The 144179-nt window shown below is 42.8% G+C and overlaps 5 protein-coding genes and 1 non-coding gene across 11 annotated transcripts in view; 5 read left to right on the top strand and 1 right to left on the bottom strand.

The window, feature by feature from the left end:
• The window catches only part of taok3a (TAO kinase 3a), a 92704-nt gene extending 86437 nt beyond the window's left edge, over positions 1-6267 (top strand). For 4 of the 6 annotated variants that reach the window (XM_036980179.1, XM_036980176.1, XM_036980177.1 and 1 more), the window contains 5 exons: positions 352-555; positions 1542-1781; positions 2195-2407; positions 2890-3072; positions 4756-6267. In XM_036980179.1, the coding sequence (XP_036836074.1) occupies positions 352-555; positions 1542-1781; positions 2195-2407; positions 2890-3072; positions 4756-4917 (1002 nt within the window). In that variant the 3' untranslated portion in view covers positions 4918-6267. The remainder of the gene's footprint in view (positions 1-351; positions 556-1541; positions 1782-2194; positions 2408-2889; positions 3073-4755) is intronic. The other 2 variants (XM_036980181.1, XM_036980180.1) reach the window with 1 other exon arrangement.
• A 6747-nt stretch (positions 6268-13014) lies between these two features.
• Positions 13015-19557, top strand: LOC110526021 (V-set and immunoglobulin domain-containing protein 10). The gene is made up of 9 exons (XM_021606599.2): positions 13015-13381; positions 13563-13865; positions 14409-14714; positions 15021-15160; positions 15286-15436; positions 16352-16636; positions 18402-18515; positions 18742-18903; positions 19151-19557. The coding sequence occupies exons 1-9, from the start codon at positions 13300-13302 to the stop codon at positions 19228-19230; spliced, it is 1623 nt and encodes a 540-aa protein (XP_021462274.2). The 5' UTR covers positions 13015-13299; the 3' UTR covers positions 19231-19557.
• Positions 19558-20547: 990 nt separating this feature from the next.
• Positions 20548-28219, top strand: wsb2 (WD repeat and SOCS box containing 2). Its single transcript, XM_021606595.2, has 9 exons — positions 20548-20876; positions 23003-23171; positions 23352-23563; positions 23669-23800; positions 23948-24051; positions 24203-24399; positions 24499-24588; positions 24674-24790; positions 26931-28219. The coding sequence occupies exons 1-9, from the start codon at positions 20837-20839 to the stop codon at positions 27139-27141; spliced, it is 1272 nt and encodes a 423-aa protein (XP_021462270.2). The 5' UTR covers positions 20548-20836; the 3' UTR covers positions 27142-28219.
• A 366-nt stretch (positions 28220-28585) lies between these two features.
• LOC110526020 lies at positions 28586-39091 on the bottom strand. Its single transcript, XR_005052115.1, has 5 exons — positions 38805-39091; positions 38268-38388; positions 38060-38141; positions 28749-28803; positions 28586-28606 (listed from the first exon to the last, which is right to left on the bottom strand). It is a non-coding gene; the product is annotated as an uncharacterized LOC110526020 (transcript).
• Positions 39092-50728: 11637 nt separating this feature from the next.
• On the top strand, positions 50729-51642 carry LOC110526019 (glycine-rich RNA-binding protein 1). Its single transcript, XM_021606597.2, has one exon. It carries the CDS (start codon positions 50813-50815, stop codon positions 51284-51286), a length of 474 nt encoding a protein of 157 aa, XP_021462272.2. The 5' UTR covers positions 50729-50812; the 3' UTR covers positions 51287-51642.
• Positions 51643-52068: 426 nt separating this feature from the next.
• LOC118965027 (kinase suppressor of Ras 2-like) lies at positions 52069-125311 on the top strand. The gene is made up of 7 exons (XM_036981751.1): positions 52069-54126; positions 62206-62346; positions 63489-63639; positions 77095-77130; positions 77505-78048; positions 124736-124908; positions 125301-125311. Exons 1-7 carry the CDS (start codon positions 53950-53952, stop codon positions 125309-125311), a joined length of 1233 nt encoding a protein of 410 aa, XP_036837646.1. The 5' UTR covers positions 52069-53949.
• The last annotated feature ends 18868 nt before the right edge of the window (positions 125312-144179 follow it).

The following is a 144179-nucleotide window of genomic DNA, read 5'->3' as shown; positions in this document are numbered from 1 at the left end:
AAACCCACAGCAGTTCTGCATGGAAGAGTGGGTGAAAATTCCTCCACAGCGACATGAGAGACTGATCAACAACTACAGAAAGAGTTTGGTTGGAGTCGTTGCAGCTAAAGGTGGCACAATTTATTGAGTGTAAGGGGCAATTACTTTTTCACACAGGGGCATTGGGTGTTATTAATAAATGAAATAAGTATGGCATTGTTGTGTTATTTGTTCACTCAGGTTCCCTTTATCTAATAATACGTTTTGGTTGAAGATCTGATAACATTCAGCATCAAAAAATATGAAAAGGTTGAGAAAATTGTGTATATATATTTATTAACCTTAATCTGTCGTCAATCTCCATCCCTTCAGGAGATGAACGAAGACCACCACACCCCTAAGAAGGAGAAGCAGGAGCGTTTGTCGAAGCACAAGGAGAACTTGCAGCACAGCCAGGCTGAGGAGGAGGCCCATCTCCTCGGCCAACAGAGAGTCTTCTACGACAGGAACTGCAGAGGCTTCAAACGCAAAGTCATGATCAAGAGGCATGAGTTTGAACAGGAGCAGATACGAGAGGTACAGTGTATAGATGTACAGAGAGATATTTCAATTGAGAGGCGAGGAGGAGTGAATGACGTGTGGAGAATCAGTGGGATGTGTGTTTTTTTTGGATGTACACACACTTTAGTCTGTAGTGATGTGCAGTGAACACTATTTAATCCAATAGGGATATGAATGTCACATGTCCAACTCCAACTGATTATCGATAACATTCACATGGTCAATGTTGTAACATGAAAAGCAATGTTCTTGCCAAATCGTAGACTTCTTTGACCAATACCAGTATTCCAATTGGTTTGTGAAAAACACAGAGAATGGGTTTTGCATCTTGTGGAAAGCAGATTAGAAAGTATAAGCAAGGCAACAATGCAGTAATCTCCTAATCTGCTCTGTAAATCAGGAGGGGGGGGAGTAGGACAATATTAGGAGGTCTGAGACCTTATATGGGCGTCCACCCGAAACCTAGGGGCACATTGGATGATACCCTAAAGCTAGCCTGGTCCAAGATCTGCTTGTACTGTCTTGTCCACTCAGCACAAACAGCCCTGGGACCAGGCTACCAAAACCCAGCCAGCTCTGAAACTGCTCCTCTCATATGCTTGAAGGATAGGAATAAGGGACATTTTTTAGGAGTATTTGGATATAGTGTCTGTGTGTTATTGCCAATTGTATGGTGGCACTGTTGTGCCTGAGATGTTATTTACCTAGTGACATTGCCATAGCATAGTAGAACAACAGGAACCTTGAAAAAGCAGAAAACAAATGCACAAAGAATTGAAGTGTAGTCTTGTGTCTGCAATGTCCATAAGTGCAACACCACGTGACACTGATGCTCCAGTCCTTTCTCATACAAAAGCAAAGTTTGTGTCATGGATGACCATTATAATTCCCATCTCTTCCTCCCTCTCCTCTCCTCCCCTTCCCACTTTCTCTCTCCATTTATCCCTCCCTATCTCTCCATATCTCTCGCTCCCTCCCCCTCTCTCTCCCACTCTGATCAGGAGCTGAACAAGAAGAAGACCCAGAAGGAGATGGAGCATGCCATGCTGATCAGACACGATGAATCGACCCAGGAGCTGGAGCATCGTCAGCTGAAGACCCTTCAGAAGCTCCGCATGGACCTGATCCGCCTTCAGCACCAGACAGAACTGGAGAACCAGATAGAGTACAACAACCGCCGCGAGAGAGAGCTCCACCGCAAACACGTCCTGGAGCTACGGCAGCAGCCCAAGAACCTCAAGGTGCGGGTGAGGCCAGGAACAGATTGCAAATGCAACCCTGGGAATGTGATGGCTACATTGGTAGCTACATTAGGTGTTATCCAGGATCAGGCTCTGATCTAACCAGGTAGCAGATTATACAGAGCAAGACACAGTGAAATAGCAGACCATTAACCTCAAGGTGAGGGTTAGGGGTGTGCAGCCAGTGCACTCAGTCCTGGAAAAGGGGAAATCCTAACTGTTGGCTACAAAAGACTTAAATGTAACAAACCATTGCACTCATCAGAATTTGAACCATATTACGACAGGCAAAGAACATACAGTAGAAACGGAATGTAATGGGTCAACAGGATCCCTCAAATCCATCTGTGTGTGTGCTTGTGTTTAACACTCTCCTCATTCACCTCACCTGTTCCAATCTCCATCTCCACCAGGCCATGGAGCTGCAGATTAAGAAGCAGTTCCAGGACACGTGTAAGGTCCAGACCAAGCAGTACAAGGCCCTGAGACACCACCAGATGGAGGTTACGCCCAAGAGCGAGCACAAGACGGTGCTCAAGGCCCTGAAGGAGGAGCAGACCAGGAAACTGGCCATCCTAGCTGAGCAGTACGAACAGAGCATCAACGAGATGATGGCATCGCAGGCGGTGAGTCGGCACAAAATGGAGAACGGGTGTTTTGATGACCGAGTTGTGATTACTAACCAATTTTTTTTTGTAACTAAGAAAGTTAATATTTGATCATTTCCTTTGACAATCTCAAAGAACTAATTCATATAAATGTCACAGATCTTATTAATTAATATCTGACATTAAGAATAGTTCCATATGGGAATGAAATAATCTTAGGCCCCAAGGCATAGGAGATTTAGGTCGTTGTAGGAGTTTGTAACCCTCTTTGCTTCTCTTATTCCCATCACTCGTCCGGTCTCTTCTTCTATTTCCTTTTCTCCTCACTTCTTCCTCTCTTTTCTCTTCACTGCCCCTCTCCCTTCATCTCTTTCACCACTCTTATTCTATTCTCTCTCCCACCCTCTTTCCTCCCCCTCCCCTCCCCCTGTCTTTTCTCTCACTCTCTCTTTATTCCCCCTTTCCTCTGTTGGGGTCTTCTCTTTATTTCTCCCCGTCAGCTGCGTCTGGACGAGGCCCAGGAAGCCGAGTGCCAGGCTCTGAGGCAGCAGCTGCAGCAGGAGATGGAGCTGCTGAATGCCTACCAGAGTAAGATCAAGATGCAGACCGAGGCCCAGCACGACAGAGAGCAGCAGAAGCTGGAGCAGAAGGTTTCGCTGCGCAGAGCCCACCTCGAACAAAAGGTAGAGGTGTCGAGTGACAGACTGATATGGAGAGAGAGACAGACCTATACGTACAGGGACACACACATACACACACAGAGCCCACCTCGAACAAAAGGTAGAGGTGTCGAGGGGGAAGTGACAGACTGATATGGAGAGAGAGACAGACCTATACGGACGGGGACACGCATGCATGCATACACACATACACACACACACACACACACACACACACACACACACACAGAGCCCACCTAGAACAAAAGGTTGAGGGGTAGGGAGGAGCAAAAACAGACACAGATACCCAGACAGATGCGCAGAACGCAGACAGACACAGATATACACACACATACTCACACTCATGCAGGCAGAGCCTTTGCGGAGCACAATGTGCTGGAAGCAGAATCAACATGCACCCACAGAGACAGACTTCACTTTCATTTGACACACATTTCACTCTACTAATTTGTAACTGAGGCCCAAAAAATGTGTCATGCACTTAGTTTTGGTTGCAAAAATCCTATCATGTTAGTGTTGTATTATTCTTACAACATGCTCTATATTTGAATCCTACCCAGTGTGTTAAAAATGAATAATTGATTTATGATATTAGATTATGTAATATGGTCCTCCATAACAATAAGACTTTACTTACTATTATATTAATTGAGTCATTGAGTCATGCCCTCCTTTCTGTGTTCTTCAGTCTGGTGTCACAACACCTTCTCTTTCACCTCTTCTCCCCAGTCAATACTTCTTCTGTACACCGCTGTTGACAATTTACATCTGAACAGTGGATGCTGATGGCCTGGCATTGCATACATTCAAATCACTGTAGGCCACTTTATCAGTCAGAATAGATTTTTTAAAATTTATTCTTGAATAATATGTTTTTCCAAGGCAATGATGTCATCGCTATATCGCTCCTTGATAACAAAGGAACATGCAGCCCTGATCCAGTTTCTGTTGCCCAGGCAGTAGCCTACAGTAGTATCATTACAGTATTATGCAACCAGTGGTGGTGTGGCGCCATCTGGTGACTATCTGTTGCCCTGCAGGCTTTCTGGATCAGGCGACGTCATTGTTAACCCTGTATCAGGGTTGTATTCATCAGGACACGCAACTGAAGAGGTTTTAAATTGTTCTGCAATGGAAAACAAAAATGCGCATTTCTTATTGGACCAGTTCAGGTGGTCCCTCCCTGTTTCAGTTTGTCTTTTTCCATCTGGATCCTAATGAACACACCCCAGACTCATACGCTTCCAGAGAAGTGCTTACTGCTGATTTCGATCCACTGTCTAGATAGGGTGTCTCAGGGGCCAGATGTAATCTGTATCTAGAGGCTTTATGGAATGGAATCAATCTGTACCAAACGCTAAAAATGAAAGATGAACAGCTAATATTTATTGATTTTAAGATGCAGACAATGGCTGTAATGGATTGATTGACAGTAAATTGTGTCTGGCTCTACTCATGGCTAGTGCAGGCATATTTCTGTCTGTAGTTAGTTGACGGAGTGGTTACAGAATTATGCTGAATTTCAAATCAACGCTGACCCAAAAATCTAAGCTAAGCAAAAAACTGAAAAAGCCTGCACACACACTACAGTGGCACTTGCAGGTCGAACTCTGCAATACTCATACCTTACTGGTTCTAAATGCTCTTGCTTCCACTAGTTTAATTAACTAAGTTGTGTTTTTTTAGATTGAAGAGGAGCTGGCTTCCCTTCAGAAGGAGCGTACAGAGAGGATCAAGCACCTGCTGGATCGCCAGGAGAGAGAGATCGACACGTTCGACATGGAGAGCCTCCGACTGGGCTTTGGTAATCTGGGGGCCCTGGACCCCCCCAAGGATGACTACAGATGACTAGGTCAGCCCTGGTGACCTCGTCTTCGTCGTCTGGTGTGACGACCCTCCTGTTCCTCCTCAGCCTCGTGACCTGGTCTGGTTTTGGTTGGACCGGGCAGTTAGGGTCTTTAGCTACTGATTCCCACACACACAGCTACACACATAAATGTGTGTACACACACACACACCAGCCACATACAAACCAGCCCAGTGCCTGCGCTGGTCAATAGCCAACGGGCCCCCCTCTCTCGTGGTGTCCGTCACAAGATGACAAAAAAATGCTGGATAACTTCCGAGGTTGTCTTTGTTTTAAAGAATAACATTACATTGTCACGGTGTTCCTGTTTCTTGTGCAATGATGACACTTTTAGTGTAACTGAAAGTGGAAACCAGAGGGAGAGAATAAGAGGACAATAGGAGTGAATAGTATTGTGTTGCTCAATGATCATGCATTAGAGGTTAATAATTTGTTCAAGCTGTGCAAAAACCTAAAGCCGAAAAACTAAAAACAAACTGGTCCTCCTTCTGCAGCCTTATTGTCTTCTTGTCCCTGCTTCCAGTTCCTTCAACTCTTTTTGCTTTTTATATTCATCAGGAAATTTTTATGGAAAATTTAAAGCAATTTGATAGGTTGAGAACATGTTTAAAGTCATAGTCTACGTAATGGTACAGTAAATAAATGTGAATCCTCCTTTGGAGAGAATTTGATTATTCACTTGACATGAGACACTGAAGAGGGAGACTTGCAATGCACCCTGATACCACTGTATCATACTGATTCTCTGCACTGGCAGGTAATGTGAATACCACATGGTTGAGTCATGACACACTATTCCCTATGTAGTGCAGTACTTTTGGGGCTCTGGTTAGTGCACGATATAGGATATAAAATAGTGCACTATGTAGGGAATAGGGTGTCATTCCAGACACAGACACATGTGAATCCCTACTCCCAGGTAGCACAAAGGGCTTTGTCGGGGCTTGGGGAGGGACATGTATTTTGTGTATAGAAGGATTTTTTTTGGAGAGCTTTTACTTATTTTCGTATTGTACTATTTTAACTGTTACTCAAATCGATTTAAAATAATAATAATGACATTTTTCTCCTTCCTCTTCGTTCAGTATTTGAAAGTTGAATCAATCGGGCAATGGGTTTCTTGCTCTGACATTTCCAACTGAAATGAATCCTTATTTTTGCTGTAACCTCCACACTCTACAAGCTGTGTATTTTCTTATAAACCAGATGAGTAAAATAAATGCTTTATTATTGCATGCACTTTAATTTAGTTTTTCAGGATTAAGAGAGAGCATGAGTCTGTCATCCAAGCTTTTAATTATATTTGTAAATAAAGTGCTCATCACACAAAGGTTTGACCTCATTGGATGTTTATTTTATTTTAATATTTTCCTTATCCGCACATGGTAAAGAGACTCCTCACACTGCAATCTATGCTTCCATGTGGTTTATTACTATGGGTGTTTAATAGATGATCATTTATTAGATCCAACTGGTTACAGTAAAGTATATGTTTAATGGATAAACAGCACCTCAATGCTCAAAGTGCAAGGCAGTAAATATGTATTTTTTTTTTCACATATACTGCCAGCTGACATTGATTGTTCTTTTACAGATACAGGTCAGCTTGGCCACATTCAAGGTTCACTACTGAATGCATTTTCTATTTTCGGAATTGTTCCATGGCTTGTGCAGGCTCAGGTTTAATTTTCAGGGGCACTTTGGCACGTTCTCATATGAATTATCTGCAGCACCATTGCCAGTGTCTACAAAAAGGAGAACTGATTCTATAGGGAGTAACTATTTCAAACTGTAAACACACTAGTAAATGAGAATGATTACAGAGAATAGAACACGACTCTAGATTGAGTTGTTTTATTGTGACTGATCATGGGGATAGTGAGATGAATTTTCAATGGGTCATAATGAGAAAATATAGGTCATTGCTCACTGTACACAATGGTAAAGTAAGCGAGTGGCACAAACAAACTAGGCTTAATTGTTGGGGTTTCTGTAGTTTAGCTACATAATGTGAATCCCACGATACTCACAAGTCAATTTATATTGCAGCCAATTTCAGGATACTCATGTATCTCACAAGTCTGTTTATTTTTCCAGACAGTTGTTCATGGAGTTTAGGGACATAGTCATCCTATTCTGGATGATAGCAGGTCCCAGCTACGGGAGTTCCCAGTCCGTATGTCTGTCAAAAGACTTGGATCTTGATCTTTCCAGGGTTGTCTCCGGAGAGGTTGGTGAGGACCGGCTCGGTGCAGAAGAGGCAGCCTGACTGCTCATAGACCAGACATACCTGTGTAGACATGGAGGACAGATGGACAGGACCAGAGATGTGACATGGTCAATGATGTATAGAGGGTGTTGGTATACTCTAAAAGGATTATGGAAGGAGTAAGTTACCCCCTTACCATTTCAAAGCAGTTATTTTCCTGAAAGAGGAAATGCAAGGACTGATTCCGGGGAGCTGCACACTGGATTTGGTTGCACAAAAATAACACAAGGTGGCAGACAGAGGCCTGACTTTTTCTTCAGTGGAGTTTATCTGAGGTTGGCATTCAATGTTATGGTGCATTACCGCCTCCTACTGTACTGGAGTGTGGGCCTGAGAGGGAGGAACTAAATCCTACCTGCCAGCCCTGTTTCTCTTAAATATATATTTGGGACTGTATCTAATGATGTTCTACTCATTATGCTCTTTAAACTCAATTTCTGTATCCCCTTCTCCCTTATACTGGATCTCATTCTCTCTTTCCCGCTCATATCCACACTGTATCAGTGCATGCTCCACTTTCTCTGTTTCCTGCCAGAAATCATACATTCCTGTTGGATGCTTTCCTATCATATTTAATGTCATATTCAACCGGCTGTGTCCCACACTTAGTCTTGTAAAGATGGCCTCCTCTCTTCTGTCTCTTCCTGCCGTCCTCCCCTACCCAACATTCCTCGGACTGGATGCCTGTCCTGGCTTAGTGTCTCTGTTCCACTTCTGCTGCCATCTCTGCATCACCACTGTCCATATCAGTCCTTTTGGCTCTGCCTTGCTCAATTGAGACTTCAACATCCATCTCCCCACTACTAAGACAGAGGCCGGACTGTCATATGGATTGCCTTTGTGCCAATCACATTACGTTTAGCTCTACAGTTAGAACCTTTGGCCAATCACAAGTGCTATCAATCTCTCTCACTTCACTTCAACAGCGCACTGCTTGACCCAAATTTGCCATTCTAGATTTTTAGATTTATGTCCCCACTCTTGCTTGAGTTGTCACGTTTTGCTGATAGGCTAGGGATAATGGCACTTTGTTCTTATAACGTATGTTTTTTTTTTATGACCAGATTGTAGTATTATTATTTTTTTATGACCAGATTGTAGTATTATTTTTTTTTTATGACCAGATTGTAGTATTATTTTTTGGGGGGAAAATCCCAGAGAGGGCGGAAGGTCCTATTTCAAACAATTATTGGTCATTGTCAGGAACGCCTATAATTATTCTCAGTAGTAGTTGTCTATCAGCCAGTCAATTAACTTGAGTAACCCTGCCTCATTGATCAGTGCGGTGTGTACCGGTGTCCCCCACTGAGGCAGTGTTGCCAACTCCTCAGTAAGGAAAGTAGCTATTGGCTGTCCTAAAAGTCGCTGAATGACATCATCACCTGATTTGCATAATTGGCCATATGCATGTAATTGTGATGGTCGCTGAAGGAGAGAGGAATAAATAAAAAAAAGTGAGTAAAAAAACACCCTAAATATGTTTATAACTACAAATTAATTAACTTCTGTCGATTCTTGTTTTGTTTATGTCACAATTCCAACCCTCCTCCTTTATCCGGGCTAGTGACCAAAAAGAGACACTCTGGTGGAGTTACTTAATTGTTTTTCTTTTTTTTCTTCTTAATTTGGTTTGGTTTTTAACCTTATGGTCCACAGTCCACAGTAAAACATGAACATTTTTAACCATAACATTTTTGACATTTTTTAGTATGCAATCTACATTAACAATCTAAATGGACCAAAAAGAGAGAATAGAAAAAACTGTCAATGGCAATGTGAGAAAATTATGGTAACTAGTCTGGCCCTAAATCAGGTTTAAATAAATGTTAATGTAAACCAGGGTGGGATCAGCCAGTGGCGGCTTCCCGCATGCGCAATTAATTTGCAGTTTGGGCTCAGAGGGGTGAACATCTCCTGCTCTGACTGCAGCTGGGAGGGACTGCTGCGCAAGGCCTGTGAGTGCTTTGGGACAGGGGTGGGGAAAACTATGTCATCGCTTTAGAAGCTTCTGATAGTCTAATTGACATCATTTGAGTCAATTGAGGTGTACCTTGTGGATGTATTTCAAGGCCTACCTTCAAACGCAGGGCCAAAATTCACCCAACTTATTGTGGGATGCTTGTGGAAGGCTACCCAAAACGTTTGACCCAAGTTAAACGATTTAAAGGCAATGCTACCGAAATACTAATCGAGTGCATGTTAACTTCTGACCCACTGGGAATGTGGTGAAAGAAATAAAAGCCGAAATAAATAATTCTCTCTACTATTATTCTGACATTTCACATTCTTCAAAAAGGGGTGATCCTAAGACAGGGGATTTTCAAAAGGATTAAACTATTTTTTGGGTCTTCCTCTGACACCGCCTAGTATATAGGTCCTGGATGTCAGAAAGCTTGGCCCCAGTGATGTACTGGGTCGTACTCACTACCCTCTGTGGCGCCTTATGGTCGGATGCAGAGCAGTTGCCATAACCAGGCGGTGATTCAACAGGTCAGGATGCTCTCGATGGTGCAGCCGTATAACTTTTTGAGGATCTGGGGACACATGCCAAATATTTTCAGTTTCCTGAGGGGGAAAAGGTGTTGTCATGCATCTTCACAACTGCCTTGGTGTGTTTGGACCATGATAGTTTGTTGGTGATGTGGACACTCTCGACCCGCTCCACTTCAGCCCCGTCAATGTTAATAGGGGCCTGTTTGTCCCTCATTTTCCTATTGTCCACGATTGTCTTGCTCACATTGAGGGAGAGGATGTTGTCCTGGCACCACACTGCCAGGTCTCTGACCTCCTCCCTATAGGCTGTCTCATCGTTGTTGGTGATCAGGCCTACCACTGTTGTGTCGTCAGCAAACTTAATAATGGTGTTGGAGTCGTGCTTGGCAACTGCGGGTTGGTGAACAAGGAGTACAGGAGGGGACTAAGTATGCTCCCCTGAGGATCCCCAGTGTTGAGGATCAGCCTGGCAGATGTGTTGTTGCCTACCCTTACCATCTGGTTGCGGCCCGTCAGGAAGTCCAGGATCCAGTTGCAGAGGGAGGTGTTTTAGTCCCAGTGTCATTAGCTTAGTGATGAGCCTTGTGGGTACTATGATGTTGAACGCTGAGCTGTAGTCAATGAACAGCATTCTCAGATAGGTGTTCCTTTTGTCCCGGGTGCATGCTCAGTCCCCTCCTGTACTCCCTGTTCACCCACGACTGCATGGCCAGGCATGACTCCAACACCATCATTAAGTTTGCAGACGACACAACAGTGGTAGGCCTGATCACCGACAACGACGAGACAGCCTATAGGGAAGAGGTCAGAGACCTGGCCGGGTGGTGCCAGAATAACAACCTATCCCTCAACGTAACCAAGACTAAGGAGATGATTGTGGACTACAGGAAAAGGAGCATCGAGCACACCCCCATTCTCATCGACGGGGCTGTAGTGGGTCAGGTTGAGAGCTTCAAGTTCCTTGGTGTCCACATCAACAACAAACTAGAATGGTCCAAACACACCAAGACAGTAATGAAGAGGGCACGACAAAGCCTATTCCCTCAGGAAACTAAAAAGATTTGGCATGGGTCCTGAGATCCTCAAAAGGTTCTACAGCTGCAACATCGCTCTGACCGGTTGCATCACTGCCTGGTATGGCAATTGCTCGGCTTCCGACCGCAAGGCACTACAGAGGGTAGTGCGTAGGGCCCAGTACATCGCTGGGCCAAAGCTGCCTGCCATCCAAGACCTCTACACCAGGCAGTGTCGGAGGAAGGCCCTAAAAATTGTCAAAGACCCCAGCCACCCCAGTCATAGACTGTTCTCTCTACTACTGCATGGCAAGCGGTACCGGAGTGCCAAGTCTCGGACAAAAAGGCTTCTCAACATTTTTACCCCCAAGCCATAAGACTCCTGAACCGGTAACCAAACGGTTCTCCGGACTATTTCCATTGTGTGCCCCCCCCCCCTCTTTTACGTTGCTGCTACTCTCTGTTTATTATATGCATAGTCACTTTAACTATACATGTACATACTACCTCAATTGGCCCGACCAACCAGTGCTCCCGCACATTGGCTAACCGGACTATCTGCATTGTGTTCCACCACCCACATACCCCTCTCTTTACGCTACTGCTACTCTCTGTTCATCATATATGCATAGTCACTTTAACCATACCCACATGTACATACTACCTCAATAAGCCTGACTACCCGGTGTCTGTATATAGCCTTGCTACTGTTATTTTCAAATTTATTTTTACTGTTTTATTTCTTGACTTTCCTACACACACAAACACATACCTTTTTTTCGCACTATTGGTTAGGGCCTGTAAGTAAGCATTTCACTGTAAGGTCTACACCTGTTGTATTCGACGCACGTTACAAATAAACTTTGATTTGATTCCAGTGTTTAATTGCTATATTGTAATTACTTTGCCACCATGGCCTATTTATTGCCTGCCTTACCTCCCTTAATTAGCTTACCTCATTTGCACACAATGTATATAGACAAAAATGTTTCTACTGTATTATTGACTGTATGTTTGTTTATGCCATGTGTAACTCTGTTGTTGTATGTGTCGAACTGCTTTGCTTTATCTTGGCCAGGTCGCAGTTGTAAATGAGAACTTGTTCTCAACTAGCCTACCTGGTTAAATAAAGGTGAAAAATATATATATATATAAAATGCCCCTATGCACAAAAGGAGATCCATACAGAAATGGTTTGTTGAGATCGGTGTGGAAAAACTTGACTGGCCTGCACAGAGCCCTGACCTCAACTCCATCAAACACCTTTGGGAAGAATTGGAATGCCAACTGTGAGCGAGGCCTAATCACCCAACATCAGTGCCCAACCTCACTAATGCTCTTGTGTGGAAGCAAGTCTCTGCAGCAATGTTCCAACATCTAATGGAAAGCCTTCCCAGAATAGTGGAGGCTGTTATAGCAGCAAAGGGTGTACCAACTCCATATTAATGCCCATGATTGTGGAATGAGATATTCGACGAGCAGGTGTCCACATACTTTTGGTCATGTAGTGTAACTGTTAAGTTGTTTTTTAACAAAAATGTAACGTTAGCCGTTAATGCCCTAGTTGTATATTTTCGGTGAAAATCACTACAATACATGTGCTTTAGCTGTCACCCTGGTCTGATATTGGCTACACTAGATACTTCCCTACTGCCGCACGCGAATAAGGTGTCCTGTGTTGTCGGCTTGCAGCGTATACTCTCTTATGGAGCAGTGTTGACTCTTATGGTGAAATCCAGATAGTTATGCCTACTACCATCTGTGTAGGCTGCTATCCTACTTGAAATAAAATCAAGTGAGATGGAACAAATTGGAGATGGTGATCAAATCCAGATGGTGACCAATACTTATTGTTATTTCGCCCTCGCTCTTCGATATAATCACTTTACAAGTTTTAATAAGTGCTAGATAACTAGCTTTAGCCAGATAACAAGCACTATGCGGCAATCGCGCCGCCATGAATTTCTGGATGCTAAAATTCTAATAGTTCACCTAATTTCAGTTTGTGACAAAACAAGCAGTCATTGTGTATATATTCATTTTACCATCTTAACAGGTGAGAAATATATTTTCCATAACCTAAAATATAGTAAGTTGGCGTACAAAGCCGAAAGTAAAAGATGCCAAAACGAAACAAAAGTTCGGGAAGCATAGAAATACAGCACATAGAACACATAATTGTTAGACTTGTTGTCAATGAGAATGACATATCTATAACTCTGTCTATGTGAATTTGGTCTGGTCGCACAAAAGGTTACATATTGCAACTGGGTAGGGCTTATCCGGACAACTGACTGAACCGTTTTGTCTCCATACTCGACTCAGCTACGCGACATGCGTCATCCATTTGGGCACTAGGCGTGTCCATAATGCCTCTCCCGGAGTAAACAGCCAGGTAGTCAAATAGGTTAAAATGTGTAGCATGTGGCGGTTCCATGGAAAAGAGACATGTTAAATGATGGCCTATGTATCTATTATTTACTCTAAGCAGTCTCATGTAAACTACGTGTCGAGTTGTCTTGTGTCATAGCACGTACAACAGGTAGTCAGGTAAACTGCTGACATTGGCAACCAAGCTTTTGTTTAACATGAAATCGGGCTATACAGCAGGAATAATCATGAAGGCATTCTCAGTTGCAATTTTTCTTCTTCTGTTCATGGATCAGACAGGTGAGTGTCCACTTGTGACATGTTTATGAATAGACTATGTAACCCAAAAGGTGGACTTAGCCTAATAAGTGATACAGTGAAATTAGTTTATATTAGGTCAATGTTTTGATCTATGTGGTGCTCACTTCTACTATTTGATCATCGTCTCATCTCTTGCTTATTGTTTTTATGAAATTTGCAGCAAATGGACGCTCAGATAAAACTACTGTAATTAAAACTCTGGGGGCGAATATTCTACTTCCGTGTTGGAACACTGCTATGAACGTGACTCCCTCCTTCACGCGATGGATGCAGAATGGACAGGTTATCATTGGCCGAAATCATTCCATAATTCTAACTCCTTCAAGTGAAGGGCACCTGACGATAATGTACAATCAAAGCTTGTACATCAATGGACTAGCTTTATCAGATGAGGGGATATATCTTTGTGATTCCTTACCCCATGACAACAACACTCAAACTAGTCTGACATTGCAAATAGTCTGTAAGTATATGTTTCCTAACGTAACAGTGTTTGTGTTAGTGTCATTCTTGTATAATGACTTGTATAATGACATTACATTGCCAAACGTATGTAGACACACCTTCAAATGAGTGGATTCGGCTATTTCAGCCTCACCCTTTGCTGACAGGTGTATAGAATCTAGTATTTTGGTCTATTGCTCCTGGCTCCAAATTCCTTGAAACTGGTTCTTCCGGAATATTTGCTGCAGTGGCTAGTTTTGTGGATAACCGTTACTGTAGTAGTATGTCCATGTATCCTGTAGCCATTTGAATGAGCGTGATAAGAGGGTATTTGCGGGTGATCTTAAATACTGTACCTTGAAGAGCGTTGAAATGTCTGATATTAACCAATAAGGACTGAGAAGAATCTCTAAAGAGAATGCCTCGTGTGTATGTTGTGCTATCGTGTGTATGTTGCTCAATAATGAAGCACTGTAACAATGCTTGTTTGGGGATAATGTGAACACTGTATTCAAGTGGAATGTGTATGCCTACTAAACAACCTTATGTTGACCTCTATCAGATGGTCCTGGCAATGGCATCACAGACATCCACCCAGCCACAACCCTTTCCAATGGAACCCTCATCGTCCACAGGGGTTCCACGGTGTTGTTCAACTGCTCCAGCTGGTCCTATCCCTCCCAGCGTCTGTCCTGGGGGTTTCAGGGTGTGGTGTCCAGAAACGACTCCCTGACAGCGGGCAGTGGGTCCTGGCTGAACTTCAGGATAGAGGACATCCAACCCACAGCTCAGGGGAACTACATATGTAGAGCCCAGAACTCAGTTTCCCAGAAGGAAGTTGGCTGGAGCAAAGAGCTGCTTGTATACTGTAGGTGGCTATAAGGGTAATAGACTCACTTGGCTCTGATACTGGGATCTGTCTTCTGTGATTGCCATGGGCTTAGTGATAATAAAATGAAATAAAATCTCAATGTCATTACTGTTTTGTTTATCTGCAGATGCCACTGGCTGGTACCTGGTACCAAATGGTGCCCTAATTGATTAGATTAACCAAAATAATAAATCTAATTATCATAAAAATCTAAATGGTACCTGGTTTGTTATTACTGTGTAATTACTCAAATACCAAATAAATTCTACACGGTAAAATTAACTGCTTCCATTTCTCCTCTAGATTCCCCAGAGAAGCACCCGGAGTGTCAGTGGAAGATTGGGAAGGACCCGTCCCATGTCCAGTTTAACTGCAGCTGGTTTGGAGGCTACCCCTCTCCCACATTACTCTGGGGGGAGAAACATCAAGTGCCATCGAGCCAGGTGTTTATTTGTGTGTTTATTTTGGTGGACAATTTAAAAACACAATTTAATGGGATACAATGCATTTGAAATCATTGATGGTAACACAAAAGTGTAACAACTTATTTCCATTGTGGTCCTCTTAGGTGGCTGGACAGCTGATGGAGTCGGAGGTGACAGACCGTCTAGTGGTAAATCTGAACAGGTCGTTGTTGTTCGAGGGGCAGACGCTGAAGTGTGATGGGCATCATCCTATGATTAGTACAGAAGACGAGAAGTTCTGCTCCTTCACGCTCAGTAAGAGGCACCCTGCAAACTAGTCAACATCTGCTATGATTAATGTTTACTTTTCAGATTTATGGTTTCTGTATTGCAAATACTGTAGAAAGACGCCCTGAAACGTATCAATGTTTAGTTCAGTTCAGTTCAACTCTTTTTTTATTTCAGCTTATAAACAACTGTATGGTTTCTGCAACTGTACAAAGCTCAGAATGTTAGCCAGGTATGAAACCATTCAGTGGCACACAGCAAGTGTGTTTTTGCAATTCAAGAAAGGCGTGCCGAGGGATATTTTGAAGCGTTATCTTAGCACCATGAAAGTTTACTCAAACAATGAAAAAGTGCCAAAGAATCTCTTACTCAGCCACACCTCTCCAGTGTGTGTGTGTGCATCCTTATATCTAATATAAATGTTTTTAAAAAAATGTTATCCGTTATTTTAACGGTTAAGTTGACTGAGAACACATTCTCATTTACAGCAACAACCTGGGGAATAGTTACAGGGGAGAGGAGATGAATGAGCCAATTGTAAACTGTGGATGATTAGGTATGAGGGCCAGATTGGTAATAAAGCCAGGATTAACACCCCTACTCTTACGATAAGTGCCATGGGATCTTCAGTGACCACAGAGAGTCAGGACACCTGTTTAACATCCCATCTGAAAGGCAGCACCCTACACAGGGTAATGTCCCCAATCACTGCCCTTGGGATATTTTCTTTAGACCAGAGGAAAGAGTGCCTCCTACTGGCCCTCCAACACTACTTCCAGCAGCATCTGGTCTCCCATCTAGGGACTGACCAGGACCAACCCTGCTTAACTTCAGAAGCAAGCCAGCAGTGGGATGCAGGGTGGTATGCTTCTGGCTCAATTGTAATTATGTGTAATTATATCCCTGGCCCAGTCTAACACCATGTTTCTTCTCATCTCCCAGAGTCTCCTTATCCTGAAGGGGAACCACTGGTCACAGCTCTCGAAGGCACCAACATCACATTAACCTGTAAAGAGTCCAGCTCCCTGCCTCCAGCCCTCACCACCTGGCAGAGGACAGCACAGCAGGAGGACGTGGTACCCAGCCCCAAGTATGTCCTGTCACGACAGGGCCCCACCTTCACCCTCACCATAGTCAACATCACCAAGCAGGACGAGGGCTTCTACTTCTGCAGGAGCGAGAACCCACTGATGGTCCGCGAGCTGGAGATCTATTTAACAGTTAAAAGTGAGTTAAGACTGAGTTGAGTGTCGGTGCGTCTGTGTGTGTGCATGCGCCTAATTTTCCTTCCTGTAAGAAAATTGTGGGACTATGGGAAATTGTATAGAAAACTTATCTAGAGATTGATTATGGCCCTAGTGATAGTTTGTTTATAATCATAAAGGCCAGGTGTGGGGGATCTTTATCAGAACAAAACCATTTGTGAACATACTTAGTGCATCACTGCCTGGTATGGCAACGGCTTGGCCTCTGACCAAAGACTCCAGCCACCCTAGTCATAGACTGTTCTCTGCTACCGCACTGCAAGCGGTACCGGAGCACCAAGTCTAGGTCCAAGAGGCTTGAAACTGCTGCTCCAGTTTCAACTGTTCAATCATTCTGCCTGCGGCTATGGAACCCTGACCTGTTCATTGGACGTGCTACCTGTCCCAGACCTGCTGTTTTCAACTCTCTAGAGACAGCAGGAGTGGTAGAGATGGTAGAGATACTCTGAAAGATCGGCTATGAAAAGCCAACTGACATTTACTCCTGAGGTGCTGACCTGTTGCACCCTCGACAACCACTGTAATTATTATTATTTGACCATGCTGGTCATTTATGAACATTTGAACATCTTGACCATGTTCTGTTATAATCTCCACCCGGTACAGCCAGAAGAGGACTGGCCACCCCTCATAGCCTGGTTCCTCTCTAGGTTTCTTCCTAGGTTCTGGCCTTTCTAGGGAGCTTTTCCTAGCCACTGTGCTTCTACACCTGCATTGCTTGCTGTTTGGGGTTTTAGGCTGGGTTTCTGTACAGCACTTTGCGATATCAGCTGATGTAAGAAGCTTTATGAATAAATTATATTTGATTCTAAACAGCTTCTACCCCCAAGCCATAAAACTCCTGAACATCTATTAAAATGGCTACCCAGACTATTTGCACTGTCTCCCGCCCCCCCTCCACTCCCCTCTCCCCTCTCCACACTGCCACTCTCTGTTGTCATCTTTGCATAGTCACTTTAATAACTCTACCTACATGTACATACTACCTCAACTAACCGGTGCCCCCGCACATTGAATCTGTGCCGGCACCCCCCTGTATGTATGTGTGTGTGTGTGTATATATATATATATATATATATAATTAATATATATATATATATATATATATATATATATATATATATATATATATATATATATATATATATATATATATATATAATTAATATATATATATATAATTAATATATATATATATAATTAATATATATATATATATATATATATATATATAATTAATATATATATATATATATATTAATATAATATAATAATATAATATAATATATATATATATATATATATATATATATATATATATATAATATATATATTATATATATATATTTTTTTTTTTACTGCTGCTCCTTAATTACTTGTTACTTTTATCTCTTATCCATATATTTTGTTTAAGCTGCACTGTTGGTTAGGGGCTCGTCAGTAAGCATTTCACTGTAAGGTCTACTACACCTGTTGTATTCTGCGCATGTGACTAGTAACATTTGATTTGTAATAGAGGTATAGACACAGAAGACCATACTTATGAACAAAACCTTACAAAGGCAGGTGCAGAAAGGTAGCAAGGCAACACCTTCTTTGGAATGTTGATAAACCTGTTGCCTCTCCTTGTGAGAGATTCTTGTACATTCATGTCCCTTTAGCAACATGTAAGCATGCCTAATGAGAGACGAAAACACGTCTAATCTAGTTTTTCTTTTCTTTCTCAGCCTCATCTCAATACACTGGAGCAATCATTGGGATATTCCTAGCCATTTTGATCGTAGGATCTGGGATTGTTATCGCTAAAACAGTATATTCCAGCCGTGACCGAATTTGCCTGGGTAAAACCTTTTCTTCCCCATGAATTGCATTGTCCCTTTTCTTACAAGAGCTTTTAAGTTAGCTCATCTGTCTTTGTTTATTATTGTGTCATTTCATGAAAGGTGAAAGAAAAAGATCCATCAACCTGACCTTAAAGATAAGATATACTTTGATGACGACTGACTGGGAAAGTTACTGACTTGCTCAAATATATACTTAAATACTAACAGCCAAATTTGATTACAGGTAATGGATTTGAGCGAATGGAGGAGGACAGGGAAGATGTGTTGAGCCTGGTAGAGTCCGATGAAGAGGTGTTTCCTGAAGCAGTACCCAGACTGCCACCTCTATCTCTGACTAACGGACACAACACTACTACACTTGTACAAATACATCAAATCTCATCCAGTAAGACATGATTCTAGCTGCTCCCTGCTTGTAGAAGGGGGGATTGCCCACTTGGGTACTAGCTGCATATATTTGTTTTGAAAAGGTGTAGGCCTATTCTATATTACATTATGAAGGCATGTGATTGTAATGTTGTAATTGCATGTATCTGTAATATACAGTGGATAGAACTAACTATTCTGTTTCGTATTGACCTCATGCTGTATATGCAGCTCAAACCCAAATCTGTAACCCATCTCTTTTTCAGATGACCATGAAGATGAAGAAATTGTTGAACATCCATTACAGCTAGAACATACAGATATGGAAGAACTTGTCACATTTTAGGTGTTGGAAGATTGATATTCTTTAAAACATTACATAAAAACAAAGAGAACATTTTACTACCTATGAAACTGTGAAAAAATGTGTAATTATTGGTGGTTGGCTTTCACAGTAGCCGATGTATGGGTCAGCTTTTTATCATCCATTTCACTTTTTTGGCTGATGAATTAATAATTAACAGGGTTATTTAAATGAATTGTTGCCATTCGTCTCAAATGACATTTTTCACAATAATGTAACATTTCATAACATTTTGTATCACTCAAACACAAAATAAACCTGAATAAAATAAAGCATAGGCAGGGTGAGTTGCACCCCTATTTGCCCTCAGCACAGCCTCAATTCGTTGGAGCATGGACAAAAAAAAAAGGGTGTTGAAAGCATTCCACAGGGATGCTGGCCCATGTTGATGTCAATGCTTCAGTTGTTTCAAGTTGGCTGGATATCCTTTGGGTGGTGGACCATTCCTGATACACACGGGAAACTGTTGAGTGTGAAAAATCCAGAAGCGTTGCAGTTCTTTAAACACTCAAACTGACTGGCACCTACAACCATGCCCCATTCAAAGGCACTTAAATGTTTTGTCTTGCCCGTTCATCCTCTGAACGGCACACACACACAAACCATGTCTCAAGTCTTAAAACTCCTTATTTAACCTGTCTCCTCCACTTCATTGTCACTGATTAAAGGGGATTTAACAAGTGACATCTATAAGGGATCATAGTTTTCACCTGGATTCACCTGGTCAGTCTATTTCAGGGATACTCAACTCTTACCCTACGAGGTCCGGAGCCTGCTGGTTTTCTGTTCTACCTGATAATGAATTGCACACACCTGTTGTCCCAGGTCTAAATCAATCCCTGATTAGAGGGGAACAATGAAAAAATTAAGAGGAGCTGGCTTCGAGATCCAGAGTTAAGTTTGAGCGGTCTATTTCATGGAAAGAGCAGGTGTTCCTAACGTTTTGTACACTGTTTTGCTCTCTCTTTTTATTAATGAACAACGTATACAATTTACAAGTTGTAATGAGCAGGGGTGCAACTTTAGTTTAAGAAGTGGTGGGAACATAATTATTTTTTGTATCCAGTTGGATAAACACTCCAAACAGCCTACCCGACGTCCCGAGGCGTCCGCATGGTCCTAAAGTCCACGTTGCCCTATTTTGTATGACATTACAATGATAAAACTGGTGGGGACAAAAATGCAATTTCAAAATGTGGGGCGGACATGTCCCTGTGAATGAGTATGCTTATCAATAGATCAAACAAGCCCATGACGAGTCGATGTTACTTAATAGAAAACAAAGGCACGTGTGGCAAGGTAGCCAATCATATCGCATTGGAGGGATGGAATTTTACTGTACAGGAAATCAGATGAATTCTTCTTTGACTTACATTTCTCTACCGAAATCTTAAAAAAACACTATTTGGCTATATCACGTCATTTAGCGTTCCGAATATACAGTATGCGCTCTATTTTTCTCTCGGAATATGGCATTTTAACATGGGATTATTGACTAGACGTCATTGTTAGATAATCAGGAAGTATAGACAGTAACCCGATCAAGAATGTGATAACCTGCTTCCGTCAACATCTAAAATTTGCAAAAATGTGTTCATTGAAAGACAACATTCGGCGCATACGGCCAGGTACGTTCCATTTTATTTATAGGACTATAATAAAACAATATACAGGTAACTGCCAAAATAAAGGAAACACTTGAGTAAATTAGGGTTCTGGCGGCTCTGTTATGGTGTGGGGTGCATTTTGCTGGCATGGTTTAGGTCCACTGAGGGCAAGGTAAACGCCAATAAACACAGCCATACTGAGTGATCACCTTCAAACTATGATTAATCATTTCTATCCTGGTGGGAGTGGTTTCTTCCAGGATGACAATGACCCCATTCAAAGGGCACAAGTGGTGGTCAATTAATGATTTGATGAGCATGAAAACGATGCAAAACTAGATTCAGCTGCGGGACGATTTTCTCTTTGAGCGGATGGCCAGGAGACGGACATAATTACCAATAGTTTGTAGACTGCAAATTGACCGCAAGAAGCCCACACAGATATAACGTTTAACTAAAACAATAATTTCAAACGTTGCTTTCATGTGTATATGATCACATATATCTCTGTATTATGGGTGGGAATACTTTGGAACAGATTTCCAAAATTAAAATCACTTGGAGCTGATTTGCTGGTCTCTACCAATAGAGTTCCAGACACTTGTAGAATCTATACCAAGACTGTTCTGGCGGCTCGTAGGGACCCAACACCCTGTTAACACACCTTATGTTTTTGTTTCCTTTATAGCTTTCAGAAACAGTCAATCCCATGTAGAAGTTGGGAGAAAGGAAAGGGAAAAATTGCCAACTGAACAGCTGGTGCACTAACAAATATACTCAGCAAAAAACGAAACATCCTCTCACTGTCAACTGCATTTATTTTTAGCAAACTGAACATGTGTAAATATTTGTATGAACATAACAAGATTCAACAACTGAGACATAAACTGAACAAGTTCCACAGACATGTGACTAACAGAAATTGAATAATGTGTCCCTGAACAAAGGGGGGTAAAAATCAAAAGTAACAGTCAGTATCTGGTGTGGCCACCAGCTGCATTAAGTACTGCAGTGCATCTCCTCCTCATGGACTGCACCAGATTTGCCAGTTCTTGCTGTGAGATGTTACCCCACTCCTCCACCAAGGCACCTGCAAGTTCCTGGAAATTTCTGGGGGAAATGGCCCTAGCCCTCACCCTCCGATCCAACAGGTCCCAGACGTGCTCAATGGGATTGAGTTCCGAGCTCTTCGCTGGCCATGGCAGAACACTGACATTCCTGTCTTGCAGGAAATCACGCACAGAACGAGCAGTATGGCTGGTGGCATTGTCATGCTGGAGGGTCATGTCAGGATGAGCCCTCAAGAAAGATACCACATGAGGGAGGGGGATGTCTTCCCTGTAACGCACAGCGTTTGACAACAAACTCAGTCTGATGATGCTGTGACACACCTTCCCAGACCATGACGGACCCTCCACCTCCAAGCGTTGTTGACGGTGATGTCTGGTGAGGACCTGCCTTTACAGGCCTTACAACAGGCATACAAGCCCTCAGTCCAGCCCCTCTCAGCCTATTGCGGACAGTCTGAGCACTGATGGAGGGATTGTGCGTTCCTGGTGTAACTCGGGCAGTTGTTGCCATCCTGTACCTGTCCCGCAGGTGTGATGTTCGGATGTACCGATCCTGTGCAGGTGTTGTTACACGTGCGATCGATTGTCCGTCCTGTAGCGCTGTCTTAGGCGTCTCACAGTACAGACAATGCAATTTATTGCCGTGGCCACATCTGCAGTCCTCGTGCAGCATGCAGCATGCCTAAGGCACGTTCACGCAGATGAGCAGGGACCCTGGGCATCTTTCTTTTGGTGTTTTTCAGAGTCAGTGAAAGGCCTCTTTAGTGTCCTAAGTTTTCATAACTGTGACCTTAATTTCCTACCGTCTAAGCTGTTAGTGTCTTAATGACCGTCCATCAGATGCATGTTAATGAATTGTTTATGGTTCATTGAAGCATGGGAAACGTGTTTAAACCCTTTACAATGAAGATCTGTGAAGCTATTTGGATTTTTACGAATTATCTTTGAAAGACAGGGTCCTGAAAAATGGGCTTTTCTTTTTTTGCTGAGTTCATGTGGAATATTCACTCAAATGCACTGTATTGTGGTAGTCCAACAACAGACATTTTTTATATTCTAACTTCTCGCCTCTCACAGCTTCCGATGGGCTGATATTGGAATTGAAATCCGCCCACCCTCCATCGCTGGAGGGGCGCGCTGGCTGCGAGACGTGGAGCGTTGATTTCTCTCCAGATGGATCCTGGTTTGCATGGTCCATGGGACACGGGATTGTGTGGGTGATTGCCTGGCCGCTTCGGCATGATAAGTATGTCGAGCCTTTAAAGACTATAGGCCTGTAAATATTCCTCCTTCCTTCCATTCTTCCTTCCTTCCAAATATTCTTCCTTGCTTCCTCTCCTTCCTCATTTGAAGGTCTTGATGTTATTCATCAGCAACTCTTGAGTTTTATTCTTCATTTGTTTACTGTCAATGCTTGTCCATATAGGGTCAATAGGGTTGAGATTGCCCTAGAGAGCAACAGACAGGACAAGACCCTGAACTGTGGTCAGACAGTGTGGGGGCTGGCGTTTGGACCACGTCCATCAAAGACACCAGCACCTGGAGAAAAAGCAGCATCCCGTGAGAGAGAATCATCCAGACTGCTTCTGGCAACTGGCTTAGAGAATGGAGTGATCAAGATATGGGATGTTGAAACTGGTGGGATATGCAACTTAGGACACTGCTCTATTTAATTTATTGACCACATGATGCCAAGTCTCTAATGTTAACGTGCAACTCACAGTGCCCTGATTACATTTTCAGGTCAGCCTCGGTTTGACCTCAAAGGACATGAGGGTATTGCAAGGGACCTGGTCTTCACTCCCAATGAAAAGCTCACCCTTGTATCATCCTCTCGAGACAAAACCTTAAGGATATGGGATCTAACCCAGAAAGGTCAGCTATTGTTATACATCTAAAAATCATTCCCCCAAAGGACATTTCTCTCATCTTCTTCAATGCTGAAAATCATGCTAATTTTTATTACATATGGAATTTACCTTAAACTTCTATATACGGTATCTTTTTCTCTGCCCTCCATAGGTGAAAAGGAGCCACATGTCTTCTCTGGCCACAAGGACTGGGTCAGCTGCTGTAGTGTCTCACCAGACTGCAGCATGATCGCATCGGTCGGCAGGTTTGACAGAGTGAGTTGCCCCTCAGCAGAGAACCACTTCTCCGAGAGAACCACAATAGTTGCTGACACCGTGCTGAAAAGGAAATGTCTGAGCAAGCAGAGTTTGGTTTGACTCAGCATGGTAGTATGAAAAGGCTATAAAAGTTTTTTTATTTTACCAGATGGTGTGTCTATGGAGCCTGCGGTCATACACTTTCATCAGGAACTTAACGGGGATCAACCACAAGACATTCTACCTGTTAGCTTCCTGTGACTTCTCTCCCGATGGGGCACTGCTTGCCACTGCAGCCTTCAGTGGTTCCCGTTGGTGGATCGATCTGTGGGATCCCTACACTGCACAGAAATTGTCTTCTCTAATGTACATCTGTGTGGATAATGATTTGATATGTGTAGCAGGATAATGGTGTGATATGTGTGGTGCATTAGTTGACACATTGTTGCTTTTTCTTTCCAATAGGGATTGCTCTGAGATGTATGGACAGAACCAAATCTCATCATTGAGATTCTCCCCCGAGGGTTTGCAACTGGCCATTGTTACTGAAGACAGGTAAGAGTTTAATTAAGAGCTTTGCACCCTTCTCAACAAATTTAAAAGAGAAAGTGCTAGGCCTTCTGTTTCATGTGTTTCACAGAGCCCTCCAGATGTGGGAGCCAGGACAGAGGGGTATGGTGATGCAGACCAAGGAGGACCGTACCTCCAATGGGCTGTGCTGCAACTTCCATCCACAAGGGGGAGTCGTAGCCACAGGGTAGATTTACTTTACTCTCATTAGAATAAATTGATACAAACATGAGCCTCCTACAAATCAAATCAAACTTTATTTGTCACATGCGCCGAATACAACAGGTAGACCTTACCGTGAAATGCTTACTTACAAGCCCTTAACCAACAATGCAGTTCAAGAAAGATATTTACCAAATAAACTAAAGTAAAAAATAATAAAAAGTAACAATAAAATAACAATAACAAGGCTATATACAAGGGGTACCGGTACCAAGTCAATGTGCAGGGGTACAGGTTAGTCAGGGTAATTTTGAACATGTAGGTGGGGGTAAAGTGACTATGCATAGATAATAAACAGTGAGTAGCAGCAGTGTAAAAACAAATGGGGGGGGGGGGGGGGTCAATGTAAATAGTCTGGGTGGCCATTTGATTCATTGTTCAGCAGTCTTATGGCTTGGGGGTAGAAGCTGTTAAGGAGCCTTTTGGTCATAGACTTGGTGTTCCGGTACTGCTTGCCGTGCAGTAGCAGAGAGAACAGTCTATGACTTGGGTGACTGGAGTCTTTCACCATTTTTGTTGGTCTTTCCTCTGACACCGCCTAGTATATAGGTCCTGGATGGCAGGATGCTTGGCCCCAGTGATGTACTGGGTACCTAACTACCCTCTGTAGAGACTTACGGTCAGATGCCGAGCAGTTGCCATACCAGGCGGTGATGCAACCGGTCAGGATGCTCTCAATGGTGCAGCTGTAGAAGTTTTTGAGGATCTGGGGACCCATGCCAAATCTTTTCAGTCTCTTGAGGGGGAAAAGGTGTTGTCCTGCCCTCTTCATGATTGTCTTGGTGTGTTTGGACCACTAACTCATTTTAGATGCATCCAAGCCGTCAGGCCTGGATACAATCAACTATGAATTATAAGGGTAGAGTTAATAACATTGGAGAGATGGGGAAGACAATACCCCCTTATTTTACACTGATGTGAGACTGTTGAAAGCAATTTCCAGAGGGCTTTGTGAATATGGTCCTAGGAATTTGCCTTCACCTGTCTCTCATAGCAGTCCAGATGGGGATCAGGAAACAAGGAAAGAAAGCTCCTTCAGATGCACCTCTAAGATCCTGGCCGTATCCGAATAATTGTACTTGCGTTTTCTAAATAGTAGGCATTTTAGGTATGCAGAATTTTTTAGTTTTATAGGTTTAGTGTGCTTTAAATGCCAGGATGTCATACTCATTTGGAATTTTCATCCAGTTCGCTGCACACTATTAAGGGAATCGTCTTTTGAGACCCATGTGTGTCTGACATGGGTATATTACTGGAAACTTTCAAAGTTTACCAGTAAACTACTAGAATTTTGGTGTCTTTCAAGGATTTTATATAATATACCACAATACATCTAGTGGCCCTTTTGAGTACTTCAGATTATCACAGGTGTCTGTAATTATATATATACATAAAAAAAACATTTTTTTACACATTTATTTTACTGTCTTTGTATTCAGTACACTGTTTTGGCATCAAACTGGTGGCAGTTGTGAAAAAAGTCAATAGTTAGAAGAGTTCCAGAGTTAAATGATAATGCCATTGTTAGGTCGATGCTTTTTTCATTAATTAGGCGATTTTCTCTTGAACCATATGGTCTATCTACTAGAAACTCATGGACAATATGGACACAGATATGAAAAATGAATCATATATGAATACAGTTTTTAAAAGTTATTCAAGTATAAATTACCAAAGTTACGATAGATTGCCAAAAAATGTATGTTAATTACCAAAGATTACTATAGTAAATTACCAGTAGCTTTGCAACCCTAGTCTGACAACAACTTATAATCAGCTGAGGGGACGCGTTGTACCAAAATAAACTAATGTTGGGAAGGAACGCAATTGCGCATTAGATGACGCATTCTAATTAGGATGAGCCTAGTATGCTGATATTAGTTGCTTACTACATACTAAACCGTACATTCTAAATAGTATTTAGTATGATTAGTACACAGTATGCAGTTTAAGTAAGTAGTGGGCAAGACAGATTTTGGACACGACACCCAGTTTTGTTGCAGTTTGTCTTTTTAGAAATGGTTCTTATTTAGTTAGCATATCCATGTAGGAAGGTTAAAACGAGGCAAACAAATGGGCTAATACCCTATGTGTTATTGTTGCAGGACCAGAGATGGCCACGTGAGGTTTTGGATGGTTCCCAGGTCAGTGCCCAGTCTGTGCCACCTGTGCCGCTCCGTCCTGCGCCACTCAGTCTCCACACACCAGGTGGAGGCCCTCCCCATACCACGCAGGATCCTGGAGTTCCTCACCTACAGAGACATCCCGGACCACTCAGAAGCACGATCTGACCGCTCCTCGGATGAGGAGGAATAGTGACTTTTGGAATGGGTGGAGGGAATGTTTCTGGACTCCATTTGTAATGCATTTGAGTTGATGGATGCATTGACTGGCTAATGATGGAACAGTCAAAGGAGGAGAGCTTATTATTTGCCTCGTTTACAAATGCATAAAGAGTTGGTGGGAATGTTGTCAGACTGAAATGATGGGACTTTTTAGGACCTTGAGTGGAGTGGATACTTTGTGGTTTACACAAAATCAGTCATGTCTGATCAGCTATTTGTCCAAGGAAATCTCTCAGGATGTCAAAATGGAAATTCACCTGGATGCAATTAGCTAGTGATTATACAGATGAACTTAACAAATTTACATAAATTGCACCAAAAAAATGGAAGTTACTAGATCTATATTTTGTGCTACGGATATATTATAGTATGTAAAGTGACATTTGTGTAATTTTGCTGAGAGTAAATATACATTTTGTAGTGTAAATTGGTCTATTAAATCATAATTCCATGACAGTCTAAAAAAATACACTAATTACAATTTTATTAAACACAAATTAAACTTAATGGACATAAAGGAATATTGAGCAAACGGGGACAACACAAGTGTGTCTTTATGACGTTAGTCTCAAGAGTTCTCTCCCCTGTCGCTTTCGTTGATAAATGTTATATTTTAGTGAACAGGGTACGCAGGCCTTTTGTCCCAGCTCAACACTAACACACCTGACTCAAGTAACCATGGTCTCGAACAGCAATGTATTAATTGTATCAGGTGTGTTAAAGATGGGCTGGAACAAAATCATGCGTAGCTCTCCAAGAACTTGGTAGGTGACCAATGTGTACTAGATCAGGGGTTCCTAAACTTTTTCACTCAGGCCCCCCTTCCAGCAATGGGGAACATCCGCCCCCTCCCGCGTTTCCGCCACGACTAGTTCTGTGGGCACAAGCACTGTTCATGACACAAACTGTTCACACCCCTCTTGTTGGAGAGAACATGTGGCAAGTTTAAAGCTTTTTTTCCTGCAATTCAAACTTTTTGTGAAGGGGTGCAGAGAAAATGTTGCTGTTTTCAATGATTTTCTTGGAATTCAATAAAATGTTGCCATGTCTAATGTGTATTTATGTTATTTGAGTCTCAAACATTACAACAAAATCTATGGGCTAAAAAAACATTAGCTGACATGGACATTTCTGAAAAGTTATAAATAGCTCTGAGGTATGCAATGACTGAAATAACAAGAGGAAAACTGATGATGCACTACCCATTTTTGAAATTGCGTTCTTGTGCGTTCTACTATTACAATTTAAGAGTAAGTTGAAAGCTGCACTGAGTTCCTTAAAAATAAAAATCAATATCTTTGGGGGGGAGGCACAGTTTGGGAAGCACTGTACTAGATGGTTGTGACTGTTTGGGGACCGCTGGTCTGGGTGGCATCATTGACCCAAATCTCTCTCCCAACTGGGTCTTCTCGTTGAGTCCCGAGGCCAGCCGGTACCTATAAGAACAAAACACATTATCAAAAAAGTGTAACATAGTAGTCATCCTAATTCACATTTAACGGACGCTGTGTTACAAAGCGACTTACAAATTGTTGGGTATATAAGCAACAGCCATACTGAAGATACATAAGCACTTACTCAATATCTGCCAACTTGATAAGCAAACCCATCCGAAAAACAGGATGAAAGTCCACTGTAAGAAACCAAAATACATGGTTAATTTATACCAAAGAAGTGTTTCAAATACCTCAAAACATTGCATTGTAAAATTAACAGGTGTAGCAACGTCACGCATTGATCCTACGCCTCAGACCGACAGCATCGATGATGCGGAACATTCAGCCGGGATGATACCAGTATCTCGAAACTCGTTAGTATCATGAAGGAAACAAAAAAAGTGGATTTAACTTCTTCAGGAAAACAGCCCTAGAGTTGGGCTGTTTTTTTGGAGTCATATTTATTTATTTTCTAAGCTATAGCACACATTTTCCATAGGTTTTTAAAGTACCAAAGAATTAGGTCTGCTTCATGGTTTCCCATGAAAAAAATATTACGATACTGATATTGTAACAGCCCTAGTAGCTATGCAACTATACTGAATTAATGTATCTACCACACTTGTGCATACAGTCGCATGTTTTTTGGGAAATGTACACATGCAATTTAATGCATACCTTGGATACCTTCAGAAAGTATTCAGACCACATTACTTTTCCCACATTGTTACGTTACAGCCTTATTTTTAAATTTATACAATTATATTTCCCCCCTCATCTACACACAATACTCCATAAATGACAAAAGAAAAAACAGGTTTTGAAATTGTATCTAATTTATTACAAATAAAAAACAGAAATATTCTATTTACATAAGTATTCAAAAGCCTTTACTCAGTACTTTGTTGAATCACCTTTGGCAGCGATTACAGCATTGAGTCTTCTTGGGTATGACCCTACAAGCTTGGCACACCTTTAATTGGGGAGTTTCTCCCATTCTTCTCTGAAGATCCTCTCAAATCAAATCAAATTTTATTTGTCACATACACATGGTTAGCAGATGTTAATGCGAGTGTAGCGAAATGCTTGTGCTTCTAGTTCCGACAATGCAGTAATAACCAACAAGTAATCTAGCTAACAATTCCAAAACGACACAAGTGAAAGGGGATAAAGAATATGTACATAAAGATATATGAATGAGTGATGGTACAGAGCGGCATAGGCAAGATACAGTAGATGGTATTGAGTACAGTATATACATATGAGATGAGTATTTAAACAAAGTGGCATAGTTAAAGTGGCTAGTGATACATGTACTACATAAAGATGCAGTAGATGATATAGAGTACAGTATATACATATACATATGAGATGAATAATGTAGGGTATGTAAACATTATATTAGGTAGCATTGTTTAAAGTGGCTAGTGATATATTTTACATCATTTCCCATCAATTCCCATTATTAAAGTGGCTGGAGTTGAGTCAGTGTGTTGGCAGCAGCCACTCAATGTTAGTGGTGGCTGTTTAACAGTCTGATGGCCTTGAGATAGAAGCTGTTTTTCAGTCTCTCGGGTCCCAGCTTTGATGCACCTGTACTGACCTCGCCTTCTGGATGATAGCGGGGTGAACAGGCAGTTATGGCCTTCCTGTGACATCGGGTGGTGTAGGTGTCCTGGAGGGCAGGTAGTTTGCCCCCGGTGATGCGTTGTGCAGACCTCACTACCCTCTGGAGAGCCTTACGGTTGTGGGCGGAGCAGTTACCGTACCAGGCGGTGATACAGCCCGACAGGATGCTCTCGATTGTGCATCTGTAGAAGTTTGTGAGTGCTTTTGGAGACAAGCCAAATTTCTTCAGACGCCTGAGGTTGAAGAGGCGCTGCTGCGCCTTCTTCACGATGCTGTCTGTGTGGGTGGACCAATTCAGTTTGTCTGTGATGTGTACGCCGAGGACTTTAAAACTTACTACCCTCTCCACTACTGTTCCATCGATGTGGATAGGGGGGTGTTCCCTATGCTGTTTCCTGAAGTCCACAATCATCTCCTTAGTTTTGTTGACGTTGAGTGTGAGGTTATTTTCCTGACACCACACTCCGAGGGCCCTCACCTCCTCCCTGTAGGCCGTCTCGTCGTTGTTGGTAATCAAGCCTACCACTGTTGTGTCGTCCGCAAACTTAAATCATATTTAATTTACAGCTAAGACCTGAAGCTAGTCCAATTGGACACCTTCTACAGCCGTTAAATTCAACTCTGAGTTGGAGACGTGCGTGGCCACACAGTCGTGGGTGAACAGGGAGTACAGGAGAGGGCTCAGAACGCACCCTTGTGGGGTCCCAGTGTTGAGGATCAGCGGGGTGGAGATGTTGTTGCCTACCCTCACCACCTGGGGGCGGCCCGTCAGGAAGTCCAGTACCCAGTTGCACAGGGCGGGGTCGAGACCCAGGGTCTCGAGCTTGATTACGAGCTTGGAGGGCACTATGGTGTTAAATGCCGAGCTGTAGTCGATGAACAGCATTCTCACATAGGTATTCCTCTTGTCCAGATGGGTTAGGGCAGTGTGCAGTGTGGTTGAGATTGCATCGTCTGTGGACCTATTTGGGCGGTAAGCAAATTGGAATGGGTCTAGGGTGTCAGGTAGGGTGGAGGTGATATGGTCCTTGACTAGTCTCTCAAAGCACTTCATGATGACGGAAGTGAGTGCTACGGGGCGGGAGTCGTTTAGCTCAGTTACCTTAGCTTTCTTGGGAACAGGAACAATTGTGGCCCTCTTGAAGCATGTGGGAACAACAGACTGGGATAGGGATTGATTGAAGATGTCCGTAAACACACCAGCCAGCTGGTCTGCGCATTCTCTAAGGGCGCGGCTGGGGATGCCGTCTGGGCCTGCAGCCTTGCGAGGGTTAACACGCTTAAATGTTTTCCTCACGTCGGCTGCAGTGAAGGAGAGTCCGCATGTTTTGGTTGCGGGCCGTGTCAGTGGCACTGTATTGTCCTCAAAGCGGGCAAAAAAGTTATTTAGTCTGCCTGGTAGCAAGACATCCTGGTCCATGACGGGGCTGGTTTTCTTTTTGTAATCCGTGATTGACTGTAGACCCTGCCACATACAGTGCCTTGCGAAAGTATTCGGCCCCCTTGAACTTTGCGTCCTTTTGCCACATTTCAGGCTTCAAACATAAAGATATAAAACTGTATTTTTTGTGAAGAATCAACAACAAGTGGGACACAATCATGAAGTGGAACGACATTTATTGGATATTTCAAACTTTTTTAACAAATCAAAAACTGAAAAATTGGGCGTGCAAAATTATTCAGCCCCCTTAAGTTAATACTTTGTAGCGCCACCTTTTGCTGCGATTACAGCTGTAAGTCGCTTGGGGTATGTCTCTATCAGTTTTGCACATCGAGAGACTGAAATGTTTTCCCATTCCTCCTTGCAAAACAGCTCAAGCTCAGTGAGGTTGGATGGAGAGCATTTGTGAACAGCAGTTTTCAGTTCTTTCCACAGATTCTCGATTGGATTCAGGTCTGGACTTTGACTTGGCCATTCTAACACCTGGATATGTTTATTTTTGAACCATTCCATTGTAGATTTTGCTTTATGTTTTGGATCATTGTCTTATTGGAAGACAAATCTCCGTCCCAGTCTCAGGTCTTTTGCAGACTCCATCAGGTTTTCTTCCAGAATGGTCCTGTATTTGGCTCCATCCATCTTCCCATCAATTTTAACCATCTTCCCCGTCCCTGCTGAAGAAAAGCAGGCCCAAACCATGATGCTGCCACCACCATGTTTGACAGTGGGGATGGTGTGTTCAGCTGTGTTGCTTTTACGCCAAACATAACGTTTTGCATTGTTGCCAAAAAGTTCAATTTTGGTTTCATCTGACCGGAGCACCTTCTTCCACATGTTTGGTGTGTCTCCCAGGTGGCTTGTGGCAAACTTTAAACAACACTTTTTATGGATCTTTAAGAAATGGCTTTCTTCTTGCCACTCTTCCATAAAGGCCAGATTTGTGCAATATACGACTGATTGTTGTCCTATGGACAGAGTCTCCCACCTCAGCTGTAGATCTCTGCAGTTCATCCAGAGTGATCATGGGCCTCTTGGCTGCATCTTTGATCAGTCTTCTCCTTGTATGAGCTGAAAGTTTAGAGGGACGGCCAGGTCTTGGTAGATTTGCAGTGGTCTGATACTCCTTCCATTTCAATATTATCGCTTGCACAGTGCTCCTTGGGATGTTTAAAGCTTGGGAAATCTTTTTGTATCCAAATCCGGCTTTAAACTTCTTCACAACAGTATCTCGGACCTGCCTGGTGTGTTCCTTGTTCTTCATGATGCTCTCTGCGCTTTTAACGGACCTCTGAGACTATCACAGTGCAGGTGCATTTATACGGAGACTTGATTACACACTGGTGGATTGTATTTATCATCATTAGTCATTTAGGTCAACATTGGATCATTCAGAGATCCTCACTGAACTTCTGGAGAGAGTTTGCTGCACTAAAAGTAAAGGGGCTGAATAATTTTGCACGCCCAATTTTTCAGTTTTTGATTTGTTAAAAAAGTTTGAAATATCCAATAAATGTCGTTCCACTTCATGATTGTGTCCCACTTGTTGTTGATTCTTCACAAAAAAATACAGTTTTATATCTTTATGTTTGCAGCCTGAAATGTGGCAAAAAGTCCCAAAGTTCAAGGGGGCCGAATACTTTCGCAAGGCACTGTACCTCTTGTGTCTGAGCCATTGAATTGAGATTCTACTTTGTCTCTATACTGACGCGTAGCTTGTTTGATTGCCTTGCGGAGGGAATAGCTACACTGTTTGTATTCGGTCATGTTTCCGGTCACCCTGCCCTGATTAAAAGCAGTGGTCTGCGAATGCTGCCATCAATCCACGGTTTCTGGTTTGAGAATGTTTTAAATTTTGTGTCTCATAGCAAAGGGCCGGAATACTTGTGTAAATAAGGTGTTTTTTCCCCTATACATTTGCACACATTTCTAAAAAACAGTTTTCGCTTTGTCGTTATGGGGTATTGTGTGTGGATTGACGTAACAACGTAACAAAATGTGGAAAAGTCAAGGGGTCTGAATACTTTCCGAAGGCACACACACACACACACAGAACGCACTGCAACTGCCTCTGCAACGCAATGCTGTAAGGCAAACACGGTGTTCTGCTGGAGATGAATGTACTTCAGGTGTACCAAAACGCAATGGCGCTGTCGGTCTGACCCCCCCACACACCGTCCTTGTCTGACCAGGAAGGACACCTTATTCCAATCAAAATATGTTAAATCTACAATCAAGACAGGGCTGAGGCATTAACCAATCTCCTTAAATCACAGGAGACACCTCTCCATGGGGAGAAAGATCCCCATTCTTCTTCAATGGCTTCACTTCATCCAGGAAGACACCCAGCTAAGAAAGAACCCTGCCGTCAAATGGCCACAGTTTGAATGTCAAAGGAATTAGCTTCGGTGGAGTCTGCCCCAAATGGTTCTCAATCAATAGTAGGTCCTTTACGTTTGCACAATGAAGAGACGTAGCAGAGTGAAGACCCTGGGTAATACCAAGGGACTGGACGACTACAATGAAAAGACACAAACTATTATTTCTGATAGCCATCGTAACAAATTACTGACTGTAATTCTGTATGTCTTTCACGTTGTGTAATGAATTTCAGATATTTTCAAGCAATCATGAATATTAAGTTATTGCCATGTCAACCACAAGGAAATTACATGAAATTTAAATAGATTTTGTGACTGCACAAAGAAGGTACAGACCGTTATGGACATAATATATATATATATATATATATATATATATATATATATATATGAACTGAACCTAACTAAACCACACCTTCTTTCACACCTGGACTCAAGTGAGTGAGTGAGTGAGTGATCTGAAGCTTGGCCAATCAGACTTCAACACAGATGAATAAGTATACAAGTGGATTGCCTTACTTTCCTCAAATGCATTGGTGTTAAACTGTAGGCCTAATCTTATGATTTTGTGTATTGATTAATGTACTGCACTTTTTAGGGACCGGACTGCTACAGTGAAAATGCTAATGGATCACTAGATCATCATCTGGGCTCCCGAGTGGCGCAGCGGTCTAAGGCATTGCATCTCAGTGCTAGAGGCGTCACTACAGACCCTGGTTCGATTCTAGGCTGTATCACAAGCCTAGAATCCCATAGGGCGGCACACAATTGGCCCAGCGTTGTCCGGGTTAGGGTTTGGTCAGGGGTAGACAGTCATTGTAAATAAGAATTTGTTCTTAACTGACTTGCCTAGTTAAAATAAAGGTTCAAATAAAATAAATGTATGATGTACCACAGACGAGCCATTCTCTTTCAAATGTATGCCTCTGCCTACACCTTTTGCCAAGTGTTGCATCTGTGCTGCTTTAGCGCTGACTTACATGTAGCTCTCCCATTCCTGTTTTCCACTCAGGCAACCCCATTATTTTATTCTGCATCATTTTACAGTTTGCATCGTTTTATCTGTTAGTATATGTTGCGTGTTTACAAGCGTATGGTTCTGGTACCAAACAGTTCAAAAGTATTTACGATGTCTTCAGAAAGTTGGATGATAATTGATAAAAGATTAATTTAAGACCAGATTTTTTCCATAGCCTCAAGATTATGGACGGTGCCCCGTATATTTCATAACTAATAACCAAACCACTTATCACATTATCACCATTGCCTCTTTATATATCGAGGGACACCTCTTTAATATACCCTACAGAAGTGTATCATAAAATTGACGAGAATTATAAATAACTATAAAGTCCTCTATGGTAAGGCCTGATGAATCTGCCAAGATAGTTACGTAAGAACAGAAATACATAACCTCAGAAATAAGACAATTATTCATAATCATAAAAAACGAAATCTCGCTATATTGGTCATTTCAATGCAAAATCGTAGCAGTAGTGGTGCGTACCACACTACCGAGGGCAAGGCATTCCTCCTACCGTGAAAACACCGGTAGTCATGGCAACCGCGAGGGGTCTCCCAGGACACCAGACCAAGAAAACATCTAGTCACAGTGCAGATAGTATCAAATTCTGGCCTGGTAGGTCTTCTCTCATATACTGTGTCTGTTTAGAATAGATTTACCAAATATAACATGACAATTCAATATACATTGCCTTCAGAAAGTATTCACACCCATGGACTTTTTATACATTTTGTTATGTTACAGTCTGAATTAAAAATGTATTAAATTGAGATTTTGTGTCACTGTCCTACACAATACCCCAATACCCCATAAAGTGTAATTATGTTTTTGGAAATGTTTACTAATTAATTTAAAATAAAATAAATGATATGTCTTAAGTATTCAACCCCTTGGTTATGACAAGTCTAAATACGTTTACGAGTAGAAGTGTGCTTAACAAGTCATAATAAGTTGCATGGACTCACTGTGTGCAAAAATAGTGTTTAACATGTTTTTTGAACGATTACCTCATAAAAAAAGGTATCTGTACGGTCCCTTAGTCGAGCAGGGAATTTCAAACAAAGATTTAACCACAAAGACCAGGGAGGTTGTTCAATGCCTTGCAAAGTATTGGAAGATGGGTAAAAAAAAGGAAAAAAAGCAGACATTATTAATAACACTTTGGATATCAATACACCCAGTCACTACAAAGATACAGGAATCCTTCCTATCTAAGTTGCCGGAGAGGAAGGAAACTGCTCAGAGACTTCACCATTAGGCCAATCAATGGTGACGTTAAACAATTACATGGCAGTAATAGGAGAAAACTAAGCATGGGTAAACAACACTGTAGTTACTCCAAAATACTAATCCAATTGACAGAGTGAAAAGAAATAAGCCTGTACAGAATAAAAAAATATTCAAAAACATGCATCCTGTTTGCAATAAGCCACTTAAATACAACAAAAACATGTGGCAAAGAAATGTACTTTATGTCCTGAATACAAAGCATTATGTTTGGGACAAATCCAACACAACACGTCACTGAGTACCACTCTTCATATTTTCAAGCACGGTGTGGGCTGCATCATGTTATGGGTATGCTTGTCACCGTCAAGGACTAGGGAGTTTGAGGATAAAAATAAATGGAATAGAGCTAAGCACAGGGAAAATCCTAACGGAAAACCTGGTTCAGTCTGCTTTCCAACAGATACTGGGAAAAAATAAAATCACCTTTGAGTAGGACAACAACCTAAAACACAAGGCCAAATATACACTGGAGTTGCTTACCAAGACGATGTCCCAGAGTGGCCTAGTTACAGTTTGACATAAAATGGGCTTGAATATCTATGGCAAGACTTGAAAATGGCTGTCTAGCGATGATCAACAACCCACATGACAGGAGGTCCTACTCTAGTCTCCTTTTGACCTCATTAAACACCCAATTTACTTAACAAAAGGTACATCTCAATAGGTGGTCCAGGTATGATCTGACACCAGTGGGTAGGCCTTTCCTATTTTGTCCTCTATTGTTCCTCAAGCAAGTGGGAGGCCGATGACATCAACTCCTTGAATGCCTTACTCCTTAAAAGTTTGCAGTTATGTCTAAAAAACAAACACTATTCTGCTCAAAACATATTGTTTTACCTTTAATGCGTACATTATTTAAGATATCGCTTTTCAACAGGAACATTAAAAAAATCTCTGGAGGACGTCTTTAAAGCTACAATCCTTAGTTGCTACATCCATTTTTGGACTTATACATTAATGATATATACCCATTGATTCTTTGAGAATATAACATAAATACCTCATGAGCTTAGTTCAACTATCATACCCCATCAGAAACCAAAATATCAGCTTGTTTTACTCCAATGTTTGTAAACAATGTAAATAAAAACAGTATAGCCTCAAAACATGATTAAAACTCAAATGTTGCACCCTTAGGCAGCTCGGTCTACGAATTTGACAGTGGTTACATTTATCCAGGCCCATCCCTCAGCTTTTTACCAAAACAGAGGCGGGGAGGCACTTTGATATTTTGAAATTAAGGATTCTAGCTTTAACCTACACTGTTCTGTAAAAAAGTATAAATGACTGTTCCTGTATGCAAAAAACCCTCTCACAGACCTTCTCACAAGGCAGGTTCTTGAATTAGCATATTTAATTGCCTGCTGATGGGCCATCAACTGTGGGCTTCCCATTGTGTTCAAACTGGTTAGGTAGGTTTATGCTACCAGAACATTTACACCAGTCCCAATGGGCAATCCACAAGCAGAAGTCTAGACTTTACAGAAAAGTGAACATTCACACAGTTAGAATGTATTTTTTACAAACTGATACATCAACGTGAAATCGAAAAAATGCTACTAATATCGATATTACATATTGGTGACCAGCAATAGTTAATACATTCATTCATTTTGATCAGCAATAAAAACTGAACACTGTGATGCAATTGACTACATTTAGCTACACACTGGTAATAGGTTTTTCCGTACCTGCAGTACGTTGAGTGATCTTCTCATGTCTCCCGATGATAGGGTCACAATAGCTTTTATTCCATCTGGAGTTATATCAATGCTGCGGGGACAAGATCAGACACGCCTCTGATTAAAAGGCAAGAATAAAACCCAGCACAGAGTGTCTTTCTGGGACACTAAAAGCCTGCCCCTCCAGATACCCTCGGGCCTCTCTAGACCCCCTCACCTCTCCTGTTGAATAACATACTCCAGCCTGGGGATCATCTGGTCCTGAGACAGGACGGAACCTGGTGCATCTGGAGTTATAGATCAGGCAGAATGTGTGTTCTCTGTGTACTTCTCAATGACTGTAGGAGTGGAAGAGCGAGGTAGAGGGGGAGGAGATCGATAATGGAGAGGAAGCAAGAGGAGAGAGAGGAAGGGAGAAATGGATGTCAATGTTCTGAAGATCAGCGGACATAACCTCATAAAAATGTAAAATACAAAATATTAACCCGCTGTTAAATCAGTGGGATCTATTACAAGCAATTGCAACACATTCATATTGTAAATCATTAGCAGTAATAACAGGGTAATATGCAGTATCCCCCTTCTAAATGCATTCAACATTTTGTTTGTCGTCTCATGTTTGTCGTCTTATCTCATGTTACAGTAAGCACATCTTTTAATCAGTGAGAATGACTGGAAATGACTGGATAGCTGGCAGGCAGCTCATTTGGCCAGTTGGTGCACAGCAGGTGAGCACATCAAAGCAGATGGTTACCTCGCCGCAATGCATTCTGGGCATCCCGGGTCATAGTATCGGCCTCGTCCAGTATCACCAACTTGAAACCCTTCTTGGAAGACAAAGACCAAAAAAATAAATACACATTTTGTGAATTGAAGTAAGGGCTGCCTGTGTAGGATACGGGGTCTTTAAATAATCATGTGTTCAAATAAAATAAAATGTAATTGGTAGCATACACATGGTTAAAATCAAATCAAATCAAATGTTATTTGTCACATACACATGGTTAGCAGATGTTAATGCGAGTGTAGCGAAATGCTTGTGCTTCTAGTTCCGACAATGCAGTAATAACAAGTAATCTAACTAACAATTCCAAAACTACTGTCTTGTACACAGTGTAAGGGGATAAAGAATATGTACATAAGGATATATGAATGAGTGATGGTACAGAGCAGCATAGGCAGTAGATGGTATCGAGTACAGTATATACATATGAGATGAGTATGTAAACAAAGTGGCATAGTTAAAGTGGCTAGTGATACATGTATTACATAAGAATACAGCCGATGATATAGAGTACAGTATATACGTATGCATATGAGATGAATAATGTAGGGTAAGTAACATTATATAAGGTAGCATTGTTTAAAGTGGCTAGTGATATATTTACATCATTTCCCATCAATTCCCATTATTAAAGTGGCTGGAGTTGAGTCAGTGTCAGTGTGTTGGCAGCAGCCACTCAATGTTAGTGGTGGCTGTTTAACAGTCTGATGGCCTTGAGATAGAAGCTGTTTTTCAGTCTCTCGGTCCCAGCTTTGATGCACCTGTACTGACCTCGCCTTCTGGATGATAGCGGGGTGAACAGGCAGTGGCTCGGGTGGTTGATGTCCTTGATGATCTTTATGGCCTTCCTGTGACATCGGGTGGTGTAGGTGTCCTGGAGGGCAGGTAGTTTGCCCCAAGTGATGCGTTGTGCAGACCTCACTACCCTCTGGAGAGCCTTACGGTTGAGGACGGAGCAGTTGCCGTACCAGGCGGTGATACAGCCCGACAGGATGCTCTCGATTGTGCATCTGTAGAAGTTTGTGAGTGCTTTTGGTGACAAGCCAAATTTCTTCAGCCTCCTGAGGTTGAAGAGGCGCTGATGCGCCTGTCTGTGTGAGTGGACCAATTCAGTTTGTCTGTGATGTGTATGCCGAGGAACTTAAAACTTGCTACCCTCTCCACTACTGTTCCATCGATGTGGATAGGGGGGTGTTCCCTATGCTGTTTCCTGAAGTCCACAATCATCTCCTTAGTTTTGTTGACGTTGAGTGTGAGGTTATTTTCCTGACACCACACTCCGAGGGCCCTCACCTCCTCCCTGTAGGCCGTCTCGTCGTTGTTGGTAATCAAGCCTACCACTGTTGTGTCGTCCGCAAACTTGATGATTGAGTTGGAGGCGTGCGTGGCCACGCAGTCGTGGGTGAACAGGGAGTACAGGAGAGGGCTCAGAACGCACCCTTGTGGGGCCCCAGTGTTGAGGATCAGCGGGGAGGAGATGTTGTTGCCTACCCTCACCAAGTCCAGTACCCAGTTGCACAGGGCGGGGTCGAGACCCAGGGTCTCGAGCTTGATGACGAGCTTTGAGGGTACTATGGTGTTGAATGCTGAGCTATAGTCAATGAACAGCATTCTTACATAGGTATTCCTCTTGTCCAGATGGGATTGGGCAGTGTTATGGCGATTGCATCGTCTGTGGACCTATTGGGGAGGTAAGCAAATTGAAGTGGGTCTAAGCACTTCATGATGACAGATGTGAGTGCTACGGGGCGATAGTAATTTAGTGCAGTTACCTTTGCCTTCTTGGGTACAGGAACACTTGTGGCCATCTTTAAGCATGTGGAGACAGCAGACTGGGACAGGGAGAGATGGAATATTTACGTAAACATACCAGCCAGCTGGTCTGAGCATGCTCGGAGGACGCGACTAGGGATGCTTTCTGGGCTGGCAGCCTTGCGAGGTTTAACACGTTTAAATGTCTTATTGATTCCGATTGGTCAGACCAGCGTTGAATATTACTTAACACGGGTACATCCTGTTTGATTTTATGCCTATAGGAAGGAACCAATTGGAGTCGTGGTCAGATTTGCCAAAAGGAGGGCGGGGGAGGGCCTTGTCTGCATCGCAGAAGAAAGAGTAGCAGTGATTCAGAGTTTGCTGATAGAATGTAGGTAGCCTTGTTCTCAAATTTGCTTTGTTAAAGTCCCCCGCTACAATAAATGCAGCCATAGGATATATGGTATCCAGTTTGCATAAAGTCCAGGGAGGTTCATCGAGGGCCGTGGTAATGGCTTGAGGGGGGATATACACAGCTGTGACATTAACAGAGGAGAATTCTCTTGGGAGATAATACGGTCGGCATTTGATTGTGAGGAATTATAGGTCAGGTGAACAAAAGGACTTGAGTTCTTGTATGCTGTTACAATTACACCATGAGTCGCTAATCATGAAACATACATTCCCTTGTCCTTGCTGAAAAGACTGGGAAACTGATTGCGATATGGTAGCTAAAATACCTACTTCTCTAAAAGGATTATTGTAAGGGATTGTAACGATTTACCGATATGGATCGTTTAAGATAGGAGTGTGCCGGGTCCACGGGAGCCCAAACCGATTCAAAAGTTGCATGCGTCATCAGAAAATTAATTCAAACATTATGAACAGCCAGTTCACTAAAATGTTTTACTCATTTAATTGTACCCCCCCTGAAAATACTTCTAATCTTTTGTGACTGAATTTATGCATCATCTCACCCATTAGCCAAAATTTAATTAAGCATGTAAATGTGCATGACAGTCACTGATCTCGAAGTCAGTTAACAGCTGTGCGCACAGAGCATAGCTGCTCGTGCCAACGAGAGGTAGGCTTATCCCTGATCTAATACTTGTACATCTGTGCAGCACCTTCCGCATTCAAATGCTTGTAAAATGGTTTTCGCAATGTCAAATCATAGGCTTTATTAGTTGGGTGACATCCAATGTAACTTGCTCAGTCATTGTTACCAAATGCGGTGTAGAAAATGGTGTTTTACCAGTGAAGTTGTGTAGGCTAGGCTATCGGAGTGGACGCAACTCGCATCTAACTGCTGATTGGGGCTTTTCGATTGGCGTGTTCACCATAAGAAATAGCTTTGGTAGTTTTGCTTTAAACAGTCGTCAGTGCATTGGTCATTTGTACATGAACAGGGTAAAGTTGTAATTTCACAAGAAGGACAGCAATAATTTTGCAAGCTGCACTCGGTTGGAGCGGGAGAAGAGCTCTCCTCCATAAAGTTTCAAAAAGTCAAAACCCTTCACTTTTGAGAAGGGGCCGAAATCCAAAGCTGGTGTACCAAAACGCAATGACGCTGTCGATCTGATTGAGGCGTTAGAGCAGAGTCACCCCCCCACGACCTCGTCCACACCGTCTGACTAGGAAGGACACCTTCTTCCAATCAACATCTACAGTCAACACAGGATTGAGGCATTCTACTAGGGCAGCAAGTAACCTAGCGGTTAGAGCGTTAGGCCAGTAACCGAGCCAACAAGGTGAAAAATCTGTTGATGTGCCCTTGAGCAAGGCACTTAACCCTAATTTGCTCCAGGGGCCCCCTACTACCATGGCTGACCCCATAAAACAACACATTTCACTAAACCTATCCACTGAATGTGACAATAAAACTCCTCAATTCATAGGAGACAACTCTCCATGGGGGAGAAAGATCCCCATTCTTCTTCAATGGCTTCACGTCATCCAGGAAGACACCCAGCTAAGAAAGAACCCGGCCGTCAAATGGCCACAGTTTGAATGTCAAAGGAATTATCCTCGGTGGAGGCTGCCCCAAATGGTTCCCAATCAATGGGAGGCCCTTTACGTTAGCACGACAAAGAGATGTTGCAGAGTGTAGGCCCTGGGTGATACCAAGGGACCGGATTGCTAAAGTGAAAAGCTGCAAAAAAAATGACATATTCCTTATATTGTACTTTTTCCAAAGGACACAGAGTTCCAAAGAGTATTTCTGATATCCATCATAACAAATGAATAATTGTGTAATTATGCTATGTCTCTCACTTTGAGTCATGAATTTCAAATATTTTTGAGCATTCAATAGATCTGAAGTTATTAGCATGTCAATTTTGGTATGCAAGGAACAACAAGGAAATGACAAGAACATTGAAATAGGTTTTGTGACTGCACAAAGAAAGTACAGACTGTTATAGCCATAATACGTTATGAAAAGAACCTAACTAAAACACACCTTCTTCTGCAACTGGACTCAAGTGGGAGTGATTGATCTGAAGCTTGGCCAATCAGACTTCATCACAGATATGTGTTATATTAATTGGCTAAGTCAAAGCTCATTTCTAAAGATAAATATTAACATTTTAAATGCAAAAAAAAAATGTATCCGCTAAAATGGCAAGTGATTCAGTGGGTGATGGGGATTTCAGATTGCCTGTCCCCCACCTAATCTGATAGTTATAGATGCTCAGTCTGCCCTAATGCTCAGCTCAGGGTCATACACACACCATACACTGTAAAGCACTCACTCACACAAACAGAGTGTCACTCAGCTCAGAGAAGTCAGATCAGATAGATCCAGTTTAGAAAGGCCCAGCTCCTGAGCGCCATCAGCATTTAATATGGACTGTAAAATGAATGTGTTAATGCAACAAATGTTAGTGCATCGAATCGTTTTGAATCCTGAACCGAATCGCATTGATTCCTTCCACTAATCAAACTATTTCACTGAATCAATTCAAACTAAAATAATTGTTATTTTATCGTATCAGAACCCATGTATCAAGATGCGTACCAAATTGTGCTTGAAAGGAAAGATTCACATCCACTATTATTATTGTCTTACTTGAATATGGTCCTGGTGCTGGCAAAACTCAGGATGGGTCCTCAAACAACATCAACACCTCGGTCGTCGGACACGTTTAGCTAAAATAAATGCATTAACATGTAAGAACAATAATTTGTTATAATAACAGATACAGTGCATTTGGAAAGTATTCAGACCCCTTGACTTTCTCCACATTTTGTGGCGTTACTGTAAGGACCGACACCAGAGATGAGAAGCAGGTACAGGGTGTTGAACATTTAATGCGGAACAGACAGGTAACAGGACAGTAACAGCGTCAGCACACGGGTATACAAAGACATACAAACATTAATGCAAAAGCAGGGAACAGAGCAGGGAACCAGACAGAAGGTAATGACAGAGGTGATTGAGCCCAGGTGAGTCCAATAATCTCTAATGCGTGTGACGGGGGGGGGGGGGGGGGGGGGGCAGGTGTGTGTAATGATGATAGCAGGAGTGCACAATGCTGGGGAGCCTGCCGCCCTCGAAAGCCAGGGGGGGAAGAGCGGGAGCAGGCTTGACAGTTACAGCATATTCTAAAATTGATTCAATTGTTTATTTCCCTCATCAATCTACACACAAAACCCCATGATGACAAAGTGAAAACAGGTTTTTAGACATTTTTGTAAATAAATTCAAAATAAAAAACAGAAATATCATATTTACATAAGCATTTACTCAATACTTTGTTGAAACACCTTTGGCAGCAATTACAGCCTTGAGTCTTCTTGGGTATGACGCTACAAGCTTGGCACGCCTGTATTTGGGGAGTTTCTCCCATTCTTCTCTGCAGATTCTCTCAAGCTCTGTCAGGTTGGATGGGGAGCGTCGCTGCACAGCTATTTTCGATCAGGTTCAAGTCCGGGTTCTGGCTGGGCTACTCAAGGACATTCAGAGACTTGTCCCGAAGCTACTCCTGATTTGTCTAGGCTGTGTGCTTAGGGTCGTTGTCCTGTTGGGAGATGAACATTCACCCCAGTCTGAGGTCCTGAGTGCTCTGGAGCAGGTTTTCATCAAAGATCTCTCTGTACTTTGCTCCGTTCATCTTCCCTTGATCCTGACTTGTCTCCCAGTCCCTGCCACTGAAAAACATCCTCACAGCATGATGCTGCCACCACGCTTTACTGTAGGGATGGTGGCAGGTTTCTTCCAGACGTGATGCTTGGCATTCAGGCCAAATAGTTAAATCTTGGTTTCATCAGACCAGAGAATCTTGTTTCACATGGTCTGAGAGTCCTTTAGGTGCCTTTGGCAAATTCCAAGCGGGCTGTCATGTGCCTTTTACTGAAGAGTGGCTTCCATCTGGCGAATCTACCACAAAGGCCTGATTGGTGGAGTGCTGCAGAGATGGTTGTCCTTCTGGAAGGTTCTCCCATCTCCACAGAGGAACACCTAAGGCTGTCAGAGCAACTGTCGGGATTTGCTCTGACATGCGCTGTCAACTGTGGGAACTTATATAAACAGGTGTGGAACTTTGCAAACATTGTTCAATCAATTGAATTTACCACCGGTGGACTCCAATCAAGTTATAGAAACATCTCAAGGATGATCAATGGAAAAAGGATGCAGCTGAGCTCAATTTCGAGTCTCATAGCAAAGGGTCTGAATACTTACGTAAATAAGATATTTTTTTTATTTGCAAAAAAATCTAAAAACCCGTTTTCGCTTTGTCATTATGGGGTATTGTGTGTTACGAAATGTGGAAAAAGTTAAAGGATCTGAATACTCTCCGCATTCACTGTAAATTGGAACATAACCTTGATTTCAACCGAGAACAATTCTTTATGCCCCACACTAACATTTAAATGTTAAGAATCAATCTAGCTGACTGGAAAACAGGACAACCCTCAAGTAAAGTGTTATGAGCGTTACATTTATTTCTGATAATTCTACGTGCTGAGTTGGAGTGTACCTCCAAGACCATAGCGTTGAACTCATTGTCCTTGTCGAGCTGCTTGGCAGTACCTAGAATAGTAGACGACTTCCCTGTACCTGGAGGTCCATAGAAGAGATGTGGCAGTCTGTCCTCACTGATAAACTTCTGGACTGAAGAAAGCCAGGGTTATTACATAGAAATTATGCAAAACATGTTATAGTTTATTTGAGCATGAAAACATTATTTGGAATACATTCACTTGAACCATACAATTGAATTGTGGCTGAAATGGATAAGGGTCAGGTTTTCAATAGTAGTTCCGTCCCTGCTGTTTCAAAGATTAACAAAAACATACTTACTGGTGCTTGATATGTTCTTGTGAAAAATCAAGTCATCTAGGGTCTGTGGTCTGTATTTCTCAACCCTAAAAATATGTGCAAAAATGTCAGCCAGCATCCGCGCATAGTGGCTACATTAGAGTCAGGGAAGCGGTGGTGGGAATAGAGAGCTGCATTCCTGCTGAAAATATGATTAATTCCAATGGTTGTCTTTCTGTTTAGTATGCATTATATATTGTAATAAAAGCACATCTTTGTCGTACTGATGCTGGGAGATGATTTAACAAAAGCGCATTTGTGAAAAAAGCACAATCGTTGGAGGACTGTACCTAACCATAAACACCAATGCCTTTCTTAAAATCAATAAACAGAAGTATATATTTTTAAACCTGCATATTTAGCTAAAAGAAATCCAGGTTAGCAGGCAATATTAACCAGGTGAAATTGTGTCACTTTTCTTGCGTTCATTGCACGCAGAGTCAGGGTATATGCAACAGTTTGGGCAGCCTGGCTCATTGCGAACTAATTTGCCAGAATTTTACGTAATTATGACATAACATTGAAGGTTGTGCAATGTAACAAGAATATTTAGACTTAGGGATGCCACCCGTTAGATAAAATACCGAACGGTTCCGTATTTCACTGAAATATAAAACGTTTTGTTTTCGAAATGATAGTTTCCGGATTCGACCATATTAATGACCAAAGGCTCGTATTTCTGTGTATTATGTTATAATTAAGTCTATGATTTGATAGAGCAGTCTGACTGAGCGATGGTAGGCAGCAGCAGGCTCGTAAGCATTCATTCAAACAGCACTTTCGTGTGTTTTGCCAGCAGCGCTGTTTATGACTTCAAGCCTATCAGCCTAATGGCTGGTGTAAACGATGTGAAATGGCTAGCTAGTTAGCGGGGTGCGCGCTAATAGCGTTTCAAACGTCCCTCGCTCTGAGACTTGGAGTAGGTATTCCCCTTGCTCTGCAAGGGCCGCGGCTTTTGTGGAGCGATGGGTAACGCTGCTTCGAGGGTGGCTGTTGCCGATGTGTTCCTGGTTCGAGCCCAGGTAGGGGCGAGGAGAGGGACGGAAGCTATACTGTTTCACTGGCAATACTATAGTGCCTATAAGAACATCCAATAGTCAAAGGTAAATACAAATGGTATAGAGAGAAATAGTCCTATAAATACTATATTTACTACAACCTAAAACCTCTTACCTTGGAATATTGAAGTCTCATGTTAAAAGGAACCACCAACTTTCATATGTTCTCATGTTCTGAGCAAGGAACTCAAACGTTAGCTTTTTTACATGGCACTTTTACTTCTCCAATACTTTGTTTTTGCATTATTTAAATCAAATTGAACATGTTTCATTATTTATTTTAGGCTAAATTGATTTTTATTTATGTATTATATTAAGTTCAAATAAGTGTTCATTCAGTATTGTTGTAATTGTCATTATTACAAATTTTTAAAAAATTAATCGGCCGATTAATCGGCAATCTGCTTTTTTGGTCCTCCAATAATCGGTATCGGTGTTGAAAAATCATAATCGGTCGACCTCTAGTAAAAATAAATAAATATAAAATATTTTGGATTGAAAAACACTTTCATTGTAAACATTAACGACTAAAATAAAGTATGCAGAAAAGATAATGGACCTGTATTTTTTATAATATAATCTTTGAGAACTCCACAATCACCAAAAAAAAAGAAGCTAGACAGGGAAAATGGAAAATTCCAAAAACAATGAATTTAGCTGTTTAGGTGTAATGTTTGAGCAAAAAACAAAATGTGTAGAACTGCAGGAAATTGGCTTTAAAATGCAAAAATGTCTCTACACCACCAAGATGGCGGTCTCTAAAATGTTCTCTAAAAATTAAAAAATGTCTATTTGCAGACTGCGGTTACTACACAAAACAAAAATAACGCAACATGTAAAGTGTTGGTCCCATATTTCATGAGCTGAAATAAAAATCTTATTTCGCTCACATTCTGTGCACAAATGTGTTTTACATACCTGTTTGTGACCATTTTTTCTCTGTCAAGATAATCTATCCACCTGACAGGTGTGGCATATCAAGAAGCTGATTAAGCAGCATTATCATTACATATGTGCACCTTGTGCTTGGGACAATAAAATGCCACTCTAAAAGGTGCAGTTTTGTCACATAATGCCACAGATGTCTCAAGTTTTGAGGGAGCATGAAATTGGCATGCTGACTGCAGGAATGTCCAGCAGAGCTGTTGCCAGAGAATGTAATGTTAATCTCTATATCATAAGCCGACTCCAACGTAATTTTAGAGAATTTGGCAGTGCGTCCAACCGGCCTCATAACTGCAGAAGTCGTGTGGGGGCGAGTGGTTTGCTGATGTCAACGTTGTGAACAGAGTGCCCAATGGTGGCGCACAACAAGCTTTCTATGCCATTAACCTTGTTCTGAACACCTCCAAAACAAAGGTCATGCAGTTTGGTAAGAAGAATGCCCCTTTCCCCACAGATGTGATTACTACTTCTGAGGGTTTAGAGCTTGAGGTCGTCACCTCATGCAAGTATTTGGGAGTATGGCTAGACGGTACACTGTCCTTCTCTCAGCACATATCAAAGCTGCGGGGTAAGGTTAAATCTAGACTTTGGTTTCCTCTATCATAATCGCTCCTCTTTCATCCCCTGCTGCCAAACTAACCCTGATTCGGATGACCATTTTACCCATGCTAGATTATGGAGACATAATTTATAGATCAGCAGGTAAGGGTTCTCTCGAGCGGCTAGATGTTCTTTACCATTCGGCCATCAGATTTGCCACCAATGCTCCTTATAGGACACATCACTGCATTCTATACTCCTCTGTAAACTGGTCATCTCTGTATACCCGTCGCAAGACCCACTGGTTGATGCTTCTTTATGAAACCCTATTAGGCCTCACTCCCCCCTATCTGAGATACCTACTGCAGCCCTCATCCTCCACATACAAGACCCATTCTGCCAGTCCCATTCTCTTGAAGGTCCCCAAAGCACACACATCCCGGGGTCGCTCCTCTTTTCAGTTTGCTGCAGCTAGCGACTGGAACCAGCTGCAACAAACACTCAAACTGGACAGTTTTAACTCTATCTCCTCATTCAAAGACTCACTCATACTGACAGTTGTGGCTGCTTCGCGTGATGTTTAGTTATCTATTATCCTGCCCTTTGTGGTGTTGTCTGTGCCCAATAATGTGTGGCATTACCATGCGGCGGTACAGATGGAAGTAAAAGTGATCTATTGGGAAGGACCATACAGAGGCCAAAATGATCATGACGAGTGTGTAAATGGAAATGTGTCTCTTGTAAGAATGACACTGGGACAATTCATCATTACTACACTTGGGTACTGCAAACCAGCCAACATAATGGCGTGCAAAATCAATACACACAACTGTTCTGTGCATAATTTAGCATGCGATCATGCTGGGCAAGCTAGTGATTTGAAATCAGTACTCTATATGAAAACAACCAGTTCAATGTATTGATGTTGCTAGAGATGAATGTGACAGAAGAATATAAATACATTAATTGTTGTAATGCGCCATTGTACGCGCCAGTCTGTTGGTAGCTCTGCCAGCCTATGTAACCCGTAAAACGACCAAAGAATAACGTTCATCTGTTCTAATATTAGCTTTGGTCGAACAGGGCTCAGCTGATCTTCGCCAACTGACCTTGCGAAGCACGTGTGCATCACGTACGGGAAAATCGGGTTTAGACATCCGGCAAAAACAACATACTGCAAAACGCGTGTGCATCTGTAGGTATATGGCGACTGCGCCCTTTGCCACGCCCACCTAAAGCCCGTTTTGATTCAGAAAAACATTATATGAAACATTGACAGGAATTAAATATTAATAACACATCTATTTTACCTTAGTTTGCAAATTGTTCCGCTTCTAAATGTAGCTCAAGTCAAAAGTCAAGAGTTTGCTCTTCTATATTTCGCCCCAACTCTACTATCTTTCCAACTACCTCTACCCTATTGGCTGATAAAGCCCAATAATACCGATAGCCTAATACATTTTGGCTACGTGAGAATCTCTTTTGAGCATTTTGATCTTGACTAGGGGTTGAAAAATTGCTGGGACTGGGACTGCGTCACATACATTTAACGTAACATTGCGGGACCGCGGTCGGGCTAGGGACCAGTTCTTGCTAGAGCTGGTATGTGTCGGACAATAAGTCAGCGGGAGCGGTACGAAAAGTAACGTCATATTCATTGACATCTTACATGCATGGTAAGATGTTCATGACAATAACGTTTACAAGTCAGCGAAAATACACATCACACACAAGTGAAACATTGATTGAAGTTCGGCGAGCTACAGTAGCTAAAGGTTTCCACTAGATAACACAACCACAGTCATTACACAGCCACAAAATAAACATTGGCTACAACAATTAGCTATGTAGTCTTCATTTATGAATAGAGATAGACATAAGATTAGCAGTGTGGTTAAGTCTAAAATCTTGTAGAAATGGGCGGGGTTTAGGCAGAATTATGAGTTTGTGGCTGTGTTAACTAGTGACAACCCTAGCTAAATCCTGCTAAACGTAACGTAACTACCTTGCTGGCAACACGTAAACTAGCTAGCTGATTCAACTTACCACGGCAAATTTCTTGACTGCAACGGTATCTTGCTAGTCGTTGCCATTTGAATCGTTGATTTAGTTAGCAAGAAAAGAGTGCTTCACTAATCGGCAAAATTTTCTTGGCGCGCTCCACTTCAACAAAATGTGTTTTACGTCACTAAACTAGGTTTTACGGCATGGTTGCAACCAATCGTATCCGTTTATTTAATGTGGGCGGAGTCAAATTAATCTTTATAATATTTCGCGGCAAGCATCCATTTCTTTTCCGACGACGTACCTCTCCAAGCAGCAGCTTTTCTCGTTCTGTTCGTAAAAGACAAAGAAACATGTCCGACGAAGGAAAACTTTTCGTCGGTGGCCTGAGCTTCGACACCACAGAGCAATCTCTTGCGGAAGCTTTCTCCAAGTACGGAAACATCGCAAAATGTGATGTCATCATGGACAGAGAAACAGGAAGGCCTCGTGGATTCGGCTTTGTGAAGTACGACAATGCCGAGGATGCTAAGGACGCAATGGAGGGAATGAACGGTCAGTCTCTTGACGGCAGAACCATCCGTGTGAATGAGGCAGGCCAGGGTGGCGGTCGTGGCGGCGGTGGAGGAGGCGGTGGATTCAGAGGTTCCCGAGGCGGTGGTGGATATGGTGGTGGTGGCGGCGGTGGATATGGTGGCGGCGGTGGCCGTAGCTATGGTGGCGAAGACCGGGGTTACGGAGGTGGTGGCGGATACAGGAGCGGCGGTGGTGGTGGAGGCCGAGGCGGTGGATACTCCTCCGGCGGTGGCTACAGGGACAATAATTAGGGCCTAGGGAGGCTACGGGTACCTCTTGAGGCTCCTACAGGGACAGTTACGAGAGCTAGCTATGCTGTAAACGAGTAACACTCCGATTCAAGATCATTTGGCTGACTCTTCAAGAAATGTCCGTGTTGACCGAAAGACTTTTGTTGTAATCTTAGTCCTATTCTGTGTTTAAGTATCTAGCTCGAGCATCTTTACATTTAGCCACGTGTGTCGGCCATTGATTTACAAACCATGTTCATGGTCTTGCCCAATAACATTCCACCTGGGGGCGATTTTGTATTTCTGGTCTGTGTATCATCAACATTTAAGATTATTTGTCTTCATTGCGCCTATTAAAACGATTTGTTGAAACAATATCTCACCAGTCATTAGTGAAGCCATTCTGCCATTTCAAATGAACGAAACAGCGTTGATGTGATGTATTACTAGTTACGGTTTTTGCATTTTATTCTCTACAGATTTAACACATTCAAGAGACCGGTCCTTTAACGACAAAGGACCACTCACTCGAAAGTAGTACATGGGGCAAATTCTGGCATGGTCATATTTTAGCTAAACGACCACGCGGTGTTCATAAATTTTACATAGTATTGACGCCCATTCTCAAACAATACCAGCCTCAATACGGAAGTAAATCGGAAGTGGTCATCACTTTCAGCGGTGCTAGGATCATTTTCAGTTAAACGGTGAATAGCAGAAACACGCCACACTCAATTTGTGATAAGCGTGTGTCTCGTTTTCTACCGAAACGCCGAAGGCGTTTAAAATTAAGTTAATCTTTCCATTGTACACGGTTGACTTAAATTGTGGCCCCCCTGCCAGTTTCCCCTAGGCAAAGGCAAAATTGGGTATATCGTGACCATGAATGCAAACAAAGTATGTTGGTGCGGTTAAGTTTCAAAACTATTTGTATGAGATATTGTGGACCACAATGTGTACTGCCATATGGATTGTACAGACAGGTATGCTAATCAACCATTTGGGAATAAATTTGACTGACTGAAATACATGCAAATGTAGCCTAGTAGTACTTAGATGTGCTCTTATCAAAAAGTGATTGACAATCTTTTAATCTGGCAGTTGAATCAAAGTATTTAATTCAAGAGACAAAATAGGGTGCTTAAATCATTAACCCAAATAATCTTGTTTTGTTGGAGGCTCAGACAGCCTACAATAAACTATTTTGATTGCCTGTTTGTGCTTGATGAGCTGTATTTCTGATCACATACTGTACATTAGGCACAACACAGACATTCTAGAATTCACTAGAAACTGGGCAACAATGTAGTGTAGCCTTGGAAGCCAAGTATCACTTTTTAATTGTGTGATGAGGGATTTCCAGCAGGCAGCACAACACACAGCACCATGCCTGTTCAGTCCAGCAGTGAGACACAATGCTGTCTGTCTCTGCAGGTGATGGAGGAAATGTCATAATCACTGGTTCCCCACTACCTGCCTCATTCAAGATGACACTCACTTGTAATGCTCTATATCGCCCCCCTGTTTATTTCCCCCCACCCACAGAAGAGAAAGAGCTGTCATAAAGTATAATTCAGTAAGAGATGTTGGCCTGGCCTACTCAGGCTCACTCAGAGTTCTGTGATTTAATTTGGACAGACAGGCAATAACTGTTGCAGTTCATTTGGAGTATACAAGTGTAACATAAAATGTATGGTTATTGTGTGTGTGTGCAGTGGAGGGTAAACACAAGTACTTTTTTTGCACAACAGCTTGCTCACCTTTTGTTAAAAAAATGTATTGAAAGTATAAAGTTTTTCACTGCAAGCAGTGATCAGTTATTTTTTACTAACACATCTGTGTGTGTGTGTGTGTGTGGATTGACCAAGATACAAGTAGCCTTAAAAGGGCAGATGTAGAAAAGCCTAGTTAAAAAAATTATCCCAATTTGGTTTGGTGAAAAATGACAATACATTACAATTATAATGTGGAGCTGATGATGGAAACTACCTACTGGTATGAAGTTAAAACTGAGTCCACGCTCACTGCACGGATATAATCTCGCGATAACTCCTCCTACTACATGCAGCATCACTCGTTGATGGTGCCTCAAACGGTGCCCCCCCTTCTCCCGCAGCTTCCATGGGCAATGCTGTTGCTGTGGATTTGATTGACGTGAAACATGTCGGTGTGGTGGTGGGAGCGAACCGGGATGCAGCTGCTGGCATGTGTGACGGTAGAACCTGTACCCAATCCACACAGCATCACGTGTAAAATTATTATAAGAAGCTGCTTTAGTGTTATTGATCAGCTATGATTTTTATTTGAAATGAACAAACAGAACGCTGACTGGATTTATTAGATAAGGCTTGATCGGTTGTGTTCTGACTTGTATTTCTGTTGAGGAGGTATAGCCTAGGCTATCTGCATCATGTGTTTGACGATATAGCCCTCAGCATCAGTACCAGGCTCAATCAGAAACACCTTGATGAACCACCACCTGGAATACAAGGACAATTACAATGAAGTCGACTTTCACATAGATCACATCTCGTTTCTAAACCAGTGTATATAATAGATTATAACACCACGTTGGCTGGCGTTTTGCAGGGTACTTTATTACATGGAGCTATTTCCACCTTTTTGTCCCCGAGTAGAGTATTTTTTGTTGAAGTACACATAAAAACGACCACTGCTCGCAAACTATGGACGAGGAGAATATGACAAAAAGCGACGAGCAGCATTTGAGTTTGCAAAAAGCTTTGCAGCAGTGCGAGTTGGTTCAAAATATGATAGACATAAGCATTTCCAGCTTGGAGGGTTTGAGGACCAAATGTGCCACATCCAACGACTTGACACAAAAAGAAATACGAACGCTAGAGGTAAGCAAAAGCACCCATTCTGTAGAATGAATAGGCTACGGCTACATTGAGGCTAACCAAGCTATGCATTTGGATCTAAATCAATGTGGGGTTGGCTGTCACGTCTGTCAATCAACATCAATGTACATTATTCAATGTCGTTGAAACGGCTGACTACTATACAATTGGAATACTGTGTTATTTATATGTTATATGCCTACAGCCTAAATGTGTTTTATGCAGTGTAATAAATCAAGAAGCTGTAGCTGCAGTGAGCGAGCTGTTGTGGGCTTGCGCATTCTGCAGGTGGTGGAAGGAAGATGGAATGTTCAGCTTTAGCACCGTGCACTCTTCTCCACCCGAATTCTCCATGAGAACTTTGAGGCCTAAATATAATTTGTGTATGATATATATTATTATCGTCATCATTGCCATTATCATCAGCTCGCGACTCTATTATCCGCCAGGCTATATTGCCACGACTGTTATGCAAGTGTGTATTAGTGAAATTGCTTCAAATTGTCATCTGATTTAATTGGCCCACAGGGTATTCCGTAAATTGCGTTATGTAATGGCCAGGATATTATCCAAATCCAATGTTGTGTTTTTTAATATCAAAACATAGATATATTTGTTTGTCAAATTAATAAAATAGGGTCTGCATACCCTGTGTACATTTCAGATGCACTTAGGCCCCAATGTGGTTTAGACTACGTAGACATTCCCTGGTGTGTTCCAGGCGGTGATTTCAAATGGAACTATATATACCCGAGGCTCAATGTGATGGGACTTGATGTGTGTGAGTAAAATAGGGAAACTTCATTATCCTAAACATGATGAGATGACATTGGCTTGCAATAAATGTATAATGACGTTTACGTGACCACAGATGAAGGAATAGTATGCATATACTGTTTGTTTATTAACTTCATCATGTAGTTTCCCTTTCCCCACTGATACAAGGAAAACAAATCCACATCTGTCACTCATATGGGCTTCATATGTATATAGGCACACCATTTTACAATATATTTTTAGGGATACTGTAAGTGGGCCTAGAGGCTGGAGTTGAATTGATTGTCAGTGTGGAGTAGATATTGAAAACGTACAGTATGGCCCTATAACTAGGCCTTCAGTATGGCCACAAATTAACCCATTAGCCTACATCTTAGTGTGAATAGAACATGCTGAATAGATACCATGATATGTCTAGCTGTCACAATTATTTGATCTAACAGAAGTTCACAGTGTCAAGTTCCTCACTCCCTAGCTACCAACCAAAAACACCACTTTGAAATGTAGGGCTAATAGTTTGACTCAGCGAAACTGTGCTGTGTCATGCAGGTATCTTCAGTCAGGAAAAACATGGTCGCATTAAAAACAAAACAAAAAAAATTCTACCATTGACAATGGGCCTCTTAAGGCCCATTTAGGTGTAGTGTATGTGCAGGTGTTTGCATGCACATTGTTTGGGCCTTCTGAGGCAGAGGGCACAGTAGAGGATTTACATAAAGTTGCTCTTCTTCCTGATTAGTTCTAATAGCATTTCATTAGCATGATGTAATAATGTATTCACAAGTGGTCAAGCAGTTGCCTGTCTCGCAGGCTGTTGATGTAAGAACTTTATGAATACATTTCATTGACTTATTATTTTTTTGATTGGTTGATTGATTGTGTTGGACAAAAGCTTTAGATTGTATACATTAAAAGGACAATCTGCGATTGGTACATCCATTTTTTGACTTTTCAATTAATGACATACGGTGCCTTCGGAAAGTATTCAGACCCCTTTACCCTTTCCACATTTTATTACGCTACAGCCTTATTCTAAAATGGATTAAATCGTTTTTTACCCTTATCAATCTACACATAACACCCCATAATGACATAGCAAAAACAGATTTTTAGACATTTTTGTATTTGGAGAGTTTCTCCAATTCTTCTCTGCAGATCCTCTTAAACTCTGTCAGGTTGGATGGGGAGCATTGCTGCAAAGTTATTTGAGGTCTCTCCAGAGATGCTAGATTAGGTTCAAGGCCGGGCTCTGGCCGGGCCACTCAAGGACATTCAGAGACTTGTCCCGAAGCCAATCCTGCGTTGTCTTGGCTGTGTGCTTAGGGTCATTATCCTGTTGGAGGGTGAACAGTCTCAGGCCCTGAGTTCTTTGGAGCAGGTTTTCATCAAGAATCTCTCTGTACTTTGCTCCGTTCATCTTTGCCTCAATGCCGACTAGTCTCCCAGTCCCTGCCACTGAAAAACATTGCTACAGCATGATGCTTTCATCACCATGCTTCACTGTAGAATTAGTGCCAGGTTTTCTCCAGATGTGACGCTTGGCATTCAGGGCAAAGAGTTACATTTTGGTTTCAACAGACCAGAGAATCTTGTTTCTCATAGTCAGAGAGTCTTTAGGTGCCTTTTAGCAAACTCCAAGTGGGATGTCATGTGCCTTTTACTGAGGAGTGGCTTCCATCTGGCCACTCTACCATAAATGCCTGATTGGTAGGGTATGGTTGTTCTTCTGTAAGGTTCTCCCATCTCCACAGAGGAACTCTGGAGCTCTGTCACCATTGGGTTCTTGGTCACCTCACTGACCAAGGGCATTCCCCCTGATTTCTCCTTTATGGCCGCACGGCCAGCTCTAGGAAGAGTCCTGGTGGTTCCAAACTTCTTCCATCTAAGAATGATGGAGGCCACTGTGTTCTTGAGGGCCTTCAATGCTGCAGAAATGTTTTGTGACCCTTCACCAGATCTGTGCCTAGACACAATCCTGTCTCAGAGCTCTACAGACCATTCCTTCGACCTCATAGCTTGGTTTTTGCTCTGACATGCACTGTCAACTGTGGGACCTTATATAGAGAGATGTGTGCCTTTCCAAATCATGTCCAATCAATTGAATTTACCACAGGTGGACTCCAATCAAGTTGTAGAAACATCTCAAGGATGATCAATCGAAACAGGATGCACCTGAGCTCGACTTCAAGTCTCATACCAAAGGGTCTGAATATTTAAGTAAATAAGGTCTTTTCTGTCTTTTATTTTGAATACATCTGCAAACATTTTAAAAAAAAACTGTTTTCGCTTTGTCATTATGGTGTATTGTGTGTAGATTTCTGAGCAAAAACATTTATTTAATCAATTTTAGAATAAGGCTGTAACGTAACCAAATGTGGGAAAAGTCAAGGGATCTGAATGCTTTCCAAAGGCACTGTATACCCATCATTTTTTTTACATATAGCTGTTGTACCCCTTCAAGCCCTAAACATAAACTTGTTTTACTCCATTGTTTGTAAACAATGTAATGTAAACAAACATTGTAGGCCTAGCGTAAAAACATAGTTGAAATACATATCATGGAGTCCTTGCATCTATGGCTTTGTCTATGACATTGGTTACATTTCACCAGCCCCATCCCTCAGCTTTTTACCATAACAGTGGCAAAAAGTGGTGGCGGTACAGTATGCTTTGTTATTGTTTGACCTGCAGATTGCCCCTTTACCTTGTCTCCTCCAAGTCGGGTCAAGTGTGTAGACTCATTGGCAGGTGACTTATGCACTTATAGCAAAATCATGCACCAGTTGCACTCCATAGATCTTTGCTGCACTTGTTGCTTCTTTGTTGAATTTCGGACAAAGTCCTGTGTTAACCCTGATCTATATGCATTATTATAGAAACTACTATTTCGAATATGAAAGCATCTAACCATTGCAATTTTGGGATATTACTTCATTTGTAAAATGTCCACCTGCACTGTTCAGTACTTTGAACTTGTTCTTACATCACAGGTTTGAGGAGCTTTGGGTTCACTTAGATTTTTTACTTGTGCACAAAAGAGCTGTCTTGACCTTTTGTGCAATGATAATTTGAAGGACAATTTAACCATTGTTAAACCAAAGTTATCATTGTACAGTACAATTCAATACAATACAACTTCATTTATCCCTTGGAGGTTTCTGAATGTTTGGATGGCTCATCTAATGTACTGTGGGGCGGTTTCCCTGGCAGGTTAAGCCTATAGCCCTGGACTAAATAGCACTTTCATTGGTGATTCTCCTTTGAGCTTGCTTTTTAGTCCAGAAATAGGCCTGATGTGTGTCAGAATATGTTTCCCAGTATCTCTCTGTTGTAAAGTAAGATGCGCGTGGGATAGGTTTGACTATACTGTATCTCAGATGCCTTTTTCATCAAATAAGATTTTGATTAGGTTCTCAGAATCAGATCCACTTTTATTTGCCAAGTACATTTGCATATACCTGGAATTTGACTCAGTGAATTGGTGCTGCTAGCAATAGACAACTGTACAGACAAAACACAGACAGAGGAATTTACACAAATTCAACAAACAGAAAATACAAAATAAACACAAACAGAGCATAGGCTGATTTACAGTGAGGATATACTGTACAATTTGCAGTGGGGATATATTTATATATGCAGAGGGAGGGGTGCTGCCATGACGTGTATATATCCAGTGCATAACCAGTGTTGTGCAGAGGAATACTTAGTGCAAATGCAATATAGTGAAGTTATTCGTTTTGCAGGTCAACGATGGCAAGGTGCAACGTCTCTTTATCCCTATGAGCCCGATGGCCGGTTGGTGAGGGCCACAGCACAGGGGAAGAAACTGTTCAGTTGGCGGGTGATTTTGGTCATGATTGACCTGAACCATTTGTCAGAGGGGAGTTTTTGGAATAGGGAATGTCCGGGGTGGGCGGGGTCGATGATGATCTTTACTGCACGCTTCCTTGAAAACTCCTCACCCTAGTTATGAGCTCAAACACACTCACTGGGACCTAGGATTAGTGTGAAAAGACAACTTTCACACAAACCAGTGTTTACTTCTGTTTCTCTGGTGGTATTGACTGCTACTTACCCACTTTTGCCATTCACCCCTTGAATAATGGAGTCTTCTCCTATTGAAAACAAGCTTTTGACCTAGTCCTAAAAAAATTACAATTGGACAGAGGACGATTCATACACCACTATCCATGCCCATGAACAAGAGCTTTAAAACATTTGGTACAACTAAAGATGTGGGTAGAAACTATCTAACCAATAAAGTATTCTCATGGCAATGCGAACACAGGAACAAGTGTCTATGAATCTGCCAAGCTCCTTAGAGATCTACTGACATATAAAAGATTCACATTGTGGAAGTTTAGTGTTTTAGACTTAGATAATTCAATTGCTGTGTGTAATGAGTTAGAGATAGCAGTCCTCCTTCCTCCCATGAGAAATGTCATGAAATGGAATATTGCTAGATTGTTTATGTTTTTGATGGTGAGTATCCATGTCAAATATTTACTTTAATGACACTTGCTCTATGCACTGTATTGTACAATGGCTTAGACCTGATTCAGTAATTGTAGTGCTAGTGGCTAGTTGTTGCAGTTAATCTTTGTAGTGTATATTGTAGTGCACTGTATAGGAAATAGGGTGCCATTTGGGACGCGCCACCATAGCTTCACCAAAGGGACATTTCATTATTTACGATTCAGACTTTGTTTTCTAATGGTTAAAAAAAGGAAATAGATGGTAGTCGGTGTGTTTATCAATGTCAATCCATGCCATGGGCAGGGTAAAGTGGAGAGATGTACCGTCGTTCAGTTTGTCCAGGACTTTGTTGTTGTTCCATTGATATATTGGCACAGCCAGTAAAGGACATTTAATTGAGAGTGAATTATCTCAAATTGCTTTGAACAAATAAATGATAGTTTCATAAAGGCCTAGAGAAATTCTGTTTTGGTTTAAAGTTTATACATTTTGACCAGGTAAGTTGACAAAGAACACATTCTCATTTACAGCAACGACCTGGGGAATAGTTACAGGGGAGAGAACAGGGGAGGAATGAGCCAATTGGAAGCTGTGGATGAGTAGGTGGCCTTGATGGTCAGATTGGGAAGTTAGCCAGGATGCCAGGGTTAACACCCCTACTCTTATGATGAGTGCCGTAGGATCTTTCGTGACCACAGAGAGTCAGGACACCCGTTTAACGGCCCATCCGAAAGACAGCAGCCTACACAGGGAAATGTCCCCAATCACTGCCCTGGGGCATTGGGATATTATTTTTTGGACCAGAGGAAAGAGTGCCTCCTATTGGCCCTCCAACACCACTTCTAGCAGCACCTGGTCTCCTATTCAGGGACCGACCAGGACCAACCCTGCTTAGCTTCAGAGGCAAGCCAGCAGTGGGATGCTGGGTGGTATGCTGCTGGCAAAGTGGGTAGAGACCTTTAATGTGGTTCTGCAAATACACCAGAAGTCACGGTCATTATTTTATATATCTAACTTCCTGCCGTATATCCTGTTCACAGAACTGATATGCAAATATTATTATAACCATTATTTGCAGTAGTAGGGATTAGAAGGTCCTGTGTAGATTGTATTTTCAACCAGCAACTACCAGGAAATAACAATGATCACATTTTTTCACACTTTTACAGTGTTAGTTTCATCAGCTGTTGTCCAATATTATATCAAACACAGGAAAATGAATTTTTACTGCACTGAACCTTTAACATGTGTGCTTAATGAACATGGGCAGAGTATGGAATAGATGGATCTCACTTTTTGAGAGTGCAGTTTTGGTAGTTGGTAGTTAATCCAAACTACACTATACAGGGCATTCGGAAAGTATTCAGACCCCTTCCCCTTTCCCACATTTTGTTACATCACAGTCTAAAATTTATTAAATAAAAACATTTCCTCATCAATCTACACGCAATACCCCGTAATGACAAAGACAAAACAGATTTTTATAAATGTTTGCAAATGTATTAGAAATAATAAACAGAAATACCTTGTTAAAATAAGTATTCAGACCCTTTGCTATGAGACTCGAAATTAAGCTCAGGTGCACCCTGTTTCCATTGATCATCCTTGAGATGTTTCTACAACTTGATTGGAGTCCACCTGTGGTAAATTAAATTCATTGGACATGATTTGGAAAGTCACACACCTGTCTATATAAGGACCCACAGTTGGCAGTGCATGTCACAGCAAAAACCAAGCTATGAGGGTGAAGGAAATGTCCGTAGAGCTCCGAGACAGGATTGTGTTGAGGTACAGATCTGGGGAAGGGTACCAAAACATTTCTGCAGCATTGAAGGTCCTCAAGAACACAGTGGCCTCCATCATTCATAGATGGAAGAAGTTTGGAACCAGCAAGACTCTTCCTAGAGCTGGCCGCCCGGCCAAACTGAGAAATCGGGGGGAATGCCCTTGGTCAGGGAGGTGACCAAGAACCCGATGGTCGCTCTGACAGAGCTCCAGCGTTCCTCTGTGGAGATGGGAGAACCTTCCAGAGTGACAATCATTTCTGCAGAACCCCATCAATCAGGCCTTTATGGTAGAGTGGCCAGACCGAAGCCACTCCTCAGTAAAAGGCACATAACAGCCCACTTGGAGTTTGACAAAAGACACCTAAAGGACTCTCAGACCATGAGAAACAAGATTCTGTGGTCTGATGAAACCAAGATTGAACTCTTTGGCCTGAATGCCAAGCGTCACATCCGGAGGAAACTTGGCACCATCCCTAAACTGAAGCATGTTGATGGCAGCATCATGATGTGGGGATGTTTTTCTTGAACCCGATCAAACATCTCTGGAGAGACCTGGAAATAGCTGACAGAGCATGAGAGGATCTGCAGAGGAGAATGAGAGAAACTCCCCAAGTACAGGTGTGCCAAACTTGTAGCGTCTTACCCAAGAAGACTCGAGGCTGTAATCGCTGCCAAATGTGCTTTAACAAAGTACTGAGTAAAGGGTCTGAATACTTTTTTATTTTATCTTATATTTCACCTTTATTTAACCAGGTTGGCCAGTTGAGAACAAGTTCTCATTTACAACTGCCAAGATAAAAGCAAAGCAGTGCGACAAAAACAACAACACAGAGTTACACATAAACAAATGTACAGTCATTAACACAATACTTATGTAAATGTAAAATTTCATTTTTTAGTTTTTAATACATTTGCAAAAAATTCCCAAAAACGATTTGGAAAAGTACTGCTCTAATGGACTATGATTCCATGCATCCAAAACTTTTGGTTGTGCTCCTCCATCTCTAACTCACACATGTCCCTCTGTCCCCCCCTGCAGGGAAAGCTGGTGAAGTACTTCAGTCGCCAGCTGTCCTGTAAGGTGAGAGTGGCCTCACAGGAGGACAGCACTGAGCTACAGGACTTCCCCAGACTGGGACACTGGTTCCGCATCGTCAACCTGAGGAAGGAGGTCACTGAGGTACAATGATTTACATCTACGTATCACTATCATTGCAAGGAATACCATCTTACTAATAGCCGATGGTCTGCAAAACCTGTGCCAGTAAGAGTAAGGGAAAACAAGAAAATAGTTATGTTTTTAGTATTGAAATCTCTCTGGCAGTAGGTTGAAAGACACTATATGGGTCTGGGCCAGGGGTGTTACCCTGCTAGTGTAGCCGATGTGAAATGGCTAGATAGTGCTCTATGCAAGACAGAGGCTGAAACATGACCTTTTTCGTGGGTGACTTTTCTTAACATTGAATTAATCATAGGACTAGAATAAGGCTCAGACGGCTTTCACTTCTCTTCATGAGGATTGAGTGGATGTAAATAAATAACTGCTGTAGGCCATACATTCAGGTCGGCTGCCACCAACAAGGTTGCGTGTTGTCATAAATGCGACATATCTATTCAGAACACTTCTATATGGGAAAAATCAAACTGATGCATTCAAATGGTTTTTAATAAATGATGGGGTGCAACATGGTAATGTCAGGAATTTGACACAAATATGTCAGGTATAACAGCGGGCTATAACCACTTGATCAAAAGATTCAAATTGGGATTTCAGCAATATAATAACCAAGACTTTATTTGACAAAGGAGAAAGATTTGTTGGGGCAAGGAGAGGGACGGAAGCAACACTGTTACAATAGGAATGGAGCCACTCAGTGTCAGTGTGTCTAGACCAGGGCCTATATTTACGAAGTGTCTTATGGTAGGACTGCTGATGTAGGATCAAGGTTTTCCAAGTCCATATAATGATGAGCATGTAAAAGGCAAACCTGGTCTTATGTCAGCATTCTCTGATACTCTTTGTAAATACGGGCCCAGGAGTGTTAGTAGTCTGCTGGTTTTCGTTTTTTTCCCTTTAAATCAGTGTCTGATTTAGACCTGGGAAACCAGGTATGCTGACTCCCTGTGTGGGAGAAATTATAACCTGCAGTCGCTATTGCCTGCAATAACTGGAATTTGACTTATAGTACTTGAGTGTTACCCTGGGTGCCAGTCTGTTTCTGCTTTTTTGCCAGCTCCTTAATGGAATTGTCAATGACAATGGAGTAGGCAAAAGCACAAACAGATCTGGGACCAAGTTACTTACTTGTGTGTGTTCTGTAGGAGATGGATCCGGGCGACGTGACTCTGGAGGGGCTGCTGGAGATGAGTGATGAGCAGGTGTGTGAGGCCATGGAGAAGTTTGGAGCCAACGACGAGGAGTGTGCTCGGCTCAACGCCTCTCTGTCCTGCCTCAGGAAGGCCCACCAGTCCGGTAGGAACCTTATACACACGAAGGGAGGGAGAGAGAGAGGGAGGCAGGGAGGGAGGGAAGAGAGAGGGAGGAAAGGCGAGAGGGAAGAAAGGCAGACAGTGGGGACAAGTCAGGTAGGGCCCTAACACATGCAATCGCTGAGGAAGGGACAGAGAGAGGGAGGGCACTCTGGAATGTAACCATGACTCTTATCCAGGTTGTTATTGCCCACAGCCAGTTCTTGGGGAGCTTTCAGTTAGTGTACTATACAGTAGCCTCATACTACCATTCCTAATCTCGCGAGCTTACGTATGTTTCTCTACAAGCTACATGCAAAACATATTTATGTAGCTTGTGCGATCAGGATGGTAGTACTAGGCTATCTATACGTGCAATTCATGAGTAGTTTTCATAATATGGTGAATGTCACCCCCTGTTGACCAGATTTTGCAACATATTATGAATTCAGTAGGCCGCAGTCTCAGAAATGTGCATTCAGTTCTGCTAGTTTATTGTGTTGTGTTAGTGCTGGACTAGGGCAAAATCCTGCAAGGTTCAAATAATACAAGGCTTGATTTGGCAAAAGCCCAGAATGGAACAGAAAGGGAAATATCTAGAAAATATCTAGGGGATCAATGATCGATATTGAGTCATTAATAACTCTTGCAATTATTGTATTAATTCAGCATTAGTCTCTCTGCCCTCATATACTGTAACAACTAGAGCTAGTCAACCCCTTATCTGTGACTGAGTGATATTCTCATAGTAGTCTTGTCTCCTCATTCCTCTCCATGGGTGTATCTCAATTGTTAAAATGCTCTCCTAGACTCCTTTTCTTAATCTCCACTGTTGTAAAATAATCAGACAGGTGAAACATTTTGCTTTCACCTGTCCAGTGTTTTCAGATTAGCATAGATGAAGGGTGGATACGAGGAGAGGAGGCTGCTGTAGATCAGTGGTTCCCAACCAGGGTTACTAGGACCCTGGGGGTACTTGGCCTATCCACAAGGGGTACTTGAGAAGATTCATGAGACCATAGGCCTACTGGTAAAATGCACACGAGGGGGTAATGCACACGAGGGGGTAATGCACACGAGGGGCTAATGCACACGAGGGGGTAGTGCACATGGGGGGGTACTTCAGCGGTACTCAGGGCAGAGCAACATTTTGTTTGTGGTACTGTAACTGAGAAAGGTTGGGAACCACTGCTGTAGACTATTGTGATGCACCCTCTGAGCACACAGGGCATTTAGTCCAATGCTACTTTGTCCAATAGAGGGCAGCACAGACCACATGTTTATTTTCTGAACTGAGCAGCATAGTGTTGTAGTGTTGCGGGCTGAACAGAAGGGGGCACTAGACCATCAGGAAACCAGCACTATCACTAGGTTTGATAACCTGTCATGTTATATGCGTGTGTGTTCCTCCTACACACACACACACCTAAATGTTTGAATTAATGCCCATCAGATGTGTCTCTCATATGTTTCACTGGGAATACTTTAGGACATGTTGTCAAGCCAAGTTGAGAAGCGTTGCATTGTAACCCCAGTGTTCTCCTCATTAAAGCCATAACACACAATTTTATTTTCTCCAAATGAAAAAGGACTGCAGATCTTGCTTCAGGAAAACCTGTTCACGTACCAAACTGTTGTCAGATAACACAGCGCCCCTTCGGCCCAAATGCTCATCATCGGCTCACTTCCCTTCCCTCCTTTGATTCTACACACAGCTAACTCCAGTAATAATAACAATAATAATAATGAATTGGATTTATGTAGCACCTTTTTACCAACTGAGGTACATAATGTGCTTTACATAAGGGGGAAACACACCTCATCCACCATTAATGTGTGGCACCCACTTGGGTATTGCACGGCAACCATTTTTTGTTCCAGAACACTCAGCTTGCATGGTGGAGCGGTAAGGAGTGATATATGCCAATTAGGATTGAGGGTAAGATTAGGTGGCCATGATGGAATGGGGCCAGGTCACCGGGATTAACACCCCTACTTTTGTGTGTGTGTGTATGTGTGTGTATATCCAGCCACTATCTCACCGCAGCCCAGAGCCTATTCAACACCCACAGGTTACAATGAACCTGCCTACTGCCCTGCGTAGGGTGCCATGGGATTGTTAATGACCACAGAGAGTCAGGGCATCCGTTTAATGTCCAATCCGAAAGATGGCACCCTACGCAAGGCAGTAGGCAGGTTCATTGTAACCTGTGGGTGTTGAATAGGCTCTGGGCTGGGGTGAGATAGTGGCTGGATACACACACACGCACACACACACACACACACACACACACACACACACTGGTCTGGCCTGGTCTGTGTGTCTGTTCCTGAGGCATGATTAGATTGTAGCCGGTAGCTGATTGGTGACTGAGTTCTGACTTCCTCCACAGGAGCCGGCAAGGCGGTAGGACGCCCATACAGGGTCCAGCTGGGTGTGTGTGTCCTTGTGTTTGTCCTTCTTCTGTGTGTATGTTTTGTGTGTGTCTCTCTCTCTCTCTTTCTCTCTCTCTGCGTGCTTGTGCGTCAAGCTTGAAAGATTATCACTCATAGGCTAGGTGTATACATGAAATAGATCCAACCCAGCACAACTCACCCCAGCTATACATTAGATAGCAATGCACAACATGGATAACTAAGCCTGTAGCTCTGTGTTATACAGACAGTTCCATTAGAAAATGCTGCTACTGCTGTGCTTGTTCTCCAGTCCTCCTGGTTCACAAAGGCAGCAAAAGGCGCCGGACACACACAGACACAATTGTACGGGCACACACACACACACACACACACACACACACACACAATTGTACGGGCACACACACACACACACACACACACACACACACATTAATGGGCTCTTTTCAAACGGATGGCTAGGGAGAGGTGTGAATGTAATAGCAACACCACACACTGCGCTGCTGCTATAAGGGCCACTCATACTCAGAGCGAAGGGGAGAGAAAGGCCTATTCTATCTCCCAGCCCTTTCTTTAAACCTAAAGGGAAAGAATATAACCACCACTACACCATCACGCTCAGCCACCACTTTTAAATATTACATTTTTTTTTGGAAATGATCTGAGAGGAACGGGGTCCGTTGGGAGGATTCGTCATCGTCCTCTATGGAAGCCTGTCTTTGTAACTCCTACGCAGACCATGAATACGCAGAATATTCTCTTGCCTCGAATCACATGAAAAAGTAATAATTGTCACATTATTTTGTAAGGACTCTTAAGGCCATCGCAGACTTTGTTGGCCAGCAGCAGCAGACAGTGACTAGTAAAGACTTTGTGGTGTACAGGATTTGTAACCTCACTCAGACTCTTCAGCTTGAAAAAATCTCCACCCGCACAGCTGAATTGCTAGCTTTTTGGTGGCGTAGCTGGTTAAGATGTTTTCAAAAGGGATGGTATAATGCCCCACTGGGCACATTACGTCATTTCAATGTGGCTAATTGGGTAATATTTAGTTGAGACGTTGATCAATGAGATTACAACCTATATTCACCCACTGAAAAAGACAGCTAAATGTTAGATGAAGATCCAATGTGTTGATCTAAAAGCAAAAACAAATGTCAGATTTTTGGTTTATAGTTGTCACCAAAATATCTATTACTGCGCTTTCAACCATTTTAAAAGCACAGCACAGTTCAAATGTTTAGATATTAGAGAAACTCTGAATGATCGGCTACGAAAAGCCAACTGACATTTACTCCTGAGGCGCTGACCTGTTGCACCCTCTACAACCACTGTAATTATTATTATGTGACCCTGCTGGTCATCTATGAACATTTGAACATCTTGGCCATGTTCTGTTATAATCTCCACCCGGCACAACCAGAAGAGGACTGGCCACCCCTCATAGCCTGGTTCCTCTCTAGGTTTCTTCCTAGGTTCTGGCCTTTCTAGGGAGCTTTTTCTAGAAACCGTGCTTCTACACCTGCATTGCTTGCTGTTTGGGGGTTTAGGCTGGGTTTCTGTACAGCACTTTGTTACATCAGCTGATGTAAGAAGGGCTTTATAAATACATTTCATTGATTGATTGATTGATTGATTAATGCCATAAGAGATTCTGTGCAGATTATTACAGGAATTGTGACGATCTCTGCCGACCTGCGCTTTCTATGATTAGATAAGAAGAAATGTAGTTATTGTAACATCAAAATGTGGCCGTGGATGTGTTATTCATTTTAAGGTTGAATGTTACATTTATTTGTAAGATAGCCTTAACTTTAGGCTATCTACTGTAATCAAAGGTAATATTGAATTGTGTTTGGTTGACAGTGCAACCACATATCAACATTTACATGTATCTTCTGCTTGGATAGTTCCATCTGTGCCAATGACTGAGTCTGGATTTAATTCCAGTTTGTCTACAAATTAATAATTGATAGGTTCGATTAAAGTCTCCATCTCAACCAGAAATCTAAGTTATAGAATATGACTAAATCAAATCAAACTTCAAATGAACTTTAAATAAGCTTTTCTTCATCTTCTTCATATGTTGATATTTGTTTGCGTTGACAACCAAATATAATTAAATATCCCTAAATATCATTACATTTGAAATCAACCAGAGCTTGAAACCCTAAGCATATTGTGTTGTCTATTTTTAGTTGAATTCCTGGTTTAATTCCAACAATTGCTGTTGATGACTTTGCAAATGCTATATACAGTTGAAGTTGGAAGTTTACATACACATAGGTTGGAGCCACTCCACACATTTCTTGTAAACAAACTATAGTTTTGGCAAGTCGGTTAGGACATCTACTTTGTGCATGACACAAGTAATGGTTCCAAAAATTATTTACAGACAGATTATTTCAATGTATCACAAATTCCAGTGGGTCAGAAGTTTACAGACACTAAGTTGACCGTGCCTTTAAACAGCTTGGAAAATTCCTGAAAATTATGTTGTGGCGTTAAAAGCTTCTGATAGGCTAATTGACATCATTAGAGTCAATTGAAGGTGTACCTGTGCATGTATTTCAAGGCCTCCCTTCAAACTCAGTGCCTCTTTGCTTGACATCATGGGAAAATCAAAAGAAATCAGCCAAGATCTCAGAAAAAAAATTGTAGACCTCCACAAGTCTGGTTCATCCTTGGGGGCAATTTCCAAACGCTTGAAGGTACCACGTTCATCTGTACAAACAACAGTACGCAAGTATAAACACCATGGGACCACACAGCCGTAATACCGCTCAGGAAGAAGACGCGTTCTGTCTCCTAGAGATGAATGTACTTTGGTGCGAGAAGTGCAAATCAATCCCAGAACAACAGCAAAGGACCTTGTGAAGATGCTAGAGGAAACAGGTACTAAAGTATCTCTATCCACAGTAAAACGAGTCCTATATCGACAGAACCTGAAAGGCCGCTCAGCAAGGAAGAAGCCACTGCTCCAAAACTTCCATAAAAAAGCCAGACTACGGTTTGCAACTGCACATGGGGACAAAGATCGTACTTTCATCTGGTCTGATGAAACACAAATAGAACTGTAGAACTGTTTGGCCATAATGACCAAGGTTATGTTTGGAAGAAAAAGGGGGAGGCTTGCAAGCTGAAGAACACCATCCCAACCGTGAAGCACAGGGGTGGCAGCATCATGTTGTGGGGGTGCTTTGCTGCAGGAGGGACTGGTGCACTTCACAAAATAGATGACATCATGAGACAGGAAATATGTGTGGATATAATGAAGCAACATCTCAAGACATCAGTCAGGAAGTTAAACATTGGTGGCAAATGGGTCTTCCAAATGGACAATGACCCCAAGCATACATCCAAAGTTGTGCAAAATGGCTTAAAGACAACAAAGTCAAGGTATTGGAGTGGCCATCACAAAGCCCTGATCTCCATCCTATAGAAAATGTGTGGGTGGAACTGAAAAAGCGTGTACAAGCAAGGATGCCAATAAACTTGACTTAGTTACACCAGCTCTGTCAGGAGGAATGGGACAAAATTCACCCAATTTATTGTGGGAAGCTTGTGGAAGGCTATTCGAAACGTATGACCAAAGTTAAACAATTTAAATACTAACTTGTAAACTTCTGACCCACTGGGAATGTGATGAAAGAAATAAAAGCTGAAATAAATCATTTTCTCTACTATTATTCTGACATTTCACATAAAATAAAGTGGTGATCCTAACTGACCTAAGACGGAATTTTTACTATGATTAAATGTCAGGAATTGTGAAAAACTGAGTTTAAATGTATTTGGCTAAGGTGTATGTAAACTTCCGACTTCAACTGTAGGCCTAAATATCATCATTGATGTGTGATAAAGTATGGTAACATTTTTCTTGCTCCCTTGACTTCGATAGCAAAAGTGAATCTATTTCGTTTTTAAGGGGAGATTTCTCAACAATCATGATCACAATAGCACATTGCTAATAGTTAGCGACAAATATCAAAGCTAAGTAGGGCTGGGCTTGGTTAAAACCTTGGATGGGAGTCTAAAGGGTAGCAGTTGATAGATCAGTCCTCCAGTAGGAGATGCTGCCCAGACTGTCTTTTCTTCTTCTGATAGTGTGTATAAAAAAATCTGACATTGTTTTAAAGCTACAAATTCAACATATATATATATAACATATATATATAACATTTGATTACCATGATGACAATCCTGTGGTTGAAATTTCACCCTCGAAACAGCAGTTTACGTTGATGACTTAAAAAAAAATCCTATGTATTTTCCACGTAGATTCCACGTTCACAATACATTGACAAATTACATTGAACCAACGTTGATTCCACCATTTTGTGCCTAGTGGGGTATGTTTGCGGAGACAGAGGTCCCGCGTTCCAGTCTCTGTGTGAGCTTGTTAGTGGGGAAGACGTATGGTTAAGGAAGTACAGGGATGTCTGTCACAGTTGCATACATAAAAAGGTTTTAAAGGGTCAAATAGAGAAGCGTAACACATAAATGCATAGTAAAAAGTGAGTTAAGTAAAACACAGTAAATGAGAATGTCAGCTATTAAGAACACGTAGAATAGCTTAGAATGGTTTATTACGCTAAAAACAAATGCACGGTGATTGTCGCTTTCAACAAAGCTCTTGGTTTGTATTTCAGCGCACAAGTTGCTTTAGTAATGACTCATATTATCCCAGCTAGGGGTTCGTCAGTCGGTCCTCTGTGTTGCTGCAATATCCACACATTCTATGACCCAGCATGCCCCACTTCAGGCGCCCACACACACACACACACACACACACACACACACACACACACACACACACACACACACACACACACACTGTAAACCCAACATCCTGGCTTGTCCTTACTAATAGTATTGATCTAGTCCTAACGCTTAGAGTTAAGTTTACATGAGAGAGACAATTCGTGCCCTGAAGTCTCAGATTCAGTATCTGTCCTCACTCATCTTTTCGTCATTAAATGGACTTTCCCCACGCTTGCCATGCCTTAAGACCAGTTCAATTACACTCACTATTAATTGGCTTCAAATGCCATCTTTGAGTATAGAAAAAAAAGGAGAGGAGAGCAGAGGCGTATGGGAGAAGAGACATGGAGAGGAGATGACAGTACAGGAGAGGAAGAGGGGAGGAGTGAATGGGAAAGGGAAAGGAGGGAGCAGCGAAGAAAAGAGGAGAAGAGGAGAGGGAAGGATTATGGTAGAAGAGGAGAGGAGGAGTGGGAAGAGTATGGTAGAAGAGGAGAGGAGGAGTGGGATGGAGTATGGTAGAAGAGGAGAGGAGAGGAGAAGAGAAGAGGAAAGCTGTATGGTAGAAAGGACGAGAGGAGTATGGCAGAGGAGAAGAGGAGAGGAGGAGAGGGAAGGAGTATGGTAGAGGAGAAGAGGAGAGGGAAGGAGTATGGTAGAGGAGAGGAGGAGAGGGAAGGAGTATGGTAGAGGAGAGGAGGAGAGGGAAGGAGTATGGTAGAGGAGAAGATGAGAGGAGGAGAGGGAAGGAGTATGGTAGAGGAGAGGAGGAGAGGGAAGGAGTATGGTAGAGGAGAAGAGGAGAGGGAAGGAGTATGGTAGAGGAGAGGAGGAGAGGGAAGGAGTATGGCAGAAGAGAAGAGGAGAGGAGGAAAAGAGGACAAGCGAACAGGGGAGAGGAGAGAAGGAGTAGGGAAAGGAGAGCAAGTTTCTTCCATTTATGAGAGGAGAATGAAGAGCGAGAATAAGGGAGAGAAATGAGGGGATGTTCACAGATGCCAGAAGGTGGAGAAACAACTTTTAGGTTACCTATCACCTGGACAATGATAGATTAGTTAGCCAACATAAAGTGCTATCTAGCTACTGATGATGCCGTAGAACCACCGTCGTCCACAGTCATCCAATTCAAAAGACAAATTAAAAAACGATCCTTCCAGGGATTCTTCCCGAGGAGCATATGGCATCCTTTCACAAAGGGTTTATCCCAAATGCCAACCTATTCACTACTTTTGACCAGAGCCTTATGGGCCCTATGTAGGAAATAGGGTGTAATTTGCCATGCAGCCTTTTTATGGCAGTTTAATGGACCAGATAGAATCCCAGTGGCCTTTCTCTGCCATTTACCACACAAGAGCCAAAGCCTGGTCCTAATTAGTCCAATTAGTATGCTGTTAACCACCTTTTCTCCCAACACTCTCCCCATGTAAAGATCTCCTATTGACAATGGGGATGTATAATGTGTTGGCCATTTACCAAAAATCATTATCTTAGATAATTACTCATACAGTACATCTCCTCTGACTGGTGTATTGTTGGGCTAAAGTGTTGTGAAGCACTATGGAGGTAATTCAGGCTACTGTACTGTATAGGGCCTCTGCTACTGCAAAGTGACAACACAGAGAACACTGGCTGCACATGCCAATCTACAGACAGGTGGAACCAAAGTACTAGAATGAATGGGCTTTGGAACATTTGTGAGCTATGGGGAGCTATGGGGACTCATAGGGTGCAACATAACGTAATTGTAAGCTACGGGGAGTCTTGTTGAGCAATAGGGAGCCCCATAGAGAAGGACTAAATGGGATAAAGAAGAGCTACATAATGAACAATGTATATATTTTGTTGTTGTTATTACAAGTAAGATCACATGAACTAACTGCAGTCGAGTTCTGTTCGAATTTTGATTGACCAATTGCTAAGACTCATATTGAATTTGATTCCCCTGTTCTATCTGTCACTGCATAGATTTGTCTGAGACTCATCTCTTACCAATCAGAGGATCCAAGCCATTGACTAATTTCCCGAAATGGCACGTTACCAGAGACACTTTGGAGAAGATGGGGAAACTCCATTGGAATCGTATTAACAGCCATTTTGTAAGTTGCCCATGCGTCATTAATAGGCCGTGTGGTGCATTCTGGGCGATTCTGGGATAAGGAGAGCACTCCTTCAAGGAGTGAATGGGACTCAATTGGGCGTGAACTCAAAAACCCAACATTAGAATGAATTTCGTGAACAAGTACATTACAAATCTTTTCTGAGATGTGAGGTAATTAACTTGTTCTCTGTAATATCATATTTATTTTTTTATTTTTTTATTTTACTAGGCAAGTCAGTTAAGAACAAATTCTTATTTTCAATGACGGCCTAGGAACATTGGGTTAACTGCCTGTTCAGGGGCAGAACGACCTTGTCAGCTCGGGGGTTTGAACTTGCAACCTTCCGGTTACTAGTCCAACACTCTAACCACTAGGCTAGCTTTGGAATGGTGGCAATAGTTATTTTAGAGGAAAACAGGCAGATTTCTCGACTGATAGCCTGACTTTGAGAAGGGATTGTGCGACGATTAGCTTAGCAATTGAATGATGCAGCATGACAACATGAATGCGATTTGTCGACAGTGTGATGGGTGGGGTGTTATATGTTCCTTCATTCATTGCCCAATAGGATTCTTATCTCCTCCTTTCTCTATCTCTGGCCTTACACACTTGTGTTCAGGCTCTGGCCCAACTCATTGGTTTCTGGGATGAATCACAGTTTTTTGAATATGTTCGCATACACACGATGAGGAGATAAATTCCAGACTCATCATGGAGAAGAAACGTTAGTGGGCTTGGCGTTTGGCCAGAGTGAAGTGGATGGCTAGCCGAGCGAGTAAAATACTAGTATGGCTGGTAAATTAAAGGGCCAATAAGCAGTTGAAACAATAACAAAGCGCCTCCCCGCCCCTGTTTCGGTAAAAAGCTGAGGGATGGGGCTGGAGAAATGTAACCACTCTCAAATTCATAGACAGCGCTATGGATGCAAGGACCATGTTTTGAGGCTATAAAGTGTTTGTTTACATTGACTTTGTTTACAAACATGACATGGGAGTAAAACGAGCTTAGATTTTGGGTTCTGATGGGGTACGGCAGTTAAACTAAGCTCATGAGGCATTAATACATGATGCTCTTCAAGAATCAGTGGGTACATATCATTAATGAATACCAAGGAAATGGATACTCTAAGACGTGGACTATTCCACTATCCGTTTTGTCACTAAAGCACCTTATACCACCCACCACTGCGACCTGTATGCTCTAGTCGGCTGGCCCTCGCTACATATTCGTCGCCAGACCCACTGACTCCAGGTCATCTACAAGTCCATACTAGGTAAAGCTCTGCCTTATCTCAGTTCACTGGTCACGATGGCAACACCCACCCGTAACACGCGCTCCAGCAGGTGTATCTCACTGATCATCCCTAAAGCCAACACCTCATTTGGCCGCCTTTCGTTCCAGTTCTCTGCTGCCTGTGACTGGAACGAATTGCAAAAATCGCTGAAGTTGGAGACTTTTATCTCCCTCACCAACTTCAAACATCTGCTATCTGAGCAGCTAACCAATCGCTGCAGCTGTACATAGTCTATCGGTAAATAGCCCACCCATTTTTACCTACCTCATCCCCATACTGTTTTTATTTATTTTATTTTCTGCTCTTTTGCACACCAATATCTCTACCTGTACATGACCATCTGATCATTTATCACTCCAGTGTTAATCTGCAAAATTGTAATTATTCGCCTACCTCCTCATGCCTTTTGCACATGTATGTATATAGACTCTCCTTTTTTCTACTGTATTATTGACTTGTTAATTGTTTACTCCATGTGTAACTCTGTGTTGTCTGTTCACACTGCTTATGCTTTATCTTGGCCAGGTTGCAGTTGCAAATGAGAACTTGTTCTCAACTAGCCTACCTGGTTAAATAAAGGTGAAATAAATAAAAAATAAAAAAATAAATTCACACTATTCATCAGTTACATGGATGTCTGCAAACCATTTTGGATTATGCAGGTCTTTTGTTTAATTAATGGCTGGGCTGTGATTTGATCAGAAGCCTTTGGTAATTTGACTAAAATCCTCCTCAGTATCGCAGGCTTTGTGTGTGTGTGTGTGTGTGTGTGTGTGTGTGTGTGTGTGTGTGTGTGTGTGTGTGTGTGTGTGTGTGTGTGTGTGTGTGTGTGTGTGTGTGTGTGTGTGTGTGTGTGTGTGTGTGTGTGTGTGTGTGTGTGTGTGTGTGTGTGTGTGTGTGTGTGCGTGCTTGTGCGTGTGTGTGTGTGTTTCATCGTCATCTATATTTACAGACCCCATGTCAGTTTACTGGCATTCAAGGGTGAAGAAGGCTCTTTGATGATTTCGAAACATTTCAAGTGAGGAGATGCCAAACTTTTTAATTTCGAGTGGCTTGTTTGTCGTACGTTTTTGCTAATGAAGGAGGCTTGATCGTGCGTCATCTTCAACCTTCTATTCCTTTCTGAGCAGTTGAGGAGCGCTCCGTCTGGCTCTTTCCCTGTTGCATCCTGGTCTTGTCTGAGGAGCTTGGTGCACTGTGCAGCACACTTTCAGAGTCCCCACAGTGTGTGTTTGAAGTGCGGGAAGGAGGCTAGTGCCTCTCCAGGAGAGAGTAGAACACAAAGGTACTCCATTAAACAGGCCGTCTCCACCCCAATACCCCTGTATACTGTTTAACCCCGTATACAGTTCTCCTCGATCATTAGAAGTCTCTCTCATCTCAGGGGTTAACTCATGTGGGCTTATGCATGAAGTTGATTAATATGCAACACCATGAGTAACTATGTGCAAAGTTGTATTATTGTATGTTGAGACTGAGTGCAGCACTGATAGTGATTGTGTGTAGGAGAGCCATGCAAGCAGGCAGTTCACTGTAGCCTATGTGATCAGATTGTAAACCTTCCATGGTGTTGTTTATCTGAACAACAGATCATTACGTCCACCATAGAACTGCAATGACTAATTCTAATGTCCAGTGCAGTTTGAACTCTGGCCTGGCTGTAAAATACCCCTCGAAAATACAGACTTTTCCGCTAGTCGTGAGGGATGTCTTTTAACAACCAACCCGTCTCCCAGTCCCAGTCTCTGCCTATGAGTGGACACATCCCTTAGGACTCCTATAGTCTATGTACACTGAGTGTACAAACATGAGGAACATCTTCCTAATATTGATTTGCACCCCCTATTGCCCCCAGAACAGCCTCAATTTGTCAGGGCATGGAATCTACAAGGTGTCGAAAGCATTCCACAGGGATGCTGGTCCATGTTGACTCCGCATAGTTGCTGGTCCATGTTGACTTCCCACAGTTGTGTCAAGTTGACAGGATGTCCTTTGGGTGGAGGACCATTCTTGATACACATAGGAAACTGTGGAGCGTGAAAAAACATTTCTTGACACACTCAAACCGGTGCACCTGGCACCTACTACCATACCCCGTTCAAAGGCTTTTAAATATTTTGTCTTTCCCATTCACCCTCTGAATGGCACACATACACAATCCATGTGTCAATTGTCTCAAATCCTTCTGTCTCCTCCCATTCATCTACACTGATTGAAGTGGATTTAACAGGTGACATCAATAAGGGATCATAGCTTTCACCTGGATTCACCTGGTCAGTCTATGTCATGGAAAGAGCAGGTGTTCCTAATGTTTTGAACACGTAGTATACACTGTACTCTACTATCCCGGGGACACTGTTTGTCTCTCGCTGTGCGTGGGTGGAGTGTTGTGCGTGGTGTGTGTGTGTGTATACAGTACTGTCCTGAGGAGTGTCTCAGTCAGACTCAGAGGGAACATGTACATTCGCGCTGAAGATAAACTTTGATCCCTGACCTAAGACGAGAGGCCTTAAGAAGACGCTCAGCCGCTCACTCTTGTTACTTCAGCCCTCTCCCTCTCTCTCTCCTCTCCCAATGTGTCTCCCTCTACTCCACATCTCTCTATCCCTCTCCTTGTCTCTCTGGTGGGCTTGTCTTAAAACATCACATGGAAGAAATACTCCTAAGGAATACTTTTTTTCCTTCAAGACTTTCGGGAGAATGCATAGCCACTAGTGTTGTTGAGCTAATTTGGATACTGCATTCAGATCAGAGTTGAGTTTTAGAGACTGTGATTAGTACAATGGCTGGGTCTCTGATGGACAGAAAGAGAGAGGAAACAAACAATATTTTCGCCATCTTTTTATCAAATCAATTAAACGTTTGTTTCCTTCTCTTTTCTTTCAAGAACAACTCGAGGATGACTCATTGCCCAATAACGGAGGTGAATATTTCCATTTAAGCTGAAAATATAATTTCTCTCTTCTCACTTATTCAACATGAACCTCATCTCCAGCTTCTCATCTGATGTTTAGGGATCAAGGTGGCTGTGGTTAATCAAGCATCTCTCTCCTCCACCCCTCTCCTATCTGAGCCCATGCTACATTACGTCTGCTATTGATGTCAGATCCAAGCTCTCTCGCTTTTTTTGCTCTATCATCAGGCCATTTCTTTCTAATCAAATATGAGTTTTTATTATCCTTAAATGACATGTAGAAATGTAAATGATTAAGCAGGGTCAAGGTATCAGGTAATTGTTTGTGGTTAAATGTTATCTGTAACATGTTCCTTCTTGTTTCTCCTTCTCCTCCTCCACAGCAGGCAGCCATGCCAAGCAGGACTGGTCCATCCAGTGGCCCACCTCTGAGTCTGGCAAGGAGAACACTCCCTTCCCCTCTCCAGAACCCAGCCAGTGGGTCCGCTTCCAGCTCTCCCAAAGCCCCATGGTCCAGGCCAAGTACAACCAGCAGCACCACAGCCAGTGCCACAGCCCCCAGTCATTGCTACCCTATCCGTATGGCCCCTATGTCCAGCCAGACCGCCTCACCGTGGACAGCCACCTGGGACTGGGGGCCTTCCCCCCCATGGACACGGGTCATCGATCCCTGCCCCCCTCGCCCCGTCAGAGGCACTTTGCCCACACCCCTCCCCGGACTCCACTGGTGGTGAACACCATGACCCCCCCGGGCACGCCCCCCATGAGGCGCAGAAACAAGGTGAAGGCCCCCGGGACGCCCCCACCGCCCAGCCGAAAGCTCATCCACCTGCTGCCGGGCTTCACGGCGCTACACCGCTCCAAGTCACACGAGTTCCAGCAGGGCAACCGCATAGTTCTGGAGGCAGCTGACATGCAGACACTCAAGTGAGTCTTTTTTTATTCAATTTTTTTTAACATCTGGATCCTTTAGGTTAGAAACCAGTTTTGCAAGGCACCACACAGGGTGACCTGCCCACATGATACAACAGCCATTTTGAGTAAATTGTCAGTAATGGCAACTATTGTGATAAAGTGTTTGACTTTTGTGGGGCTATTGGTCGACTTACAATAACAACAATTGTGCTTTTGGTTGTGATTTTAGAGCAGTCTGTTTGTTGTACCAACAAGTTTGATTCTGCTGGGGGACAAGGGTTTCAATGAGTTTATGGATAAAGAGAGCTTGCAGTCAGTACAATAAAACTAAAGCATGGACCTCCTGAGTGGCATAGTGGTCTAAGGCACTGCATCACAGTTGCTAGCTGTGCCACTAGAGATCCTGGTTCGAGTCCAGGCTTTGTCGCAGCCGGCCGCGACCGGGAGACCAATAGGGCGGCACACAACTGGCCCAGCGTCGTCCAGGTGAGGGAAGGGTTTGACCGGCAGGGATGTCCTTGTCCCTTCGTGCTCTAGCGACTCCTGTGGCGTGCCAGGACATTGGTGTGGCTGGCTTCCGGGTTAAGCGGGCATTGTGTCAAGAAGCAGTGCGGCTTGGTTGGGTCATGCTTCAGAGGACGCGTGGCTCTCGACCTTCACCTCTCCCAAGTCCCTACGGGAGTTGCAGCGATGAATTGGTCTGTAACTACCAATTGGATACCACGAAAAAGGGGTCAAAGTTACATTTTTTAAAAATATATATATGTTTTTATAATAAAGCATGTACAATTATATATAGTGGAGTTTAACTTGCTTCAAGAGGTTGTCCACTTGAGGCACACTTTAAACTTTCAGAATCTGATTTCTAGCCCTCTGATATAGCAAGTATTTAAAAAATAGTAAGATTAAGTTCTATTTAAGACAGAGGCCACTCCCAGGAAAACAACTCAATCTTGCATTTACTGTCAAACTGTTTTAATAAAATACGAATAATATTAAGATAGACTTCTATATAAAAGAGAGGAAGTGAATTCACTCATAGGAAATCTTGTAATTGTCTCGAACTGCATTTAATAAAACACTTAGACAATAAATGCAAGATGGAGCTCCTTTCTGCTTCTCTCTCTATCTCTCTCACTCACAGTACTTTATTTACTCCTCTATCTTCCTGCCCGAGGCCCAATCAGCTTAATTCGTTCAGTTGAATTCACGTCCACCAGCGCCCGTAGAAAAACAATGGCCTGTCAACAGAACAGAGATAACAGAGAGCTTGGCTGGGAGCAAGGCACTGAGTTCCTGACCAAACCGACCGTGCGTCTGGTCTGGTGCAATGCTGATCAGATCAGATCAGCTTGTATCCTCTACTAACGGGCCAGGCCAGAGAGGATCCACCAGAGTACCTAGGGTAATCAGGAACCATCAGCAGTCAGGAAAGGAGTGCCCCTCAGGAGAGTAACAGTCATTTTTATAATACAATTATGACAGTGGCCCATCGTTGCCTACTTGGTGAGTTAATATTTGGAGGTTATATTCCTTCTTTATGACCGCCATCTGGGTAGTGTTCTGCCCCAGTTTGTGTGTGTTTGTTTGTGTTTGTGCACGTACTTGTCTTTCCTGTGAGATAGTGTATAAGCAGGGCAGTGAATAGGGACTCACACAGCATTAGAGAATTGATTACCGGTCCCTGAGCACTGATAGACTGCAGGCTCAGAGTTAAGTTCTCTAATCAATGACTGTACAGGACCATGCCTGGAAACACTAGGATTCATCTGGACCAGACCTGGGTTCAAATACTATTTAGGGTATTTCAATTACTTTCAAAGACATTTGGAAGTAAGTATTTGTTATATTTTTTTATTTGAAAAGACAAGTAGTTGAATTTGAATCGACTCGGTACTGGTACTCCCTGTATATAGGAATGTTATTTGTACTTGTTATTTTTATTCGTTATTCACTGTGTTTATTCCTCCTGTCACTATTTAAATTGTTATTTATTTTTTAATCTTTAACTCTGCATTGTTGGAAAAGGACGCGTAAAAGTAAACATTTCACCTGTTGTTTACGAAGCATGCGACAAATAAAATTTGATTTGATTTAATAACAAATTCTCAAATACACATGTATTTGAACCCAGGACTGATCTGGACACAGTGGGGAGTAGCATAGTGCAGTTTCACTAACCTCTCCTCAGGTTTCCCCAGCCAGTTATACTGTTCCAATCTATTCCTGAACTAGCACACCTGATTGAACTAGTGGACTAATCAGCCAGCCCTTGGTTTATTGAAAGCATAGGAAACACTGGCTTAGTGCTGTTCCTCTGCTTGCATTATACATGGCACACAGAGGATAAGTAGAAGTCTACATTTGGTTCAAAAAGCTCAGTTGTTTCTCCTAATCTGATTTCATGTTTTGTTCTACCTTTATTTTTCAGTCTCTCCTTAGAATAGTAGGGGCAAACCTTGGGCAGGTACAAAGTAAATATGTTCCCTTGTTATTTGGTGGGTTATACACTGAGTATACAAAACATTAGGAACACCTGCTCTTTCCATGACAAGGCACACTTAACCAGCATGGCTACCACAGCATTCTGCAGCGAAACGTTGTCCAGGCTGAGTAAGGACTATTTGACCTAGAATAAGAGTGATGGAGTCCTGCATCAGATGACCTGGCCTCCTCAATCATCTGACCTCAACCCAATTGAGATGGTTTGGGATGTGTTGGACCGCAGAGTGAAGGAAAAGCAGCCAACAAGTGTTCAGCATATGTGGGAACTCCTTCAAGACTGTTGGAAAAGCATTCCTGATGAAGCTGGTTGAGAGAATGCCAAGAGTGTGCAAAGCTGTCATCAAGGCAAAGGGTGGCTACTTTGAAGAGTCTAAAATATAAAATATATTTTGATTTGTTTAACACTGTTTTGGTTACTCCATTATTCTATATGTTTTATTTCATAGTTTGTATGTCTTTACTATTATTCTACAAAGTAGAATAAAGGAAAACCATTGAATGAGTAGGTGTGTCCAAACTTTTGACTGGGAGTGTATATTCTGTAAGCAGTTGTTACATTAACAAGAAAATAGCTTCAAGTGTTGTGTCCAAATACTGGTGGAGTCACCTAATAAAAGAATGGACAGCCTGACCATAGAGGTCCAGGACCTGAAGAACAGTTTGCTCTTCTCCCAGGGTCAGCTCGATGAGTTTAAACAGGAAAACGGAAAGGTGACAGCAATCTGTAAGTTATTGAGAAAGGACATCAGTTCTGAATGTGATTCCATTATAACAACGATGGAGAAATCTGATTATCTAAAGGGACAATCAAGGTGGAACAACATTGTTGTGGACGGAATTGCAGAATCTCCACATGAGACCTGAGGACAAAGTGAGGGAAATTATCTCGGAGATACTAAAGATGGACCACAGGAAGATTGAAGTGGAGCACGCCCACAGGATTGGAAAACCCACCACTAGCCCAGGTGACAGGCACGACAGTGGTCAAGTTCCTGAGGTTCAAGGACAAGGTATCTGTTCAGGAAAGAACCAAGAACTTGAGAGGATTGTACATCTTCCTCAACGAGGATTATCCTGAAGCTGTGCGCAAAGAAGAGAAAATAACGTATTCCAGCCATGAAAGCTGCCAGAACGTGTGGAGACATCCGCTATGACAGGCTCATTGTCCACCCGAGAGAGCCAAGCCTATGGGTTCTTCAACCCCACAGCACACAGCACACACACCTACAGCACACACACCTACACATAAACTGTTATTTTTCTAAGATGACTATCTCTGAGAAGCTAGCCAGAAAAGGGCTGAAAATAGCCCATATATGTAGCCTTGGAAATAAGGTTAATGAAATCAATAACTTGTTAACATCAGATAACATTAATATCTTCTGAGACTCACTTAGAAAATTCCTTTGATGATACAGCAGTAGCAATACAAGGATATAACATCTATAGAAGAGACAGGAATTCTTATGGTGGAGGATTTCTTGCTATATACTGCGCATTCAGAAAGTTTTCAGACCCCTTGACTTTTTCCACATTTTGTTACGTTACATGCAGTCTAAAAAAAAATGCTCATCAATCTACAGTTCACACAATACCCCATAATGACAAAGCAAAAAAACATTTTTGCAAATTTGTAATAAAAAAAACAATTGATGTATCACATTTACATAAGTATTCAGACCCTTTACTCAGTACTTTGCAGTTATTACAGCCTTGAGTCTTTTTGGGTATGACGCTACATGCTTGGCACACCTGTATTTGGGGGGTTTCTAACATTCCTCTCTGCAGATCCTCTCAAGCTCTGTCAGGTTGGATGGAGAGCGTTGCCGCACAGCTATTTTCAGGTCTCTCCAGAGATGTTCGATCATGTTCAAGTGCGGGCTCTGGCTGGGCCACTCAAGGACATTCAGAGACCTTTCTCGAATCCACTCCTGCTTTGTATTGGCTGTGTCTGAGGTCCTGAGTGCTCCATACCAGGTTTACATCAAGGATCTCTCTGGACTTTGCTCCATTCAACTTTGCCTCAATCCTGACAAGTCTCCCAGTCCATGGTTTCCTCCAGACGTGATGCTTGGCATTCAGGCCAAAGAGTTCAATCTTGGTTTCATCAGACCAGAGAATTTTGTTGGGTCTGAGAGTCCTTTAGGTGCCCTTTGGCAAACTCCAAGCGGGCTATCATGTGCCTTTTACTGAAGAGTGGCTGATTGGTGGAGTGCTGCAGAGATGGTTGTCCTTCTGGAAAGTTCTCCCATCTCCACAGAGGATCTCTAGAGATCTGTCAGAGTGACCATCGTTTTCTTTCGTCACCACCCTTCTCCCCCGATTGCTCAGTTTAGCCGGGCAGCCAGCTCTAGGAAGAGTCTTGGTGCTTCCAAACTTCTTCCATTTAAAAATGATGGAGGTCACTGTGTTCTTGGTGACCTTCAATACTGCAGACATTTTTTGGTACACTTCCCCAGATCTGTGCCTTAACACAATCCTGTCTCAGAGCTCTAGGGATAATTCCTTCGACCTCATGGCTTGGTTTTTGCTCTGACATGCACTGTCAACTGTGGGACCTTTATATAGACAGGTGTGTGCCTTACAAAATCATGTCCAATCAATCGAATTTACCACAGGTGGACTCCAATTAAGTTGTAGAAACATCTCAAGGATGATCAATGGAAACAGGATGCACGTGAGCTCAATTTTGAGTCCTTGTAACGGTTGTCGTCGGGAGAAAGAGAGGACCAAGGTGCAGCGTGGTAAGTGTTCATCTTATTTAATGAAAAAACTGAACACTGAATCTCAAACAACAAAGAAACAACCGAAACAGTTCTGTCTGGTGCAGACTCACAAAGACTGAAAATAACCACCAACAAAACACAATGGAAAACAGGCTACCTAAATATGGTTCTCAATCAGGGACAACGATTGACAGCTGCCTCTGATTGAGAACCATACCAGGCCAAACACAGAAAATCATAGACAAACTAACATAGACAACCCACCCAACTCACGCCCTGACCATACTAAAACAAAAGACAAAACAAAGGAACTACGGTCAGAACGTGACAGTCCTATAGCAAAGGGTCTGAATTCTTACGTAAATGAGGTAGTTCTGTTTATTATTTTGAATTAACTAGCAAACATTTCTAAAAGCCGTTTTCGCTTTGTCATTATGGGGTATTGTGTGTAGATTGCTGAGGATTTATTTGTATTTAATACATTTTAGGATAAGTCTAACGTAAGAAAATTTGGAAAACAATTGCTACAATTTCTAAAAAACTTTTTCTGCTTTGTCATTATGGAGTGTTGTGAGTAGATTGCTGAGGAATTTTATTTCATCTACTTTTTGTTAATGTAAAGACTTATTCTAAAATGAAACAAATAAAATAATGATAATGTGTGTGAAATGCTTAATAGTGTATGTGATGTAAACAGAGAGGTCTACTTTCTTGGGGACCTGAATATTGATGGATTTTCATCAAGCTGTCCGCACAAGAGGAATATTCTCAGTGTAACCCATTGGATGCAGTGATCACAATATAGTGGCTATATCCTGGAAAGCCAAAGTTCCAAAATCTGGGCCTAAAATAGTGTATAAGAGATCATACAAATGATTTTGCTGTGACTCTTATGTGGATGAAGTTAAAATATTTGTTGGTCTGATGTGATTAATGAGGAGTATCCAGATGCTGCACGTGATGAATTTATGAAATTGCTTCTTTCCAATTATTGATAAACATGCACCTGTTAAGAAACTGACTGTTAGAACTGTTAAGGCTCCATGGACTGATGAGGAAATTAAAACTGTATGGTTGAAAGAGATGGGGCAAAAGGAATGGCTAATTAGTCTGGCTTCACATCTGACTGGCTGACTTAACTGCAAATTGAGAAATTATGTGACTAAACTCAATAAAAAGGAGAAACTGTATTATTAAGTCAAGATCAATTATATCAAAACTTTTGAGTACTTTAAATAAAATGATGGGCAGAAAGACAAATTCCACCCCATCGAATTAGATGGCTTATTTATCACAAAACCATTTGATGTTGGCAATTATTCTGATGATTAATGAATCATTGGCAAAATTGCCAAACTTAGGCAGGAAATGCCAACAACGAATATTGAGCCATTGAATTCATGCATTAAAAAACAAATAATGAAAGAAAAGCAATGTATGTTAAAATTTTGTAAAGTTAGTGTTGGAGAGGTTTTAAAAATGATTGTTATTGATCAATAATGACAACCTCCTGGCATTGTCAACTTAGATGAAATGCTACCGAGGATGGTAGCTGACTCTGTGGCCACTCATATCCGTCATATCTTTAATCTGAGTCTACAGTGGTGGTCACCAACCTTTTCTGAGTAGGTACACTTCAACTGTGAGAGACGGAATCTAAAACAAAAATCCATAAAATCACATTGTTTGATTTTTAAGTAATCAAGCATTTTATTGCATGACATAAGTATTTGATACATCAGAAAAGCAGAACTTAATATTTGGTACAGAAACCTTTATTTGCAATTACAGAGATCATACGTTTGCTGTAGTTCTTGACCAGGTTTGCACACACTGCAGCAGGGATTTTGGCCCACTCCTCCATACAGACCTTCTCCAGATCCTTCAGGTTTCGGGGCTGTCGCTGGGCAATACGGACTTTCAGCTCCCTCCAAAGATTTTCTATTGGGTTCAGGTCTGGAGTCTGGCTAGGCCATTCCAGGACCTTGAGATGCTTCTTACGGAGCCACTCCTTAGTTGCCCTGGCTGTGTGTTTCGGGTCGTTGTCATGCTGGAAGACCCAGACACGACCCATCTTCAATGCTCTTACTGAGGGAAGGAGGTGGTTGGCCAAGAACTCGCGATACATGGCCCCATCCATCCTCCCCTCAATACGGTGCAGTCGTCCTGTCCCATTTGCAGAAAAGCATCCTCAAAGAAGGATGTTTCCACGTCCATGCTTCACGGTTGGGATGGTGTTCTTGGGGTTGTACTCATCCTTCTTCTTCCTCCAAACACGGCGAGTGGAGTTTAGACCAAAAAGCTCTATTTTTGTCTCATCAGACCACATGACCTTCTCCCATTCCTCCTCTGGATCATCCAGATGGTAATTGGCAAACTTCAGACGGGCCTGGACATGCGCTGGCTTCAGCAAGGAGACCTTGCGTGCTCTGCAGGATTTTAATCCACGACGGCGTAGTGTGTTACTAATGGTTTTCTTTGAGACTGTGGTCCCAGCTCTCTTCAGGTCATTGACCAGGTCCTGCCGTGTAGTTCTGGGCTGATCTCTCACCTTCCTCATGATCATTGATGCCCCACGAGGTGAGATCTTGCATGGAGCCCCAGACCGAGGGTGATTGACTTCTTCCATTTTCTAATAATTGCGCCAACAGTTGTTGCCTTCTCACCAAGCTGCTTGCCTATTTTCCTGTAGCCCATCCCAGCCTTGTGCAGGTCTACATTTTACCCCTGATGTCCTTACACAGCTCTCTAGTCTTGACCATTGTGGAGAGGTTGGAGTCTGTTTGATTAAGTGTGTGGACAGGTTTCTTTTATACAGGTAACGAGTTCAAACAGTTCTCCCCACTGTAGATCAGTTCAGGGCCTGAGACTAACTTTTTGGTCTACCAGCCAGTCAGATTTTTACCAGCCCAAAAATGTTTGCACCGTAATTATAACAAAAACAAAAAAATGGATGAGCATGCTTAGTAATGTTTCTAAAACAATATGTGTATTACTGGTAAGAAGTGAAGCTACAGTTGAAGTCGGAAGTTTACATACACCTTAGCCAACTACATTTCAACTCAGTTTTTCACAATTCCTGACATTTAATCCCAGTAAAAAATTCCCTGTCTTAGGTCAGTTTGGATCACCACTTTATTTCAAGAATGTGAAATGTCAGAATAACAGTAGAGAGAATGATTTATTTAAGCTTTTATTTCTTTCATCACATTCCCAGTGGGTCAGAGGTTTACATACACTCAATTAGAATTTGGTAGCATTGCCTTTAAATTGTTTGGGTGATACCTGGGTGTCCAGCGGTGAGGGATGTGTGTGCCCAGGTCAGCAACCGATCTCTGACCCCCGTGGGGACGTAAATGCGCCCCGGAAGGCAGGTGGCAGGAGCAGGTTCCCTCTCCAGAGCCTGGCGGATGTCCATATCTACATCCCAAAACACAGGGCCATCGATACAGGAGGACCGATTGATGGGCTGGCGGACACTCACATGGCCCTCCACTGACGTGGAACCACAGGGTGCGGGAAAGCAGGTCCTACAACATCCTGGTCCCCCAGCTGTAATCCTCCTCTCTGACCAGGAGAAGGTGAGATTATGGAGTTGGAGCCATGGAAGGCCAATGATGACTTTGTATACGGGTGCGGAGGGGATGAGGAAGGGATTGCTTTCCTGGTGCTTGGTCCCAGGGTGAGGTTGAGTGGAGCTGTAACGTGCGTAATAGTGCCGGATCCCAGTGGTCGCATATCCAATGCTTGGACTGAAAACATAAAAAAGAGAGAAGAGCGGGTATGAGGTGATGTGCAGGGAGGAGGCAATGGCCTGGTCAATACATTTTCCTGTGGCATCGAAACAATAGATGACGGACAGCCAGCTAATGAAATCGATAATAAAAAAGGTCTGGCGGAAAGTGATGATGATGGATTACTCACGCCTAACCCAGGAGACCGCTGATCACAGAGCCGTTCCTCTGCTCTCGTGGATTCTGGATTGGGACGTACCGGACACCGTTGAAGCTGGTGACCCTCCTGGCAACAATAAGGACAGAGCCCCAACTGTCTCTGATGGCGACGCTCAGCCGCGGGGAGGCTTGTGGCCCCTACCTCCATGCGTGGGTTCAGGCTCTGACTCAGAAAGGTCAACAAAGGAGGTAGAGAGACGATGGGGGTGCCAACGATCCCGCAGAAGGTTATCCAGATGGATGGCGATTGCAATGAGTGTGTACAAGGTTAGATTGTCATCTCGGCACGCTAACTCCATCTGGACCTCTTCTCGCAATCCTCTTCTGAAGAAGGGTCATTCCATACGCTGGATGCTGCAACTGTCCGAAAGGTGAGCGTGTACTCCTCCGTGGTCTGGCCATCCTACCGTAGTTGAAGTAAGCGCTCCCCCCCCCCCCCCCTTGTCTCTGGTGGATGGTCAATGACCCCCCTAAACAGAGCCATGAACCACTCATAGGAACCCAGCTCCTCCTATCCTCTCTCCCAGACGGCCATAGCCCACACCAACGCCCGTCCGGTCAGCAGGGATATAACCGTGGCAACCTTGGACCTCTCGGTGGTGGGGGTGCCCATCTGCTGAGTGAAATAGAGGGAGCACTGGCGTAGGAAGCCACGGTTTGGATGGAGACCCGTCATATTTGTCCAGGAGGGACAAACGGGCATCGCTGACCTGGGTGGACTGTTGGATGGGCTGGGTTGCTGGCTCGCTGGGTTGAGTTGTGTTAGAGAATTCTCCGCTTGTTGGAGGTGACGCACTCGGGGGAATGTCGAGACTTTGAAGAATGCGGAGGACCTCATCCATAGCCGTCCCCATTTGTGCAAGCTGGTCGTGGTGTTGGCAAAGTAGGTGTCCCTGTTCGCTGACCATCTTGGAGATATCCTGATTAACTGCTGCTACCTTTTGTTGAGTTACTATTCTGTAACGTCAACACAGGGAGTCAAGAAGCAGGTGCAGTTAGTGAGTTTAATGATAATGAACGTGGGGGATCACGTGACCCTTGAACGAGTTGGCCGCATGAACTAAGAGCTCCACACAAGTAGTTTCCAATTCTTAATCTTACCTCCACTTCAAGTTTAAACTCCTTTAGCTTTAGTTAAAAAGGCATAGCGGCTACAAAAGGCGACATTACAGGTGACATTTTTACCCGGACTCGAGCATTAGTGGCGGAAAAAGCCTCCAAGAAGCAGCTAGCTTCAGAAAAAGCTAACGCCATTAGCCAGGAGCAAGAGGACCGCGCCCAATCACCATATGTTTCCTGAGATTCACCGACAAGGAACGAGTCCTACAGGTGGCAAAAATCAACACCATTACAGTGGGAAACGTGAAACTCACTTTACACCAGGACCTGTCAGCTGGAATACGCCGAAAGCGCAGAGAGTTTGACGAGGTGAAAAAATACTCCATTGACCGAGGCATCTTTAGGGGATTCAAATACCCCAACGAGCTCAGGATTCTTCACCAAGGAGCCCTGCGACACTTCAAAACTCCCGAAGAGGCAAAACGTTTTTTGAAAGACAATCCTGGTCACTGAGAAATGGACCAATGACTAAAAGCGATTGCTGTTATTACTAAAGGAGGTAAGACAACATATAGCCGCCATCCAAAGACCCACCCGCCCCGCTAAATGTCATTATAGCCGTCTAATTTATATTTATTTTCCTTTAGCTGAGAGGGATAGGCTCTACAGCCTAACCTAGGCCTACTAACGTTTCAGCCTACTTTTATTTCCCTTTTTTTGTATTACTATTATTTGTAGTTATCATTTTCATATTGGCCTCCACCATTTATAGGCTGTCGATTACGTCACATTTACAGACCTAACGAGAAGCTCAATGTGTCAATTTTATGCCTATGGCCTTATCCTGTTGATATTACCTTTTAATAAAAACAAACAACTTATCCTATAGATCCCTCTTAAGGAGTTGCCCCAATATTTCTGTTTTATTTGGTCCAAACTATTAGCCCTACGTCCCTTGAGGGAGGTATATGTACGCTGGGCTATTGATTTTATTTTATTTTCTCCCTCTTTTTTTTATGTGGTCTGGACAGGGGGCTACATTGTCACTGATTCAATGCGGGGCGGAGAGGATGAGGCATTTCTTTGGTGGGGAGGGGGAGACGTTGTGCGTTGCTAACTGTTCCCGTTTTTTTTGGAACACAGAATTGAGACTGAGCGTGGGGGTAATAAAACTAAAGGGATGTGTCGAGTTGTTTGGGAACTCGGCTGGGGTGTTCAGAGATTATTATTTTATGTACACCATTTATTTTTCTTTTATGTGATCGCAGCTGTAACTATTATCCACCTTTACCCAGAGATGACTTGCACTAGAGTTCCATTACTGTTCGATGACGTTGACTAGTACCTTAAATCTATTGACATGGAACTGTCAATATGCAATAAAATAGAATATGCAATAAAATAAAATATGCAATAAAATAGAAAAAGATACTATGTGCTCTACAAAAGGAAAAAGCAGACATTGCGCTTTTACAAGAGACACACCTCTGTGATGCCGAACATGCCAAACTCCGCAGAGCTTGGGTGGGACAGGTGTATTTCTCATCTTTCAAATCAAACAGCAGAGGTACAGCCATACTTTTCCATTCATAATTGACAAAAACATTTCTGATCCGGAGGGGAGATTTATTTTGATAACTGGATCACTGTATGGGCAACCAATTACTATCTTAAACATATACGCCCCTAACACAGATACTCCTGCTTTCATGTCAAAAATGATAACCCTGTTCAATGAGCATTGTGTTTACTTTGGAGTGCTGGCCGGAGATTTTAATTGTACCCTCAACCCAACCCTAGACAAATCATCGTAAGTCCCCTCCACAAATCCTAGGTCTGCAAAGATGTTGAACTCTCTTACTAAAGAGATGGGACTGATAGATATCTGGAGAGAGACTAATAGCTCATCTATGGACTATTACACACTACTCTAATGTCCATAACACCTACTCCCGTATAGATTACATTTTTATCCCAAAGATTTTCATAAGTTCAGTCACGTGTACAATCGGGCCCATAGCACTTTTAGATCACGCCTTTGTCCACCTCACTCTGCGAAAACATTCCGAGGTCAAAGAGCTGGAAATTCAACACCTCGATGTTATCAAACGAACAAAGCGTTCCATACATTGGTAACTACATGGATAGACAACTACACACAAGACAACAAAGATTATCCTGTTTCTCCGGCCACAATGTGGGACACTGCCAAAGCCACACTAAGAGGTCATCTAATTGCATATGCTTCCTCTAAGAAAAAAGCAATGGAAGCACACAGGCTAGATCTTGAGTGGGAGCTGGAACGCTGTGAAAAAGTACATAAACAATCCCCAGACAGCACCTCCTGGAGTCAACTTAAAGCAGCCAAAGCCAAACTGAATTTGGACTATACTCGGCAGTCTTTCTGAGAGAGGAGGCTCCTCCTTTACTCCTTTGAAAATAATCTGGGAAAAGGACCTTGGTCTGACTATCAGTGATGAGTTATGGGCGAAGGTTTGTGACAGGGTATACTGCTCCTCTACTCATGTAAAAATGAAAGAATCTAATTACACATTTTTGTACAAATGTTATTACACTCCAATGAGACTCCATAGAATGAAAGCAGACATTTATCCTAACTGTAAAAGATGTACCTCTGAAAGTGGAACCTATATGCATGTAGTTTGGAGCTGTAGAGAGATTGCCAGATTTTGGCCAGATTTCTGCTGCACAGAAAATACTAGATGTACAGTTTGATATGACCCCGTGTCTCTATCTTCTTAATGCCCAGCAGTACTTTGTTCTTGATCCTGACAGAGAAAATATGTTTATGACTATTACATACTTTGCAAATAAATGTATTCTTCTATTGTGGGACTCTAATACTTCTCCTACATTTAAAATGTGGATTGACCAGATTGTTGACTTTCCCCCTCTTGAAAAGGTCACTTATGACCTCCGCAAGAGACAGCCCAAGTTTGATAGACTCTGGTCTCCACTACTCAACTATTTTTAAAATTGTACAGAGTGAATGGGGTGATTAGGGAAATGAGCAGATACATGTTGTGTAAGGTGCTGTAAAAACGAATTATTTGCTCGTCATCTCAGCTAAGGCTGGAAATAGCTAATAAGAACCTTGATAGTGCTGCTGCAAGTTTTTATATATATATATTTTTTTTAAATTATGTTTATGATAGTTTTATTATTACTGTTAGTTATTTTTTATTTTTTTAAGTCTGTCACATCTGTGAATGTGGAATGTGTTTTGTTGGTTGATTGAAAAACAAGAAAACGTAATAAAACTTTGAATTGAAAAAAATAAATAATAATGAACATACAACCATACAAAACAAGAGAAACATCTGACAAGGAAACAACCAACACTACCTGATAACTGATAACAAAAGAGTGCTATATAAAGGGTATGTAATCAGGGAGTAATGAAGTCCAGGTGTGATTGATGATGAGACACAGGTGTGCCTAAACATGGGTTGCCAGGACCGGTGGTTAGTAGAGGGGGGGGGAGCGGGAGTAGATGTAACAATACATCTACACACAATACCCCATAATGACAAAGCAAAAACAGGTTTTTATATTTTTTTGCAAATATATTATTAATAAAATCCTTAAATATCACATTTACATAAGTATTCAGACCCTTTACTCAGTACTTTGTTGTAGCACCTTTGGCAGCGATTACAGCCTCGAGTCTTCTTGGGTATGATGCTACCAGCTTTGCACACCTGTATTTGGGGAGTTTCTCCCATTCTTCTTTGCAGATCCTCTCAAGCTGTCAGGTTGGATGGGGATCATCGCTAGATAGCTATTTTCAGGTCTCTCCAGAGATTTTCGATCAGGTTCAAGTCCGGGCTCTGGCTGGGCCACTCAAGGACATTCAGAGACTTGTCCCGAAGCCACTCCTGGTTTTGGCTGTTGGAAGGTGAACATTCGCCCCAGTCTGAGGTCCTGAGCGCTCTGGAGCAGGTTTTCATCAAGGATCTCTCTGTACTTTGCTTAGTTCATCTATCCCTCAATCTTGACTAGTCTCCCAGTCCCTGTCGCAGAAAAACATCCGCACAGGATGATGCTGCCACCACCATGCTTCATCATAGGGATGGTGCCAGGTTTCCTCCAAATGTGACGCTTGGCATTCAGGCCAAAGAGTTCAATCTTGGTTTCATCAGACCAGAGAATTTTGTTTTGCACGGTCTGAGATTCTTTTAGGTGCCTTTTGGCAAACTCCAGGCGGGCTGTAATGTGCCTTTTACTGAGCAGTGGCTTCCGTCGGGCCACTCTAAAGGCCTGATTGGTGGAATGCTGCAGAGATGGTTGTCCTTCTGGAAAGTTCTCCCATCTCCACAGAGGAACTCTGGAGCTCTGTTAGAGTGACCATCGAGTTCTTGACCACTCCCAGGACCAAGCCTTTCTCCCTTTATTGCTCAGTTCGGCCAGGCGGCTAGCTCTAGGAAGGTACCATTTAAGAATGATGGAGGCCACTGTGTTCTTGGGGACCTTCAATGCTGTAGAAATATTTTGCTACTTTTCGCCAGATCTGTGCTTCGACACAATCATGTCTCGGAGCTCTACGGACAATTAATTTGACCTGATGGCTTGGTTTTTGCTCTGACATGCACTGACAACTCTGGGACCTTATATAGATAGGTGTGTGCCTTTCCAAATCATGTCTAATCCATTTAATTTACCACAGCCTGTCTTCCAATTAATTTATCTTGGTTTGCGCTCGTTGGCATATTTAGCTAGCGGCCTCCATGCAAATTCGCTGTTACTTAGCATTCTGGTAAGGACGATATGACAATATATAAAATATGAAAATCTGGATAACGCCCAACCCTAGTGGGAACTGTATTGTTAGATTTCCATGATGCCTTAGATTTTATTGACCATAACCTGTTTTTGAGAACCTGTGTTTTATGGCTTTTCAACCTCTGCCATATTGTGGATTCAGAGCTATTTATTTTATTGAACTCAGAGGGTTATCTTTGTGGTGTACCGCAGGGCAGCTCTCTAGGCCCTCCCATCTTTTCTATTTTTATCAATGGCCTGCCACTGGCATTAAACAAAGCATGTGTGTCCATGTATACTGATGATTCAACCATATAGGTGTCAACAACCACAGCTAATGAATTCACTGAAACCCTTAATAAGGAGTTGCAGTCAGTTTTGGAATGGGTGGCCAGTAATAAACTGCTCGTGAACATCTCTAAAACTAAGAGCATTGCATTTGGTACAAACCATTCCCTAAGCTCTAGACCTCAGATTAATCTGATAATGAATGGTGTGGCTGTTGAACAAGTTGAGGAGGCTAAATGTGTGTTACCTTAGATTGTAAAAAATCATGGTCAAAGCATATATATTCAATGGTTGTAAACATGTGGAGAGGTCTGTCCACACTCAAAAAAGAAAGTCCTGCATGCTCTAGTTTTGTCTTATCTTGATTATTGTCAAGTCATGTGGTCAAGTACCACAAAAAAAGACCTGGTTAACCTGCAGCCTGCCAGGAACAGAGCAGCAAATCTTGCTCTTCATTGTAATCAGAGGGCTGATATAAATACTATGCTTGCCAGTCTCTCTTTACTAAGAGTTGAGGAGAGACTGACTGCATCACTTCTTCTTCTTATTAGAAAAAACTTTTTACATTGAAAATTCCAAATTTTTTGCATAGTCAAATTTCACACAGCTCTGACACATACAGTTGAAGTCGGAAGTTTACATACAGTTGAAGTCGGAAGTTTACATACACCTTAGCCAAATACATTTAAACTCAGAGAATGATTAGTAGAGAGAATGATTTATTTCAGCTTTTATTTCTTTCATCAGAATTTCAGTGGGTCAGAAGTTTGCATACAATTAAATAGTATTTGGTAGCATTGCCTTTAAATTGTTTAATTTGGGTCAAACGTTTCGGGTAGCCTTCCACAAGCTTCCCACAATAAATTGGGTGAATTGTGGCCCATTCCTCCTGACAGAGCTGGTGTAACTGAGTCAGGTTTGTAGGCCTCCTTGCTCGCACACGCTTTTTCAGTTCTGTCCACAAATTTTCTATGGGATTGAGGTCAGGACTTTGTGATATCCGCTCCAATACCTTGACTTTGTTGTCCTTAAGACATTTTGCCACAACTTTGGAAGTATGCTTGGGGTCATTGTCCATTTGGAAGACCCATTTTTGACCAAGCTTTAACTTCCTGATTGATGTCTTGAGATGTTGTTCCAATATATCCACATATTTTTCCTGCCTCATGAAGCTATCTATTTTGTGAAGTGCACCAGTCCCTCCTGCAGCAAAGCACCCCCACAACATGATGCTGCCACGGTTGGGACGGTGTTCTTCGGATTGCAAGCCTCCCCCTTTTTCCTCCAAACATAAACATGGTAATTATGGCCAAACAGTTATATTTTGTTTCATCAGACCAGAGGACATTTCTCCAAAAAGTATGATCTTTGTCCTCATGTGCAGTGGCAAACCGTAGTTTGGCTTTTTTATGGCGGTTTTGGAGCAGTGGCTTCTTCCTTGCTGAGTGGTCTTTCAGGTTATGTCGATATAGGACTTGTTTTACTGTGGATATAGATACTTTTGTACCTGTTTCCTCCAGCATCTTCACAAGGTCCTTTGCGTTTGTTCTGTGATTGATTTTCACTTTTCGCACGAAAGTACATTCATCTCTAGGAGACAGAGTGTGTCTCCTTCCTGAGTGGTATAACGGCTGCGAGGTCCCATGGTGTTTTAACTTGCGTACTATTGTTTGTACGCATGAACGTGGTACCTTCAGGCATTTGGAAATTGCTCCCAAGGATGAACCAGACTTGTGGAGGTCTACAGTTTTTTTCTGAGGTCTTGGCTGATTTCTTTTTATTTTCCCATGATGTCAAGCAAAGTGAATTTAATGGTAGATCTTGAAATACATCCACAGGTACACCTCCAATTGACTCAAATTATGTCAATTAGCCAATCAGAAGCTTCTAAAGCCATGACATCATTTTCTGGAATTTTTTGAGCTGTTTAAAGGCACAGCCAACTTAGTGTATGTAAACTTCTGACCTACTGGAATTGTGATCCAGTGAATTATAAGTGAAATAATCTGTCTGTAAACAATTGTTGGAAAAATGACTTGTGTCATGCACAAAGTAGATGTCCTAACCGACTTGCCAAAACTGTAGTTTGTTAACAAAAAATGTGTGGAGTGGTTGAAAAACAAGTTTTAATGACTTCAACTGTACACTTGTCCCAGCAGACATGCCACCAGGGGTATTTTCACAGTCCCCAAATCCAGAACACATCCAAGAAAGCGTACAATATTGTAGAGTCATTATTGCATGGAACTCCCATTTAGTTTTGCTCATATTAACAGCAATCCTGGTTGAAAAAAACAGATAAAGGAGCACCTCACGGCACAATGCCTCACTCCCTATTTGACATAGATATTTTGTGTTTATCATATTATATAGGCTATGTGTGCCGTTTATAAATGAATGTAGTTCTGTCTTTGAGCTCTTCTTGTCTATCTAATGTTCTGTATTAGGTCATGTTTCATGTTTTGTGTGGACTCCAGGAAGAGTAGCTGCTGCATTTGCAACAGCGAATGGGGTTCCTCATAAAATACCAAATACCTCATTCCTCACCTTCTACCCTTTGTATCTCTACAAGCTGTCAACACCCCTCAGCTTATTCCCTCTTTCATAATTACAAAGTTGTTATACCTGGTAACAGGTTCCTCATGTCTCACCTCCTATCCTTAGTATGTGAAAGAGCTCTTAACACCTATTAGCTCATCCTCTCCTGTCCTAATTGCATGGTCTTGTGGACAGGACACACTATCCAGGATTAACCTTTAACCCCTCCACATTCCTGTTAATGAGATAGTCGTACCGACAGACGTCAGGCATGCACTCCAAATATTCCCACCTCCCGGCCACCATTAACTCATTGTGGACCCCAGGAAGAGTAACTGCTGCAGCTGATGGTGATGCGAATAAAATGCTAAATCACATAGACAAAAGACTTGAATGAACAGCGGGCGCTGAGAATGTTATGCTGGCCTGAAAGGGGATACTCAGATTCATTAGGGAGAAATTAGAAGAATGTCCTTCTGTTTGTGTCACAACATTGATGGTTGCCTTGCTTATTATCCTCATTTGAGAACATCTTGAGGTATTTCTTTGTTATTAGCTTGGTTTCCTCATTCCATAGAAGCAGCCTGTGACTTGATGTGGAGAAGGAGGAGCGTTATTGTGCACATAAACTGAACCTGACAGATGTTTTGTTGTCTGTGGCATATTTTGCACAGAACCACTAAAAATGGGAACATTAGGGAAAATTGTGTTTGTGGTAGGATATTAATCCCCCTCCATACTCTACGTACAAACCTGCAAAAACAGTTATTTTGTGTGGCAGTGTAGTTCTGTATGGAGGGGTTAAGCTATATGTGCCAGAGCTCAGTACAATGTCAATATAACCCTCCATCCCTATGCATACTGTATGCACAAACCAGCAAAAAGTATGCAATTATCAGAGGACTTGTTGGCAGGTTGTGGCTTGTTGCTTTGTGAAAGTCTGGGAAGAGATTCTAGTCGAAACTTTAACAGGTGGAGAGATGCTGGAGAGTATTGTGTCACTCCCTGAATGGGGACAGAAGGCCCTGAGCAGCCTGTCTGCTGACCTAACAATGGGGACATTGTTAGAGCCATGATAAAGTATTAAATTATTCAGAGTATTTGGAAAGTATTCAGACCCCTTGACTTTTTCCACATTTTCTACAAAATGTATTAAATAGTTTTTTTCCCCTCATCAGTGTAACGTTGACGCAGGGAGTCAGGAAGCAGGTGCAGTTAGTTGAATAATAATGAACGATACAAAACAAGAGAAACGTCTGACAAGGAAACATAACCAATAATGCCTGATAACAAAAGAGTGCTATATAAAGGGTAAGTAATCAGGGAGTAATGATGTCCAGGTGTGACTGATGAGACGCAGGTGTGTGTAAAGATGGGGTGCCAGGACTGGTGGTTAGTAGACCTGTGACGTTGAGCGTTCCATACATCTTCTGTGCGCCTGAACCACTCGTCCAACGCAGGTGCTTCAGTCTGGCTCAGACTCCTTGGAGCCAGGGTCGGCTGATAACCCAGAACACACTGGAAGGGAGTCAGCCTGGTAGAGGAGTGTCACAATGAATTCTGGGCGTATTCAGCCTAAGGAAGGAATCGGGCCCCAGCCCCCTGCTGGTCCTGGCAGTGACTCCTCAGGAACCTTCCCAGCTCCTGGTTCATCCTCTCCCCCTGCCCGTTAGATTGAGGCCGGGACACAGAAGAGAGTCTGACCGTGACCCCCAGCTTTTCCATGAAAGCCTTCCATACACGTGATGAGAATTGTGGGCCACAATCGGAAACTATATGCTCCGGAAGACCATAGTGCCAGAGCTCAATTTCAAGTCTCATAGCAAAGGGTCTGGATACTTGTGTAGATAATAATTGATGTGGAAAACAATGAATTAATTAATTTCAGAATAAGGCTGTAACGTAGCAAAATGTGGAAAAAGGGAAGGGGTCTGAATGCTTTCCAAATGCAATGTACAACCTTAAGAAAGTTGCACACAAACCAGTGACCAGTGAATCACCTCGTCAACTAGCCATGATAACGTTACCTGAATGGCCTCACTGTCATTGTTTCCCACATTTTTTCCCTAAAGAGGCAGACAATTCGTATGTCCAGGAGTGGCCAATCACAGTTAAAAAAAATTGGCACTTGGTTATGGATGGGAATTTAAAAGACTTGCTGTGTTCTCGAGTAGGCTCTTGCTCAAAATAATAAATTTTGACCACTTGTTTTTAAATGGCAATGGCAATCTCCTCAACTGTACTGTTGCTAATGAGAAGTATGCCAGGAAGCCTAGTGTTGGACCAGTAGCCAAAGGGTTGCTAGTTCAACTTCCCGCGCCAACATTTACCCTTGAGCAAGGCAGTTCGCCCTAATTGGCAGAACCTCTGGGGTGCTGTTAATAATGTCTGACACTGGCTGTGACCCTACTCTCCGAGGGTGACTCAGGGAGAGTTGGGATATGCAAAAAAACGCATGAAATAGGACAAATATAAGCACCCACACAATTTAGAGTTGAGAATGACAAGGCTGTAGTCTCATCCCAAAACAATTTAATAGTTTTGCTTAAATTAGAAGAAGTCTATTTAGTTAGTTTGAAATTCAGTGTGCACTGTCTCAAAAACCGTCATTAATTTGTTAGTGAAAAAATGACAACACCCAGAAAAAGTAATTGGCTAGCTTTTTCAATGATTTGATAATTGGTTTTATGGAAGGAACGTTGCTAGACTGGCTTGTCTACTGATTGAATTTGCATGTCTTGAGGGACAGTTAGGAAAATGTGTCTCGTTTGGGCAATTGATCATGAATATGTCTAGTTTGGGTAAGTGGTCCATGTATTTCATGGTGGCGTAATGAGAAGAGAATATAATAAATATAATCTGTCTCTCATCAATCACCCACAGGCCAATTAGAAAGGATTCATGTAATCCACCTGCTTGATACACTAATCAGTAGTAATCAATCAGTTGTAATTCTCTCTTTCTCTCTGTCATCTATCATTCTCTCTCTTTCTTTATTTCTCCCCCTCTCTCTCTCTCTCTCTCTCTCTCTCTCTCTCTCTCTCTCTCTCATGTACACAAATCAATTAAGTCAACATTTACTTGTTTAATTTTTCATACAATGAACAGGGTTTACCTGCATGATTAGCTCAGTTAATCTCTATTCTGTACACACTCAGTCAGGGAACAGAGTAGTTGTACTGTAATGGTTGGTTAGCTAGTTAGTTATAGAAACCACTCCCTTATCCATGCCTCAGCCAACTAGCACCACCCCACCCACCCACATATGTTGTGTGTGTGCACAAAAATGTAAATAAATTAACTTTGTCGACACAAGTGTCTTAGGTACCTACCCCCACTTAAACTTTATCGTCCTAGGAGCAGGGGTGGCAACGTGCAGTGCGAGCGCCCATTAATTTAGCTTACGTTGCCTCTCTTGTCTCGTTGCCCTTTTCAAAGTGAGTGTCTCTCTCAGCTTAAGTGGTAATGAATGAGGCTTCTTCGCTATGGTAATGATGAGCAATTTGTGTTGTGGAAAAGGCCACAGAGTTTTGTCATGGAGCCATCGAGTTAAGTCCCATTGGGCTCTGACACAGACTAAAGTGCTCTCCAGAAGTGTTGGGCTGCGTTTGTGTCTTTGTCTATGGGTCAACACTTAGTTGGTGTATTGCTATGGGATACTAATGAAAACAGAACCCTGTAAGTTTGTATTTTGAATTTTGTGTTCGCACATTGAGATTCGTGGTTGCAAATATTAATTGAATTTCTCAAGCTTGTGATGTTGCGAAAAATGTAACAATGGTCACAAACTTGTAACTTTGAATACATTTAGTAACTCCATTTACAACCATGAATATTCTGCTGTGAATCAAAAATAAACTTGCTGATTTTTTACCTGTACACGCTTGGAGTTCTGCCACTGTTGTCACGTTACCAAGAGATTTGTAAGCTTGTAGAAAGTTTTGTAAATTTGTAGAAAGTGGATTGAGCAGCTTTGGGGGCAGAATCTTTTACTCCTGACCATTCAGCCAAAACCACATCCACCTATTGCTGTAACCATTGACTGGATTGTTCCATCAATCAAATCTCAGGAGGTACAGTGCCTTGCGAAAGTATTCGGCCCCCTTGAACTTTGCGACCTTTTGCCACATTTCAGGCTTCAAACATAAAGATATAAAACTGTATTTTTTTGTGAAGAATCAACAACAAGTGGGACACAATCATGAAGTGGAACGACATTTATTGGATATTTCAAACTTGTTTAACAAATCAAAAACTGAAAAATTGGGCGTGCAAAATTATTCAGCCCCCTTAAGTTAATACTTTGTAGCGCCACCTTTTGCTGCGATTACAGCTGTAAGTCGTTTGGGGTATGTCTCTATCAGTTTTGCACATTGAGAGACTGACATTTTTTCCCATTCCTCCTTGCAAAACAGCTCGAGCTCAGTGAGGTTGGATGGAGAGCATTTGTGAACAGCAGTTTTCAGTTCTTTCCACAGATTCTAGATTGGATTCAGGTCTGGACTTTGACTTGGCCATTCTAACACCTGGATATGTTTATTTTTGAACCATTCCATTGTAGATTTTGCTTTATGTTTTAGATCATTGTCTTGTTGGAAGACAAATCTCCGTCCCAGTCTCAGGTCTTTTGCAGACTCCATCAGGTTTTCTTCCAGAATGGTCCTGTATTTGGCTCCATCCATCTTCCCATCAATTTTAACCATGCTGCCACCACCATGTTTGACAGTGGGGATGGTGTGTTCAGCTGTGTTGCTTTTACGCCAAACATAACATTTTGCATTGTTGCCAAAAAGTTCAATTTTGGTTTCATCTGACCAGAGCACCTTCTTCCACATGTTTGGTGTGTCTCCCAGGTGGCTTGTGGCAAACTTTAAACAACACTTTTTATGGATATCTTTAAGAAATGGCTTTCTTCTTGCCACTCTTCCATAAAGGCCAGATTTGTGCAATATACGACTGATTGTTGTCCTATGGACAGAGTCTCCCACCTCAGCTGTAGATCTCTGCAGTTCATCCAGAGTGATCATGGGCCTCTTGGCTGCATCTCTGATCAGTCTTCTCCTTGTATGAGCTGAAAGTTTAGAGGGACGGCCAGGTCTTGGTAGATTTGCAGTGGTCTGATACTCCTTCCATTTCAATATTATCGCTTGCACAGTGCTCCTTGGGATGTTTAAAGCTTGGGAAATCTTTTTGTATCCAAATCCGGCTTTAAACTTCTTCACAACAGTATCTCGGACCTGCCTGGTGTGTTCCTTGTTCTTCATGATGCTCTCTGCGCTTTTAACGGACCTCTGAGACTATCACAGTGCAGGTGCATTTATACGGAGACTTGATTACACACAGGTGGATTGTATTTATCATCATTAGTCATTTAGGTCAACATTGGATCATTCAGAGATCCTCACTGAACTTCTGGAGAGAGTTTGCTGCACTGAAAGTAAAGGGGCTGAATAATTTTGCACGCCCAATTTTTCAGTTTTTGATTTGTTAAAAAAGTTTCTTCACAAAAAAAATACAGTTTTATATCTTTATGTTTGAAGCCTGAAATGTGGCAAAAGGTCGCAAAGTTCAAGGGGGCCGAATACTTTCGCAAGGCACTGTAGTTTAAAGAGCAGAAGATAAGTAATTTCTACAATGTAACAGGCTTGGCCTGAACTGAGGGAATAAAATGATCTACTTTAAGGTAATCATCTCTTTTATGTGTGTACATATATTTTTTTGTGAAAAGGCATGACAGTAGTTTTTATCATGTGAAATATAAATGGTACATTTCAGATGAAAAAAAAATTGATATAAATGCCATTAGCTAGCTATCAACATGTAGCTATCTAAATTGAAATTACTGAACTCCCACCACCATCATTAGGTTTCTAGAAAATACAAATTATATACCTTAGTCAAAAGGTTGCACACACCTACTCATTCCAGGGTATTTATTTTTTTGGGTACTATTTTCTACATTGTAGAATAATAGATAATAATAGATGAGACATCCGGATTACAAAAACAAACAAAAAAGTGAGATTCTTCAAAGTAGCCACCCTTTGCCTTGATGACAGCTTTGCTCACTCTTGGCATTCTCTCAACCAGCTTCATGAGGTAGTCCCCTGGAATACATTTCAATTAACAGGTGTGCCTTGTTAAAAGTTAATTTGTGGAATTTATTTTCTTCTTATTGCATTTGAGCCAATCAGTTGTGTTATGACAAGGTAGGGGTGGTATACAGAAGATAGCCCTATTTGGTAAAAGACCAAGTCCATATTATGGCAAGAACAGCTCAAATAAGCAAAGAGAAATGATAGTCCATCAATCTGGAAACTTTCAAGAACATTGAACGTTTCTTCAAGTGCAGTTGCAAAAACTATCAAGCACTATGGTGAATCTGGCTCTCATGAGGAACGCCACAGGAACGAAAGACCCAGAGTTACCTCTGCTGCAGAGGATAAGTTCATTAGCGTTTACTGCACCTCAGATTGCAGCCCAAATAAATGCTTCACAAAGTTCAAGTAACAGACACATATCAACATCAACTGATCATAGGAGACTGCGTGAATCAGGAAAAGAAACCACTACTAAAGAACACCAATAAAAAGAAGAGACTTGCTTGGGCAAAGAAACACGAGCAATGGACAATAGACTGGTGGAAATCTTTTGGAGATTTTTGGTTCCAACAGCCATGTCTTTGTGAGACACAGAGTAGGTGAACAGATGATATCCGCATGTGTGGTTCCCACCGTGAGGCATGGAGGAGGAGGTGTGATGGTGTGGGGGTGCTGTGCTGGTGACACTGTCTGTGATGTATATAGAAATCAAGGCACACTTAACCAGCATGGCCACCACAGCATTCTGCAGTGAAATGCCATCCCATCTGGTTTGCATTTAATGGGACTATCATTTGTTTTTCAACAGGACAATGACCCCAAACACACCTCCAGGCTATCAGATGACCTGTCCTCCACAATCACCCCACCTCAACCCAATTGAGATGGTTTGGGATGAGTTGGACCGCAGAGTGAAGGAAAAGCAGCCAACAAGAACTCCTTCAAGACTGTTGGAAAAGCATTTCTCATGAATCTGGTTGAGAGAATGCTAAGAGTGTGCAAAGCTGTCATCAAGGCAAAGGGTGGCTGCTTTGAAATGTTGAAAATATAAAATATTTAGATTTGTTTAACACTTTTTTGGTTACTACATGATTCCATATGTACTTCATAGTTTTGATTCCTTCACTATTATTCTACAATGTAGAACATTTTTAAAAATAAAGAAAAACACTTGAATGAGTAGGTGTGTCCAAACTTTTGACTGGTACTGTATATACATATTGTAGGTGATGTCTTATATACATGAATAAAAATGTATTCACCCTGGACATGAGCCTTGCATTGAATTAGACCTTTTGGAGTCATACGCACCAAGTGTTTTATTTTTGAATTTGTAATTTTTTTTACCCCTTTTTCTCCCCAATTTCGTGGTGTTGCTTCAATATATCCACATATTTTTCCTGCCTCATGATGCCATCTGTTTTGTCCCTCCTGCAGCAAAGCACCCCCACAACATGATGCTGCCACCCCCGTGCTTCACGGTTGGGATGGTGTTCTTCGGCTTGCAAGTCTCCCCCTTTTTCCTCCAAACATAACGATGGTCATTATGGCCAAACAGTTCTATTTGTGTTTCATCAGACCAGAGGACATTTCTCCAAAAAGTACGATCTTTGTCCCCATGTGCAGTTGCAAACCGTAGTTTGGCCTTTTTATGGTGGTTTTTCCTCCAGCATATTCACAAGGTCCTTTGCTGTTGTTCTGGGATTGATTTGCACTTTTCGCACCAAAGTACGTTAATCTCTAGGAGACAGAATGCGTCTCCTTCCTGAGCGGTATGATGGCTGCGTGATCCCATGGTATTGATACTTGCGTACTATTGTTTGTACAGATGAACGTGGTACCTTCAGGCGTTTGGAAATTGTTCCCAAGGATGAACCAGACTTGTGGAGGTCTACAATTGTTTTTCTGAAGTTTTTGACTGATTTCTTTCGATTTTCCCATGATGTAAAGCAAAGAGACACTGAGTTTGAAGGTAGGCCTTGAAATACATCCACAGGTACACCTCCAATTGACTTAAATGATGTCAATTAGCCTATCAGAAGCTTCTAAAGCCATGACATAATTTTCAGGAATTTTCCAAGCTGTTTAAAACTTCTAATGGCTGGGGGCAGTGTTGAGTAGCTTGGCTGAATAAGGTGCCCAGAGTAAACTGCTTGCTACTCAGTCCCAGTTGCTGATATATGCATATTATTATTAGTATTGGATAGAAAACACTCTGACGTTTCTAAAACTGTTTGTTTCTAAAACTCATTATCGAACAAAACAAACATTTATTGTGGAACTGGGATTCCTGGGAGTGCATTCTGATGAAGATCATCAAAGGTAAGTGAATATGTTTTATGCTATTTCTGACTAATGTTGACTGCACAATATGGTGGATATCTTTTTGGCTTGTTTGGTCTCTGAGCGCCATACTCAGATTATAGCATGGTTTGCTTTTTCCGTAAAGCTTTTTTGAAATTTGACACAGCGCTTGCATTAAGGAGAAGTGTATCTAAAGTTCCATGCATAACACTTGTATTTTCATCAACATTTGTAATGATTATTTCTGTAAATTGATGTGGCTTTCTGCAAAATCACTGGATGTTTTTGGAACTACTGAACGCGCCAATGTATACTGAGATTTTTTTATATTAACTATATTAACTATATTACTATATTAACTTTATCGAACAAAACATATATGTATTGTATAGCATGAAGTCCTATGAGTGTCATCTGATGAAGATCATCAAAGGTTAGTGATTAATTTTATCTCTATTTCTGATTTTTGTGACTCCTCTCTTTGGCTGGAAAAATGGCTGTGATTTTCTGTGACTTGGCTCTGACCTAACATAATCGTTTGTGGCGCTTTTGCCGTAAAGCCTATTTGAAATCAGACACTGTGGTGGGATTAACAAGAAGTGTATCTTTAAAATGGTGTGAAATACTTCTATGTTTGTGTAATTTTAATTATGGGATTTCTGTTGTTTTGAATTTGGCGCCCTGCACGGGATCTCAGCCCTTAGAAGTTTTAAAGGCACAGTCAATTTAGTGTATGTAAACTTCTGACCCACTGGAATTGTGATACAGTGAATTATAAATCAAATAATCTGTCTGTGAACAATTGTTGGAAAAATTACTTGTGTCATGCACAAAGTAGATGTCCTAACCAACTTGCCAAAACTATAGTTTGTTAACAAGAAATTTGTGGAGTGGTTGAAAAATTTGTTTTAATGACTCCAATCTAAGTGTATGTAAACTTCCGACTTCAACTGTACATAGTAGAGGTCGACCGATTAATCGGAATGGCCGATTAATTAGGGCCGATTTCAAGTTTTCATAACAATCGAAAATCGGTATTTTTGGCACCGATTTGCCATTTGAAAAAAAACATTTTTTTTACGCCGTTATTTAATCTTTATTTAACTAGGCAAGTCAGTTAAGAACACATTCTTATTTTCAATGACGGCCTAGGAACAGTGGGTTAACTGCCTTGTTCAGGGGCAGAACGACAGATTTTCACCTTGTCAGCTCGGGGGATCCAATCTTGCAACCTTAACTAGTCCTACGCAATAACGACATGCCTCTCTGTTGTTGCACTCCACAAGGAGTTACGCGAATGCAGTAAGCCAAGGTAAGTTGCTAGCTAGCATTAAACTTATCTTATAAAAAACAATCAATCATAATCACTAGTTAGGCCTCACGGGTGGCTCAGTTGTTAAGGGCGCTGTACTGCAGCGCCAGCTGTGCCACCAGAGACCCTGGGTTCGCGCCCAGGCTCTGTCGTAACCGGCCGCGACCGGGAGGTCCGTGGGGCGACGCACAATTGGCCTAGCGTCGTCCGGGTTAGGGAGGGCTTGGCCGGCAGGGATATCCTTGTCTCATCGCGCACCAGCGACTCCTGTGGCGGGTTGGGCGCAGTGCGTGCTAACCAAGGTTGCCAGGTGCACAGTGTTTCCTCCGACACATTGGTGCAGCTGGCTTCCGGGTTGGATGCGTGCTGTGTTAAGAAGCAGTGCGGCTTGGTTGGTATGTGTATCGGAGGACGCATGACTTTCAACCTTCGTCTCTCCCGAGCCCGTACGGGAGTTGTAGCGATGAGACAAGATAGTAGCTACTAAAAAAAACAATTGGATACCACGAAATTGGGGAGAAAAAGGGGTAAAATTAAAATATTAAATAAAAATAAAAACCATAATCACTAGTTACACATGGTTGATGATATTACTAGATATTATCTAGCGTGTCCTGCATAGAATCTGACTGAGCATACAAGTATCTGACTGAGCGGTGGTAGGCAGAAGCAGGCGCGTAAACATTCATTCAAACAGCACTTTCGTGCGTTTTTCCAGCAGCTCTTCGTTGTGCGTCAAGCATTGCGCTGTTCATGACTTCAAGCCTATCAACTCCCGAGATGAGGCTCGTGTAACCGAAGTGAAATGGCTAGCTAGTTAGAGCACGCTAATTGTCGTTGTGTTGCTGGTTCGAGGAGCGAGGAGAGGGACGGAAGCTATACTGTTACACTGGCAATACTAAAGTTCCTATAAGAACATCCAATAGTCAAAGGTTAATGAAATACAAATGGTATAGAGGGAAATAGTCCTATAATAACTACAACCTAAAACTTCTTACCTGGGAATATTGAAGACTCATGTTCTCATGTTCTGAGCAAGGAACTGAAACGTTAGCTTTCTTACATGGCACATATTTTACATGGAACATATTGCACTTTTACTTTCTTCTCCAACACTTTGTTTTTGCATTTATTTAAACCAAATTGAACATGTTTCATTATTTACTTGAGGCTAAATAGATGTAATTGATGTATTATATTAAGTTAAAATAAGTGTTCATTCAGTATTGTTGTAATTGTCATTATTACAAATACATAAATAAAAATCGGCAGATTAATCGGTATCGGCTTTTATGGTCCTCAAATAATCGGTATCGGTACCGGCGCCGAAAAATCATAATCGGTCGACCTCTAGTACATAGTGCATAAAATATATTACTACCAGTGGAGCTTACTTCTCTGTGCTCTGGAGAGATCGCACATAGTTGGTCAGAAAGCTCTGGAGTTCCTTGGAATATTCTCTCTAGCATCTGTAGAGAGATGGATAGAGGTACTGAATGCAATTGAAAGAGAGAGAGTTAACATTTACATTGTTGATTATTGAGGACTATAAGGGTGCCTTCCAATCAGACAAATGGATGCATAAAAGACACAGCACCTCAATGGCTTTCAAATGGAGGAGTGTGTTGGGTGAGAGGCTTGTGTTGTGCTGTCCATCAGAAAAGTTGCAAAGGCTATCCTTCAACCAATAGAACAATGTTTTTCCCCGACCAAACAGCTGTGTTGGACAAGCATTTCATGCATTTTGGTTTGAAGGCAGCCTTACTCTTTGGTTCAACTTGTATCATCATGTCTGTAACTTCACTCTCCCTCCCACTAAGCCCTCACCCCGGACCTCCCATTGGCCCAGGGCCTTCTGCCATACCCTCTAATCAGTCTCTTTGGCAGGGAGTTACCCCAGGAGTAGACAGATTTATGGTGCATCGGCCTTCTCCACTCCTCCTGAGAAGAGTATTATATATACTGTATATAGATATTACGAAAGCATGGATGACTTACTGACACTAACATAGTTCTCCATGTTCCTGCTGGTAGCCGGCCTCAACCTGGGTGCAGGGAAATGTAATGTAAGACTCCTGCATTGGAGTATGTTTGTATCTATCTCCACCAGGATCCTGGAAGTCAGACGACAAACCTGCATAGATTAACTAAATTAAATGGTACCTGATTTAGTCAATTGAAGTCATGACAGTCAATCAATCAGTCAAATGTATTTATAAATACCTTTTTACATTAGGCGACGTTACAAAGTGCTATACAGAAACGCAGCCTAAAACCAGACAGCAGAGAGAGTAGAGAGAGAGATTCGAAAACATTAGGTCCGGGACAAGGTAGCATGTCCAGTCAACAGGTCAGGTTTCCATAGCCGCAGGCAGAACAGTTGAAAGTGGAGCAGCAGCACGACCAGGTGGACTTTGGACAGCAAGGAGTCATCAGGCTAGGTAGTCTTGTGACATGGTCCTAGGGCTCAGTTCCTTCGAGAGAAGAGAGAGAGAGAGAGAGATTCACACAGGAAATAGTCTGTAGTCTAAATTGAACAAAAACATGCACACAGTTCAGTGCCCTGGGACATAAATCATCCACGTTTGTATTATTGAATGAGCTTCCCAAATTTCAAGCTAACAATTCTGCATGATAGAGAAGAACATGTGTTGATCTATTTCTATCTAACCTTGCGAATAAACTCCAAGAACAGGTTTAAATTTAGCTAGTAAGCTTAATAATGGCATTTATAGCAACTGTTTTCCCTTGCATCTAAAGCTGCCTGATTTTATTTATTTTTATTTAACATTTATTTAACTAGGCAAGTCAGTTAAGAACAAATTCTTATTTACAATGACGGGCTACCAAAAGGAAAAAGGTCTCCTGCGGGGATGGGGGCTGGGATTATTATTATAATTTTTTAATATATATATATATAGGACAAAACACACATCACGACAAGAGAGACAACACAACAGTACATAAAGAGATGACAACATAGCATGGCATCAGCACAACATGGAAGCAGCCCAAAACAGGGTACAAACATTGTTGGGCACAGCAAACAGCACAAAGGGCAAGAAGGTAGAGACAACAAGACATCACGCAAGGCAGCCACAACTGTCAGTAAGAGTGTCCATGATTGAGTCTTTGAATGAAGAGATGGAGATAAAACTGTCCAGTTTAAGTGTTTTTTGCAGGTCGTTACAGTCGCTAGCTGTAGCGAACTGAAAAGACAAGTGACCCAGGGATGTGTGTGCTTTGGGGACCTTTAACAGAATGTGACTGGCAGAACGGGTGTTGTATGTGGAGGAAGAGGGTTGTAGTAGATATCTCAGATAGGGGGGAGTGAGGCCTAAAAGGGTTTTATAAATTATTATTATTATTATTAAATATAGAGTGCAGTGATGTGTCCTATAAGGAGCATTGGTGGCAAATCTGATGGCCGAATGGTAAAGAACATCTAGCCGCTCGAGAGCACCCTTACCTGCCAATCTATAAATTATGTCTCCATAATCTAGAATGGGTAGGATGGGGATCTGAATCAGGGTTAGTTTGGCAGCTGGGGTGAAAGAGGAGCGATTACGATAGAGGAAACCACGATAGTGGAAACCAAGTCTGGTTTTTAAAAGTAGATATTAAGACAGAACATAATGGAAAGTAACAACATACAGTTGAAGTCGGAAGTTTACATACACCTTAGCCAACTACATTTCACCTCAGTTTTTCACAATTCCTGACATTTAATCACAGTAAAAATTCCCTGTTTTAGGTCAGTTAGGATCACCACTTTATTTTAAGAATGTGAAATGTCAGAATAATACTAGAGAGAATGCTTTATTTCAGCTTTTATTTCTTTCATCACATTCCCAGTGGGTCAGAAGTTTACATACACTCAATTAGTATTTGGTAGCATTGCCTTTAAATTGTTTAACTTGGGTAGCCTTCGGGTAGCCTTCCACAAGCTTCCCACAATAAGTTGGGTGAATTTTGGCCCATTCCTCCTGACAGAGCTGGTGTAACTGAGTCAGATTTGTAAGCCTCCTTGCTCTCACACGCTTTTTCAGTTCTGCCCACAAATTTTCTGTAGGATTGGGGTCACGGCTTTGTGATGGCCATTCCAATACCTTGGCTTTGTTGTCCTTAAGCCATCTTGCCACAACTTTGGAAGTATGCTTGGGGTCATTGTCCATTTGCGACCAAGCTTTCACTTCTTGACTGATGTTTTGAGATGCTGCTTCAATATATCCACATAAAGTTCCTTGTTCATGATGCCATCTGTTTTGTGAAGTGCACCAGTCCCTCCTGTAGAAAAGCACCCCTACAACATGATGCTGCCACCCCCGTGCTTCACGGTTGGGATTGTGTTCTTCAGCTTGCAAGCCTCCCCCTTTTTCCTCCAAACATAACGATGGTCATTATGGCCAAACAGTTCTATTTATGTTTCATCAGACCAGAGGACATTTCTCCAAAAAGTACGATTTTTGTCCCCATGCGCAGTTGCAAACCGTAGTCTGGCTTTTTTATGGCGGTTTTGGAGCAGTGACTTCTTCCTTGCTGAGCGGCCTTTCAGGTTAAGTCGATATAGGACTCGTTTTACTGTGGATATAGATACTTTTGTACCTGTTTCCTCCAGCATATTCACAAGGTCCTTTGCTGTTGTTCTGGGATTGATTTGCACTTTTCGCTCCAAAGTACGTTCATTTCTAGGACACAGAATGCGTCTCCTTCCCGAGCAGTATGACGGCTGTGTGGTCCCATGGTGTTTATACTTGCGTGCTATTGTTTGTACAGATGAACGTGGTACCTTCAAGCGTTTGGAAATTGCTCCCAAGGATGAGCCAGACTTGTGGAGGTCTACAATTGTTTTTTTTAGGTCTTGGCTGATTTTTTTAATTTTCCCATGATGTCAAGCAAAGAGGCACTCAGTTTGAAGGTAGGCCTTGAAATACATCCACAGGTACACCTCCAATTGACTCAAATTATGTAAATTAATAAATTAATGAAACTATAGTTTGTTAACAACAAATTTGTGGAGTGGTTGAAACATTTGTTTTAATGTCTCCAATCTAAGTGTATGTAAACTTCCGACTTCAACCGTATATACACATACATACACATATGTACACATACATACATATACACACATGCAGTGATTAGTGAATTCCTTGCCATATAGCATAACATACAAACTTTCAATGTACATTTTTATGTAACTTATGTCTGAGTCTGAGAGTAAATATCTCAACCCGCTCTTATTGCTAAAATAGCAGGGCTATGCAGGACAATAATTATACCATTAAATTGAATGCCCTCTAGTGAATTTAGTTGGTATTACATGTAATGCGTAGATTTTTAGAAACGTCTCATGGCTACGGGCTACACTGAGCTACATAATAACGGAGGGGAATTATGAACCCGAACTAAACCAATGAAAGTAGAGATCCCGTGATCTACAATGATAGTTTAGATGTATAACTGCAAGCTATGGAGGTAACAGATAACAGCTATGGCTGAGTTGCGCTTGTACCATGGATTAACGACATGGGTTAGCTACACGGTTCGTTCAATCAGAAGCAAAAGACCAGCATTAAACCAAAGAAAAAGGGGAACTCTGCTGTAAATTATACGTAAACTAATGGTAACGGTTGCCTCAAAACAAATTACAACTAAACAAACTAGTGAGATCCTTAGATTAACATAATTTGCAATATATGCTCTACTGGGTAGCCATCAACGTAAAATAACAAGATTACTAAAGTATTATTTCACTTTTGGTCTAAGCATCATGAAAATTAATGCAGATGTGCTCTAGTCCGAATTAGCTGAGATTGAGAACAATTGATGTCAGCTAACGTTAGCTAAAAAGGTCAGCGCTGTAACATAAATGTTAGTTTCAGATTAGTTTTTTCCAAATCTCCGAATTGTCCTCTGGAATAACAGACATTCTGGAGTAATAATTACATAACCAACGTTCTCAAGTCATACTAGTCCTGTAACGATGTGCGCTGAGAGTCGGGAAGCAAGTTCAGGGAGTGAGGGTTTTATTAAATAAACACAACATAATACAAACTAAGAAACAAGAACAACGCACAGACATGACACAGAAAAAGAAACAATAACGCCTGGGGAAGGAACCAAAGGGAGTGACATATATAGGGAAGGTAATCAGGGAGGTGATGGAGTCCAGGTGAGGCTGTTGATGCGCAGGTGCGCGTAATGATGGTGACAGGTGTAACGAGCATAATGAGCAGCCTGGTGACCTAAAAAGGCCGGAAAGGGAGCAAGTCTTTGGTCACGTGCATGCGACGCACACTTGTGTTACGTAAAGCGAGCAAGGGTTGAGGGCAAAGGGAATGTTTTTCCTAAACAAATTACGGATTTCTGTAACAGAACTTTTCAGTCCGAAAGGCTGTAATTATGTTGCAGCTTTAGCAACACAGACAGCGCGATAAACACTTTGATGTTCTGTTGTGGTCACTGCAGCAGGGAGGAGAGAGAGACAACGGGTGCCAATCACAGTCATTCGCTGTCTTTTTTTAACACAGTGCAGCAAGTCTGAGCCCGGCACAACACAATCGGATCAATTGCTGGTCGGACTCCCTCTGGTCATTTGTGTGTCTTAATTATTTAATCAAACAGTGTGCCCAAAGCATCAGAGAAGCTCAGTGAAAATAGTTGATTTGATTAAAACACATAGGATGTGTCAATATATGGAAAAATACACGTTTTAACATTTCTACCAATCAATTGGTCGAAAAAACAGAAGACTCTTGGTCGACCAAGATTTTTTTTAGTAGCTTAGTTAGATGTGCGTAAATACTTTGAGATGTTTGTTTAATCTTAGTTCTGTGAGGGAAAGCCAGAGAGTTTCTCATCAAGCTTGTGAATCCCATCAAATTCTTCCCATGACAGGCTGCCCCAGAAGGGTGTGACAATTACTTCTACCTCAGTTTCCTTTTCTGCTCCATTTTTCTTTTCACCATAATTCCGTATAATGCTTCTTTATGAAATTTCCTATAAGCCTCTCCTCACACTTCTCTCCGCCTTAGAGGTGAATGTTAAGCACTTTCTTATTGAATTTGATATTTGGTAATAAATCACGCAGCACTGGGTGGGAGGTTAGGGAAGAGGAGGGAGGGATTGGAGGAGGCATAGGGGAGTCAGGGAGAGGAGGGGGCAGGGTAAGCTATGATTCACCAAGTCTGTGCCTTAGTGAGGGGAGAAATGTGAATCTATTCCATGGTCAATTTGAATCTTTGCTTTAATTAAAATGTCTTATAGATTTAATTACTAATCTATTTCTCCCTCTCTCTCTGTCTCCCTCTCCTCATGCATGTCTTCCTGGGTTTTTTGTAGATTATTTTTGTTTACTGTGACAAGTGGAATCCCCCAGTTCAGCCTGCATTGTATTTATTTATTGGATTTCTGTTCAGTGACGCCATGGGAACTGTATACCCAGGGATGGTGATAGCCAAAATACGATCTCTACTCTGTCAGATGCTCTAGGTGGAGAGGGAAATACACAGTCACCTGAATAACTTATGTATCAGAGGATACAATGTGGTGATGTGCAACAGCTGTTCTAGTGGTGGAAAAAGTACTCAATTGTCATATTTGAATAAAAGTAAAGATACCTTAATATAAAATGACTCAAGTAAAAGTCAAAAATGGCAAACGTGCAAAGCGTGAAAACAGTCACAAAAGCTATAGTTGACCAAATAAACATACTTCGTGAAATAACACGGAACATGGAAAACCAGCCTGGCGCGTCACATAAAACACTTAACAAAACAATACCACACAAGGACATGGGGGGGGGGAACAGAGGAACTCCCACAGCAGTTCAGGGTCCAACACGTCTGCCACCGGAACCCAGCACCTCTCCTCCGGACCGTACCCCTCCCACTCCACGAGGTACGGAAGGCCCCTCGCCCGACGCCTCGAATCCAGGATGGAACGCACAGAGTACGCCGGGGCCCCCTCGATGCCCAGAGGGGGCGGAGGAACCTCCCGCACCTCAGACTCCTGGAGCGGACCAACCACCACCGGTCTGAGGAGAGACACATGGAACGAGGGGTTAATACAGTAATCGGGGGGAAGCTGTAACCTGTAACACACCTCGTTCACTCTCCTCAGGACTGTGAATGGCCCCACAAACCGCGGGCCCAGCTTCCGGCAGGGCAGGCGGAGGGGCAGGTTTCGGGTCAAGAGCCAGACCCGGTTCGCACCGGGGCCTCACTACGGTGATGGTCTGTGCCCACTTTGGGGCACAGCACAGAACGGCACGCTGAAGGTGGACGTGTCCCATGTTTCCTCCGCCCGCCCGAACCAGTCGTCCACTGCAGGAGCCTCGGTCTGACTCTGATGCCAAGGAGCCAGAACTGGCTGATACCCCAATACACACTGGATGGGGGTGAGGTTAGTGGAGGAATGTCGGAGCGAGTTCTGGGCCATATCTGCCCAGGGCACGACCGCTGCCCACTCCCCCGGCTGGTCCTGGCAATAGGACCTCAAAAACCTACCTACATCCTGGTTTACTCTCTCCACCTGCCCGTTACTCTCGGGGTGAAAACCTGAGGTAAGGCTGACCCGAGACCCCCAGACGTTCCATGAACGCCCTCCAGACCCTCGACGTGAACTGGGGACCCCGATCAGACACTATATCCTCAGGCACCCCGTAGTGCTGGAAGACGTGTGTAAACAAGGCCTCCGCAGTCTGTAGGGCCGTAGTGAGACCGAGCAAAGGGAGGAGACGGCAGGACTTAGAAAAACGATCCACAACGACCAGGATCACAGTGTTTCCCTGTGAAGGAGGAAGATCGGTCAGGAAATCTACCGACAGGTGCGACCACGGCCGTTGTGGAATGGGTAACTTACCTCTGGGCAGGTGCCTAGGAGCCTTGCACTGGTTGCACACCGAGCAGGAGGAAACATAAACCCTCACATCCTTAGCCAAAGTGGGCCACCAGTACTTCCCACTAAGACAGTGCCCCGTCCGATCGATACCAGGATGACCAGAGGAGGGTGACGTGTGGGCCCAGTATATCAGCCGGTCGCGGACAGCAGACGGAACGTACAGACTTCCAGCTGGACACTGGAGGGGAGCAGTCTCTGTACGTAACGCCTGCTCAATGTCCGCGTCCAGCTCCCACACGACCGGCACTACCAGGTAGGAGGTAGGAGGCCGGGAGTATGGGTGTGTGATCCGTGAGCCGCTCCTCTGTGTCATACAGCCGAGAGAGTGTGTCTGCCTTCACATTTTGGGAGCCTGGTCTGTAGGACAGGGTAAACACAATACGGGTAAAAAAAACATGGCCCACCTTGCCTGACGAGGATTCAGTCTCCTCGCTGACCGGATGTACTCCAGGTTGCGGTGGTCAGTCCAGATGAGGAAAGGCTGTTTAGCCCCTTCAAGCCAATGTATCCACGCCTTCAACGCTTTAACCACAGCCAACAACTCCCGGTCCACCACATCATAATTCCGCTCCGCCGGGCTGAGCTTCTTCAAGAAGAAGGCACAGGGGCGGAGCTTCGGTGGCGTGCCCGAGCGCTGAGAGACCGCTGCTCCTATCCCAGCCTCGGATGCGTCCACCTCCACTATGAACGCCAAAGAGGGATTCGGATGGGCGAGCACGGGAGCCGAGGTAAACAGAGCCCTCAGGTGCCCAAAAGCCCTGTCCGCCTCAGCTGACCACTGCAAACGTACAGGACCCCCCTTCAGCAGTGAGGTACTGGGAGCAGCCACCTGGCCAAAACCCCGGATAAATCTCTGGTAGAAATTGGCAAACCCTAAGAACCGCTGCACCTCCTTTACTGTGGTGGGAGTCGGCCAATTACGCACGGCTGAAATGCAGTCACTCTCCATCTCCACCCATGATGTGGAAATGCGATACCCTAGGGAGGAGGCGGCCTGCTGGAAGAACAGGCATTTCTCAGCCTTGGCGTACAGTTCATGCTCCAACAGTCATCCAAGTACCACACACACACACACACCTCTAGCGGGTAGCTGTACCTCACCGTGATTTGATTGAGACCTCGATAGTCAATGCACGGGCACAGACCTCCCTCCTTCTTCTTCACGAAAAATAAACTCGAGGAGGCGGGTGAAGTGGAGGGCCGAATGTACCCCTCTGTTATATTAAGCAAACCAGACGACAGAATTTTCTCCTCTTTTTTTTATTTACGGACAAACAGGGGCACCCTCCAACACTCAGACATCATTTATAAACGCAACATTTGTGTTTAGTGAAACCGCCAGATCAGAGGCAGTAAGGGATGACAACACGTTATATTGATAGGTGTGTGAATTGGACCATAAATCTGAGCACTTTTAGGTGTCAGGGAAAATGTATGGGAATACAATGTATATATTGTATTTGGGAATGTAGTGAAGTAAAAGTCGTAAAATATATAAATAGTAATGTAAAATACAGATAGTACTTTCAAATATTTTGACTTAAGTACTTTACACCACTGAACAGTTCCTAAATGTTTAAAGTCCCTTTGGCCTCACTTTGTTTATAAGTAACATATTATATAATTGTAATAAGTGGTAATACCATGTTATTATATAATACTTTGCTGTTACATTGGTATATAGTTTATTTCATATAAAGCGCAAACACACTTCCTGTGTGGAAAAAGAAGCTCTAAATTCACAGAGAGAGATTCATTAAATAATCATTTCTAACTCCTAACTAGGCTATGTGTTAATGTTGTTGAATAGTCAATGCCTCCCATTAGAATACAGATCAGAGCTACAGCTATTCCCTTGACAGAAACATTAATGCTTTAACACCTGACCCATGACCTCTTGGTTTATTAGTGACACATAACACTGCTATATTGTCTGCCCATAACACCCTTATAGAAGACACACGCAGTGCATAAAGACACATCACGTCAGGAGGAGCAGCTTCATGGGCGGACGTAAGGTCTATGTGTGTGTGTATTGTATGTGTGTGTCTTCTTCTCTCTCTGATCCTCTTGGCTCTCAAGGAAAGCTCATCCTTGTTATTCAGGATTCTGGCCCCCTGCCATTAATGACGAGTCAGGAGAAAAGGGGTGTCCGCACACACACACACGCACACAAACACACACACACAACCTAATGCCCCTCTCAGTGTATTCAGCGGTAATGAGCGCTCAGATGCCTTCCTGCACCACACCAGAAAATTGGAAGCATGATTCTGAATTTATATGAGTATTTAGGAGTGCAAGGCAGAGGCTGTGCTGAACTGAATGCCATTGTTGCATAATTGATTTATCAAGCCATGGTGCCGGGGAAGGAGTGATTGGGGGTGAGCGCGAGCCAGTGGGGGTTTGGGTGGGTGTTGAGATGACTCTTGAGACCCCAGGGTGGAGAGCCGTAAGACAGAGGATTTAAAGGCAATGCATGGGGGGGGGGGGGGGGGGGGGGGGGTTTGATACCCTGCCTACGTTCAATGTTGAGTTTTATTTGTTTTTCACAGCCGACGACCAAGACATAAACTCTTTCTGCAATTTATGCTTTGGTATTGAAATAATCTCAGTGAGTTTTAAGGTGTCATTTTCATTTGGTTTTGGTTCAATATTACGCAGACCCTTTGTTCCTCTGGTTAGTCTCTGCTCGACTGTTCTCCTTTCCCTTTACCACGGTCCCAAAGCACCACTTAAAGAACACGGCTATGCTTTTCTTGTCTCCAGCAGCATTGTTTAATATTAAGGTTTGCTCATACAAGGGTTGAGGTATGGTTTCATTTGGAAATAATAGGAAAATAAATGTGGAGCTAGATAGGTAGAGCTCTGACTTTAAAGCCGTTCTCTTCTTGCATGCTTCTCCCACTGGGACTGTTGGTGATATTGACACACACACACGTGCACACACACGCACACGCACGCACGCACACACACACACACACACACACACACACACACACACCTCTAACTGGGGATCACCCTCTGAAATTAGTTAGACTGTCTCTGTGTTATTGAACATAGCGCGTGTGGCCTTGTGTGTGATTATACCATGAAAGCATATTCGTTTAGGCACCAGGCCAGTGTGTTTCAGTGATATCATCTTGCTGATGGACTAACTACGACCTTTTGATCTTCTGTGTGGTCAAACAGTTTCAGGATTAACCAAAGATGTGTATATTCATTAGCGTATTTAGTTTTGTCGACATTTGGAAAGTTTACCACCCAATGTGATGTTTCCATCAGGCCTGTTCTGACATTGTTTAAGTGCGCAAGGAATAGCCGCTTGAATTGGAGAAGATGCAGAGTGTGTTACTCTTTCCTGAATTTCTTGGCCTGCCGGGAGCATATGTGACCACATTAATATAGGACGACTTGGAAGAGTGATGATCCACAATAGACAGCGCATGTCAGTAGCAGAAGTAAAAATACAGGCAGACTGGCCTGCTACTGTGCATTTTCTAGAACTTATAAACTGTAGATAGTAGACCTGCAAATTATCCAAATGAAATGAAACATTCAAATGACAGGGCTTTTGCGGCATTATTCAAATGACATTTTGACTGTAGCCTAGAGTAAAATGTTGTACTCACTTGAAAACAATAATGCAATTATTCATTGTATTGTGGCGTTGCAGGCTAGTCTAGGTAGGATAATTGTGTTCTCCCTAAACAAGATCAATAGGGGAGCTTTTTGAGCTGAGTGTCTCACGTCTTCACTGTTCTTTCGTGTGCAATGACACACCTGGCCTCCATGCTTCCTATAAGCTATTCCTCCTATTTTTTCTTGTGGATTCATATAGAAAATCTATGCAGCTTTGAATGCATTTATGTGTGGTATGATTGCTAGTTAGCCTATTGCAGATCTGGACAAACGATCGACCTACCACTATTGTCATTATGAATGGTTGATAGAGGGCAGTTAGACTAGTAGACTATATTGACCTGTGGTATAGAAAGAAGTTAGCACACAGAAAAAGCATAGTGCATAAGGAAAGTACCAAAACGCCTTGATATAAGGGAGGCGCATGCAAGCAGATGAGGACACTACCCTCCCCTGTGCACAATTATAAACCACACAACCATCCCCAAAGCACAAAAAAAACTCTCCTATTTCAGACCCCCCCACAGTAAATATCTAACTGTCCTTTACCACAAAGATACAAAACACATGTTTTAGATGTTCTTGGTAACAGTGTGGCAGATTTATTGGGAAATTGCAGGTTTATTGGGAAATCTTCCAAGATTTTTTTTTTTAATGCAATTTATTTTTAAATGTGATTTCTTCATGGCTCAAGAGGACGAGAACAAAGCTAACTCTGACAGAAATCGCATTGCATCTTTGTAGTGGAAACCACTATATTATCCAGTACAATATTGAAATATCACCCCTAACAATGTCTTCTTAATGTGTTATGAATGGGAACCCATGTTACACCAAGAAGTTCTTAACTATTTCAAAAGTGAAGTCAGAGAGAGAGGGAGGGGGGGGGGGGGTTGGAAAGCACAAACTGACAGGAGAGGAAGTCCTTTGCATTGTGCTATTTCGCTCTCTCTCTCTCGCCCTGTCTTTTTCTGGGCTCACTGCACCTACTGGCTTCACTGCCTGCTGTCACCCCTCCAACATGTTCAGCTTTAAATGCACTTGTTCCCTGTTTCCCCTCTCTCTCCCGCTCTCCTTCTTTCCTCCATGCCTCCCCACTGAGGGCTGTGTGTCTCAGTGTTTCACCCACTACAGCCTCTGACAGCACTGACACACATGGGTCCCACAGGGAGGGAGGGAGGGAGGGAGAGAGGGAGGGGGACAGAGAGAGAGAGAGAGAGAGAGAGAGAGAGAATATCACAGCAGAATATTGACTATAGATCAGTATGGGAATAATGGCTCACTGTCAGTAGCCCACCTCTGAAGCATTTGCCTCATATATTTTTTTATCTAATCTCTCTCCAACCTCTATTAAAGCTGCATAAAGATGTCAGTGAGAGAATGTTAATATCCTGAGGGCATTTGCATAAAAAACAACTGGTCGCTTCTTTCACATATGGGCTTAGTGAAAACATAAGAATATTTCTCGTTAGCAACGTAAGTCAAACCTGGGTTCAAATACTATTTGAAATCATTTAAAATACATTATCTGGACTTGATTGACCCTGCCTGGCGCAATGGAACCAATAGATTAATTGTGAAATTGCAAACCCTGCCCATCTTATACTAGCGCAAACACTAAAAATATTTGAAAGGTTTGAAATAGTATTTGAACCCAGGTTAGTTAATTAGTGCAGAGGTATGCAGATGGAATCTCTGCAGGGCATAATTACAGGTTGTAATTCTTCAGTGTACATATTCCAGCTGGGTTGGGATGATGCACACATAGAGACCTGTGGAATATTCATGACCTACGCTTTTCACTTTCTTCATTTCATTTATCCGCAAAAGATGTTTGTTTGAAGCGCTGACTTTCTCACTGCTGTATTCTGCCTGATCAAATGAGAATTTGTTCTGTTTATATTAACATAATTCGGGGTGTGTGCATGTTTGCTTGTCTGTGTAACGTCCACACCAGATCATGTGGTTTTTGTGTTTATCTATTCCCTCCAGCAGTTCTGATGACTTGCCAAAAAAAGGGAGTTGAACTTTTCATGAAAATCAAAGTGTTGTTGTGTTGCATCAGGCTTTGAGTTACGGTATATAAACCCAGACACGAGACTGGACCATGTGATTCTTATTCAACTCACTTAATACATGGCCAGGTACGACTCCAACACCATCATTAAGTTTGCAGACAGTGGTAGGCCTGATCACCGACAACGACGAGACAACCTATAGGGAGGAGGTCAGAGACCTGGCCGTGTGGTGCCAGAGTAACAACCTCTCCCTCAACGTAACCAAGACTAAGGAGATGATTGTGGACGACAGGAAAAGGAGGACCGAGCACGCCCCCATTCTCAACGACGGGGCTGTAGTGGAGCAGGTTGAGAGCTTCAAGTTCCTTGGTATCCATATCAACAACAAACTAGAATGGTCCAAACACACCAAGACAGTCGTGAAGAGGGCACGACAAAGCCTATTCCCCCTCAGGAAACAAAAAAGATTTGGCATGGGTCCTTAGATCCTCAACAGGTTCTATAGCTGCAACATCTGGTTGCATCACTGCCTGGTACGGCAATTGCTCGGCCTCTGACCTCAAGGCACTACAGAGGGTAGCGGGTACAGCCCAGTACATCACTGGGGCTAAACTGCCTGCCATCCAGGACCTCTACACCAGGCGGTGTCAGAGGAAGGCCCTAAAAATCCTAGTCATAAACTCACCTCTCTACTACGGCATGGCAAGCGGTACCAGAGTGCCAAGTCTAGGACAAAAAGGCTTCTCAACAGTTTTTTTTACCCCCAAGCCATAAGACTCCTGAACAGGTAATCAAATGGCTACCCGGACTATTAGCATTGTGTGCCCCCCCAACCCCTCTTTTTTACACTGCTGCTACTCTCTGTTTATTATATGTATAGTCACTTTAACTATACATACATGTACATACTACCTCAATTGGCCCGACCAACCAGTGCTCCCGCACATTGGCTAACCGGACTATCTGCATTGTGTCCCACCACCCGTCAACCCGTCAACCCCTCTTTTCTACTCTCTGTTCATCACATATGCATAGTCACTTTAACCATATCTACATGTACATACTACCTCAATCAGCCTGACTAACCGGTGTCTGTATGTAGCCTCGCTACTTTTATAGCCTCTCTACTGTATATAGCCTCGCTACTGTTTTTCAGTCTTTTTACTGTTGTTTTATTTCTTTACTTACCTATTGTTCACCTAATACCTTCTTTGCACTATTGGTTAGTAAGTAAGCATTTCACTGTTGTATTTGGCGCACGTGACAAATAAACTTTGATTTGATTTGATACAAAGTACAAGTAATAAGGTAAGGAACAGACCCTGGCTGAGACCCCACTCTCCGAGATCATCTCAGTAGGAGTTGGCATATGCAAAAAAACACATTTCCAATTCACACATGCGTATTAATACACACTTGTATGTGTGAAATTGGACAAATATAATAACCCACCAAATTCTTCTTCTATATTATTGTTAATTGCTTGTGTCCCATTATCCATAACATAATACAATGTAGTGTGCTACTTATGCTAGTATGGAATCCATAACATGGACATTGGAACTCCCGCAAATGTTAATTCCACCACAGACTACCATGGTTGACAGTATGATGGCATACTTACCAGTAGTAGTATGCTTATTGCGCTAGCTAGGGTATACTTATGGGCCACCCACCATGTGTAAGGAATCCATTTCATGGATTTGTTTTGTTGGGCTCCCCTCAAAGACTTCCATGCCTGGCAGTATGATGGAATGGTACAGTAGCATGTGTTTCGTTTTCCACATAATAGTGACACAATGACTGAACAGATTGCCATGCCGCTGATCTGAGCAACAGGGTACAATTATTCACATCTTACTTGACACCTGTCCTCCCCCATCCACTCTCGATGTCTCTCTCTACCTCTTTCCCCCTCTGCAAATAATCTATCCATCACTGGAGGTTCATCTATAGACACAAGGAGAGATGAATGGGCCAAATTAGATTTGAATGGCATAATGTGGTTTTAGCGTTATTGCCAAACAAGGCTTGAGTGAGAAAGGGATAACCTGCAGGGAGCTTCCTTATTGCAGTAGAGTGATTGTGATGATGTGTCGAAGGACTGCTTAAAAAGGTCTAATTGTGTGACTTGTGTGTCAGTGATTGAGGAAAAGTCTTGCAGGCTTTAATACCAACCAGAAACCGACTGCAGTCCAAATGAGCAGTCTCACTCCGCCTGTCCATCTCTGTCTGTCTCCAACTACGGTACTTCCTCACTCTTTTGTTTCCTCTCTCTCTCTGCCCCTCATCACCTCTCTCTATCCCTCTTGTATACTCTCTCTCTATCCCGGCCTCCCTCTTGTATACTCTCTCTCTCTCTCTCTCTCTCTCTCTCTCTCTCTCTCTCTCTCTCCCGGCATCCCTCTTGTATACTCTCTCCCTGCATCCATCTTGTATACTCTCTCTCTCTCTCTCTCTCTCTCTCTCTCTCTCTCTCTCTCTCTCTCTCTCCCTGCATACCTCTTGTATACTCTCTCTCTCTCTCTCCCTGCATCCCTCTTGTATACTCTCTCTCTCTCCCGGCCTCCCTCTTGTATACTCTCTCTCTCTCTCTCCCGGCATCCCTCTTGTATACTCTCTCTCCCTGCATCCCTCTTCTATACTCTCTCTCTCTCCCTGCATCCCTCTTGTAATAATCTCTCTCTCTCTTCCTGCATCCCTCTTGTATAATCTCTCTCTCTCTCTCCCTGCATCCCTCTTGTATACTCTCTCTCTCTCTCTCGCTCTCTCTCTCTCTCTCTCTCTCTCTCTCTCTCCCGGCATCCCTCTTGTATACTCTCTCTCTCTCCCTGCATCCCTCTTGTATACTCTCTCTCTCTCTCTCTCTCCCTGCATCCCTCTTGTATACTCTCTCTCTCTCCCGGCATCCCTCTTGTATACTCTCTCTCTCCCTGCATCCCTCTTGTATACTCTCTCTCTCTCTCTCGCTCTCTCTCTCTCTCTCTCTCTCTCTCTATCCCGGCCTCCCTCTTGTATACTCTCTCTCTCTCTCTCTCTCTCTCTCTCTCTCTCTCTCTCTCTCTCTCTCTCTCTCTCCCGGCATCCCTCTTGTATACTCTCTCCCTGCATCCATCTTGTATACTCTCTCTCTCTCTCTCTCTCTCTCTCTCTCTCTCTCTCCCTGCATACCTCTTGTATACTCTCTCTCTCTCTCTCCCTGCATCCCTCTTGTATACTCTCTCTCTCTCCCGGCCTCCCTCTTGTATACTCTCTCTCTCTCTCTCTCTCTCTCCCGGCATCCCTCTTGTATACTCTCTCTCCCTGCATCCCTCTTCTATACTCTCTCTCTCTCCCTGCATCCCTCTTGTAATAATCTCTCTCTCTCTTCCTGCATCCCTCTTGTATAATCTCTCTCTCTCTCTCCCTGCATCCCTCTTGTATACTCTCTCTCTCTCTCTCGCTCTCTCTCTCTCTCTCTCTCTCTCTCTCCCGGCATCCCTCTTGTATACTCTCTCTCTCTCCCTGCATCCCTCTTGTATACTCTCTCTCTCTCTCTCTCTCTCTCTCTCCCTGCATCCCTCTTGTATACTCTCTCTCTCTCCCGGCATCCCTCTTGTATACTCTCTCTCTCTCCCTGCATCCCTCTTGTATACTCTCTCTCTCCCTGCATCCCTCTTGTATACTCTCTCTCTCTCTCTCTCTCGCTCTCTCTCTCTCTCTCTCTCTCTCTCCCGGCATCCCTCTTGTATACTCTCTCTCTCTCTCTCTCTGCATCCCACTTACATACCCTGTCCCTCTCTCACTCTTTATATCTGCCCCCCACCTCCACCCCAGTCCCCCAGGTGCCACTGCAGGCTCATCATTAGCAGTGTCAAGGGGAACTGAGTGATACGTGTGTGATGAGTGTTCCTGTCTCGTTTTTGATGGGTTACACAAGCACCCCTCAGTGAAGCTTGAAAGAGGCTGAAGGGCCACTGCTCTGGGCCACTCTGGGGGGGTGTAAACCCATTATGGACTGGTTAGGTTGCAGAGCCCATACCTAGCCTAGTTTTACAGCCTGTGTCTTGAAGAGCCATCCATCCCCTCTGTCTTTGTCTCTCTCGGTGCACTCTCTCTCTCTCTCTCTTTCTCTCTCTCTCTCTCTCTCTCTCTCTCTCTCTCGATGAGTCACTCCCGTTGGGTGGCAGCCATGTTTGCTGTTGTTGTTGTTGTTGTTGTTGTTGTTGTCTGTCAGGCCTTAGGGTTAATTGGTGGGTTGTGTACTAGGTATTACCTAACTGCCTCTTCCCATATGGCATTTCTGTGGGGGGAGGCTGAGGCTTCAGGGAGAGTGACGATTAATGTCGAAAGTTTAACACTATTACCCTTATAGTGATATCATTTCTCAGGATATCTGAGATGTCTCAAGTTGTTTGATTTTCCCCATTTTCAAAGTAAAATATGACTTTTTTTACTCTGGATAACCCTTGCCATGTTCTACTGTATCTTTCAACTAATGGCTATGGTTTTATAACTGTACTTTAGTATTATAACCATTCATAACAGTCTAATGGTAGTATAACCATTCTGCTGTGTGTGTGTGTTTCAGAGTGAAGCAGAAGAAGTCCAAGCCTCAGCACCTGAAGATCAACAGCAGTGTGGGGAGCTGTGAGAACCTCCCTACCCAACGCTCACCCCTCCACTCCTCTGACCATCGCTCACTCCGTTCCTTCTTCTTCCCCACCTTCATCCCCTCCACTCCCCCCGTCCACTCCGATGCAAGTAAGTGCCCTTTCTATACTACCTTGGTCACTAACAAGTTATGATACCCAGGTATGCAGACAGCTGTCCTAAATCATACGTTTCAGGCATTATACGACTGTATTGACTTCACAGTTTGTCCACTCTCTTATCTGTTCAAGTGTCCAGTTTTATGGTAACTCTATGGTAGTACCACATAATATAGTTTAGTGTCTTAGCCATACTTTAACACAAAACCTCCACTGCCCATTCACAGTCTCTCTCTATATTCAGCCCTAAACCCAGAGACTCTCTCTCTCTCTGTCTCTGTCTCTCTGTCTCTCTGTCTCTCTCTCTCTCTGTTTCTCTGTCTCTCTCTCGCTCTCTCTCTCTCTGTCTCTGTCTCTCTTTCTCTCTCTCTCTCTCACACATAGACGAAGACTAATCCTTCCCAGATCACATACACGTATCCCAGGATACCCAGAGGTACCGTGTCAGCGCATACAGCCACCTTATTGGCTGTTGCCTTCTTAGTGCCCCCACCGGAAGCCATTAGCGCCTGAGCGGTATGGAGAAAGAGAGTGAGAGGAAGACGATGCGAAGAGACTGAGAATGACGGAGGCAGGGACAGGAGTGAAATATAGCCGTCGACAGGGGGCCGGAACATTTGTAGACTGCAAATTGATCCCAAGAAGCTCAAACAGATATAATATTTGACTAAAACATAATCATTTCAAACCTTGCTTACATTTGTGTACGATCACATATACTGCGTGTACAAAATATTAGGAACACCTGCTCTTTCTATGACATAGACTGACCTAGGTGAATCCAGGTGAAAGCTATGATCCCTTATTGATGTCACTTGTTAAATCCACTTCATTCAGTGTAGATGAAGGGGAGGAGACTGGTTAAAGAATGATTTTTTAGCCTTGAGAGAATTGAGACAAGGATTGTGTATGTGTGCCATTCAGGGGGTGAATGGGCAAGACAAAATATTTAAGCGCCTTTGAATGAGGTATGGTAGTAGTTGCCAGTTGCACCGGTTTGAGTGTGTCAAGATCTGCAACACTGCTTGGTTTTTCACGCTCAGCAGTTTCCCGTGTGTATCAAGAATGTCCCATCACCCAAACAACATCCAGACAACTTGACACAACTGTAGGAAGCATTGGAGTCAACATGGGCCAGCATCCCTGTGGAACGCTTGCTACACCTTACAGAGTCCATGCCCTGACGAATTGAGGCTGTTCTGAGGGCAAAAAAGGGAAAGTGTTCCTAATGTTTTGTACACTCAGTGTATATCTTTCTATTATGCATGCGAATCACTTGGAGCTGATTTGCTGCTGGGCCGCAGAGTGCATCCGTACACAGACTAGGCTAGTGGCAATGCCTCCAAACAATTGTGATACCCCCTACCTGAGGTACAACAAAACACAACCATGTTTTCACTCCCCTAATGTCTCTCATTGATGATATTTTACTGAAAAAGTGATTACATTGATAGATATTGTTACAAACCCCCATAACAATTTTTTTTAGAATAATGCCTGGCTAGAGGGGGGATGTAACCTAATATTACAAACTCTGATATTGCTAAAAATGTGGAATACAAGTAGTCAGTTGTCTGCCCATCATACACAACAATAATTAGAATATCTTAATGCATCATGGAAATATAGACCTGTAAACACAGAGATACAATAGGTGGAAATGTCAACTAAGTATATTTAAGATGAATGTAAGCTTGGATTTTTGGTAACTGATTAATAGACAACTTTCCAAGTCAAGTGTTCTGTCATTCAGTGCGTTATGGTTCTGCTTGATGAAAATACATGCAGTTGCACATGTTTTTTTGATGTTGTGGCTATTGTATATAACTCTTAAGTGTAGCCTATAAGCTACAGGGTTGGAGAGCCCATGCATAGCCAATAGAGCCAAGTGAAAAGTGTTCTTATAAGCCCAGTCAATACGCAATCGAGGGTGAAAACAGAGCTTTGGGTGGACACTTTTTAAAAGAGGATCCCAGCTTTCTCCTGCTGCTATATTTACTGCTTAGTTCTTAAAATTAAGCAGATAAATCCACTTTACAACCATTGTAGCCTAGCTGGCATAAAGTGCCTTCAGAAAGTATTCACACCCCTCAACTTTTCCCCCCCAAAAATGGTGTTACAGACTGAATTTAAAATGGATTAAATTGAGATTGTGTGCCACTGATCTACACACAATACCTCACAATGTCAAAGTGGAATTTTGTTTGTAGAAACTTTTACAAATTAATTAAAAAAATGTCAGCTTAAATGTCTTGTCAATAAGTATTCAACCCCTTTGTTATGGCATGTCAAAATATGTTCAGGATACATTTCAGCACATTTTATTGAACAAGTCACATAATAGGTTGCATGGACACACTGTGTGCAATAATAGTGTTTAACATGATTTTTTTATGTTTACCCCATCTCTGTACCCCACACATACAATTATCTTGTCATGTATTGTCATGTTGTGTCTTTCTGTCCTTTCCTTTCACCCTGTCTCCCTCTGCTGGTCGTATTAGGTTACCTTTTCTCCCCCGCTTTCCCCCAGCTGTTCCTTGTCTCCTCCTAACTACCCATTCACCCCGTTTCCCACCTGTTCCCTTTTTCCCTCTGATTAGGTCCCTATATCTCTCTCTGTTTCTGCTCCTGTCTTTGTCGGATTCTTGTTTGTTGTGTTTCATGCCTGAACCAGACTATCGTCATGTTTGCTGTAACCTTGTCCTGTCCTGTCGGAATCTGCCGGTCTATCTGAGCCTACCTATGTTTGGTTATTAAAGAAGCTCTGTTTAAGTTAATTCGCTTTTGGGTCCTCATTCACTCGCCGTAACAGAAGAATCCGACCAAGAATGGACCCAGCGACTTCGGATCCTCTCCACTCAGCCGTCGGGATCCAGGGAGCGATGCTAGGCAGACACGAGCAGGAATTGTCTGCTGCTCGACATGCCGTTGAGACCCTGGCCACCCAAGTCTCCAACCTCACAGAACAGGTTCACCATCTCCGCCTCGATCCACCGGCCACTTCCAGGGCTTTCGAATCTCCGGAGCCCAGAATCAATAACCCGCCGTGTTACTCTGGGGAGCCCACTGAATGCCGCTCGTTCCTCACCCAGTGTGATATTGTGTTTTCTCTCCAGCCCAACACTTACGCCAGGAGCACTGCTCGTGTCGCCTACGTCATATCTCTCCTTACTGGACGGGCTCGTGAGTGGGGCACGGCAATCTGGGAGGCAAGGGCTGAGTGTACTAACCAGTATCAGGACTTTAAGGAGGAGATGATACGGGTTTTTGATCGATCTGTTTTTGGGGAGGAGGCTTCCAGGACCCTGTCTTCCCTATGTCAAGGCAATCGATCCATAACAGACTACTCTATTGAGTTTCGCACTCTTGCTGCCTCCAGTGGCTGGAACGAGCCGGCCTTGCTCGCTCGTCTTCTGGAGGGTCTCCGCGCAGAGGTAAAGGATGAGATTCTCTCCCGGGAGGTTCCTTCCAGCGTGGATTCCTTGATTGAACTCGCTATTCGCATTGAGCGACGGGTTGATCTTCGTCACCGAGCTCGTGGAAAGGAGCTCGCGCTCTCCGTTGCCCCCCTCTCCGCATCACTACCATCTTCCTCTGCCGGCTCGGGAGCTGAGCCTATGCAGCTGGGAGGTATCCGCATCTCGACTAAGGAGAGGGAACGGAGAATCACCAACCGCCTCTGTCTCTATTGCGGTTCTGCTGGTCATTTTGTCACTTCATGTCCAGTAAAAGCCAGAGCTCATCAGTAAGCGGAGGGCTACTGGTGAGCGCTACTACTCCTGTCTCTCCTTCAAGATCCTGCACTACCTTGTCGGTCCATCTACGCTGGACCGGTTCGTCAGCTTCCTGCAGTGCCTTAATAGACTCTGGGGCGGAGGGCTGTTTTATGGACGAGACCTGGGCTCGGGAACATGACATTCCTCTCAGACAGTTAAGGGAGTCCACGGCCTTGTTCGCCCTGGATGGTAGTCCTCTCCCCAGGATTCAGCGTGAGACGCTACCTTTAACCCTCACTGTTTCTGGTAATCATAGCGAAACCATTTCTTTTTTAATTTTTCGTTCACCTTTTACACCTGTTGTTTTGGGCCATCCCTGGCTAGTTTGTCATAATCCTTCCATTAATTGGTCTAGTAATTCTATCCTCTCCTGGAACGTCTCTTGTCATGTGAAATGTTTAATGTCTGCTATCCCTCCTGTTTCCTCTGTCTCTTCTTCACAGGAGGAGCCTGGTGATTTGACAGGGGTGCCGGAGGAATATCACGATCTGCGCACGGTGTTCAGTCGGTCCAGGGCCACCTCTCTTCCTCCACACCGGTCGTATGATTGTAGTATTGATCTCCTTCCAGGAACCACTCCCCCCCGGGGTAGACTATACTCTCTGTCGGCTCCCGAACGTAAGGCTCTCGAGGATTATTTGTCTGTAGCTCTTGACGCCGGTACCATAGTCCCCTCCTCCTCTCCCGCCGGAGCGGGGTTTTTTTTTGTCAAGAAGAAGGACGGGTCTCTGCGCCCCTGCATAGATTATCGAGGGCTGAATGACATAACAGTGAAGAATCGTTATCCGCTTCCTCTTATGTCTTCAGCCTTCGAGATCCTGCAGGGAGCCAGGTTTTTCACTAAGTTGGACCTTCGTAACGCTTACCATCTCGTGCGCATCAGGGAGGGGGACGAGTGGAAGACGGCGTTTAACACTCCGTTAAGGGCACTTTGAATACCGGGTTCTTCCTTTCGGCCTCGCTAACGCTCCAGCTGTCTTTCAGGCATTAGTCAATGATGTCCTGAGAGACATGCTGAACATCTTTGTTTTCGTTTACCTTGACGATATCCTGATTTTTTCACCGTCACTCCAGATTCATGTTCAGCACGTTCGACGTGTCCTCCAGCGCCTTTTAGAGAATTGTCTTTTTGTGAAGGCTGAGAAGTGCACTTTTCATGCCTCCTCCGTCACATTTCTCGGTTCTGTTATTTCCGCTGAAGGCATTAAGATGGATCCCGCTAAGGTCCAAGCTGTCATTGATTGGCCCGCCCCTAAGTCACGCATCGAGCTGCAGCGCTTTCTCGGCTTCGAACTTCTATCGTCGTTTCATCCGTAATTTCGGTCAGGTGGCAGCTCCTCTCACAGCCCTTACTTCTGTCAAGACGTGCTTTAAGTGGTCCGTTTCCGCCCAGGGAGCTTTTGATCTCCTCAAGAATCGTTTTACATCCGCTCCTATCCTTGTTACACCTGACGTCTCTAGACAGTTCGTTGTCGAGGTTGACGCGTCAGAGGTGGGCGTGGGAGCCATTCTTTCTCAGCGCTCCCTCTCTGACGACAAGGTCCACCCATGCGCGTATTTTTCTCATCGCCTGTCGCCGTCGGAACGTAACTATGATGTGGGAAACCGCGAACTGCTCGCCATCCGGTTAGCCCTAGGCGAATGGCGACAGTGGTTGGAGGGCGCGACCGTTCCTTTTGTCGTTTGGACTGACCATAGGAACCTTGAGTACATCCGTTCTGCCAAACGACTTAATGCGCGTCAGGCGCGTTGGGCGCTGTTTTTCGCTCGTTTCGAGTTCGTGATTTCTTATCGTCCGGGCTCTAAGAACACCAAGCCTGATGCTTTATCTCGTCTCTTCAGTTCTTCAGTAGCCTCCACTGACCCCGAGGGGATTCTCCCTGAGGGGCGTGTTGTCGGGTTGACTGTCTGGGGAATTGAGAGGCAGGTAAAGCAAGCGCTCACTCACACTCCGTCGCCGCGCGCTTGTCCTAGGAACCTTCTTTTCGTTCCCGTTCCTACTCGTCTGGCCGTTCTTCAGTGGGCTCACTCTGCCAAGTTAGCCGGCCACCCTGGCGTTCGGGGTACGCTTGCTTCCATTCGCCAGCGTTTTTGGTGGCCCACCCGGGAGCATGACACGCGTCGTTTCGTGGCTGCTTGTTCGGTCTGCGCGCAGACTAAGTCCGGTAACTCTCCTCCTGCCGGCCGTCTCAGGCCGCTTCCCATTCCCTCTCGACCGTGGTCTCACATCGCCTTAGATTTTGTCACCGGACTGCCTTCGTCAGCGGGGAAGACTGTTATTCTTACGGTTGTCGATAGGTTCTCTAAGGCGGCTCATTTCATTCCCCTTGCTAAGCTTCCTTCTGCTAAAGAGACGGCACAAATCATCATCGAGAATGTTTTCAGAATTCATGGCCTTCCGTCAGACGTCGTTTCGGACAGAGGTCCGCAATTCACGTCTCAATTTTGGAGGGAGTTTTGCCGTTTGATTGGGGCTTCCGTCAGTCTCTCTTCCGGCTTTCACCCCCAGTCTAACGGTCAAGCAGAACGGGCCAATCAGACTATTGGTCGCATCTTACGCAGTCTTTCTTTTCGCAACCCTGCGTCTTGGTCAGAACAGCTCCCCTGGGCAGAATACGCCCACAACTCGCTTCCTTCGTCTGCGACCGGGCTATCTCCTTTTCAGAGTAGCCTCGGGTACCAGCCTCCGCTGTTCTCATCTCAGTTCGCCGAGTCCAGCGTCCCCTCCGCTCAGGCTTTTGTCCAACGTTGCGAGCGCACCTGGAAGAGGGTCAGGTCTGCACTTTGCCGTTATAGGACGCAGACTGTGAGGGCTGCTAATAAGCGTAGAACTAAGAGTCCTAGATATTGTCGCGGTCAGAGAGTTTGGCTCTCCACTCAGAACCTTCCCCTTAAGACGGCTTCTCGCAAGTTGACCCCGCGGTTCATTGGTCCGTTCCGTATTTCTCGGGTCATTAATCCTGTCGCAGTTCGACTTCTTCTTCCGCGATACCTTCGTCGCGTCCACCCGGTCTTCCATGTCTCCTGTATCAAGCCCGTTCTTCGCGCCCCCGCTCGTCTTCCCCCCCCCCCCCCCCCCCCCCCCCATCCTTGTCGAGGGCGCACCCATCTACAGGGTCCGCAGGATTTTGGACATGCGTCCTCGGGGCCGTGGTCACCAGTACCTCGTAGATTGGGAGGGGTACGGTCCTGAGGAGAGGAGTTGGGTTCCCTCTCGGGACGTGCTGGACCGTGCGCTGATCGAGGATTTCCTCCGTTGCCGCCAGGTTTCCTCCTCGAGTGCGCCAGGAGGCGCTCGGTGAGTGGGGGGGTACTGTCATGTCATGTTGTGTCTTTCTGTCCTTTCCTTTCACCCTGTCTCCCTCTGCTGGTCGTATTAGGTTACCTTTTCTCCCCCGCTTTCCCCCAGCTGTTCCTTGTCTCCTCCTAACTACCCATTCACCCCGTTTCCCACCTGTTCCCTTTTTCCCTCTGATTAGGTCCCTATATCTCTCTCTGTTTCTGCTCCTGTCTTTGTCGGATTCTTGTTTGTTGTGTTTCATGCCTGAACCAGACTATCGTCATGTTTGCTGTAACCTTGTCCTGTCCTGTCGGAATCTGCCGGTCTATCTGAGCCTACCTATGTTTGGTTATTAAAGAAGCTCTGTTTAAGTTAATTCGCTTTTGGGTCCTCATTCACTCGCCGTAACATATCTGTAATGTCCCTCAGCCGAGTAGTAATTTCAAGCACAGGTTTAACCACAAAGACCAGGGAGGTTTTCCCAAAAAAATGCACACATTGAATAGCCCTTTGAGCATGGTGAAGTTATTAATTATGCTTTGGATGGGTTTTCAATACACTCAGTCACTACAAAGATACAAGCGTCCTTCCTAACTCAGTTGCCAGAGAAGAAGGAAACCGCTCAGGGATTTCACCATGAGGCCAAAGGGATTTTTAAAAAAAAGTTACACATTGTAATGGCTGTGATAAGAGAAAACTGAGGAAGGATCTCAAATATTGTCAAATATACTCCACAATAGATACACACAGCTCGGCGTGGCTTAATGTGACCATGCCCCCAGTAGGGTACAGCAATAAGGTACTTGCATTACTCCCATGTATTTAGCCAAACTTTCATGGCATTCTCAGCAAACTGACACTTTTTTATAGTTTCAATAAATAAACATTTTCAGCAGCCTCACATGTCGTTACTTGGCTGTCACAACAACAAATTATTTGCATGATACTTATTCTGACACTCTACATTTTTACACGACCGGCCAAAACAGACAGTAAAGCTAGTAAAGCTGTCGCATTATACTTATGTCACTGTTTGTTTACTCCTTGCTTTTTTGCCGGTTAGTTGACATCTAGCTGGCTAGCGAGAGAAGTTAATCTCAATTTAAATCGCTAGTCTTAAATATGTTCTTCCAGTCTTTGTCTGTCTCTGAATGGTCGAGGTACATATTTAGAAAGGTGATTGTTCTTGGCTTGCCTATATGTCCTTTTAACTTGCCAGAGACCAGCTGTGCAGACAACCCTACCAAATGGCCCGAGTATCCTATGGCAATATCTACATCTACTTGGTGGAATCTCCAGGTTTGCATAAATATCCAAATGCAGAAGAATATTATGGTTATTTGGATGGATACATCTCACTAGTCCTTCTTACAAGCTAACTAGCAAGCTTTGTGCAATACACATACAGTTGAAGTCGGAAGTTTACATACACTTAGGTTGGAGTTATTACAACTATTTTTTCAACCATTCCACTAATTTCTTGTAAAGTAACTATAGTTTTGGCAAGTCGGTTAGGACATCTACTTTGTGCATGACACAAGTAATTTTTCCAACAATTGTTTACAGACAGATTATTTCACTTATAATTCACTGTATCACAATTCCAGTGGGTCAGAAGTTTACATACAGTAAGTTGACTGTGCCGTTAAAAAGCTTGGAAAATTCCAGAAAATTATGTCATGGCTTTAGAAGCTTCTGATAGGCTAATTGACATCATTTGAGTCAATTGGAGGTGAACCTGTGGATGTATTTCAAGGCCTACCTTCAAACTCAGTGCCTCTTTGCTTGACATCATGGGAAAATCGAAAGAAATCAGCCAAGATCTCAAAAAGTCTGGTTCATCCTTGGGAGCATTTTCCAAACGGCTGAAGGTACCACGTTCATCTGTACAAACAATAGTACGCAAGTATAAACACCATGGGACCACGCAGCCGTCATACTGCTCAGGAAGGAGACGCGGTCTGTCTCCTAGAGATGAACGTACTATGGTGTGAAAAGTGCAAATCAATCCCAGAACAACAGCAAAGGACCTTGTGAAGATGCTGGAGGAAACAGGTACAAAATTATCTATATCCACAATAAAACGAGTCCTATATCGACATAACCTGAAAGGCCGCTCAAAGCCACTGCTCCAAAACCGCCATAAAAAAGCCAGACTACGGTTTGCAATTGCCTTGCCGTGTGTATCTATACTAAACCAGGGGTGCAACTTTGGTTTTAGAAGTGGGGAGGACATAACCTGGCAGGGGGTCTGGGGGTCAAATTTCCTGCATTTCTACTAGTGCTGTAGCTGACGTAAAAAAAATCTTAGTCGACCAAGGGTGGTCTTTTCTTTTGACCAATCAACATTTTTAAACAAGCATTTTTTCATATATATAGACACACCCTATGTGTTTAACTATAATCAACTATATGTACTGAACTTGTGTGATGCTTTAAACATGCTGTTTGATTAAATAATGAAGACACACAAATGATTCGTGGGAGCCAGAGATTTTTTAAAAACTGTTTCTGACCCTTTTTGTCCCGCTGCGGCTTGCCTTCGCAGATTCTGCCTTTAAATTCCTGAAATTGCCGGTAATATAGGCTACACCAATTTATCTTACCATTTCTACCAATCTGCGTGCCAGTTATGTTTTTCATATGCACATTTTTTGTGGAACAGTTTAATTTAATTTATAATAGTCTTTGTATCTGTGGTTCTATCTAAATCTACATTCAAATTATACAAATCTAAAAGTAACTTTTATTGCCATTACCAACTATGTAAAATTAGTCTACATAAAGCCATCATAAAAACATTGCATCCTGCAGGCAGAAAATATCCTGTTGAAAAAATAAATCCTATAAATCACATTGTCTCCACATGGCCTGTCTGCAACAACTGCAATCAACTGCCAACTGGGTCGCCCAGAAACTCACACTAGAAAACTTGAAACATTATATAAAATATTCTGGGCCAGTGAGCTCGGGACAGGCACAGCTGTAGGCTATTTGTTTAAGGGATAAGAAGTAATCAGGTATTTAATGTTAACACTGGATCAGAGCATTACATTTTCCCCTTTTATGCCGAGTGGTAATTGAAAAGGGGCGAACTGTAAATATTGTTCAAATATTTTGAGGAACTATTGTCATTCTCAATTGTTTCTGAAAACAGACTTTGTTTAGTTGCTGTTTGAGGTGAAGAAAAACGACTTTGAGAAGCTCCACAGCTTATTAGTGGTGGTGAGTTAAGACAATCAGAAATAATATGAGACATCCCCAAATGGGCACATTTATAGGCCTACATTTGCGTGCAGGCCAGGTAGACTAGTCACACTTTTATATGCGTAATCAGGTAGGCATAGGTTGTGAGTTCTGCAAAACAACATGTCCACTCCGACAATAAGAACGGTAGATGACTGTAATAATAATATATCGAATGCATTAACAGAAATGACCGTAACCAAATAAACATTGCAGATTAGAGATTATGGAAATTAACGGTAAATTGTAGGCTACTACTGGTGATATTTGTCATGGGCAATTTATAGACATAGCAAACAATGCACACAATAAAGTTACGAAGCAATGAATACCCACAAAATGGCAGGAGAGAGCACATTCTGGAGAGAGACGTGCCTTGTGCATCTGAGCCACATTCCCCATATTCTTGGACTGTGGCATCACTACGGCCTCAATGGATTAGTCCACTGAAACAGGCACAAATCCAACAGGTGTCTCGTGTGGCATAAAAAAATGTAAACATTTGTGACTGCTTGACCCCAACAAATCTAATGTTTTTAATACAGACCCCTTTTGTCATACAGTATTCCATATAAGGCACCTAGACCCTATGAAAGTTGCGCAGTATACCCTTAATCTAGCGATACATAACTTGACATTTCTGCTGTCCATTTTGACATTGTAGGAGGATAACCAACCTTCCAATTAATGGTAATGCATTTCTTAGCAGCTATAAATGCTATGGTTACACAGTTTCTTCTTATAAGTCTCCAGTATCAACATTTCCAAGCAATCAAAAACGGGGAGAAGGGAGAATCTATAGACATGCCAGAATTCATCCAGCCTTCACAAGATCATAACATATGCAAATATGTCCCCTTTTGTGTTTTACGACTCCATTAGAGGAATTACATTCCAGAGTGCCTGCTATTCAGTTTCACTGGCATGTTCTATTAAAACATTGAACATTTTTGTCACTTTTCCAGAGCGACCTTAAGATAGCTAGGTGGGACAACCACGTATCACAGGCATAGAAAGTACAGTGTATTTATACTTTTTTGTAAAACATTTTTGTTTGGAGAGGGGGGGGGGGGTCGAGATGAGGAGATGGATTTTTTAAAGATTCTGTTTGAAGAGGTAGGATTTCAGATGTTTTCAAAAGTTGGGCAGGTACTCTGCTGTCCTAGCTTTAGGGGGAAGCTGATTCCACCATTGGAGTGCCAGGACAGAGAATAGGTTAGGCTGAGCGGGAGCTGGATGGTCTTACATCTGTATCCCTTCATCATCATCAATAGCATCTCCCAGGTTTTCCTCACAACTTTAGAGGTTTGTCTGACTGCCATAACATAGTTTCGATCTTTGAAGTTTTTCTGGTTTGTCCAGTGTTTGCTGCACAGAGAGAATAAAGTGTTGCATCTGAAAAATGTCACGTCAGCGGTCACAGACTGGTCTTTACTTGCTGCCTGACCCTGCTGAGACCCCTGTCACCATCTGATCCTGCTCAGATGAGGCATGACAAATAATTACCTTGGGGTACATTTATACATTATATTATCCAAGAATAGAATCAATACTTCAATAATTGAAATGACCATTATTCCCAGATCTCTAACTGTAGCCTACCAATCAACTCAAGATGGAACTTCATATCCATTCACTGATCGTTATAATATACTGCAAAATTCACCTGAGACCCTGCTGGGACACCCGTCACCATCTGATTCTGCTAAGATATGATGAGCATAGGTATAGCATTGATTCTATGACAGTGAAACCTGTAGAGCTGTTTATACCGTGTCATTGTGAAAAGTAGAGAATTACTTGGGGAAACTGACATCAATAATGTTACATTGCTATACTGAAACGTCAGAATATCGGTCTTCAATATCGGCTGCTGGTTTCAATGTTTGATTCAGGTCTAGTGTGATCGAGGCAAAGAGAATAGTTCAATATAGTGAGCTAGCTAACTAGGAATTCAATTTTTTTCTGCTAAGTGAAACAGCAGTTGCCTTGTCAGCTTCATCAGTCAAATAAAGAGTAGCCAGTTTCTGCTCTGCTTGCTTTGACAACTCTGAGAAAAATCACAACACACACAGACAACAGCTGACTCTGTTCGCACGCACTGTGGTGTCCGCACGGTCCTAAATCCAGCTGGCTGCCAAACAGCCTACCCGATCGCTTTGAGGTATCTGCATGGTCCTAAAGCACACAGTTGCCGCTTTTTGTATCACAGTGCAATGATAAAACTGGGGTATCATGTCCCTCCCATCCCCAGTGAAAGTTGCACCTGTAACGAGTGCGCTGAGAGTTGGGAAGCAAGTTCAGTGAATGAGTGTTTTAATAAATAAAATAAATAATGAACACAAAACACAACGCACAGACATGAAAACAGTCAATAACACCTGAGGAAAGAACCAAGGGGAGGGACAGATATAGGGAAGATAATCAAGAAGGTGATGGAGTCCAGGTGAGTGTCATGAGGCGCAGGTTGCACAAGACGATGGTGACAGGTGTGCGGGATAATCAGCAGCCTGATGACCTAGAGGGCGGAGAAGGAGTATACGTGACAGCGCCCCTGTACTAACCTAAATGACAGAGTGAAAAGAAGGAAGTCTGTAAAGAATACAAATATTTCAAAACACGCATCCTGTTTGCACTAAAAGTAATATCACAAAAGATCTGGCAAAGACATTAACTTTTTGTCCTGAATACAAAGCATTATGTTTGGGGCAATATCACTGAGTACCACTTTTCATATTTTCAAGCATGGTGGTGGCTGCTTGACATCAGCTAATACTGGGGAGTTTTTCAGGATAAAAAGAAACGAGATAGAGCTAAGCACAGGCAAAATCCTAGAGGAAAACCTGGTTAACCTGGCTTTCCAACAGACACAAATTCACATTTTAGCAGGACAATAACCTAGAACACCTTGCCAAATATACACTGGAAGTTCTTACCAAGACGACATTGAATGTTCCTGAGTGGACTTGTTACAGTTTTGGCTTAAATCGGCTTGAAAGGCTATGGCAAGACCTGAAAATTGCGGTCTAGCAATGATCAACAACCAATTTGACACAGCTTGAAGAGTTTGAAAAATAATAATGGGCATATATTGTACAATCCAGGTGTGCAAATCTTACAGATTTACCAAAAAATACTCACAGCTGTAATCGCTGCCAAAGGGAATTCTAACATGTAGTGTATCAGGGGGTTGAATACTTATCGTAAAAAATATATATACACTACCCGTCAAAAGTTTTAGAACACCTACTCATTCAAGGGTTTTTCTTTATTTTACTATTTTCTACATTGTAGAAAAAAACTATGAAATAACACATATGGAATCATGTAGTAACCAAAAAAGTGTTAAAAAAGTGAGATTTTTCAAATAGCCACCCTTTGCCTTGATGACAGCTTTGCTTGGCAATCTCTCAACCAGCTTCATCAGGAATGCTTTTCCAACAGTCTTGAAGGAGTTCCCACATATTCTGAGTACTTTTTGGCTGGTTTTCCTTCACTCTGCGGTCCGACTCAATTTGGTTGAGGTCTGTAGATTGTGGAGGCCAGGTTATCTAATGCAGCACTCCATCACTCTCCTTCTTGGTCAAATAGCCCTTACACAGCCAGGAGGTGTGTTGGGTCATTGTCCTGTTGAAAAACAAATGATAGTCCCATTAAATGCCCGTCTGGAAGCAACGTCAGCACAAGAACGGTTCGTCGGGAGCTTCATGAAATGGGTTTCCATGACCGAGCAGCCGCACACAAGCCTAAAATCACCATGCGCAATGCCAAACGTCGGCTACAGTGGTGTATAGCTCGCCTCGATTGGACTCTGGAGCAGTGGAAATGCATTCTCTGGTGTGATGAATCACGCTTCAACAATCTGGGTTTGGCGGATGCCAGGAAAACGCTACCTGCCTGAAAGCATAGGGTCAACTGTAAAGTTTGGTGGAGGAGGAATAATGGTCTGGGCCTGTTTTTCATGATTCGGACTAGGCCCCTTAGTTCCAGTGAAGGGAAATCTGAACTCTACACCATACAATGATATAACCGGAAGGTTGCAAGATCGAATCCCCGAGCTGACAAGGTAAAAATATGTTGTTCTGTCCCTGAACAAGGCAGTTAACCCACTGTTCCTAGGCCGTTATTGAAAATAAGAATTTGTTCTTAACTGACTTGCCTAGTTAAATAAAGGTCAAATGTGAAAAAAAGTCTCGACGATTCTGTGTTTCCAACTTTGTGGCAGCATGACAATACGGGGACATTGTCATGTTTCAGCATGATAATGTCCCCGTGCACAAAGCAAGATCCATACAGAAATGGTTTATCAAGATCGGTGAGGAAGAACTTGACTGGTCTGCACAGAGCCCAGACTGCAAGCCAGACCTAATCACCCAACATTAGTGCCCAACCTCACTAATGCTTTTGTGGCTGAATGGAAGCAAGTCCCGGCAGCAATGTTCCAACATCTAGTGGAAAGCCTTCCCAGAATTGTGGAGGCTGTTATAGCAGCAAAGAGGGGACCAACTCCATTTTAATGCCCATAATTTTGGAATGAGATGTTCGACAAGCAGGTGTCCGCATACCTTTGGTAATTCCGTGTGTTTTATTAATCAAATGTTTGTGTGTGTAAAAAAATTGTAACGTTAAAATACCCATCACATTCAACATTTAATAGTGACAGAATCTTTTTAAATTTCACTCATAGTAAAATTTGTGTATGACTTAATACAATTATTTTATCGATAGTAGTGGGGGAAAAAAGTGCTTGTATAATAAGCACACCAAAGATGACGTTAACGATAAGAAATAAAATAAAGACGGCATTTCAACAAGCCTATTTCAAATACATTCAAACTTTATTTGTCACATGCGCCGAATACAACAATTGTAGACCTTACCGTGAAAGGTCTACTTAGAAGCACTTAACCAACAGTGCAGTTCAAGAAAGAGTTAAGAAAATATTTACCAAATAAACTAAAGTAAAAAATAATAAAAAGCAACACAACAAAATAACAATAACGAGGCTAAGTACAGGGGGTACCGGTACTGAGTCAATGTGCAGGGGTATTTGTTGTACATGTAGGTAGGGGTGAAGTGACTATGCATAGACAATAAACAGCAAGTAGCAGCAGTGTACAAACAAATGGAGGGGGGGTGGATGTCAATGTAAATAATCTGGTGGCCATTTGATTAATTGTTTAGCAGTCTTATGGCTTGGGGGTAGAAGCTGTTCAGGAGCCTTTTGGTCCTAGACATGGCGCTCCAGTTCCCAGAGAAAACAGTCCATGATTTGGATGACTAGTGTCTGACAATTTTTGGGGCTTTCCTCTGACATCGCTTAGTATATAGGTCCTGGATGGCAGAAAGCTTGGCCCCGGTTATGTACTGGGCCGTACGCACTACCCTCTGTAGCAATTTACGGTCATATGCCGAGCAGTTGCCATACCAGGCAGTGATGCAACCGGTCAGGATGCTCTCAATGGTGCAGCTGTAGAACTTTTTGAGGATCTGTGGAACCATGCCAAATCTTTTCAGTCTCCTGAGGGGGGAAAAGTGTGGTCGTGCCCTCTTCATGACTGTCTTGGTGTGTTTGGACTAGAGGGCCGACCGATTATGATTTTTCAACGCCAATACCAATAGCGATTATTGGAGGACCAAAAAAAGCTGATAACGATTAATCTTCCGATTTGTATATATATATATTTGTAATAATGACAATTATATTACAATACTGAATGAACAATGACACTTTTATTTTAACTTAATATACTGCATCAATAAAATCAATTTAGTCTCAAATAAATAATGAAACGTGTTCAATTTGGTTTAAATAATGCAAAAACAAAGTGTTGGAGAAGAAAGTAAAAGTGCAATATGTGCCGTGTAAAAAAGCTAACGTTTAAGTTCCTTGCTCAGAACATGAGAACATATGAAAGCTGGTGGTTCCTTTTAACATGAGTCTTCAATATTCCCAGGTAAGAAGTTTTAGGTTGTAGTTATTATAGAACTATTTCTCTCTATACCATTTGTATTTCATATACCTTTGACTATTGAATGTTCTAATAGGTACTTTAGTATTGCCAGCCTAATCTCCTGGAGTTGATAGGCTTGAAGTCATAAACAGCGCAATGCTTGAAGCATTGTGAAGAGCTGCTGGCACTTGAATGGAAAGTGCTGTTTGAATGAATGCTTACGAGCCTGCTGCTGCCTACCACACAGAAATGTGAGCCTTATTTCATTAATATGGTCAAATCCGGAAACTATAATTTCGAAAACAAAACATTTATTCTTTCAGTGAAATACAGAACCGTTCCGTATTTTATCTAACGGGTGGCATCCACAAGTCTAAATATTGCTGTTACATTGCACAACCTTCAATGTTATGTCATAATTATGTAAAATTCTGGCAAATTAGTTCGCAACGAGCCAGGCGGCCCAAACTGTTGCATATACCCTGACTCTGCGTGCAACGAACGCAAGAGAAGTGACACAATTTCCCTAGTTTAATATTGACTGATAGTATTAATTTATGTTAACTAAATATGCATGTTTAAAAAAATATACTGCTGTGTATTGATTTTAAGAAATGCATTGATGTTTATGGTTAGGTACATTCGTGCAACAATTGTGATTTTTTTCACAAATGCGCTTTTGTTAAGTCATCCAGTTTGTCAAAGTTGGCTGTCTTTGTTAGGAAGAAATGGTCTTCACACAGTTCGCAACGAGCCAGGTGGCCCAACCTGCTGCATATACCCTGACTCTGTTGCACAGAACGCAAGAGAAGTGACACAATTTCCCTAGTTAAAATAAATTCATGTTAGCAGGCAATATTAACTAAATATGCAGGTTTAAAAATATATATTTGTGTATTGATTTTAAGAAAGGCGTTGATGTTTATGGTTAGGTACACATTGGTGCAACAACAGTGCTTTTTTCGCGAATGCACTTTTTGGCGAAGTAGGCTGTGATTCAATGATAAATTAACAGGCACCACATCGATTATATGTGTTAGTGTTCAAAAACTGGAGAGTTGAGACCAAATCACGGACGTTGGACAGAGTGGATTTCAGTTGTAACAAAAGACAGTTTTAATGAGTCAGAGATATCTTGTCCCGCAGTTTTACGTGCACGGACCTAGTTCACATAACTCGGCAAGGAGCCAGGTGAAAAAAAGAGGCCTATACAACGGTTACATTCATTTTTATACATAGAATAAAGTAGGTGGAGTCTTGTCGTTTCGGTCTTCTTGACTGGTCGGAGGGTTGGAGGCGGGCCTTGCTCTAGCCAGAGCAGAAGCCCCATTGGTGCACAGCAGAGCCTTATCCTGAGCATCCGACCAATAGAGGGGGTCAGTCTTGTGGCTGGGTGTATGTGTTCTTACGACGGAATGTCTTTGTTTATATGAGCAATGTGTATGAATACTTATATAACAAATCCCTCTCTTCACGTCTATTAGACGTGAAAACTATAGCAGAAAGGTGGCGGTTGCAATCGTGGGTATACATAAGGTGGTGCTCCTAACCTTGTCTGGTTTGCATGGTGGGTCTGTAGGTGTAGTGCTACGTTTGGGACGGGAGTGATTGGAGGGAGTGATATCAGGAAAGGAGTTAGGGACATGTGTAGGGGTTGGTGTATGTGATGTGGCAGGGTGAAATAGTTGTTCAATTAACCATGTGAAAGTCCTAGGGTTACTCCAAATATCAGTAGGAATATCACAAATAAGGGACCAGATATCCCCAGCCTCACCCAGAGAGGGAGAAATTTCCCTCTAACTGGGCGAGGTTCCCTTCTCAGGGGAGGCGGAGTTTGATGCCGCATCACCTGAGGAAGGAGTGTCTTAATTTGGAATCGAATTTAGGCCGCTCAAATCAGCTGGGGTGCAATGTGTAAGGCGGTGCCAAGGTGTGCCTGATTTACCTTTGACCTGGACTGAGTGTGAAGTAACCTCCTTCACTTCGTACGGTCCAGTCCACCTGGGTTCCAGCCACTTTCTCTTGTGGACTGTAACCCTCACCCCGTCACCAACCTTTACCTTCAGTAGTGGCGTGTCCCCCGGCAGCTCCCCCTCCTGGACCTTGTGAACCTGGGTAGAGAGTGCTGCAGAGAGAACCGTCAGTTTTTTCACATAATTAGACATTACAATTTGTTGTACATCAAGGGCGGGCATATGACCTCCCTCCCTTGGTGGACCATGCATGACTCTACCAGTCATTATCCCATGAGGCACATACTTTAGCTATCTTAGCTTTTGCTTTTGGTTTGACGTTCCACCAGATTTTGGGATTGGGGCCTGTACACAGATCCAAATCTGTGGGTTATGCCAAATCTTTCTTCCACCTGTCTCAGGTGTTTGTTAAATGTAAGCCATTTGTCAAATTTGATTTGTCTTGGGATGCCATACCTGGGTATTAGTTTGGTTTGTAGCCACTCAAAGACTGACCTAGCATCCTCCCCTTTTGTTATTATTGCCTCTACCCATTTGGAGAACCTATCTACTATGACTAGGAGATAGAGTTTGCCTTTAGATAAATTTTCGGGGCCCATGTCGGTGTAGTCTATACTAATATCCTGAAAACATGCATTAGGTATTACGTATGAGCCCATTGGTGTTTGATATGGTTTCTTTGGGTTGTGTCTGTCACAACCATTGCATTCGTCACAAAATAAATCATCGTCATAAAATAAGTCAGTCATATTTTTTATGTGAGGGTGCCACCAGATGTGCGAGGCCTTTTTGGAGGGTCTTTAGTTTGCCTTCGTGTGTGGGGCCATGTGTTTCTCATAAAAGTTCTGGGTCCATCAGTGTGGCCTGCTTCATGGGCATGGGCTGAGTCTGTATAGATATTCAGTCTTTCCTTTTCCTCTGATGAGGACCTGCGTCAATCCGATGATTTCAGCTAATTTGGCCGATGCTGGTTGAGGGATGATGGCTGATTGAAGGGTGACATCACGAGGTGAGCTGTTTTTTCAATAGCT

This window comes from Oncorhynchus mykiss, chromosome 6 (genome assembly GCF_013265735.2).
Source record: "Oncorhynchus mykiss isolate Arlee chromosome 6, USDA_OmykA_1.1, whole genome shotgun sequence".
Lineage (NCBI taxonomy): Eukaryota > Metazoa > Chordata > Actinopteri > Salmoniformes > Salmonidae > Oncorhynchus > Oncorhynchus mykiss.
The sequence above is the reverse complement of the archived record's forward strand: the minus strand, read 5'-3'. Positions and strand labels throughout refer to the sequence as shown.

Excerpts from the sequence above, each read along its gene's own strand:
- LOC110526021 (XM_021606599.2), top strand. The coding sequence starts at position 13,300 with ATGAAATCGGGCTATACAGCAGGAATAATCATGAAGGCATTCTCAGTT. Across the intron at positions 13,382-13,562 it reads TCTGTTCATGGATCAGACAG|CAAATGGACGCTCAGATAAA; the intron begins GTGAGTGTCCAC and ends TGAAATTTGCAG. Across the intron at positions 15,437-16,351 it reads GTTCTGCTCCTTCACGCTCA|AGTCTCCTTATCCTGAAGGG; the intron begins GTAAGAGGCACC and ends CTCATCTCCCAG.
- wsb2 (XM_021606595.2), top strand. The coding sequence starts at position 20,837 with ATGTGTTCATTGAAAGACAACATTCGGCGCATACGGCCAG. Across the intron at positions 24,400-24,498 it reads CAGAAATTGTCTTCTCTAAT|GGATTGCTCTGAGATGTATG; the intron begins GTACATCTGTGT and ends TCTTTCCAATAG. Across the intron at positions 24,589-24,673 it reads GCCATTGTTACTGAAGACAG|AGCCCTCCAGATGTGGGAGC; the intron begins GTAAGAGTTTAA and ends TGTGTTTCACAG.
- LOC110526019 (XM_021606597.2), top strand. The coding sequence starts at position 50,813 with ATGTCCGACGAAGGAAAACTTTTCGTCGGTGGCCTGAGCTTCGACACC.
- LOC118965027 (XM_036981751.1), top strand. The coding sequence starts at position 53,950 with ATGGACGAGGAGAATATGACAAAAAGCGACGAGCAGCATTTGAGTTTG. Across the intron at positions 62,347-63,488 it reads TGAGGAAGGAGGTCACTGAG|GAGATGGATCCGGGCGACGT; the intron begins GTACAATGATTT and ends TGTGTTCTGTAG. Across the intron at positions 78,049-124,735 it reads GCTGACATGCAGACACTCAA|AGTGAAGCAGAAGAAGTCCA; the intron begins GTGAGTCTTTTT and ends TGTGTGTTTCAG.